General features: G+C 36.7%; 8 protein-coding genes and 4 long non-coding RNA genes across 17 annotated transcripts; 7 read left to right on the top strand and 5 right to left on the bottom strand.

Annotated features, from left to right (window-relative positions):
• Positions 1 to 8,907: 8,907 nt before the first annotated feature.
• On the bottom strand, positions 8,908 to 14,850 carry LOC133861921 (protein trichome birefringence-like 41). The gene is made up of 5 exons (XM_062297748.1): positions 14,326 to 14,850; positions 13,089 to 13,260; positions 11,549 to 11,721; positions 10,828 to 10,986; positions 8,908 to 9,477 (listed from the first exon to the last, which is right to left on the bottom strand). Exons 1-5 carry the CDS (start codon positions 14,631 to 14,633, stop codon positions 9,183 to 9,185), a joined length of 1,107 nt encoding a protein of 368 aa, XP_062153732.1. The 5' UTR covers positions 14,634 to 14,850; the 3' UTR covers positions 8,908 to 9,182.
• Positions 14,851 to 23,311: 8,461 nt separating this feature from the next.
• On the top strand, positions 23,312 to 26,936 carry LOC133861920 (putative glycerol-3-phosphate transporter 1). Its single transcript, XM_062297747.1, has 3 exons — positions 23,312 to 23,442; positions 24,474 to 25,547; positions 26,031 to 26,936. Exons 2-3 carry the CDS (start codon positions 24,551 to 24,553, stop codon positions 26,582 to 26,584), a joined length of 1,551 nt encoding a protein of 516 aa, XP_062153731.1. The 5' UTR covers positions 23,312 to 23,442; positions 24,474 to 24,550; the 3' UTR covers positions 26,585 to 26,936.
• A 7,646-nt stretch (positions 26,937 to 34,582) lies between these two features.
• LOC133861919 (uncharacterized) lies at positions 34,583 to 35,262 on the bottom strand. Its single transcript, XM_062297746.1, has one exon. It carries the CDS (start codon positions 35,054 to 35,056, stop codon positions 34,883 to 34,885), a length of 174 nt encoding a protein of 57 aa, XP_062153730.1. The 5' UTR covers positions 35,057 to 35,262; the 3' UTR covers positions 34,583 to 34,882.
• Positions 35,263 to 36,473: 1,211 nt separating this feature from the next.
• On the top strand, positions 36,474 to 47,298 carry LOC133861918 (E3 ubiquitin protein ligase RIN2). Of its 4 annotated transcripts, none has more exons than XM_062297744.1 (13): positions 36,474 to 36,611; positions 37,285 to 37,606; positions 40,052 to 40,129; positions 42,519 to 42,605; positions 42,701 to 42,822; positions 43,870 to 43,966; positions 44,073 to 44,178; positions 45,113 to 45,282; positions 45,384 to 45,521; positions 45,598 to 45,665; positions 45,755 to 45,985; positions 46,404 to 46,788; positions 46,903 to 47,298. In XM_062297744.1, exons 2-13 carry the CDS (start codon positions 37,367 to 37,369, stop codon positions 46,957 to 46,959), a joined length of 1,779 nt encoding a protein of 592 aa, XP_062153728.1. In that variant the 5' UTR covers positions 36,474 to 36,611; positions 37,285 to 37,366; the 3' UTR covers positions 46,960 to 47,298. The 4 variants fall into 4 exon arrangements, with proteins under 4 accessions (XP_062153728.1, XP_062153726.1, XP_062153729.1 ...); XM_062297742.1 differs by having other exon boundaries at positions 37,282 to 37,606; XM_062297745.1 differs by having other exon boundaries at positions 37,168 to 37,606; positions 45,113 to 45,270.
• Positions 47,299 to 50,734: 3,436 nt separating this feature from the next.
• LOC133860158 (uncharacterized) lies at positions 50,735 to 51,417 on the top strand. The gene is made up of 2 exons (XM_062295821.1): positions 50,735 to 50,942; positions 51,071 to 51,417. Exons 1-2 carry the CDS (start codon positions 50,820 to 50,822, stop codon positions 51,284 to 51,286), a joined length of 339 nt encoding a protein of 112 aa, XP_062151805.1. The 5' UTR covers positions 50,735 to 50,819; the 3' UTR covers positions 51,287 to 51,417.
• Positions 51,418 to 69,603: 18,186 nt separating this feature from the next.
• Positions 69,604 to 76,477, top strand: LOC133859333 (8-amino-7-oxononanoate synthase). Its single transcript, XM_062294708.1, has 11 exons — positions 69,604 to 70,055; positions 70,726 to 70,868; positions 71,007 to 71,114; positions 71,991 to 72,229; positions 72,323 to 72,364; positions 73,195 to 73,282; positions 73,605 to 73,738; positions 73,978 to 74,066; positions 75,280 to 75,430; positions 75,563 to 75,631; positions 76,225 to 76,477. The coding sequence occupies exons 1-11, from the start codon at positions 69,773 to 69,775 to the stop codon at positions 76,349 to 76,351; spliced, it is 1,473 nt and encodes a 490-aa protein (XP_062150692.1). The 5' UTR covers positions 69,604 to 69,772; the 3' UTR covers positions 76,352 to 76,477.
• A 2,171-nt stretch (positions 76,478 to 78,648) lies between these two features.
• Positions 78,649 to 83,822, bottom strand: LOC133861683 (protein DYAD). 2 transcript variants are annotated; one of them, XM_062297477.1, is made up of 10 exons: positions 83,430 to 83,822; positions 83,121 to 83,173; positions 82,483 to 82,552; positions 82,208 to 82,317; positions 81,460 to 82,112; positions 80,927 to 81,310; positions 80,612 to 80,729; positions 80,425 to 80,508; positions 79,189 to 79,854; positions 78,649 to 79,082 (listed from the first exon to the last, which is right to left on the bottom strand). In XM_062297477.1, exons 2-10 carry the CDS (start codon positions 83,160 to 83,162, stop codon positions 78,912 to 78,914), a joined length of 2,298 nt encoding a protein of 765 aa, XP_062153461.1. In that variant the 5' UTR covers positions 83,163 to 83,173; positions 83,430 to 83,822; the 3' UTR covers positions 78,649 to 78,911. The 2 variants fall into 2 exon arrangements, with proteins under 2 accessions (XP_062153461.1, XP_062153460.1); XM_062297476.1 differs by lacking the exons at positions 83,121 to 83,173; positions 83,430 to 83,822 and having other exon boundaries at positions 82,483 to 82,811.
• Positions 83,823 to 84,077: 255 nt separating this feature from the next.
• LOC133861912 (uncharacterized) lies at positions 84,078 to 87,078 on the bottom strand. Its single transcript, XR_009899086.1, has 2 exons — positions 86,677 to 87,078; positions 84,078 to 84,283 (listed from the first exon to the last, which is right to left on the bottom strand). It is a non-coding gene; the product is annotated as an uncharacterized LOC133861912 (long non-coding RNA).
• A 9,994-nt stretch (positions 87,079 to 97,072) lies between these two features.
• LOC133861537 (uncharacterized) lies at positions 97,073 to 99,157 on the top strand. The gene is made up of 2 exons (XR_009899031.1): positions 97,073 to 97,601; positions 98,920 to 99,157. It is a non-coding gene; the product is annotated as an uncharacterized LOC133861537 (long non-coding RNA).
• Positions 99,158 to 101,845: 2,688 nt separating this feature from the next.
• On the top strand, positions 101,846 to 104,229 carry LOC133861914 (BAG family molecular chaperone regulator 7). The gene is made up of 3 exons (XM_062297738.1): positions 101,846 to 102,683; positions 102,800 to 103,090; positions 103,997 to 104,229. Exons 1-3 carry the CDS (start codon positions 101,997 to 101,999, stop codon positions 104,207 to 104,209), a joined length of 1,191 nt encoding a protein of 396 aa, XP_062153722.1. The 5' UTR covers positions 101,846 to 101,996; the 3' UTR covers positions 104,210 to 104,229.
• Positions 104,230 to 114,483: 10,254 nt separating this feature from the next.
• LOC133860159 (uncharacterized) lies at positions 114,484 to 116,229 on the bottom strand. Of its 2 annotated transcripts, XR_009898879.1 has the most exons (5): positions 116,122 to 116,229; positions 115,922 to 116,000; positions 114,971 to 115,129; positions 114,768 to 114,888; positions 114,484 to 114,689 (listed from the first exon to the last, which is right to left on the bottom strand). It is a non-coding gene; the product is annotated as an uncharacterized LOC133860159 (long non-coding RNA). The 2 variants fall into 2 exon arrangements; XR_009898880.1 differs by lacking the exon at positions 114,971 to 115,129.
• A 3,672-nt stretch (positions 116,230 to 119,901) lies between these two features.
• Positions 119,902 to 120,883, top strand: LOC133860920 (uncharacterized). The gene is made up of 2 exons (XR_009898938.1): positions 119,902 to 120,552; positions 120,764 to 120,883. It is a non-coding gene; the product is annotated as an uncharacterized LOC133860920 (long non-coding RNA).
• Positions 120,884 to 132,089: the final 11,206 nt, after the last annotated feature.

Below are 132,089 nucleotides of genomic sequence, written 5' to 3'. Positions count from 1 at the left end.
AAAAAGATGAAACTTCATTTAATCTTTTTGATTTGTCACTGCTTTTGCAATTATCTCCATAAAATTAAAAAAAACTCTCAATTTAGTGTATCAATAATTCAATTTTTTTTTATTTTATTTTTTATCAATCCATTTAATCTTGTCAAAATTTTCAAAATACCTTTTTTTTTTAAAAAAAAAAAAAATCCAAAAATTCAAGCGTGGGTGTTTTTGCAAATTCTATTAAATTCTGACAAACGTTAAATTCATGCAATTTTATTTTTCTCTTTTTTACCTTAAAAAAATGATGGGTATTTTGAGAATTTTGACACTCATCCATTAAGATTAATTTAACAAAAAATCCTAACGGAGAAGTGGAATTGAAAGATTGATACATTAAATTGAGAGTTTTTGAAATTTATGAAGGTAATTGCAAGTATAATAAAAATTCAAATGGGTCAGGTGAAGTTTTCCTTTTAAAAATTAGAAAAATTTGCATCATTGGTTTATGCGATTGGCCTAAATTACAAATCACTCATTGTGGTATAAAAAATAATTGTAAGGTCCTGTGATAGGCGAAAATTACAAATTATTCCATAAATTCGTTTTCCATCAACAAATTTAACAGAAATCGTTAGGATGTCACGTCAGTCTAATAAAAACGCGACATGTGACAACTTTAATAAAAAATATATTAACATATTAAAAATTAAAAACTTAAAATATTATTATTATTTAAAAAAAAAAACAAGAAGTTGGTTTTTTAAAATAAATAATAATAATAATAAAATAATAGAAAAGACAATTTCGTTCACGTTAACCTTAGAAGGAGCCTGATTTGGTCAGGGGTTGCGTATTATTATTATAAGAGTAATGATTCACTACCACCTAAATATACAACTTTTCACAACCTTGTTTATGTGGCAAAGTGGTCTCCCACTTTAATTTATTTTTAAAAAATAAAAAAATTCAAAAAGTAGTAGGGGACCACCTTGTCACGTAGGTAAGATGGTGAAAAGTTGTATATTCAGGTGGCATTGAATCATTATTCTTATTAGAATTGCTTCTTTTTTCTCTTTTTTTTCCTTCGTGTTTCTTTCTTCCCATTGGTTGGATGGAGATTACGATATTTTGTGGCATTTTGTGGCCAACGGGGACAGTTAAGAGACATATGATATGTTTTATAATTTTAGTATAATTTTAATAATTCTTTTTTTTAAGATTAATCATTAGATATTTAGACTCACATGTAAAAAAAATTAATTTAATAATTAATTTTTTTAAAAAAAATTAGGTTGTTGAAGTCGTATAATAATCACTTCTCTAAACACAAAATGAAGTTATTATGGGCATCCAATATGTGTATAAACAAATAAATAAAATAAAATAAAAAATCACTTAAAATAAGGAAATATAATTGAGTACAATTCCGGACAAATCATTTTTAAAATCAGCTAGTTTACAGGATAAAAAGAAATTCATTTCTAATGATCTATCTCCTCATGAGTAAGATAAGAAGTCATTTAATTAATTACGTGTCTTTTCGGAATATAAGAAGTTTTAAATTTTTAATATATTAATATTTATTTTTTTTTATAAAGAGTGACGTGTTGCATTTTTATTAGACCGGCGTGGCAATCTAACCATTTCTATTAAGTTTGTGGACAAAAAATAAATTCAATAAGTAATTTGTAATTTTTGCTTACCACAAGAACCTGACCGTTATTTTTTATATTACAAGTAATGATTTGTAATTTAAACCAATTATATTAACCAATGGTAAATTTTTACTTAAGGTGTTCTCATTACAAAATTTAAATAATACGAAATTTTTTTTTTTTTTTGTAAAAATGAAGTTATACGAGTTTATACAAGCTTATTCGAATCGAATCGAATTTATACAAGTATGTCTTATTTAATACTCGAATATATTATTGTGTTTACAAACGGCTAATTTATTATTCAAATCGAGACCGAATCGAATTCACAAGCGACTGGATTGGGTTTATCTTAAACCCATAATTGCAAGGCCTAAACTGGCTAAACGCCAAAACAACTTGCCAATTAGCATCGTGACCTCATTATTCTAACCAAACGTGTAGGGTGTGGAAAGCAACAAATAATGTGACCCCCGCCGAGACTTAATTACCTCTAAAACCCCCCCTTTTTTTTTTTTTTTTTAAAAAAATAAATGCACGTCAAAATCCAAAGTTTATGGGGGCATTCCACTGTATCCAACAGCGTGAGATGAAAAGGACTTCTCTTTAACCACATTTGCCTCAAATCAAATTCTTTAATCACCACCGAACTAATGGTTAATTATTTTAAATGATTAAGATGCGTGTCTTCCATTAGAGCTCTTACGTCGCCAGAAGGTTACAAACAATAATAGAATTGAATACGACTGGACCAACAAGCGGTTATTAACCATTAATAATTGCTAATTTGTTATTAATTGCTAGTCGCTAACGATGTAACTGTGTGGGTGTGCAATTGATTTTTTCCAATGAACAGTCGCACGCCTAGATCTAATGGTGTGGTTAGCAGTAGTAAGAGGCGATTACTATATTAACCACCTCCGCTTACTCTTAATATATATATATATATATATATATATATATTGTAAATATTTCTTCTTATTTGCACCGTTTTTTGTACCATATACAAATCTATCTTTTACCCTATTATATCAACGCGCGGTAATCTTTTCTTCGATCGACCTCTTCGCCATAATTATATACTCTCATACATATATATTGTCATTTAGTTGTCTATATCTTTTACCCATTATATTTGAACCGCATACGATATTTAAAGTACAACTGAGTCATAACTTGACAAAGCCTTATTAGGATATTAGTGAGACTCAAAGCAACTAATAATATTAAAGATTTTTAATGCTTATAGTCCACTATATATATAGAGTTCGCTGACTTCCAATTGCAACGTGACCGAAACAGTGGCAAATGAAATATTTAAGTGACGAAAGGGGTGCCTTTTTCTAGACGCAAAGAGGCAAAAGTAAAAACAAAATGAGATAAAATTATGGAAAAATTGCATTATTGATTTTTGGTTGGCCTAAAAATAAATATTTAGGCGTGTGGAGTGGGAGTCATGTCGGTTGAGACCAAATATTTTGCATGCGTTGACGTTGACTAGTAAATTGTTGAGCTTTGTCAAGGTACGCGTGGGACATGCATCATTACTACTGAATAGTTATTTCTAAAGTAAAGCTAGACATTCAATGCAATAGGGTCCCATTAGAACCATTCTTCAAGTTTAATGGGCTGGAATTTCCAACAGCATTAATGTAAGACTACTCCCAGCAGATCATCTAAATTTTAATCTATTTTATATAATTAAAATCTATTTTTTTGCTAGTTTAGTTAACTATCTTTAAAACTACTCTTCAAGATTATCTAAATTTATATCTATTTTATTAAAATAATTATTTTTAATATTTTTTTATTATTTTTGTTAAAACCTCATATCCACTCCCCTACAAAACTGAAATCATCTCTCACCGGCATTTTATCAAACAAACGATCTGCACTTTCACCCAGTCGAGGTTGTCCATCGACGACACGACTCCATCTTCTCCCAACAGAACTCTAGGCTCCCAGACAACACCGTCTTCTACACTATCTTCCCAGACTTCGCTCTAAATCCCAACACTACCCCTCCCGAGCCCTCCTCTTTCCAATCCCTCCACCTCCAAATCCTACAATCTCTCTCGCCCTATATCGAAGGCTATACCTGGCAGCACGAGCCCTTCGCTCTCTCGCTCTTGTCCCAATCCAAACCCTCCTACCTCTGCCCCTCCGATCTCCCCACCTCCACGACAAGCTCCACTTTGGCGATAACTTCGACGACGAGTGGTTCGCCGTGTTCCTCCTCTTTCACATCTCCGCCACTTTCCCTTCCGTCTCGATCCGAGTCGGAGTCGTTGCTTGGCGAGACCTTGAAGCGGGAGACGATGAGCCACTGGACCAACGAGAACCCGATCCCCACCACTGCGCACGCCGGAATCAGAATCTCCATCGCGATATCTGGCAAAAGCGTCACGCCTATAGCCAAAAATCAGATGCTGGAGGATCAGGGACTCCATCGACGGCGAGGTTGTCCATCGACGACACGATCGGGAATTTTCGTTGGCCGGCGAGGCGCCTAGCTTCGAGCGTTTCAACCTCCAACGACACAAAGAGAGAGACGAAGAAATTCTGCAGAAGAAACCCATCTAGAAGCTTTCCCATGGTGAAGAAACAATAAAAAAATAAACCCATGTATGAACAGTGCAACTCCACATGTGGCGTTGCACTGTTCACCGATCTTCAACAAATGTAAACTGGCGTTGAGATAGCGAAGCTGATGGAGGAGCATTTTTGTGGTTTTCTTATGTATTGTAGATTTACAGTGGCTTTTACATAAGCTGCTGGGACTGCTCTAACCAGCTACTCGTTTTTAATTTCCACAAAATCGTACGTCTTCCCTTGCAAGTTTCCATTTGAAAGTGAACACTTCGCCAGTTCATCTTAATAAGATGGTCCAACTCCTCTTGACTAGCGGACTTCATCGGAAGCTTGCATTACTTCGAGTCAGGCCCTTAACTTTGAAGAATTTACTCTTTTTTGGTTCTTGTGTTCGGGTTTATTATTCAAGTCATTAGACTTTAGGTTATATACGTTTTTAGTCCCTCAGTTTTAAAAATTTTATTTTTTAGTACCTGAGTTTTAATTCACACTACAGATGATTCTTCTGTTTTAGGAAAAAACAAAAATTAGAACTTCAGTCAAGTTTTCCATATAAAAACTAACGGTCTGCTAGATATCAACCCATGAGAGTACCTATGTTTTAGTATAAAAAAATAAAAAATAAAAAATCTTTTTAAAAATTAATTAAACTATTAAAAACTTAAAATAAAATTGAAAAAAGAAAAAAGAAAAAGAAGCCCCATTTTGGCCAAGGGAACCATCCTCTTGACCAATTTAGTTTTTGGAAGGAAAAGTTGACTGTGATATTAATTTAGTTTCTGGGACTTACCTCTGAAACCTTCTTCTTCTTTTTTTGTAAATGCACGTTAAAATCCAAAGTTTATGAGGCATTCCACCGTATCCAACAGCGTGAGATAAAAATGACTTCTCTTTAACCACATTTGCCTCAAATCAAATTCTTTAATCACCACCGAACTAATGGTTAATTATTTTAAATGATTAAGATGCGTGTCTTGCAGTAGAAGCTCTTACGTCGCCAGAAGGTTAGAAACAATAATAGAATTGAACACGACTGGACGGACGAGCGGTTATTAATCATTAATAATTGTTAATTTGTTAATAATTAATCGCTAGTCGTTAACAGTGTAATCGCATGGGTGTGCAATTGATTTTTTCCAATGAACTGCCTCCGCATACTCTATATATAGGAATCAGAGAGGGTCTCGAGGATTCTCTAGAGAGAGAGCGTTTTTTAGGAGGTTTTATTTTTTGCGCCCGCCCCGGGGGGGGGGGGGGGGGGGAGGCTTCCACGCCTTCCCTCTCCTGGGGGTGGTTCTGTCTTAACTTTTCTTGGCCTAGGGAGTTTTTTGTCCCCTCAGTTTTTCGGCGGTAGTTGTAGTCCCTTGATAGAAGATTTTACCCGCCTCCGCCTTCTCCGATGTTTAAGTTAGTGATGATTTTTTGAAAATGAGAATAAATGCTATTATATCGCATTTCTCTCATGAACTTGCACGTGTGGGCTTTCTAAATCGTCAACGTCCAATTAACGTGAGTGAACAGTGATAGAATGTGATATGATTAACGGTCATTTATGGTATTCTGACCCTTTGGCATGATGAGTCGGCCTGTGGAGCGGCGCGTAACACTGCTGTCCACCCTATATTCTGATATGATTTGACCATCTAATCTCTCATGTCTAATAAATGATCAAAGATTTTAATAAATGAGGAGATCTTCCGCTTTCGGATGCTTCGTGATTGCTTGCCAGGTGTGCTCGGTATAATTGTAAACTTCCGAGCACCAAGAAGCTCTAAATGCTTGACATTCATTTCCTTCCGAAGAAGTGCTCATTTGTCCGAACAAAAACTTCGCTATTCCGAGGAGGTCTTTTTGTCCGCATAAGAACTTACTAGTCAAAGAGAACATGACTAATTGATCAGCCCAAGCTTCTGGACCTGGTTGGGCTGGGCATTCCGAAGACCCATTTATGATTTGGGGAAGGATAATTACCCAACATATGTATAGTGTTTTGAACAATATTTTGGGTTATATAAGGAAGGAGCTTTTGTATGAATTCCCAAAGTTATATCGAAATCAGCAGGGGAATTATTATTCTTCAATTTCACTTTTTCTTAATTAAGGTTGATTCAATTTCGCTTGGTGTTTAGGTCCATAACATTAACAAGGTGTTTCCACTTTCCTTGCACAGTTGCACCCATCCAAGATACTAAGAAAGAAGAAGCTTCTTTGCTTATATTCCAGAAAACCACAGGAATTTTCTCAAGCGATCGATACTTGCTTATATGTGTATTATGATTAAATAATTCCTGAAAAACCTAACAACTGCAAACCGGTACGCAAAAATGAACAAATAAATTAGAATGAGCCATAAGAGAAGAAGGAAGAGTAGAAAAAAGGACCAAGGTGTTGGCACATTGAAGAAATCGCTCTACCGGAAGTATTTAATCAAAATACCAAGTTATGGGTGCTTGTTTGGGTTTACGATTTCAAAAAATGTGATTTTAAAATGTTCGATTCGAAAAAGTAATTTTTAAAAACGTGACTAAACATTTGGCAAAATTATAGTTTGACCTTTAAAATCACAGGTTAACCTTAAAATTTTATATTTTCAAAAAATCATTCATTTGCCTACAATTTTAAATCCTAATTTTTAAACATTTATTTTCTACAATTTAATTTAAAATTACACTTTTTATTTATGAAATCGTAATGTCCGACCCGAGCCTCCAATCTTCCACGTGGAGGAAGAAAAACGAAGTTATGGGCGGTGCTCTTTCATTGTTTCGGCCCAGCTAATGAAGCAAGGCTTGAGTGGCGCGTGGCGCCAACATAGTTGGGTGTGTCCCCTTACTGTCCTCAAAAGTTGCTGTACCGAGGGCCGACGCAATAAAAGAATCATTGCGATTTTGGCAAGGCCCACAGATCCGACCACCAAAACGAAAATTGAAGGCACACAGAAAATTCCTCTTCTGGCTTTTAACTCGGTATTTCGGAGTTCGATGTGAACTGTCTGACACAAATTTGGCCCATGTTTGTTGATCCTTTCTTTCTTTGTCTGTTTGTCATCTTGGATCGTGTACCTGCGCACACATGAAAACGACTCTAGGACCTACTGACTTTAATCTTAAAAGAGAAATGCTAGATTTTTAAAATTTTTCTTTTTAAATTCAGTCCTTAAATGATGGACTGGGATACATCATTTAAAAATTAAATTTTAAAAAAAATAAATATGAAAAGTGTAGCATTTACTATGTAAGTCCAACAATATCCTTACAATATTATAATTTTGAGATTGCGGCATATTATTTGCTATAGTAATTAAAATGATGATTTCTTTTATGAAGTTTTGGATTAGTTGAGATTGGTTGTAGGAGATGCAACTCTTTATGGGAGATGTAAACAAATCGGAAGAAGATGAAAATTGGAAATTGAAATCGAGGAGATAAAAAAGGAAATTAGAGGTGATGAGACATCTTGGAGCTAGATGAGGATGATACAATAGTTTGGAAGAAGATGGAAGCCAAGTGCATGGCCAGTAAATTAAAAAATGTATATCATGTGATTTTTTGGTTGAATATATGTATATAGATCTGTAATTTACATTAATTGTGGTAAATCTACTAAGATAAAATCATCAGGAAAAGGAACGTATATATGTAATTTACATTGTGGTAAAAAGTTAGTGGTATTATTTTACAAGATTTTATATATGTATAGCTAGCCTTTTCAAAGAAGTTCTCACTAAATATTCTAGGAATATACAACTTAAGGATTGGCAATACATGATATAGGCAGATAATTAAGTGTGTACTAAATTAAGTGTATGAATGGTATGCTTGCACCAACAATAATCCTCTTATCTTTAAAATATTTTTAAATTCATTGAGCTCAATTAATTTGAGATCAATTGCATGTGTAGTTGATGATTCAAATCAGACCTTCCAATTCAATCGATCACCTAAAATATATAGACTGTATACATAATCTTATATCATAAAGTACTACTATTTAATTTAGCAGTTTGAGAAATGATATTATAAAAGGAATATGCATATATATATATATATTTTTTTTTTGAGAATGCATATATATTATATTGACTTTAAGGAAAGAACATCTTGGTAACTAACTATCAAATACAATGATAAAAGGCTGTTTAGAGAGCTTTCCAGAGCTAGAGCATCTTGTCTCTCTTGTCCCTTTGGTTTCTTCTCTTCTATATTCCACTTTTGATCTCTATCTCCTTGTTACTGCCGACTGGGGATCGGAGGACTTACTTTCCCACCTCTCTCTTTTCCTTTTCTAAGATTTTCTTATAGCTTCTTCTCTTCTTCTTGTGTTTTTTGCATCTTGAAGGCCAAATCTGCTGTGTTTCCCCACCCTAGCCTTCTCCAGTCACAAGCCACCTACCAACCATCATCTGTAAGCATCTTACATCACCGGCCTCCCATCCAACCGATTCTATTGTTCTGTTCCCTACAGTACTGTTTCCAAGCCTGCTTGCTGCTGCAGTTAGTATTTTTACAAGCAAATGGAATGTTCAATTACATTACCGACTGTATACGAACTAACAAAGTATTATGCCTTGAATCCTTGATCTGTGTGATAATCTCATTAACATGCTTCAATTATATTCAATGTAACTTAAGGACTACATATACATTAAAGTCACAAGCACGTCCAATGTTCTAGTTAATTTATCTTGAAAAATAAGCAAATTTATTAATAAATAAACCGAAATGTCATACAAATCAAATTGGGTTTTAAGACATTGTCCCCAACAGAAATAACATCTACGTGGCAGCCGGCAAATAACATTTCTTATACCATTACAAAAGAAAATCATAAGTTTTAGGTCGTCATTCGAATAGTGTCGTTTTTAGAAAGAAAAAAAAAAGAATAAGAAAATTAATATATACTATTCATTTTAAGTCGTTTGAATAGTGTCGGCTAAAAAACGACTTATTATTTCTAAATGAGCTCTGCATACAGAAGTTGATTCCATGTATCGGGGACTCCAGCAAGACACCAGTGGGTGCAGTCCATCCCACGATGCCCTCCAACGCCGTAGACCGATGGATGCGCATCTTTTCTAAGTACCGACATTCTTGTAACATTGAGCAAGTGCACCGGCTTTGACATGTTACGCAACACTTTCTCCAATGCTAGTTCTGCTGGATGTTGGTGCCATGGATGTTTATCTGCAAGTGCGGGTTTTACTTCTCCATTGCAGTTCTTTCCATTATGGAGCCCCCGATAACTTTCGCTGGTTAAACAATGAGAGAAATATAAGATGGGAGGCCAGGAGGGTCTTGTAAAATTATGAGAATATGGAAAAGGTAATCCAAGCACAAACAAACTCTATTATTTTTTGGAAAACAAATAGCTCATTGCTTGTTGCTTGTTGCTCTATTGAGTGCTTTATATATGGCTAGTAAACCTACTTATTGATCTATTGAGTGCTTTAATTATGCCAGATGGTTCTTCAATTTGATGCTAAACACATATGGTAGCATTTTTTTATTTTTTTTTTCACTAGACTTCTACCAATGGAAAAGTTGTTGCTCATAAAAAAGAAACACGTTATGATTGTTAGCTTATTATTGACTTTCAAGGTTATTATCATTGTCTTGTTGCTGTGTAAAATATATAGTACTCCACTTCCATGAAGAAATTAAGTAGTTAAGGAAACTCCACTTACCTTTATCTTATTTTATCGCATTTGTAATTACTCTTTTAAATTTTAAAAACTATCAATCTTAGAGCACCATCTGTTAAAAGTTTGCATAAAAATTTAAGGAATGCTAGAACTCATTCTAGTATTCTTCTGATGTCTATCTGAAATGACATAAATGTAAATAAAAAATTAAAAAATTGCATTCATGTTATCCAGAAGAATATAAATGTAATTTTTTTATTACATTTATGTCCTTACAGAAAAACACTAGAAGGAACTCTAGCATTCCTTTTAGAATTTAAGGTTAAATCAAATGGTTGATGGGTGAAATGTCATTTATACTCTTATAAAATTTACAAAATTACCTTAACTAATTTTATTTTATTTTTACGAGGCGGGTCTGGCCGTGGGTTACTGAAAAGCTTAACTTGATTTTTTTTTTTTTTTTTTATTAAAAAAAAAAAAAGAGGTATTTTGAGTATTTTAGCTTCCTCCATTAGGATTTAACGGAAGGGTGACATTTTAAACTTGAATACATGAAATTGAGAGGTTTTAAAGTCTAGGAAGTGATTGCATGCAAATGCCATGAAAAATTAGAAAGATAAGTGAGGTTTCTCAAAAAGTTAAAGAAGGAATCAATCAAAATAATTTTTAACTATATGTGTGTAATTTAAAAGAATATTTGGCTTACCCACATGCATGAGGTTTCACCACAAAATGCCACCAAGGCAATTCAGCAAGTCTTGGTATATTATCATTTTTATGCCCACAACATGCAGTCTCTATGAAACCACATGCAGTATCAATTCCCCTACGAGTGGATGGTTCCATCTTAATCTTTTTGGCAATTTATTTTTCACTTTTTGATGACCATAATTACTCTTTAATTAACAACTTAACTTTTTTACTTCTTGTTAAATAATTTCTTTAATAACTTACCTAAAATGATCCGGTGAGATTCCTTGGAAGAAGACCTTGGTTTTTCTAGGATCGACACTTTTATCCACCGATCGAGCCCATGTCTTGAGCCCTATCTCATAGGCAGCGAAGCGATTCATGTCTTTGTATTTATGCTTCCCGTCGTCAACGAAATCCCACCTATCATGCAAATCAAAAAGTACTCAAACCCTTTTTTCCAATTTTTTTGCTTTCGGAGAAAACTTCGTTAATAACTTCTGATTTTTTATAAATTTTGTAATTAAATATTCAAACTTTAAAAAGTGTTAATTTATAATATTTATCTTTCAATTTTTTTTTTTTTTTTAAATTCCAACCATTAGTTAGAATTTTCCGTTAAAATTAAACCAATTTTTTTTTTTTTTTCAAAATACCCGTGTTTATTATTTAAAAAAAAATTGTAAAAATTTTCAAAAATTCAAGTATGGGTATTTTTTTCAAATTCCATTACATTATGACCAACATCTAAATGCTTGCAATTTTATTTTTTTTTCCTAAAAAAAAAGGAGGGGCATTTTGGAAATTTTGACAAAATTTAACGGAGATTTGAATTGAAAAGAATTGAAAGTTAGATATCATAAATTGACACTTTTTATAATTTGAGTACTTAAATTAAGTAATTAAGTAAAGATTTTAGTTGTTGATGAAATAAAACTTATGTTAAATAAAAAACAATGAAGAGATTTATGCAAATCTCACGTACGGTTGTTTCCTTGCGGGGTAGAGCCAGTGGTGCCATGTGTTGAATATTAATACATCAATTCCTTGCCATGTTTTTGTGTCAAGCTTGTTGAGGGTCAAAACCCGCCCGTATCTCTTGGGAACAATGTCGACCAAAAATGCATTCCATAGATGCATCACAGAAACATTGTACTCCTGCATGCATATTTATAACATAGGATGCAAGACAACGTTAAACTTTGTTAATTACTAATTAATTAATTTGTAACCACCAAATTTGCTTCATATAGAAGATATCACTTTATTTGAAAATAAATTAAGAGATCTAAAAGTTGAATCCGAGCTTGACCAATACCATTTGAAATGCTAGTATATATTTATCAATCATTTCAAAAATAGGTTTGTTTGTTTGTTTTTTTGTATTTCAATCTAATTACAGTTTGAATCTTAAAGGATTCAATGGAATCATATTTTTAGACAATCATGCCTCGAAACGTGGGCACGCAAGATATGGACACAAGGAGACGCACCCATCCGACATGTGGAATCCCACGTTCCGGAAGATACGAAGACCCATGTTCTAGACTGTGTGAACACCCACGTTTTAGAAGTGGAGACCTACTATCAGAGAGCTAATTTCAGCCATTTTCGAGGAAAATTGACTCCACCCACCTTTTGTATAAATACAGACCTACCTTCAGGTATTCCCCTAACTGAAATTATTATTATTATTAAGGCATTTATACAGATTATCCAAAGAATTGACTTAAAGCATCAGAGTGGGACCAGCTGTCACCCCTAAGAAGCATCCTTACGGAGCTTACTGTTTTACAGGAAAAGATATCAAAAACTTTCTAGAAGCTTGTGTTGCCAGTCTGAAAACTGTTTTAACTAACAGAACTCATCCTTAAAAAACAATTTGTAATGAGAGGGTACCTAAGAGCTTATATACATATGATTAAGTTGCACTTAAACCATATGAGACACTTAGGATCGTAACATACCACCACGTTTTGCAGCCAACGTGCACAGCAACACCCACTTTATCGACACTATTGACCTAATGATGCTTTTTCTCTTTTGGTCGATCTACTCACCAATCAGTATTCAATGACTTAATAATATACTCATATATGATACCAAGACATTTTAATCTAGCCTATAAGTCGCTCCCTCTAGGATTTGACTTCAAAGCCGCAACTCATTCGATCTCATACTCAATGAGCTGCGTCCAATCTCATTCTCGACATGGTAGCGGTTCTAATACCAAATGATACAATCTTTAGGTAGAATTCATTATTGAAAACCGGCTTGTAAATGAATGATGTCTAAAAGCTTATATACACATGATTAAAATTGAATTTAAGCCATGTGAGACACTTAGGATTGTAATAAAAATACTTGGAGATAAAAAAGAAAAAAAAAATACTAATATAACCTTAAAACTTCAAGACAAAGCAAAATAGTTGGAGACAAAAAAAAAAAAAATAATAATATGTGATGAAGTTCCAAAAATAACCCTCGAAACTTATTATATTTCTTTCATTGAAAATTGATCTTACCGTGAATGTGAATGTCCGGAGGGAACCTGTCTTCTCAAACTTGTACTCAGAATGTGGCGTAGCTGAATGAAGCATGCATGCCAGTGATTGCCATTGGTTCAAACACAATGAATCTCCAACAAACAGGATGCGCTTATTTCTATATCTCCTTAAGAAAGTTACACCATTGAACCTGCATAAACAAATATTTTAACTGAATTAATTAGGTTGTTAATAGTGTGGGTTAGTAAGCTTGATTTATTAATATTTATTTATATATACTTCATTTTGGATAATTGGTGAATGTATTAATCGGTTAGTCTAAAAGTCATGGATGGTACTCCAAAAGTGTGTGAATGAATATGTCAAATGTCTCGTTTTACCGAAAGCAAATGGGACAAGCTAACTCAAAGACAATAAACCACCTTGGCAACCTAACAATTTAACAAGTTTTATGTTGTTTGTCAATGTGGATATGGCATATGTGGGACCTAATGAATACAATTGAACAGATCGATAAAGTAGTTAACTCGATCTATTATTTATAACCTGACTAAAATAATATAGTACTATGAAATTAGCTAAGAGAGAAGAAGAAGATTAGAATCAGAGAAGAGGATCGAAGATGATTTATCGAATATGGAGATCTCCTCAACAATACTTTAGTCCTCTGTAATATGTATTTTTCAGGTTTTGAATTATTTTTTATGGATAAAAAAAAATAAAGAAAAAGAAGAACGCGCGTGAAGGCACGGAGGTAGAAAACTGAAAAGAAAGTGAAGAGCTGACAGCAAGAGGGAAGGAAGCTTTGAAGAACAGTAATGAATAGGCGAAAAAAAAAAAAAAAAAAAGAAAAAAAAAAAGGTGAAAACGTATCATGTCATGTTTAATTTTTCTAGGGGGTCGGCCGGTCGGGCCATCATAAGAAATTTTATTTTTTATTTTTTGAAAGTTTTGGTGGCTAGCCGAAGTTTTTGGGTTTAGATTTAAAAAATCCATAAACTTTATTTTTTCTTCATTTCAAGAATTTTGCTGTGATAGACCAAGCCTTTTCTATATAATTTTCTTGGGGGCACCAAATGATCACCATATAAATGTTTTTGGGGGAACTAGCTTGAATTTGGGCTTAAAAAGTTCATGGAAATTTTTTTGTACTTTATTTAATTTATTGAGCTTAGGGTAAGTTATATATATATATAAAACTTTACTGGCCGGGGTGAGGGGCCACTGGCCAGCCCATGTAAAAACAATATGGTACCTTGGCAAGTTGCATGCAGACGGTTGCCACCTATACTTGAGATAGAGTTTGTCCGGCCGACCGTTCCTCTGGCAAGCAAATTGCTTCAGTACGAAGCTGCAATGACTCAAGTTGTAAAGCGGATATGAATTATCGTAAACCCATCTTCCATCGTACAGATCACATCTCCCTCTATAATCATCAATCTTATGCTCCCCATTTACCAGCTGCAACAATGGCAGAACGAGGACGAGTGCAAGAGCAATATTAGCCGCCATTGCGGGTACCCAACTGTGTGTTCGTGTGAGAGAGAGGGAGGCGATGATCATCAGCTTTTATATTCGGAAGTGAATTTAAAATGCGAAAATGATCGAATATGAAAAATATACAGTACAAGGAATTGAAGAACTTCCTTTCATGGTTCCTTCATTCCTTTATTCCTTTATGAAAGACGAGGAGTTGAGTTTGATACATCAAACAGGCGTGCAAAATGGGGCGAGAGAGAGAGAGCGATAGAGGGTACAAGACACCACACATTTTAGATCGAGGAGATAACTATTCAATGGACAAATTTAATGTTATTGGTATTAATGATGTCATTATATTTATATTTTTTTTTAATGATGTGTCAACGTATTTATCATGTGATACCTACTCTCTCAAACTGCCATCCATAAGTATCATGTAACAGTTCATATTTTAGTGATTAACATAAGTGTCAAATGTTACGTAAACTATTAGTTTTGTAAGAATTTGTAACAAAAGTTATAGTACCCATTACAACACTAATTTTAAAAAGATGAAATTTTATTTAATCTTTTTGAATTGTCACTGCTTTTGCAATTATCTCTATAAAATTAAAAAAACTCTCAATTTAGTGTATCAATATTTCAATTTGTTTTATTTATTTTTTTTTTTATCAATCCGTTTAATCTTGTCAAAATTTTCAAAATGTTTTTTTTTAAAAAAAAAATAAAAATAAATAAATCCAAAGATTCAAGCGTGGGTGTTTTTGTAAATTCTATTAAATTCTGACCAACGTTAAATTCATGCAATTTTTTTTTCTTTTTTTTACCTTAAAAAAAATGATGGGCATTTTGAGAATTTTGACACTCATCCATTAAGATTTAACAAAAAATCCTAACGGGGGAGTGGAATTGAAAGATTGATACATTAAATTGAGAGTTTTTGAAATTTATGAAGGCAATTGCAAATATGATAAAAATTCAAATGGGTCAGGTGAAGTTTTCCTTTTAAAAATTAGGAAAATTTGCATCATTGGTCCATGTGATTGGCCTAAATTACAAATCACTCATTATGGTATAAAAAATAATTATAAGGTCATGTGATAGGCGAAAATTACAAATTATTCCGTAAAATCGTTTTTCTTCCACAAACTTAACAAAAATCGTTAGGATGTCACGTCAGTCTAATAAAAACGCGACATGTGACACCCTTAATAAAAAATATATTAACATATTAAAAATTAAAAACTTAAAATATATATTTAAAAAAAAAATTGGTTTTTTTAAATAAAAAAAATAAAAAAATAAAAAAATAAAAGAAAAGGCAATGTCGTTCACGTTACCTTAGAAGGAGCTGATTTGGTCAGGGGTTGCGTATTATTATTAGAATTGCTTCTTTTTTTCTTTTTTCCTTCGTGTTTCTTTCTTCCCATTGGTTGGGCGGAGATTACGATATTTTGTGGCCAACGGGGGCAGTCAAGAGACATATGATACGTTTATAATTTTAATAATTTTTTTTTAAAATTAATTATTAAATATTTAGACTTATATGTAAACAAATAAATTCAATAATTAATTTAAAAAAAACGTTGAAATTGTACAACAATCATTTCTTTAAACACAAAATGATGTTATTATTAGCATCCAATACGTATATAAACAAATACATAAAAATAAAAAATAAAAAAATCACTTAAAATAAGGAAATATAATTGAGTACAATACCGGACAAATCATTTTTAAAATCAACTAGTTTATAGGAAAAAAAGAAATTCATTTCTAATGATCTATCTCCTCATGAGTAAGGTGACCGGATTCCACTCCAACTTGGAGAACTTAGTCTATAAAATTATTACGCATCTTTTCGGTACATAAGAAGTTTTAAATTTTTAATATATTAATTTTTTTTTTTATTAAGAGTGACGTATTGCATTTCCGGCTTTGGTACCGATCTCCCCCATTTTTGCATTTTTTCAGTTGTTTTCAGATTTGCTTTTTTTTGGTTCCTTGCTATGATTTGTGGTTTTTTGCTATTGGGTTTCCCCCATATAGTATTAAGGCATTTTATAACCAGAAACCTAATAGCAAAAAACCACAAATCACAGCAAGGAACTAAAAAAAGCAAATTTGAAAACAACTGAAAAAACGCAAAAATGGGGGAGATCGGTACCAGAGCCGGAAATGGGGGAAATCTGGGCCGGAACTAGGGGACCTCGGCGGCGGTCGTTCTGTCGGAGATGGAGATCGCACGGTGGTTGGGTTTTGGCCGGAGATGGAGAACGACGGTGGCCGTTTGTAGTGGTTTTGGGGACCAAAAAATTGGTTACAGAGAAGAAGACGTACTACACTGGTTTTGAATGGTCGCCGGAACTGGAAGACGGCTGGAGATGGACGACGACCGGAACTGGAAGACGGCCGTAGATGGAAGACAGCCGGAACTGGAAGAACGACGGAGTTGGCTAAAGATGGAGAACGACGGTGGCGGGTCGTGCGTGGAGAACGGCGGTGGCGGGTCGTGCTTGGTGGTCGATGGTGGGAAGAAAATTGGTAGATGGAGAGAGGGAGGGAAAATTTGGAGGGAAGCGCGGGGAACAAAAATGAGAAAATTGAGTGTTGCAGTGATTTTGTTTTCAAATTTTGAAATTTTTTAAAAAAAATACTCTAAAACGTGAAATGGCCCTTTCCACGTAGGAAAGGGCCGGCAAGATGGCTTCTGCCTATCATTACTCTTTTTTTTGGGGGGGGGAGGCTTCCACGCCTTCCCCCTCCTGGGGGTGGTTCTCTCTTAACTTTTCTTGGGCTAGGGAGTTTTTTTTTGTTTTGTTATTGTGAATGTGATATGTTTTCCAGCCATTAGGGCTGTGGAGTTTTTTGTCCTCTTAGTTTTCCGGTGGTAGTTGTAGTCCCTTGACAAAAGATTTCATGGGAGTTTTGGTGTTGGGGAGTGGCTTCTTGGTGTGTCTCCGACGAAGCATCTGACCGTGCCACCTTGGTGTTTTCTTTGGAGTCAGATCTACTCACTTCGGCCGGATTTCTCAAGACACGCACCTCTCCACGGTAGTCGCCGGCCTCTTTTGGTTCAGCAGCCTCCAGCCTCGGCCGTGTGTTCCTGCTCGGCGCGTGGCCAGCACTCGCCAGGGAGGTCACTCCTTGTATCGGCGCGTGAGGGCTACGACATGACTTAGAGGGTGCGGCTGGTGGTGTTCGGTGATTCGGGTGTCTCCGGCGGTCATCAGTCGAAGAGGGAGGTCCCTGGTGGGGTGCATGTGTTCCACACGCCGCCGCCGGTGACGGTGTTTTCTGACGCTGGTTTTCCGTGTTGATCTTTTGTTGTTGGGTTGTTGTATGTTTCTTATGACAGTTTGCTCTGTGCTTGTATTAATCTAATCATTGGTTGTAGCTCAGAATGTGTGACTGATTCCTTATTCAAGTAAAGTTTTATGTCAACGCATAGACAACATTCTATTGGCTTGATTTGTTTAGTAGCAACTGTCTGTAGTTACATGAGTTTTGACTCATGTTGGTTGTACACCCTTGGGGTGGTTGATTATGTTTGCCTTTATGGTGTGTTCTGTTGTAATGTTATTCCCAGTAATGAAAGTTCTAACTTTCTCTCAAAAAAAAAATAATAATAATATATATATATATATAAGTATTTCTTCTTATTTGCATCGTTTTTTTGCACCATATACAAATCTATCGTTTACCCTATTATATCAACGGTAATCTTTTCTTCAATCAACCTCTTCGCCATAATTATATACTCTCATTCGTATATCGTCATTTATTTGTCTATATCTTTTACCCATTATATTTGAAACACATATGCTATTTCAAGTTCGATTGAGTCATAACTTGATAAAGTCCCCATCAAGTATCAGTGAGACCTAAAGCAACTAATACTAATAGGGTTGAGAATTCTCATTTCGAGAGTCAAACTCCCAGTCTAGTACATACCCAACCACTTTAAAAATTTTCTTGAGGTTACTAAACCACCATCACGGATGGTTATATGTTAATAGCTAAATTGGAATCAAACTCAAATTATTATTATTTTAATTTTTTTTTAAAAAAAGAGTTAATTTATTTTCAAACACCCCCTTAATTCTCAATTTTGATGTAATTTTAAATTTTGTTGTGACTCAACTCAATAATGTTAAAGGAAAGAAAATGACAATCCTGAAAAAATGAAGTTTGCTACAAAATAGACTACACCTTGAATCCTGGCCAAAAACTGCGACCTCAAAGAACTTAAAATAAATGGAAAAAGAGGTCGGCCGGGCCATCAATTAAATGCAATAATACAAAGGCAGTTCAGCCCCAAATGGCAAATAACGTTCCAAAAAAAAAGCCGGACGAGGAAATTTCAGTGGGCCTTCGAACAAAAACCCCATTCGTTTTGATTGCCTTGATTACGACAAGCATTCACTGCACAGCCTAGTATGCCTTTGCAACGTGTCGCAGAGTGCTTGCGCAATTAGCTCCTTAGAGCATCCATGTCAAGCTCTCCAAATTTTTTTTCAAATTTAACCTAAACAATTTACTTTTTTTATTTTATTTTATCTCTTACTTTTAAAACACTTCCTACATCAAACTCTCTAAATATTTATCTATTTTAATTATATATTGTTTTTTATTAGTTTTGAAACCAACCAACTTAACTGTATGGACATAAAATTTTCCTACAAAAAAAATCCCACCACAATCAGCCAAACACCAACATAATAACACCCAATTTGTAGAAGTGAAAAGAGACAGAATCAAACTTACAGATCAAAAATTATGCCCAAAACCCCCAAATTATCACCTACCCACTTTTAAGTTCCACAAATTAGCCCAAATCTCACCAGACCCATGAATTTTTTCCCAGTAAAATCCCCAATTTCCTTTCCACCAAGTCTTGATTCTTCCCAAAAATGAACACCCTACAAACAAACCATCCAAAACCATGAAACGCACAATCGAAACTACTTATTCTTCACTGATTTTTTTTTTTTTTTTTTTTCTGCTGCTTTTAATTTTTCTTTCCTTCTTTTTTCAATAAACAGACGCACAGAACCTTCTGCCTCCATCATAGAGAGGAACTAGAGGTAGATGAACAGAGAGAGAGCAACTTTACCTTGTGATCTGACTCGGAGGTGAACGCAGAGGAGAGGAGGAGGAAGAAGAAGGTGAGGAGGGGGAGGGATTGGACGGTAGAGGACATGGAGACCACCGACGAACGTCCGGATTTATATTGTCCAGATCCAGATTTTCACAAGGTTCTCCCAGACTTTCTTTGAGCAAATGGGGAGAAAGTGAAGACGGAAGGCACTCGAGAGAAATGGAAGGGAAGACGGAAGGCAAGGAAAAATGCGGGAAGCAGAATAAAATGATATTTTTTATTAAATGGCGTAAAAATTGTGAGGGTTAAATTTAGAGAGGTTTTCTGACATGAGGTAATTTGGAGAAAGGATAGAGAGTTCAATACAGAAGTGTTTTTGACAACTTTCTCTAATATTTAGTGAAAAGTTTAAATTAGAGAGTTCAATGCTGATGCTCTTAAACATCAACCATTAATCTCTCCACGTCATTTAAATTCGTACGCATACGTGGCACATGTGGGCCTTGCCCATTTGGGCGGATATCCGGTGCACGCTTGGAATCATTCCTTTCATTCTTTTGGGATATCCGAATATACTTTTCCCACCCCGCCGCGTTTTTTTAAGCGCTAAGTGGAGCCAACTAGAGGAATGACGATTGTAGCCCTAGTGATCTGGTGAAACTACGACCTTGCCACCGCGGTGGAGCTTGTAAACTTTCATTCATTTAACCGAAAATGCCCTTTTAACCTCGCGAGTAAACTTGTGAATGGAGGATCGTGAGCGTCGGATGTAAATAGGGATAAATGGACGGCTCAGATATCTACTGGAAAAGTCAGATTTGGCGGGACCCATGCGCTCTCAAAAGTCTGTATTTACGTCAAATCCAATCACTTTATTCTTCTTTCCATTGGGTGATAGTGGTTGCGCGTTCTTCACATGCAAGGAGCAAGGTTGCAAGAGATGGGAAAAGAAAGAAAGTTTGAGAGTGAGAGGCTGAGAGGGCATCTAATGCAAACCTAATGGAATTTGCTTGTCGGTTTTTACCATTTGTTTTTCTTTTTTAAGTGCTCAAAAAAAAAATTACAGTGTATTTGTTTTTTTTTTTTTTAAGAGTTCAGATTTAATTTTAAATTTTTTACAAAACAAAATGCTTAAATATTATTTAGCTCTTTTAAGTAATAGTTATTTTTTTTTTTTATGAAGCATGAAGAACTGACAAATGCAATGATTTGGCTCTTTAAATTGTTTATCTGTTATTATTTTGTTACATCCGTTAATTTTAACAGTTATGTCGAATGAAAAATTAAAGTTGATCAAAGTATTTTGAAAATGTCCTTATTTTGATTATTAAAAAAAATTAAAATTATCTTGTGTAATTATTAATTAGTAGAAAAATATTTTAAAAATAAAATACTACTTATAATTTAAGCTAATCACAAAAAATTATCCAGCAAAAATTTTGGAGGCAAAACACAACAGAACTTGAGGAAGGTGATCTTAATAGGGCCCTTCTTGAAAAAATGGGATGGGCCCTCTGCACGGACATGGACAAACTCTGGGTCCAAGGCTCCAAGCAAGAAGTTTCTCAAATTTTCAGGCCCCCAGTCATCCTCCTCCTGATTTTGGAAGGAACGATGGCTACAACCTACAGGCTACAGCCTACAGGGATCTGGTCGTTAAAGGCCGCCAGGGATTGGATCTGAACTTTTAAAGGATATCCGTGATTTTTTTTTTTTTTTTTGTTAAATCATCCATTATTATTATTTTTTTTTGGGTGAATTAAATCATCCATTATTTTAAAAGTTGAAACTAATAAAAAATTATTGATTTAATTATTTAATTACTATTCTTACCATTTTCCTCACGTGTAAGTTTTAGGGCTTGACAACAAAAGAGACGGAGGTGAAATGTCGGAATGACCTCTGACATCCTTCCGTTGGAGGTCATTTTTGCCAATTTCCACCATTGATAAGTTGGAGGCCAAAGCGAGGTTGCACTAGTTCTTTGTCTTCAAGAAGTTGGGACAAGTGATTAAGAGAGATTGAGAGAAGATTACACACATTAAAAAAAAAATAATAATAATAATAATAATAATAATAATAATTAATTAATTAATAGGTGAATAGCAGCAGTGGCTTCGTGAGATGGCAGAGAAAATTGTTATAATATATATATATATATATTTTATGTAATTGGGTCGGATCGACATGGTTGGAAATTTAAAATCATTTTTTCCTCTTGATTCGCCTTTGTCGGAATTTGACCAGTGGGTCGGGAGGCGGAATTTCGAATTTTTGACCATCCCTAGTTTTACAAAGTTAATAAAAGCTCATGGAAAGAAAAAGTAGGTAAATAAGTTTCTATAGAATTTTATTTCATTTAAGGAAATCTTATATAACAATTTGGAGATATATATATATATATATATATATATATATATATATTTTAAAGTAATCATACACGTGAAGAAGAAGTCTTGTAATGCATATTATATAGTACAAGGGAATCTGAAACTTCAGACAATCTCGCATTATATTCAAATAGTCTTAGAAGTAACCAAACGCAGCAATTCAATACTCACATTGTTTAATTAATATATTTTGACCAATTCTGAAAAAAAACAAAAAAAGAAGAAAAGAAAAAAAAGAGAAATTTTAGTGATATCTCCATTTATTTAATTTTGACCTATAAAAATAGAAAAAGAAGAAGCAGGATTGAGTAGGGATTTTTTGATTTTCCCCCAAAAGATAGCGCAGGCGTAATGATAATCTACCCCTTTACAATTACATCATCATTGTTTTTTTTTTTTTTTTTTTTTTTTTTTTTTTTTTTTTAAAGTAAATCATCATTGCCAAATTAAAGCATATATTTTTTTTTGATGAATTAAATTAAAGCATATTCCATTGTTCAAGTTTGCAAATTACAACCATTTAGTTTGCACGGACATTTTCCGATTATTCTTCCGATTATTCTTGCAAATTACAACCATTTAGGTTGCACTGCTAATTTTGACCCCTTAAAAGTAACAGTAATTGATTTTACTTAATATGTCATGTTTCAAAATTTGAAAGAAAAGATAAAAACATTTTAATTTAATAAAGTATAAATATTTTTTTTAATAACGAGAAGCAACTCTATACAAGTAACTAATCACAAAAAAACTAATATTATACTAACATGCTATTTAGTAGACTGTTATGTAATTGATTCTGTGCTATATAATTAGGATGACCTGAAATGACTTAACAGTAAAAATTATTATTTAATTTTTTTTTACAATTATTAGTTCAAAAATTGATTTTAAGTATTACATCATCTTAATTATACGAGAATCTTGTAAATATTACTATAATCTAATTGATTAGGCTTAAACAAAGTGTATATCTTCGTTTATCTTAAATTACAATTTTTATAGTATATATATATATATATATCCCATACTCCGAAGAGGAAAAAAATAAGAATAATAATAATAATTAAAAAAAGCGATACTATTGAATGCTGGAGGGTGTATTTGTCATTTCAGGGTAGTATGGTAACGCGGGAGAGAGTATTGTCAAAGGCAATGAAAAGGAAGAGCAGGGGTATTATAGTACTTTCATAGTCATAAAATATTATAACCATCAACCATAAAAGAATTCATTACGTGCTCGGCGTTGGAAAAAGCTTTGGGCTTTGACGAATTGTTTTTGTTGTTCGCCAAGCAGCGTAGACCAGAGAGAAAGAGCGAGAGAGTTCTGTGTTTGTCTGAGAGAGAGAGAGAGAGAAAGTGAAAGCAAGCTGTCCAGTAAGCTCAGCTAAGCTTAGAGGTATTTTTTTCTAGAATATATTTTCAAGTTTTTTTTTGGTTTTAATTAAGTTTCTTTGACCATTTAGCTTTGTGCATATCTTTATTTGAATTTCTAGTAATTTTCTGGGGTTGGGAAATCGATTTTATCTGGGTAAGATTGTCGAGGGTCGGAATTTGATTGATGGGTATTTTTTTTGGACATACATTTGACTTGGAAATTTTGATTTTCTTATACGTTTTTTACCGTTTCAATTTTTTTCTGCTGTACTTCTTTGTTTTTTTGGCGTGTGGGGGTTGATTTTGTCAAGAAATAATATCTGGAAGCAAATTTAATAAATGGGTAAATTTTCAAGGACCACTCTTTGGGGTTGAAAGATTATGAATTTCACTCCGATTGTTGAAAGGTTCTGTTTTTTTTTTTCGTCTTAAGAGTTTGTTTCTAAAACCTTGTTTTTAAAGTTTTGTTTCAGGTATAGATTTCCTCACCGTGTAAATTTAGTTTGTGATTTTAAAAGTATGAAACAACTGAAGTTTATTTGTGTGATTGTAAATTCATTTAACTTAAAACTTCGATTTCAATTTGTTACAAGTAGAGGATTTAATTATCAAAAAGCAAGGAAAATAGAGGCTCTAGCTTATATAGTTTCTAAAAGCCCCTGTTGCCATTGGCTTCCCCTGAGCTTCTTGAACTATTAATTTTTTTGGAGAAAATGTTTTGGAATGAATCCCAAACAAGTTAGGAAGTTGGGTTTAAAAATTTCTGGAGAAATGGTGCTTAAGAAAGTTTGAAAATTGTTAATTGAATACATCAAAATCAAAGGAAAAAGGGAATAAAAATAAACAAAAGAACAAGAAGTCAATTTGAACATGTCCCCAACTCATTATGTAGAAATTTGAAGTACTTATTGCCAATCTGTATTTTATTGGATAGTAGCAATTTATTGAGCATTGGTTGATTTCCTCAGATGAATCTCTTGTTAGATTTAATACAGAATAGCTCAGAGTTTCTTTTTTAGATGCAATCTCATATTTTTATTATTTTATTTCCAGCTTGCAGAGTGTGGAACCTATAAGAAGAACTTAAACCTCTTCTTCCGCTTAACCTCTTTCAGAGTGAGAATTGATACATGGGTTCAATGACAGAACCAACGCCTGAGAGCAACCATAGGAAGCCCCTTGGAATCCGGTTCTTAGAATACATCAACGGAACCACCCTTTCCTTCAAAACCTACCAAGCCATTGTTTTGATTGTAACATTTTTCGCATACGCGAGCTACCATGCCACTCGAAAAACCACAAGCATTGTTAAGAGCACCCTTGATCCCCAATCATCAGATTTGGGATTGCAGCTCTACCCATGGAGGATAACTTACTTGCAGGAACCAGCTAGACTTTCGTGGATGCTTGGAGATGGTTGGGCTCCATTTAATGGATCAGATGGGACGGCCTTGCTTGGAGAACTCGATGTTGCTTTCCTCTCAGTTTATGCTGTGGGAATGTACTTCTCTGGACATTTGGGGGACAGAATGAATTTAAGGATCTTCTTAACAGTGGGAATGGTGGGAACTGGTTTGTTTACTTCGCTCTTTGGCATTGGTTATTGGGGAAACATACATAGTTTTATCTACTATTTGATAGTCCAAATGATTGCCGGTTTGTTCCAGTCAACTGGATGGCCTTCAGTGGTTGCAGTGGTTGGTAACTGGTTTGGAAAGAGCAAGAGAGGGCTAATTATGGGTATATGGAATGCTCATACTTCCATTGGGAACATTACAGGTTCTCTGGTTGCTTCTGCTCTATTGAGCTACGGATGGGGTTGGTCCTTTGTTGTGCCCGGTCTCATGATTGCTTTCATTGGATTGGTGGTTTTTCTTCTATTGCCTGTTAATCCTGAGTCTGTTGGAGCTGATAGAGATGATGATGAACTCCATTCTCCCAAGAAAATTGGCGAGGGAGTAGCACAACCTTTGTTAAAGTCAGAGACGGAGGTTAAGCAGAGAGCTGTGGGGTTCATACAAGCGTGGAAAATTCCGGGAGTTGCTCCCTTTGCTCTTTGCCTCTTCTTTGCCAAATTGGTTGCTTATACATTTCTCTACTGGCTTCCGTTCTATCTTACCCATACAGGTATTAGATTCTTTGCTTTTTAAGTGTTATGACTTGGTTAAATCTGCAGACATTTTTTTTATTCTGATTATTGTGGTAAAAAAGGAAAAAAAGAAGGGAGATTGTGATTAAGTGCAGTACATGAGTTTCTATAACTTAGCTTGATCCCTTGGCTCTCATAGTTTCAAATCTCAACCATACCCAACAATTTTTTGACAAGACTTTTAACCCCATCCCCAAGTCCTCTTCCTTCTCAAAACTTTTTGTAATGTAACTAAGATATGCCTAAACCTTTGACAGAAAGATGACTGTATCCTTTGATGTCATGGAAATCCACTCTTTGCAGGGGTTCCTTCAGCTTGTTATATGATGTTTTTAGTCTCATTTCAACTGAAATTATTCACATGTAGTCTTGAATACATGCTTGAGTTCATCAATTATCAAAATTTCTTGTTCAGCTACAAAGTAACATCTTTAACACTCTTTTCTGTTTTCATTTTGCAGCTATTGATGGCAAGTATTTATCTAGCTCAACCGCCGGAAACTTGTCTACATTGTTTGATGTTGGTGGTGTAGTTGGAGGAATTCTAGCTGGCCACATTTCGGATCGCTTAAATGCAAGAGCAATAACAGCTGCGAGTTTCATGTACTGTGCCATCCCTGCTCTCTTCTTCTATCGAAGCTATGGACACGTTTCCTTGACGATTAATATCATTCTTATGTTCATCTCTGGCCTGTTTGTGAATGGGCCATATGCTCTTATCACAACGGCTGTATCAGCTGACTTGGGAACCCACAGTTCATTGGAAGGGAATTCCCGGGCATTGGCAACGGTGACGGCGATTATAGATGGAACTGGCTCTGTTGGGGCTGCTATTGGACCCTTACTAACAGGTTATATTTCTGGTACTAGCTGGACTGCAGTCTTCACCATGTTGATGGCAGCAGCTCTAATTGCAGGGCTGCTTCTAACTAGGCTTGTTGTAGCCGAGGTGGCTGAAAAGATTGAGGAGTCAAGGTCACAAGCAAGATCTTCAGCACCAGCTCATGAAGTGTGACTTTTTAAAGGATACAGTGGTCAGTTATGCTGCCTGTGTGTGATTTTCTCGACATTGTTGATAAGCTGTAGCTCACTGCCTCTGCTGATTGTAGGCAAATGAAAATGAAGATCCTCTGTAGTAATCAAAGAAAAGGAGAGGGCGTTTTTTTTTAATCTTCTCCATTTGTTTAGCTTGGAATATGGAGGGGAGATTTTTTTTTTTTTTTTTTTTTTTTTTTTTTTTGATAAAAAAGGGGGATGTGGAGAGAAGTTGAGATATCTGTATGTACAGTATTTGTATGTCCATCAAATTAAAGCATAGCATTTATCCAGAAGGATGACCAATTCAGAAAATGACCATCTTCTCTCAACTGTTGATTGCCTCTTTTTTTTGAACGAACGTAAGTTCCAGATCATTTGGGAACAAAGGGGGATGAGGCCAGCATTGACATTGACTCGTGGAACATGTGCAATGACCCGAACATTTTCTGTTTATACTTTTATTTTCTCGATTCTAGGACCAGATAAAGGTTCCTTGCTTTATGCCTCCGGAGGGACCAAGAAAGTGCCTTAGGTGCTACGCAACAACTACTGATTTGGCTTTGGTATTGTACCAAAATTGAAAGATGTTTTTCCAACTTTTATCCTTTTTTTTTTTTTTTTTTTTTTCTTTTTTTTTTTTTTTTTTTTTTGTAAATTTATCAGTGAACTGTGGGACCAAATGTTGGAACCTGGTTTCACGTGGTTCCATATATTCAATTGTGAATTTGTCATTTTTTGTGAGGAGATGAATAAGAAATTAGAAAAAGATGTAGGATATTTAAGATAAATTATTAGATATTTAGGACTCACACGTAGGAAAACAGATTTAATAGTTAGTTGAAAAAAAAATTGTTAGAGTTGTATAAGAGTTATGTCAAGAGTTGTATAATAATCATTTCTTAAAAAATTATAGCATGTATTGTAGTTTTTTTAGTAGTCCATATTTAATTTCTCTATTTTTTTTTTTTTAAAAAAAAATTAGAATTAAATATGGATTATTGAAAAAACTATAATATATATATTGGGGAAAACTTCACTTATAACTCTTGATCTGTCATCACTTTGGCAATTAAGTACTCAAAGTTTAAAAAATGTCAATTTTGGGTATCTATCTTTCAATTTTTTCAATTTCAATCCTCCGTTAGAGTTTTCCGTTAAATCCTGCCAAAATTCTCAAAATATCTCTTTTTTTTTTTTAGAGGAAAAAAAGAAGAAAATTGCAAGAATTTAACGGAATTTGCAAAAATACCAATGCTTGAATTTTTTAAAATTAATTAATTTTTTTTCAAAAAAAAAACACGGGTATTTTGAGAATTTTGATAGGATTTAACAGAAAATTTTAAATGGGTTGAAATTAATTTTTTTTTGAAAAATAAATACCCTAAATTGATACATTTGAAAATTTGAGTATTTAATTGCAAAAGTAATTGAAGATCAGTAATTACAAATGAAGTTTTTCCAATATGTTATAATTTTTTTTTTTTTTTAAACACTTTGCCAAATCCTGCAATATATTAACTCTATAGTTATATTCAAAACTTGGGGAGGGGGGATGGCCACTTGGCCTCCTCTAGTTCTGTCTCTGATATTGATTTATTATTAATTTTTTTTTTTGTGACGAAATGTTATATGAAAGTCAACAATTTTTTCGTCTGTCTCTGATATTGATTTATTATTATTATTATTTTATGACGAAACGTTATATGAAAGTTAACAATTTTTTCATCTGTCTCTGATATTGATTTATTATTATTATTATTTTTTGTGACGAATCGTTATATGAAAGTCAACAATTTTTCTATCTGTCCATATTGATTTATTATTATTATTATTATTATTTGGTGAGGAAACGTTATATGAAAGTCAAACAATTTTTCCATCAAGTAAGAAAACTAGCTGGCTTGTTTGGTAGACTATAAGAAAACAGGGAAATAAATTGGGAATCAAGTTTTGGTGGAAAATTCAAACTTGCCCTTGATGAATTAATTAATGGTAAGAGGAAGGAGATATCTGAGTCATTGCTTGAATTAATAATATATATATATTTCTTGGCTTTCTGGACAAATGACGTTAAAAGCAGATTTCGAGGAATAATTTAACCCCATTGCCCATTACCTCTAAAATAAGCGTCTCCCCTTCACGTTTTTTTTGTTTTATATAGGAAGTCGTGGAGGGATCAAAAGTCCCATACGTAAACTTTGGAAGAGGACCAAGTTGGGCTCAGAAAAAAAAGAAATTAAAAATAAAATAAAAGAAAGAATGTGCCCCACACTATGATAGTTTTAGAGTACAAACTACAAAACAATGAAACATGCCAATTGATTCTGAATCAGTAGCCAATATTCCAAATTCCCAAGGCAAGGAAATGTATTTATCTTTATCCAACGGTTCCCCAAGTGTCGGTATTAGTTCGCCATGCCTATGAGTATGGATGGCAGTTCATGTTTACGTATTGAGATATTAGTATAAGATTATATATTTTAATTTTAATTTGACTTATTTAATTAAACGGGCAAGACTTTTCAACTCTAACACATAAATTTTGTTTTATATTCGTATCGGGTTCGCGGATCGTGTACAAAATTGTCAGCCTTACCTGTATAAAAATGTGCATTGTAACACTGATGACACAAGCAATGTAACAACGACCGTACAAAAAAAATAGGACCAAGAGTTTTATTAACCACAAATTAGATTCTTGTCGGTGTGGAAACCACTGTGTGTGTGTGTATATATATATTATATAATTGCCCATATAAGTAGTAACCAAATCATATATGTAATGACGGACACACAAAAAAAGGATTAAAAGTTTTGTCGACCACAAATGAAATTCTTGCTAGTATGGAAACCACTGTATATATAATGACCCATATAAGTTGTAACCAAATCAGATGCTAATTGTATTGGAACCACAAAAAAGGGACTAATTAATGTGTTGAAAACTATGTGCCTAAATAAATTATATTATCTCTAACTACTATATTAACATTTGGTGATTACTTTAATTATTCACTAATCTCTCCCCCTCTCTCTCTCTCTCTCTCTCTCTCTCCATATGATTTTTCTTACTAGGGATTGTGCTCTCTGTTAAGTTGAGTTGTACAAGATACCCACACGGAATCTCTTAAAACTCATTATATATATATATATAAATTAATATTTCTTAATTTAGTGACCACTCGTACCAAATGATGTTCTACTACACCTCCACATACTCCATCTCTATCATATTACAGTTAACATTGTCAACTAGTGCTTGCGTCTTTTTCTTTCTTTCTTTCTTTTTTTTTTTTTTTTTTTTTTTTTTAAGTTGTTTATTTATTTTCCTTTTCTACAGGCCATAAAATTGTAATCCACAAAGCCTAGTTTCGTGCTTGTTTAGGATTGCTGTGGGTTCCTACCATTGGACCAAAGCACCTATGATTTTGCAAAAATCTTACTAAAAAGTTTTCTGATTAAGCAACCATTTATGAAAGCTGAAGCTTCAACTCTTGGAACATTTGCACTAAGCCACTAACTGAAAATTTCCCCTCCTTTGTCTTATCGTCTCTAATGTATAATTCGAGCTGCTCAGGAGGTTTTGTTCTTTTATCTTCAACATTTAAAAGTCAATTCCATCTGAAAAAAAAATAAAAATAAAATAAAATTCCAAACTCACAAATTTCACATTCTTCATCTTCCTGTTCATTACTAGAGTTGAATCTGGATATACATTTTGGTTGAAAATAGTCCAAAAACATGTATTTCTCAAGAATCCCATATGGTCCAGATTCTACTAAATCATTTTTAGTAATGCAAATTCTGTGTAAAAGAAAGAAATGTAAATGACCTTTATTATGTTTAGTGCCAACAATTTTTGACACTATCCACCAACATAATACAGAATTAGTGAGTCAAGATTTAATATAATCGGACTTGAGTCACTACCAGGTCGACCCTGGTCGATGCTCCGATGCTCCTCTTATTATTCTTTAGATTCATCTTTTGGATTACTCGATACTTTATCGACTCACCTAAACCGAATAATAGATTAGACTTGTTCAATTGCAACCACAAATGTACTTTCTAGAAATATGGAATCTGGGCCAACTGATCCTCACAAGTAGTGAGTCACACTAAATCTCCAAGCTTCTGAATCCTTTTTGACCAATTAAGCTTCTGAATATACCTACTCCATGCAATCACTGACTCAAACAAAAAAAAACAAAATTTGACTCATCTCTTCTATTTCCATCACGAAATCCATCTACCATGAGAATCCAAGTCTCTTATCGCCCATTTTTATCTTTTTGTTTTTTGAAGTTAGACCAGAGAACCCCTTTTGGAAGTTAGGTCGTATTTCTCTCTTTTCTCTTCTCTTTTCTTTTTATTCGGCTCAAAACTTTGAAATTACAAAAATGCCCCTGTGTATAAAGGACCAGCTAAACTGGAGAGGAGTTGTCACAGCCGTGACATGGCTGCATTGGTGGCAGCAAGTGGGTTGCCTTGCACCCTTGCTGTCCATCAAGCCCAAGCATGAGGGAGGCATGTTGTGGGTTGAATCCGGAAGCTTGGCATATCTGGCTGGTGTTGGCCCAAGCACTGTCAAGGTGCTTGGCTCGGTTTGCTGTTGCTGAATGGGCCATGGTGCAGCCCAGACCCTGGTCCCTTTGCTAGTTGATGATCCCTTTTGGTTGCTGAAGGCAGTGGCCACGTAGTGGTACTGCTTTGCTCTTGCCTGACTACAAATGATCAGTTGCAGTGGGTGAGTTTGGCTCCTGACAGTAGTGCAGATGCTGGCTGAGCAAGCTCAGACAGCTTTTGACAGTAGCTCAGCTGCTGGTGGGCGGATTTGAATTGTACTGGGGCTTGTCTCTGATGATGAGATGATTGGCAGTGCAGGGTAGAAAGCTGAAAAGGGGGGGAATGGAAGCTGGGGTTCAAATTCAAAATGTGTCTGCTGCTGCAGACACATGATAGAGCTGCTAGGGCTGATTGCTTGTGGGCGTGCACTGTAGCGGCAGTAACATGTTGCAAGTGATTTGATGCTGCAACAGAGTGTGTGGGCGCCTGCCAGCACTACCAGGACTGAAGATGGATTGCTTGGCTATTTAAGGAGCTGCTGGATGCTCCTGGGAGAGTAGAGAAAGCTGTCTTAGCCTTGTGTGAGCTGCTGGTGGGAAAACACTGAGTGCTGTGAGTGTATTCTGTGTGTTCCATTGTAAGCCTTGTTGGCTGAGTGAGACTTGGGTGCCAATGTGTTGTAAGGTCCCTTGTCATTCCCTTTGTATATTCGTTGAGTTGAATTGAAAAGGTTGGGAGGTGGTGCTCCCGTAAAAGGCTGTGTGTTGTGCTGTGCTTGTTGCTAACTAACCTCGGTAAGGTGTTGTTGGGCTGCTTGGGCACTGCTGTGCGCTTTGTCTAAGGCCATCACGGGGCTGAAGCTAGGCTTGCTGTCAAGCGAAAAATTTAGCCTGTGACAGGAGTCCTAGTGCGCTACTAAGAGTCTAAGATGCCCTCCAACAAGTGGTGAGACCATCCGACCCAACCCAAGTAAATAGTTAACCCCTTCCTGAACCCAAACGTCAAATTGGCATGAACTCAAAGTCAAATCATGGTTTGAACTCGAAGAGAGATACATTTTGGCATGACAACCCAACTAAACATAATTCATTCAGGATTTGGCCTTGGTGCCGTTAAAAAAAACTACGAAGAGCAGTCTACATATTTCATTCATGCATACAAGCATTTTACATGGGACATAAATTAACAACAAAATGATTTGAAGCTAATTTTTACAAACCAGTCAAACAAAGTGACAAGTATTCCTAAAGCACATACTCTCTTATTAATACTATTAAAAAAATATGTAAAAAACACATTTTCACATGTTAAGGGATACTTAGGCAATTTATTAGACCAGTTTGAAAAAATTAACTACAAACCATTTTGTAACTAATTTCTATCCTTTTCCATCCATTGTTAAACTCAAAAATCAAAAAGGGATTCAACAAGTAAAGACTACGAGAACAAAAAGCTGGGACTAACAGCCAATAAATATAGAAGAGCAACTTACAAAAAGAACAAAAAAACAAATGAATATAGAAGAGCCACTAGTGATCATATCAGCACCTAATGAGGAATATCTGTAGAGAATTACAGATCATGACTGCTCTGACATCAAAGCAGCCTTCTATTCCCTCCTCTCTTCTAAGTCAACTATATATATTGTGCATAGGTTTCAAAGAACATGAGCACGAAAAAGCCACACAAGCATGTAAGTGCAACCACACGCACGAAGCTACTTAGCAGTAATATAATACAGGCTGGACCATAATCCCAACCGTGCCTTTTTTCCCCATTGTTTGGCATGGTCCCAACTTCTCCTCATAAGAGAACTTACAAGACAAAACTTAATCCACCATCATGGTCACTAAAAACATTAAAAACATCTCAGCATGATGACATTGGGCACGAGAAATGGTTAATTATATATTTATATAAGAAGTACTAAATATCTTATGACTGATAATGGACAAAACAGTATATAAGTCACCAAAGGATATGGCCATCAGTGAAGCTAATTGGATAAAAGGCTTTGGCTCTCAATACAGAAAAGTTGAGACATGAGGCTATGCCAGTTGGTGGCTTAGCTTAGCTAGGACTATATAAAGCATGACAGCATAAGAAAGTGTACCATAAAGAGTTCTATAAGTTAAAAAGATCCATGGAGGTTGATGATTTTCTTAAAAAAAGATCCAAGGAGGTCAGTGAGACAACGAATGTTCACTCATAAGCACCCAAAATAAACTATAGAATTGATTCAACAAATAACTTAGTCCAACAATTGCCTTCTTTTGAAACACTCACAATCAATAAAGAAGACCTCACTCCACACAGCTTATGGCCCTTTGATTTCCATGCCACAATATGCCAAGTGCAAAGTAAGGCTCGCTGAAAATGCCAAATCTGCAATCTGCATAAAATGGCATGAGAAGGGAGCTTATCAACACCTAAATCCCTATTGCAAAGCAAGGAACGTTGACAGTCCCAATTTTTACCCCCAGTTCTCTAGCTGTAAGGCTACCAACAATGAAATTATCTCACAAAAGCCACAATAGAATTGAAGAATGTATAATAAGGGATGTGCCATCCTAGCCACTTTTAGGCGATAAGGGAAAAGCAATTGGAAGACCTTTGGTGATTCAGGGAGCACGTCTACGGTTGAGTAAGAGCTTTGACTCTGTGATAGGCATTGGTAAGCAAACATTCTCTAAGTCCGAACTTTCTAAATTCATAAAAAATGAATACCCAACTCATCGTCTTGTCGTGTTCTTGCCCTAACAAGGACTTGTGACACCAGTAGAGTATAAACCACTTCAAACCATAACTGTATGGGTGCTCTTCTGTGATTTACTAGGGTCGGATATTAGCAACACAAGGGGAGAACATAAACGAGCCTAATTGATTATTAAACAGAGGATTATCAACATACAGTATTCCTACTTCCTAGGAATCTATATTATACAACTACTAGAATTTATCTGCAGGTATCCTCGACAACTTCCCATAAACGCCCTCAATCAATCAGTTTAAAAAGAACCTAGCTTCTCAGCAGAGGCTATTCTAGATCTATCATGCCCTTATGAGTCCACAATTTCGGGTAAACTTCTTAAAAAATGCTACACATACTCTCAAGTCCTCACTCTTGAATTGGCAATGAAAATCACAATTTGATGCTCAATGTATTTTTATTTGTTATTTTACCCGACGGTAATTCTCACTGCCACGCCAGGGTGTGAGCATTTGGTTAACTATGTGCAGCACTCCTCAACTTCTTTGAGACAATTATGTTTTCTTTCCGTGGAACTTCTAATGTTTACTTTCTCTCAGTAATATACCAATCAACATGGAAGGAGACGTTGATTGGTATATAACTTACCAATCAAAAACACAAAAAAAGAAAGAAAGAAAGTGATAATGCTGCTCCATCTACTTCAATTGGAAACCCTGCATTTCCCTTCAATTTCACATAAGATCAATGCATATTCTTTGACCCCTCATCAAGATTGCAGAACTAGCAAACCCTCTACACGCATAATGCTTAAAAACAAGCATATCTGTCTTATCGAAAACTCGTTTTATGCAGCTTGAACTTCAACAAAAAATCAAAATTACCATCTTTCAATTTGTCTCTTTTTCCCTTTGCTTTAGAACTGTCTCATGAATAAGAAGAACCTGATCGCAGAGAATCCGGCGCTGTCACGGGAGTAGACCAAATGGAATCGTAATGTTAGTCATCATCGCCCTTTTGCTTGGGCTTGCGGTACTTCTCTTCGACGTGCTTGGCCATGAAGAGGGCGGTGTGAGCGAGCTTCTTGACGTTCGGAACGTTGTAGTTCTGAGCTGCGTATATTCCGCACACCGTCCCCAAGATGAACGAGAAGCTACTTCTTATGATCCCCATCTACCACCGCAATAATTTCAGAACGAATTCCAAATTTGGAGCGTTTTATGTTTAGGGTTTGGGTTAGGTTTAGGGTTTTCTCGATGTTGGGAGAAGAAGACTCTGGTCTCAGGATCACGAACCCCAATCGGGACGATTATGTACCTGGATTCAAAGGTTCAAGGGTCGGTGGGAGAAACAGAAAGAGAGACCATTGAATTTGGTTTAAAAAAATGATACTAGTATTTTTCAAAATTTGTCGTAAAAATTTAAATTTCTTGTCAATCGAGAATATTATTTTCTATAAATTCATAAATCTATTTTTAATAGAAAAAACTTAAATTTTAATATTTTATAGATAATTTTGATATATGAAAATTTAGTTTTTTTTTTTTTTTTTAAAAAAATTTAGTTTATCATAATGGAAATGACACTCATTTTAAAATTATATAAATTTAGAACTATTAAATTCAATCAAGAAAATGATTGTTCTGTGTCTCAAGTTTTTCATATAAATATATAATCAAACCTAAAAACAACCAATGACACGTTTGACAAAAAATAAAATGTTAATGTTATTTTTTTATATTATAATTATTCTAAAATGTGAATGTGGTAGACCAATTAATTCTTAAACCAATTATTGTTAAAAAGAAGTAATACTATATATTATATTTTTATTTTATAATTATTCTACAATATTATAATGATAGTCTTAAGCAATTTAGATTTATTTATGTTCCTAAGGGGTAGCTCAATCGGTTGGAGACCATGTCTCATAAAGCGAAGATCACTAGTTCAAATCCTCCTTCCCTTTTTGTGTGAACATATATATAAAAAAAAGATTTATTTATATTTTTTAATTAGAATTTATGTTATTTGAAAGAAATGTGCTATACATCCTCACATGTTCTTTTTCCATTTTTTTATTTTTGAAAATTATTATTAGATCTGTAGTGCTATATGAGGATCCACATGAATCCCACAAATTCAATAGTGATTTTCAAAAGTGAAAAGACGTGAGAAGAACGGATACGGATTGCCTACAATTATTTGTTTAAATTTAAGAAAATTCGGGTAAGTGATTGTGAGATATCACTTATAAGACCTATCTGACTGAATAAGTAGTTAGACAACATAATTTTTATTTGATAAAATAAATCTATAAATAATCTTTCATAATTATCCGTTTATATTATTTCTTATTCAAACAAATAATTACATACAACCGTTATGCGAGAAGAAGTAAGGGAAAAAAAATCATTTCTCTATTTGAAACTGCCACGTAGCCTTTAAAAGGTACGAATTTAATGGTCGGTTGAAACTTCAATGTCAATCTTGTAAAATAGTGGTCAGTTAATAAATATTTTATTTTATTTTTTTTGAGAAGAAATATTTATTTTTTAGGCCGTCGCAAGTGACAAGACGTATAAAACTGTCTCCCTTTTACGTTTACCAAAAAAAGAGAAAAATAGGAAAAGCTGTCTCTGTCTCTCTCTCTGAAAAAAAGCGATGTTGATGAAAATTGCTGAGACCCACACCGGCGAAGCCACTGCATCGTCCTAGATCGAACCAGGTCCGTCATTTTGCTTAGTCAAACTCAAAGTTTCCTTTGATTATACCACTAATATATCAAAATTCAGAGACGCGTAGATAAGTTTCCAATTTCCTGTTCCCTCAATATATGCGTTTGTTATTTTTTATTTTTTTCAGTTTAATTCTTTGGGGCTTCCTAAAATGAACATTTTTCCGTTTTTGTAATGGCAATTTCAAAAATTTGATTGATTTTCATGGTTGATGCCTGAATTTCCCGGTTCATGTGTTGGCGAATTGGATTTAATTGTTTTATTCCGCATTTGAATTGTTCCGGTTGCTAAAAAGTTAAAACACGGAAAAAGAACTGATAAATTTCTGATTTTAAATGGTTTTGGTTTTGGGTTTTTGAAGAACTGAGAAATTCACTGCCTTCTGGACATATTCTTAGCAACAAACATAGCGTTATCACTGTTATAGGCGGTGAATTAGGTTGTTATTTCTGGTTGATTTGTATGAATTGTCACCTGGTTATTTTATTATTCATTGTTATTATTATTATTCATTGTTATTATTATTATTTTTTGTTTTGGGGACAGGTTTTTAGATTTTATCTGGGGGGTTTGCCATTATAGTTCAATTTTGGTGGCTTTTGAAGCTACTTTCAAGTTTGTGCCTCACTGATTCCCTTCAATGCCAAATGGTGATTGTAGCAGGCGAAGAGTTATGTTAATGCCGTTCTGATGAACATTTTGGAGTTGGGCTGTGGTAAAGAGGTTGAATATATTGCAAATACAAATGGGCGGGCGCTACATAGCCATCTCGGCACTGTCTACGGTGCTAAGCTTTGTGGGTCTGCAATTCTGGACGGAATTATCTTTAGATAAGCTAAAGTCGGATGGACTAATTGGTGAGAATTTTATTCACTCGGAGAATGCAAGCCGTGTCATTGAGCTGCTTTTGGGGTCTTATGCCATCATTGGACTGCTGACGAATTTTGTACTCAATGTATTTATATTCCTTGTTCTGTGTCTAAAGGTAAGTTTGCTATTTCACTTAGGGATTTTAATTATTAAGCAATCAATATTTCGTGTTGATCCATGAACTATTTGTAAAATGGGGTTCTTTTGGGATAAGGTGAGTATCGTATGAACAGAAAACATCATACAAAATCCCAGGGGCATTCTCTGAGAAATAGAGGAAATTATCCCAAAAGGGTATGAGATGAACAACGAACCCTCACTAAATAACAGGACACTGAAGCACAGCAACCTAACTAACCAGGCCTGTACTGACGAAGACCAATCCGTACGGTCTTGCTGGGTTCGCATTTACCTTATTAGGAACAAGAACTGTTTTCTCTCTCTGATGACCACTGAATCTCGATCTTAGAAATTTTGTGAAGTGGACTATATGTTGAGTTAGGCAATGCATAGAAGAGAAACATATAATTTTTGGTATTTATCTCATGATTGATGCATGGGTTTTATTGGATTATTGGGTCTAGTGTCAAGTCCATTTTGTGTGTATTAGCTGTTGCCATAGGACATTTTATTTCTGTAAAGAAGGCAAATGTGATAAGGATGTGCATTTTACTTTGCTAATGCCATGGTAATTGAGCGATGAAAAATGCTAAGAAATAAATTTACAACATAAATGACTTTAATAGGTACTATATTCTGTAAAACCTCTTGGTTATGTTTGTATTTTTTGTGCACTGCATGCTTATGGTTTAGATGGAAACCAAATTTCTCTAGGTTTCAGGAACGTGGTAGATTTTTCAATTTTAATTTTTAATTTTTAATTTTAATTTTTTAATTTTTATTGTTCAGGTCATTTGGCTGGATAATTGGATTTTTTTTTGATAAGTAGTTGCAATTTATTCAAAAAAGCGCAGATGAGCGCAACCCTTATACACGAGAAGTATACAAGGGAGCCACTAAAATGGACGAACGGAGAATAAATTTAAAAAATCTACATAAGTAAAAACATTCAAGCTATGATGGGACGCTATACAAATATATAACGTATTGAACAACTGCTTTCCATTAGCTTACTACTAGTTGGGTTCTCGGAATTTTTAAAAGCTTCAAGAAACTAACTACAATGAGTGTATGCCATAGGAAATAAAGATATCTTAAGCTTCACGACAATGGTAAAACTTTTATTGGTGTTGGCTCTGCCAGTACTTATAAATCAGTAATTGGCCTTGGAGAAAACTAAGTGAATTGATATTATCAGGATGCCTGCTATTTGATGTTATCTCTGAATCTTTGAGAGTGACAAAGCTATAGATGGATTGATTCTTGGTCTTCATGAGATGTGCTTGTGCAGAGCTTCGAAATGTTTCATTGCTTTTCCATGTGTCATTTATCTGCCTTAATTTTTTACTTATCAAAAAAAAAAAAAAAAAATTATCTGCCTTAATTTTTGTCCGGATTATGATATGGAGTATAAATGTGATCAGGCCACCCATACGGTCCTAGATTGGTCACCTAAAAGCTTTGCTATTGGGGAACTGGCAACCTGTCTCAATGTTATTTGTTTTCATTTTACTCATCCTTGTTTTCTTTTACTTGGTTGGGGCTGAGAGAGAGAGAAGAAGGAAGGAGGGGGGTGGGGGAAGGTGAAAGACAATTAGAAAAATGCTATACGAACTCTTACTTTTGCATTTTCAAGTGCTTACTCCCTGATGTGATAGTTGTAGAAAGAGAGTAACCAGATGGGATTAAAAAACATTGTAGTGGAAAATTGACGTGACAATTGCCACATTAAGGAGTAAGCACTTGGGAGTTAAAATTGGGAGTATGTTTAGCATATTTCAAGATAATTATATGCATGTTTAGCATATTTCAAGATAATTATATGCATTTGATTAGTAATCATGCAATTTTATTTTATTTTTATTATTTCTACAATAGAAGTGGGTGAGGGATCTACAATGGTTCTGATCTAGCGTAGGATTTATGGTTGATCAATGGTGAATAAGAAATGTTATAGACTGAGGTTCAGACTAGCATACTATTGGGTTTTTGGATAGACTTTTAGAATCTGTTTATGGAGAAGAACTTTAGAATAGATCCTCACTAACCTCAGAACAAGTTTTAGTATAGTTATACAAGCACTCCTGACATACAATCATCCAAGTTCCCCTACTGACATGTATAAGCTCTAGCTTAGAGCTAGTTATACAAACTCAAACAATTTGAAATCGGATTACAATGATCAAAGTCCTGAGTTATATATGTAACACTGAAAAGTGTTATTGAAAGTTTATGTAATTAATTAAGTCATGCCCAACAAAAATGAAATGATGAGTGGGAGGAATTGTTTATGGAGCCTATTTGTAAGATGTGGGTTATTCTTTTGAGTTGGCTAAACAAAGTCGTAATAGGTAATGAACCCATCTTCAAATTGATGAATATGAATTTAAGACCGATAACATCATCTTGATAATCATGGTTTATATTTTTTCACATGCAGACTATATTCTTTGTGGAGTTGTATCCTTCTGAAACTCGGAAATTGTTGGAACGTCTTATCAATTATGTTATTTACAAGGTAATTTTTTATAAGAAATTTGTTGAAACCATATATATTCTGATCATAATTAATTGTAATATGCATCTATTCAAGTGTCACATCTCTTTTTCTTTTGAGATTAAAACTTTCCCATTAATCTTTATAATATCATGTATGCGGATATATGTAGTAAAGCGTGTCAGAAGCTTTTTTCCTTTTAATTTAATATTAGAAAATTGAAAAAAACTTAACATTGCATGTCATTGAAGTTTATATGTAAATCATAGTTTTTTGTTTCTTTTTTTGCTTTGAGTATCTACTATGTTGTAATTCTGATAAGAAGCTACTGTACCATGTGTTCATTTTTTCTTTTCATTTTTTTGTTTTAAATCTCTGGTGGTGGTGTTAGCAGCCTAAATGGATTTGATTCTGCTGGCTATCATGGGGGTGGTTGCAGCAATTGGGTTTGGCTGGCGTTGATGAAGGGGGGTTTGATGGTTTGGTGGCTGTTTAGTGGAGATGTGTGGTGAAAAGAGTGGGTGATGATAGATCTGGGTACGGTTGGCTCTAGTGGCAGCCAAATGGCTTCGTAATTGATTAAAGTAGTCGCAATATGAACCAGATGCACTTCAGTTCCAAAATAGAAGAAAAATCCCACTTGATTGATACCATCAATTTCAACTCTAGCCCATGGTTGTTACTGTCTTCATCGCGAGCAAATCCATGTCACTGCCAGCAGCCATGGCAAAAGATAAAAGGGAAAGAAAGGGACAGAAATCAGGGTGTATTTGATATTGCGTCTTTTTTCCTAAGTTCAAAATAAATGAAAAATAATCCTAACATTGAGGTGCATCCCCTCACTAAATGCAAGGGAGGGATATGTCATTTTCCTACTATGACGGGAGGCACTTCTTATCTTGTGAAACCGTGAGGTTAGTTGATGTTTCTAATCATATTAACATTAATTGAAGAGGACAAATTTTTCAAGTTGATGAGGCTCAAGGGGTCTTGATGCTGAAGGTTGTAAACTGAGGAAGGCAGGTCTGATTTGTTTGGTTTTGGATTTAGGGATTGTGTTGAAGAGACCTTTGCAGGTGGAGTAGGTGATCCTTTAAGCGTTGATGCTAAGACATTGTGTCATGCATTCCAATAATTTTGCTTTTCATATAGAAGGGTTTTCCACAATGGTATAGTTGATTGATCGATAATGAAATAAAATACTTATGGGGACAATTCTTACTTCTTCTCAGGGATGGTCAAATGTTGATGTCAATGTAAATGTAAGTGTTTAGACCTAGGTCTAGTTAAAAGGGCTCCATAGGTAGTATACGTGCACATATCTATGTAATATCTAAATTCGATAGGACTTCCGGTAAAACCCGTTGTTGTGCCATCTAATTATCTATTGCCACATTAGGTTTCTAAAATGATAAAGAGTAGGTTGCTCCACACTAACACAATTCTAATAATATTAAAAAGAAAAAGAAAAAAAAGAGACAAAAAGTTAAAACCGAAATGAGATATCCAAGAAATCTCTTCATCAAAAGTTGGTTAGTCCTACAACTGGGAGATTCTTGAAAGTCTTTTTGTTAGGGAATAACAAATTTTGCTTTTAGTCATAGTACACCATTTTTCTTCAAATACAGCAGCCTCAAATCACGAGAAAAAGCTAGATCTGGGGAACTTTTGAATGGTAATTATTTTTCCTTTATGCTCTTTCATATCCCATAATTAATGGAAGTCTAACTCTTTTTATCAAACACACGAAGGCCTCTTCCCAAACAACCCAAACAGAAATATTATCCTTGTCTGTCGCATCAGGCAGGAATGGCATGTTCTAAATATCTCCTCCTCTGCTAAATCAAAGCATAGAATTAATGTTCTAGTGCTTCTAATGATAGAATTTGTTTCATGTTAGACCTGTAAGTGGGCAATTTCTGATCACCTATCAAAATTATTGGATTTTAAGGTTAATGCCTCAATGACAGTGCTTTTGGGATAACAAAGGCAATGGCAAAATCAAAAGGATTTTTTTTTTTTTCTTTTATTTATTTATTTATTTATTTATTATTATTAGGGTTGTGTTTAGCGTGAGCAACTTATTCCTTAACTTTAAAAAATGTGATGTGGTATAAGATAATTGGATGGTGTAATCATGGGGTTTTACAGGAAGTCCTTAAAGAATTTAAATCCATCTGTATATTTCATCTTTGGTGTTATCCTGATAGATTTGCTATCTTTATTATTTTGTCAAAATTTATGCCAATGGCCTTTGGGCCAAATGGCACCTAAACTTCCCAAAAGAACAGGGGTAGCGAGTAAGGTCATGAGTTTGTCCAATGAGGTGTTTGTTTTGCTTAGAAATAAAAAAACTAGTCAATATTTATGGTTCAGTAATTGTGTTATATCAATGATGAATATTGAGCAGGGGATGTTTCTACCTCTGGTTGTTCCACCAACAATATACCAAGCAGGCTTGTGGTCAATATGGTTGACTGTTCTATGTTCTCTAAAGGTATGAGACAATATTTCATGCTGGGCATGCTGATTTTAGATTCATTATGAAAGATTGATTAGCATATTTCCTAACCATCTTATGGTATTGTTCAGATGTTTCAAGCTTTATCCAGAGATAGACTTGAACGTTTGAATGCCTCTCCTTCTGCTACACCGTGGGCATATTTTCGTGTATATTCAGTCTTATTGCTGGTCCTCTCCGTTGACTTTTTATGGTATTATTTAATTCCTCTCTCTCACTCTCTTTCAAATCTAGGTTCAAAAGAGTTCTCATCTTATACTGATGATTGTATTTTAAGGAAATGCATTGTACATGTCTATAATCATAATGTTCTTGACAATTTCATTTATAACAAAATGGTGTCAGAATTTGCTGGGTATATGTGAAAGTCCTAAAAAATACTATCTTAAAAAGCAACACCTTCTGGACTTTTTGTTGTGTGGATTGTTTGAGGGCTGTTTGGAAGGTTTTGAAAAGTTTGAGATGTTGGGTGGGAGTAACAACTACTTGGGTTCGGCATATTTCTGCAATTCCTTCAAGTATCCTTTATGCTATTTGTCAAATTCTGGAGTATTAAAACTTATAAAAAGGTTAAATGTTGAGAGTTGATAATTTTACTGGTGGCTAGCTGGGAACGGACTGGTTTGAGTGCCATCTAAGAATGAGGTCAAGACCACTTTGTAAGGGATTTGTTCGTTGTTGCTAGCTAGGTACAAACTGATAGCCATTACTGTATTCAATGCGGATCAAGAAAGTTATTGATAGGTGGCCTGCAGGTTGGTTGATGCACTCTAGTGCGGCCATATGATGTATTCATTCAAGTTCTTGTAACAGTCATGTTGATTGCTGTAATAATATATTTGTAGTAAGTTTTCTCTTTGTCTTAGGAATTTAATATGGGTCTTATATTACTTATCAACATAAGTAATAGGGGTCTTGATTTGTTACCATATACGATAGGGTTATAAATGGTATACATTTGAATTTTAGGGTTTTCTGGTGCCTATATGTGGGCCTCCTTTAAAAAGATGGATACCATGGACAAATAAATGTTTGTACTTTTGAAGAGCTTGTGCTCTCTCTCTCTCTCTCTCTCTCTCTCTCTCTCTCTCTCTCTCTCTCTCCCTATAAAAGTTAATAGTTATGAAGAGCTTGTTCTCTCTTTCTCTCCCTCTTTCTCCTTTCCTATTCTTTCATCCCCTTTCTATGCTTTCTTTTTTCTTATATATAGTATTTTGTTCTTGTTTATTGTTGCTGACAGGATTAGGCTGTGTCTGGTAATATATAGAGCTCTGGGTTCATCCATGTTTCTGTTGTTATTCTTTGAGCCTTTCAGTATTGCTTTTGAGACACTGCAGGTATTGTTATTAAAACACCTCTTGGAAACTTTTGTGATGGTTGGATACAGTCAGATATCAGTACTCAGGTTGACTAGGTGGTTTGTTTTTGCAATATGCTTTGTAGGCTATTTTAGTTCATGGATTTCAGTTGCTTGATGTATGGCTCCATCATTCAGCAGGGAGCAGTGAAAATTGCCAAAGGTTCAAATTTTTTGATACATCAGCAGCAGGTACTTCAAACTTCACTTTCATTATCTTAGATCATGACATTTCCCCCCAACTCATCCACCTGCCATGTAAGTACAATTAACTAAGAAGTGTAGGAAAAAGAATATTAAAGGAATTGGTACATGCACATTAAATCCGACATGCATGTATTTTGTTGTTCTTGTTCATTTATAAGTTCGTCTTGCTAAAACTAAGGTTTTGATTATTTAAATTTGTTGTGTTTCTTTTCTTTCTTTTTCCAATTCTTGGAATGTGCCGTTTGGATCATAGGATTCAAAATGAATTTAACCATATATTTTATCTATCAAAAGATAAAACGTTTCTCTTCCTTCTTTTTCTTATTAGTTATTTGTATTTCTGTGCTTTTTATTCATATTGTTCCCTCTTGGTGCGCATAGTTGGTTTAATTTTAGCAGTAGGCACACACATTTCATGTGTGATTGAAGAAAAGTGTGAACCGGAAGTTTAGTAGTGAGGGTTTTATTGAAAATACATTCCTAAATTAGTGGGTGATTGTTGAAGAAATTCACTCCTTTATTAGATAGTGATGAAAATAAAAAAAAATATGGTGAAGCAAGCAACAGAAGCAGTGAGGGTTATTTGAAAAATACGTGCTTAAATTAGTTGGTGATTAATGAATGTGAATTTCACTCTTCTATTAGATAGTGAGGGGTATAATGGGAATTATCCACTCATTAATAAGTGGAATATGTGGGTGAATGGTGCAAGTCCATCATCATTTATGAGTGATTGGTGAATTCACCTCTGTATTAGATAGTGAGGTGTATTATGGAAATTATATACGTCAATGAGTGGAATATGTAGTGAATTTGAAGCACACCATACTGTCACATTGAATAAAAAAGATGCCACTTTATTCAACTGAGGATGATTGTAGCGGATTTAATGTTTCCTGATTAAGGGGTGTGACTGCAGGTTCATTATCAGAATGGAAAGGCATTCTTATTCGGAATTTGGGTTTTTCCCTGGACATGGCAACATTGTTAATGGCACTCGGTCATTATGTGCATATTTGGTGGCTTCATGGCATGGCATTCCATCTTGTGGATGCCGTCCTTTTCCTAAATATACGTGTAAATATTTGTGTAAATATTTCATTCTACTCTCTACTGGACGATTTAAAATGTTAGTTATTTGACTCCCAATGCCATGTTCAATCTATAATTAATTTGGAAATTATGATCAGGCCTTGCTAAGTGCTATTTGGAAGCGCGTAAAAGGATTTATCAAATTGAGAAAAGCTTTAGGTGCTCTTCATGCTGCACTTCCTGATGCAACAACTGAAGAGCTACAAGCATATGATGATGAATGTGCCATCTGTAGGGTATGATTGGATCTGTACTTGTACACTTTTTAGCTATTATTCGTCTCTCAAAGTTGATGAACTGGGCAAATGACAGGAACCTATGGCTAAGGCTAAAAAGCTGCTCTGCAAGCATCTTTTTCATCTTGCATGCTTGAGATCTTGGTATGATTCATAGTTTTTAGTTTTTTACACCCTCTGCTTTTGTATTTTCAAGCATGCAATTCATGCTAAAACTCACTCATTAATGCCAGGTTGGATCAAGGTTTAAGCGAGACTTATTCATGTCCCACTTGTCGAAAGCCGCTTTTTGGTGGCCGACCTGAAGTTGAAGCCAACCACGGTACTGGAGAAGTTTTGAGTGATGAGCAGCTTGCCCATCAAATAAGTGCTGGACTTGATCGTCCAAACTCCTCTGGGCATACCCTACCAACTGGAGTATTCCCCAGTCAGACACAGAACCTTATGGAAGGCGGTCCTTGGAGGTTCACATCCTAACTCTCTGTCTTGCAGTTTTTCTCTTGCCTGCCTTGAAATAACTAGACCTTGCTACCTTTAGCTGAAAGGGCATATCTTTGACAAACTGGAATTGGAATCCACTTAATTAGATCATCAGAATTTATGCTCAAGATCCACGAAATAGTGCCTGAACTTCAGATTACTTCATGGGCGGTACAATATATAGAAGTGCCATTTGTGAAAAAAAAACAAAAAGAAGAGTCCATTGAAGATTCATATATAACCCAATATAGCCGTCTAAACTCTTCCAGAACTGTTTTATGCTAAATTTGCAGAAAACTGTTCCCTTGAATGTAATTTCAGTGACCTCCTTAAACACTACAACAAGAAATATTTATCACAAGTGTCTGTGGAGTAAATTAAACCACATTTTTTGCTCCATAGGAGTGCGGGACTGGATTCAAGTTGGTTGCATGCTTGGCCAAGCCAGGGTATTGATGGAGCTGGACCCTCTACTGCTGTCAGATCAGTTGGATTAGGGAGAGTCCAGATGATGATGAGGCATCTTGCATCTGTAGGAGAAACCTACGCCCAGACTGCCCTTGAAGATACTGCTTGGAGCCTTTGGCCTGTGAATCCCTCTCAGGCTGCCGCAACTGGTCCACCCATCCCTCCTGCTGCTGGTGGAAGATACACTGGAGGAGGAGGTGGTGGTTTACGTATGAGGACTACTCCACGCCCTGCAAATGACAACTTAGCGAACATACTTGCCATGGCTGAGACGGTACGCGAGGTTTTGCCACACATGCCTGATGACATAATTTTTCAGGTATAGTTGGGATTTGCTCCAATTTTCTGCAAAAATTGGTTGTTCCCTTTCTCTCTTTTATTTTTTCAAAGAATTGGCTAACCTGATTAAGATTCAATGCGTCGAATTTTTCAGGACTTGCAGCGAACAAATTCTGTCACTGTTACCGTGAATAATCTTCTCCAAATGTGAGTATATATTATGTCCTCTTTTGTTGTAAGGTGCTGTGAGTTCTCAAACGAGGTTCCTGGTCCATCATACACCAAATATCTGAAGGTTCCTTGGCATGCACATCCTGTGGCTGTCAAAATCACCTGACTTTTTTTTTTTTTTGGGTTTTTTTTTTTTTGTTAATTTATGTATCCTCCCGTTTAGAAATACATAAAATCTTCTTTAGCTGTATATAAAGGCAACTCGCTCAATCAGTTGTATTTGTGAAAGAAGAAAAAAAGTGCAGATATAGTTCTTTTTTGGTTTCCTCTAAGAAAATAAAATTGCTATACCATGAATACGTGGGTGGTCTTGCTTTCTTTTGCCTGTCTTCTTCGCAAAAGTTACTGCTTTTACTAAATTTGATTGTGATTGAGTGGCTAGCATTCTTATCTTCACCATTGTAAAATTTCACAGTAAATGGAAGAATATGTGCGCTCTTTTAATCAATTAGGTTTTAGTAAAAGTGGAAAGTGGCTCATGATCACCCCCATTTCTTGGGACAGAAATTTTCTACACACCTCTAATATTGACATGTATTCCTTGCATGTAGATTTTTTATTTTTTTAGATGTTGGTTTGTATGAATTTCTAATAAATCAACTTGTGTGAAAAGCAGATTTTTTATTTTTTTAGATGTTGGTTTGTATGAATTTCTAATAAATCAACTTGTAAGAAATTTGTGTCCAATTTCTAGGCTAGTATCACACCGTATAAAATGAATTTTCATAAGAGTAATGTTATAGACTACACTTTCATCCTACCTTCAATTCATTGGGCTATTGATGCAGTGTCTATTAGTCCGTAGATCAATTATTGTTAAAAATAATAATAAAAATAAAATAAAATTAAGAGTTAAAGGGTACTGTTACATCAGCTTAAAGTATTTATATTAAAAAAAAAAAAAAGACATTAATCTTTACTCTAGGTAGGCTCTGCTTTCATAGTAAGTTGAGAATTGGTGACAATGAATTAGGAGGTTTGACTAGATTTTTTGAGTTTGACATTCAAATGTGTTAACCCCTATTTGGAAAGAGATCTGATTGGTGCACAACAATTATTCCTTTGTAGAGACATGGAGTGGGATCAAAGCAGTGGGTCCTACCACATGTGTCCCATCCCATGTTTCTAGAAACTTGCGTACTGTTGTGCATGAGTCTTTTTCCATTTGAAAATAATATATTAATCTTGTCTTTCCTTGCCTCTTTCATATGCTAATCATGAACCGAGATTTCCTGCAATTGTGAGAGGCCGGCAGCCTCTCACAATTGCAAGGGATTCGAATAATTGGATTGCAGGGATCCTGATCCGCTAATCATGCATGCAGTATACTAAAAGACAATGAAAACATAGAATAGTTTTAATCTTTTAAAATTAAAAACGTTCATGTTAGCAATTATATTAGCATTATTATAATGTGTTTTTATTAGATTGATTAGTCATCTGTAAGGGTCCAAACTGAACGTGCCAAAAATGCAAAGCCACCATGAAGACAAGGGGCGACGCGCCGACCAAGATTGCCGCGCTTTTAAGAAACACGTATGGGGGGATTTGAAGCTCAAAGTTCAAGGTCTTTGCCTTTGCCTTTGCCCACTTTCCAACCTCCTTTGTTTCAAACTATAACTCAAAAACTAACTAATCTGCACCCCTTTAGTCCAACATCCTCAAAATCACACCTTCTCAATGTCCGGCTTAATCAAAGCTCATTTCAGTTGTTCTTTATTTATTTATTTAAACTCTTCTTACAGCTAACTTCTCCAATCCAAATGATCGATCAGATTAGTTAATGGTCGCTTACTTTTCTTACTTAAAGACCATAGTAAGTGGCTCCTGGCCTGCTGACACATGTGAATCTTAGTTTAATCCTTCTCTTTTTGACTTGATTTCTTCTCCATCCAAGAATATAAGATAACACCTAGCTACTTTAATTAGTTAGATATTTCATAAATTTGTGTGACCATGTAGTGGTTGCCAATAGTTTCGCAGCAGTTCGGGGTATGAAACTCATCTGGTTGGGACTTTTGGGTCCTTGAGCCCCCTCTCACGAAATCAACGAGATGGTTCTGACTAGTGTCTAAAAGTTTCAAACTTTGAGCTTGAGTTTGGTTTGCTTAATTAACCGACAAGTTTAAACAACCATCTTAATAAGTCGAGTTCCAGTACTTGCATTATGGCCACGTAATTTGATTAGGACAAGAACATAGACAGCTTATTTTCATGGTACTAACAATTAAGTACCTTGTTTTTTCTTTTTCTAGGCCGTACCAACAAGTTTCGTGGTACCACCCCAAGATGACAGACAGCATCCGGATTTTGATTACCATGGCTACGTTCTTGGGGAAAAGTACTGGTACCAATTATTTGATAGAAATGTTGGACATTCAATTAAGAAAAGAAAGATGTTCACAAAATATTCAACGTACGAATGTACGATGACATCCTTAATTAAGCCCAAAAGGGAAAAACCTTTCAAGAAGACAAATCCCAAACAAAGGATATATATATATATATATATATATATATATAGAGAGAGAGAGAGAGAGAGAGAGAGAGAGAGAGAGCTTTTCATGTTCTATTTCCTTTCCTTATTCTGTTTTCTAATATAGGCCATATGAATGAATGTACAATATAAAAAATGTAAATCACATGATAATAATCAGATAAATTATGATATTAGGACATGCATGATCAGATTTTGATAAGAAAATCTGACAAGGAAATTAAGAATGTATCTCTTGGTTTCTAAGTAATTAACATGCGCGCACGAAGAACAACAAAAAAGAATGATCTTAGAAAGACTCCGTCTTGTCAGAGGTCATAGTCAAGAGAGAATATTTTAATGAAATATTGTTCTTTTTTCACCGTTATTAGAACAGTTTCATAGTTTTATTGACTGAGATGGGCTGCTATAGACTATAGTTGTGTCTCATAGTATTAAATAATCAATTTGTAAACTTTTGTCTGGTCGAAAAGGCGCGGAAGAGCCAACAAACACGGAGCTACGATCGAGCATGAACTCGAAGGTACGACAATGCATGTTTGGTGGCTTTCGATGGGGAAAAAATTGGTTGGCTAAAGGCTTTCTAAGCCTACTTTCTGTTTCTCGATCTTTGACTTCTTTCATTTTAGTGGCATAGATTTCCTCATCATTAACATGTTCATTGTGCATGATTTGTGGACCTTTTTGAGTAGCTACATTCCCTTGTGTTTCGGAGTAGAATTTTATTATTATTATTATTTTTAAATGCTTTCATGCGAAGTTGATTGAAAAATATTATATAGTCCACAGTATATTTTTTAGTGAAACTTAAATTTCCCTTCTCCCTCCTATACCCAAAAAGAAATGTTATATGCAATCCTTGATGTGCGGATGAAAATTATCATTGAATCTACGAGGGTAGACTCGAGAGTGTGTGAAGCATTTCTTAAGTATCTGTTTCTCTTAGCGGTGAAATTTTTGAAACGCATGCGCATGTGTGTGTATATATATATATATATATATATTGTGTGTGTGTGTGTGTTTCATTCAAGCTCACCCCTCTCTCTCCTTTGTTCGGGTAAAGTGCCTATATTTAGGGGGCCCGAGTCTCTGCACAGTGATAAGAGGCGCCACAAGTGAGGCAACCATTCCCTACGGCTTTCTTCTTTATTAGTCTCATCGCTGTTATAAATTCACAAGCATTTTCTCTCGGACAGCCTAGATATATCTTCTGTCTCTTACAACACCTGTTCTTAAATATTGCTCTGTTTGGTAGTAACAGTACTGTACGTGATACTTCCTTATATATGTACACAACATATATTCCAACCCTGGCCTCCATCCACTTCTCTTTTTAACTTTGAATGATGTCCATCATATCTTGTTTATTCGTCTTCCTCTTGTGTCTTTCCATGCATGCCGGCAATGCTCGCACTCTTGGAGTGGTGGATAAGGCTTCCAGCTTAGAGTTCATTGTTTCTCATAAGGTTGGTATTGTCTTTCTATTTATTTTTATTGTTTTACTTTAGAACTATTAGCTTTTTTTTTTATTACTAAAAAGTTTTGTTTTTATTGTTTATGACTGATCACTTTTATCTTCTGGGGTATGTTGAAGAAGGTTAAGCTTGAGGTGGAATCAATCCAAAGAGGAAAAACAAGTGGAGACAACTCAAAGGCTCTGTCCAAGGATCTGAAATACGTCAGAGGGGGAACTCCAGTGAAGCCTCTCGTTTCAGTTTCTAGGCGCATGCCCCTCAAGAACCACGACGAACATCCCGGCTTTTACTCGGACTATTCTCGGCCGAGAACTCGCCCTCCCTCTCATAACTGAAGTTTCTCTTGCTGAATTAAAAATGTCTTCATACTATGCATGTGCATAGTGTTAGTACTATATAATATTTTTCAATCAACTTCGCATGAAAGCATTAAAACAAAATAAATAATAATAATATTTACAAAACACAAGGGAATGTACGTAGCTACTCAAAAAGGTCCACAAATCATGCACAATGAACATGTTAATGATGAGGAAATCTATGCCACTAAAATAAAAGAAGTCAAAGATCAAGAAACAGAAAGCTGTAGCCTTAGAAAGCCTTAGCCAACCAATTTTTTCTCCATCGAAAACAACCAAACATTGTCGTACCTTCAAGCTCATGCTCGTGGATCCGTGTTTAATTGGTGCTCTTCCGCGACTTTTCAACCAGACAAAAGTTTACAAATTGATTATTTAATACTATATATGAGACACAATTATAGTCTATAGCAGCTCATCTCAGTCAATAAAACTATGAAAATGTTCTAATTACAGTGAACAAAGAACAATATTGCAATAAAATATTGCTCTCTTGACTATGGCCTCTGACAAGACGGAGTCTTTCTAAGATATTTCTTTTTTGTTGTTCTTCGTGCATGTTTATTAATTAGAAACCAAGAGATATATTCTTTCCTTGTCAGATTTTCTTATCAAAATCTGATCATGTCTTAATATCATAATTAATCTGATTATTATCATGTGATTTACATTTTTTATGTTGTTGTTCATTCATATGGCCTATATTAGAAAACAGAATAAGGAAAGGAAATAGAACATGGAAAGCTCTATATATCCTGTGTTTGGGATTGTCTTCTTGAAAGGTTTTTCCCTTTTGGGCTTAAGGATGTCATCGTTCGTTGAATATTTTGTGAATATTTCTATCAAATAATTGGTACCACTTTTCCCCAAGTACGTAGCCATGGGAATCAAAATCCGGATGCTGTCTGTCATCTTGTGGTGGACAACATGTCGGTACCACGAAACTTGTTGGTAATGCCTAGAAAAAGAAAAAACAAGGTACTTAATTGTTGGTACCATAAAAATAAGCTGTCTATGTTCTTGTTGTAAGATGGTTGTTTAAACTCGTCGGTTAATTAAGCAAACCAAACTCAAGTTCAAAGTTTGAAACTTTTAGACACTAGTCAGACGATCTCGTTGATTCCGTGACATTCGAAACTATTGGCAACCAGTACTACATGGTCACACAAATTTATGAAATATCTAACTAAAGTAGCTAGGTGTTATCTTATATTCTTGGATGGATCGAGAAGAAACCAAGTCAAAAAGAGAAGGATTAAACCAAGATTCACATGTGTTGGTACAGTTTTCGGTATGGTGACATGTCAGCTTTTGGTTGGCCTTCTGGAGACTAGTGCAACAAAATAGTTCCTGATTGGTCGGCTGAACAAGGACCTGCAAAATAGAAAAGGGGCGACGGGGGTTGGCTGGCTGAGTCTCCTCCGATGCCTAAGTCAATGAGAGCTCTTATCAGAAGTGAATAAGAGTATATGTTCAGCCCCCGTTTACCTGCTTATCTTATCGTGTATTTATACTTCCCTTTGAATAAGCTGACGTAGGGAGGATCCCTATTTTTCGGGATTGCTGACCATCCGATGCAAGGTGCATAGTAACTTGTTACAGTATGAACAATGGCTAGATCTGACGTCCATCCTTCCTTTCGGCCATATTTGACCCTGTTGGGTACTTGGCTTTATAAATGTTGGAGATTCCAGAATCTCCACATCTGTCGGGCAGGCGACATCTTTGGCCTGGCCGCCAATCTTTGGCTATTGAGAATGCATGCCCGGGGAGATGATTGGTGGGTCTCCCCGGACATAGAGCCTTGTGCTCGGTCTATTATCCATTCGACCGCTTCGCTACAACCATAGTATATTAGCTCGGGTTCAATTTGACCATGGCTCACGTGGGCTTGGGGAATGATAATTCCCGAACATATGTCAGCAAGAGCCACTTACTATAGTCTTTAAGTAAGAAAAGTAAGCGATCATTAACTAATCTGATCATTTGGATTGGAGAAGCTGTAAGATCGAAGAGTTTAAATAAATAAAGAAAGAAAAACCGAAATGAGCTTTGATTAAGCCGAACATTGAGAATGTGTGATTTTGAGGATGTTGGGTTAAAGGGGTGCAGATTAGTTAGTTTTTTGAGTTCTTGTTTGAAACAAAGGCTCAAACCCCCTTAATTCACACTTAGAACAAGAGTGACGTGGCACCCAATTACAAGAATTGATGTTCGTTGTTGACGGTTGGAAAGTGGGCAAAGGCAAAGACCTTAAACTTTGAGCTTTAAATACCCCCATATGTGTTTCTTAAAAGTGTGGCATTCTTGTTCGGCGCGGCGCCCCTTGTCTTCATGGTGGCGTTGCAATTTTGGCACGTTCAGTTTGGACCCTTATAGATGACTAATCAATCTAATAAACACATTATAATAATGCTAACACGTAAAAAAAAATATACTTTAGACTAAACATTGAATACTGATAAGTAAGTACAGCTGCCAAAAGAGAAATGGCTACCATCAGTTCAGTGTCGATAGAGTGGGCCGCCGTGGACGTCGGTTGCAGAGCGTGGTAGTATGTTATGATTCTAAGTGTTCCACATGGCTTAAGTACAAGCTTAACCATGTGTATATAAGCTATTGAGCACTCTCCTCTTGCAGGTTGGTTTTCAAGAATGAGTTCTATTCAAGGGTTGTATCAAACGCCATGAACTTTGTTGTGAGTGCACTTGTGAGGTTTGTGTCCTACATTGTTAAGATGTAAGAAGAGTGAGTGGTTTATACAATTGAGTATGGTGTATGAGAGAGAGATCAATGAGGAATGAAATGGAAAGAGAGTTGGGAGAGATGAATGTAGAGTATATTTGGATTGAGAAATGATTGTCGTACAACTTTCATACAACTTTCGTTCAACTCTAACATTTTTTTTTTTTTTAATGATCAACCATTGGATCTGTTTTTCTACATGTGGGCCCTAAATATTCAATGGTTAACCTTAAAAAAAGTTGTTAAACTTGTACTAAAGTTGTGCAAGAAACATTACTCATTTGGATTACCCTGAAGTTATGGATTTGATGAGAATTGTATTGCCTTTGATAAAGATTAGATTATCTTGAATTTAGGGATTTTATGATATTGAATCACCCTAAATTAAGAGATATGATTAGGATTATATCTCATCTGTACGCTCTATAAATAGAGTCTTTTGTATTGTAAACTTATATAAAGAGAGTTAAGAGTATAATATAACCCTTTGGCTATATCTTGTATACGTAAGTCATATATAGACCGAACCACGTAAAATAACTTGTCTCCATTTTATTATTTTCGCTTTACTTTTATTTCTCTATTTGATTATCAATTCTTTCAAGGAATATGTGTACCTCGGAATGTGTGACATTTTTAACGTGAGAGACTCATTGGAAATGGTCCAATATGATAACATTTGTGTCAAGAGTGTGTTGTATCCTTGTTGGTTGTATTGCTAGACATTGACAGTTTTTGGTAGTTCGGAAGAGGTATTGTGTCAATTAAAAGTTTTGGGGACATTATCAATTGAATGGTAATTTGAAGAGGGTGCGTGTTATGGGCTTAATTTCTCAAACCCTAACACCTTCCAAATTAACTCTAGAGTAGAATAATATTAATCTTTACTTAATTATATTAAAGAACTTATGGTGTCTTTAAATAGACACTTACAATACATAATAGTAGAAGTAAAAGTCTAACTAGAATAAATCACTTCTAATGTTATCAATAACATTTAAATCCTAATATAATTCTAATTTTAATGTTATCAATAAAGATAACTTACTATATCTAAGTTATTCTATCCTTAAACTCCTAATGAAAATATATATTCTTATTTTAACTTAAGAGAATCTTGCTATATACTGCAAGACTTTTTGTGGCATAGGATATAGAGTTCTTATCTAATCTAATAAGAGCACTGCTTTAAGAGCAACACTCATCTTCTCTATAAAGTCTTCGTATTCAACATAAAGTCCTCATCTCATACAACTGTAGACTCATAATAATGCGTGAACTTTTCCCATTTAATTAAAAAAGGAAAAGAATAGTGAAGTGGGACACAAAGTACAAAACTCATTTCTAGATATTATCCTATTCCATTCCTAATTCAGAAATTTCCAGTCATCAATTTTTCTAGAATTTAATTTTAGTATAATTGCTTATAAATGAAAAAAAAAAAAAAAAAAAAAAAAAGAACAACTCTTATGGCATACAACATATGGAAAACACTAAAATCATATTCATTTTGACGCTAGCTATATAAGAATTCTTGAACCACAAGAGTTGAAGGAAAAAAATTCTTCTTTATTACCTAGAATGGAATAATCTCTCAAAATAACAAAACATATTACATTTTATTGACAAGTGCAAAATCATATGAAGACAATCCTTATTGTACATCATGATCAATTGTACCGTTTAATTGTAGATTCCGAAACAGAGCTTTTTAATATGTGTTTTTGGGTATTCTGTTATCATTTCATCCAAAAGGAGTTCCTCTAATTTATATATGAAGAGTTATGTTATCTATCCAACAGATATGCTTGCCTTCTCTGCTCCAACTCTGTTTATGATATGTCCAAGTCAAATTGCTCAATGCTCAACATCAAAATGAGCATGATTTTTACTGCTCTCTCTCTCTCTCTCTCTCTCTCTCTATATATATATATATATATATTTCAAACTCCAAATCATGCTCTTGAGGCTAATCTTTAGCATGGAGGATTGTTTGCTCAAGTTTGACCTATCGATGAATCTAAAATAATAATCTTCTGCTTTTGTTGACAACAAAGTTTCTTGGGTTAAGCTTCTCTTTACTTGCTGCCTGGCTCTATTTTCCTACTCTCTCAAGATTGATTCATCATTTTTCCCTTTGAAATGGATTTATACTAACAACTAATATTGACATCATAGGATCGTCAAGAATGATGACCACAATACCCAAGCTTAGCTACATATTCAATTTCACGTTTGTTTATATATTGAAATAAAGAATCGAAAATAGAAAGACCAAAAAAGAAAAGAAAAGAAAATTGTCATTTCAAATAATGAATTTACACATCCTTCATATCAACATTCTGCTCTCTTACAAAGGAAGTTGCAAACTAAGCTTCCAAATTAGTCGAGAAATGGAGTTGGAGCTTCAACCGAGATGACGGTGTGAGGAATGAACATCCTTGTTATGAGCCCTTGCGACGGATCTCGTAATTGGTCGTTGAACATGAAAGTTAGCAGGGGTCGTTAGAGGGACCTTAAACCTCACAACACAAGTGTTGATTTGTCTAAATAATTATGTGTCTCTTTATTGCAAAACTTATGCTTAAATAGAGTTACAACTGACTTAGAATTAGGTTTGGACTTGTACACCTATTATGACTTGGACTAGGACTCTTACTGAGGAAATTAAAGATACTACCTTACATGGAAAGAAATAACATAGATACTTCCTCTCAATTAACCTAAGAGAATTGGGCAACAGAATTTACTATAGAGTAATATTTCTTACATAACTCTTACACAACTCTAACAACTTTTTTTTAAGATCAATCATTGAATATTTAGGACTCACATGTAGAAAAACAAATCCAATTGTTCATCATAAAAAATAAAAAAAGTAGTCAGAGTTGTGCAAAAGTTGTGTAAGAGTTGTGCAAGAATCATTATTCTTTACTAAATAACCTAGGGTGCTAACATTCCTTCTCCCTTCAAAACGTCCTTGTTTCCAAGGATGAAATCTGGAAATCAACCCGCCTTTCCCATTTAGCATCTGCTAGAGAGGATCCCTCATAATGGACAAGAATTTCAGGTTCACCCTTGCACACCCTTTGCTCCAAAACTGCCTGAGGCTGGACTCGTGAATCTGGAAGGACAGGGAGAGCAATCTCTACAGGTTCATCGGTACCCATGTGTTGCTTGAGGACTGAAACATGGAACACAGGATACAACTTCGAGTCTTTAGGCAAATCAAGTAAGTAAGCAATGGGTCCAATTCGTTTCAAAATTTTAAAGGGACCATAGTATTTACTTGAAAGCTTGGCGTTGCTTGGAATTCCACAGAAAATTGCCAATAAGGTTGTAGCTTCAAATAAACCCAAGAGCCGACTTCAAACTGTTTCTCCTTTTGATGTTTGTTGTAAACCATCTAAGATATATGATGTTGAGGCTTGTGTAACCGATCCCTTGCCTCCCAAAGAAGTATATCACGTTCCACCAGAATTTGCTCAACAGCTTCCACATGAGTCGTGCCTTTGACATAAAACAGTAATATTGGTGGTGGTCGGCCATAAACTAGCTCAAAAAGAGTGAGGCTATGAGCTGAATGGGAACTAGTGTTGTAACAATACTTGACCCAGGGAAGCCTAGTAACCCATTCTTTATGCTTTGAGCTTGTTAAACATCGCAAGTACATCTCTACCGTGCGATTAAGGACTTTGGTCTGACTGTCGGTTTGTGGATGATAAGCCGAACTAAAATTAAATTTAGTCCCATGAAGCAAGAACAATTCAATCCAAAACCGACTTGTGAAAGCTGGATCACGATCACACACAATAGATTCTGGCATACCATGAAGCTTGAAGACATTGTCAAAATAAACCTTAGCAATCTGAGGAGCTGTGTAAGGATGGCTTACCAGAATAAAATGGCCATATTTTGTAAGCCTATCTACCACCACCAGAATAGTAGTTTTCCCGCTGGATTTGGGAAGACCATCTATAAAGTCCATTGAGACCTCAGTACAAACCTTAGTAGGGATGGGTAAAGGCTGTAATAGTCTTGAAGGCATAGTTGTCTCTGTCTTGTGCCTTTGACACACATCGTAGTGTCTAATGAAAATCTTGACTTGTTCCTTCATTTTAGGCCAATAAAATACTGCTCGCAATTGTTTCATGGTTTTAAAAAATCCTTCATGAGTGCTCCTGTGTATTTCAGTAAAGATGGGAGAGATGAGCGAAGAAGTGCTGGGCAAGTATACCCGCTTCTTAAAGAAAATAAGGCCACCTTGAAACTTCCATGGGCCCACTGCCTCACCAGCTTGGATTCTGACCACCCGAGCTTGTAATTTTGGGTTGGAGATAACTTTGTCTTGAATAGGTTTGAGCCAATGGGGAATGGGGTGAGAAAGTGCCATCAATGCCCGGGGCTCTTCTATGCGAGAAAGAGCGTCGGCGACAAAATTTTTCTTGCCGCACTTATATTCTGTCTCATATATAATCATACCCCAACAATTTGACCAACCATCGTTGCTAGGCTGTAGTTGAAATAGTTTGATCCAAGAGAAACTTCAAACTTTTCTGATCTGTGTGAATAATGAATTTGGAACCTAATAAATAAGGTCTCCATCATTGAACTGCTGAAACTAGGGCAAGCATCTCCTTTTCATATGTAGATAAGCTCAGCTCCCTCCCTTTGATGGCTTTCCTAAAAAAAGCAATAGGTCAACTATCTTGTAGTAAGACTGCCCCAACGCTTAACCCAGAAGCATCACACTAGACAATGAAAGGTTTTGAGAAATCTGGTAAAGCCAGAATTGGAGCTTGCGTCATAGCCTTTTTCAGTTGGTTGAATGATTCCTCCGCTTGGGTCGACCATCCAAAGGTTTTTTTTTTTTTTTTTTTTAAGTAGCTTTGTCAATGCCTTAGCAAGTGAGCCATACCCCTAGATGAACTTGCGATAATACCCAGTGAAGCCTAAAAACCCTCTTAAGGCCTTGATGATTGTAGGGATGGGCCATCCCAAGATTGAATCAATCTTCTCCGAATCCATAGCCACTCCTTGCGGAGATATTATGTGCCCCAGGTAACTCACGACTGTTTTGCCAAATTGACACTTATCCCACTTGAAAATAAAAAATGACTTCTAAATTAACCAAGTGTGTGTTTGTGTGCAACGAAATATCTTAAATGCAAAAAATAAAAAAGACAAGATATTTATTTACGAAGTGGAAACTCTGTGAAGAGAAAAACCACTCCAAGGCAGTCAAACTCAGGAATTTCACTATCCAAAGACAAAGCAAATTACAAAGCACTCGTACTCACAAAACCCATTGCAGTAGTCATACCTTTAACTATAACACGAAGCCTATCGTGAACGCTTCCCAACCAAGTCTCATACTTGAAGGGGTCTTTAATGGATTCCTTTACCTTAGGGCCGACCCCTAAGATAAGCTTCACACGAACTGTTGAGCACACACCAACAATGGCTTGAGAGCCAGCGAATCTTCAATTCTCCCTAAACACCCTCTTTAAGCACTATGAAATTCTATACTGAATTCTTACAATTAACAAGCCTATAGCCCTCTATATATAGGCTTAAAGAAAACCTAATTCTGCTCAGAATTGGACTCTGGCTGTGGAGCGTATGGACGGAAGATTGCCTTGTCCGGACGGTCTTCTGCGACAGCCTTCCAGATTAGCGCAATTTCTTCCCATATCAGGTCCACGTCCGGAAGGCTTGGCCGAGCGTCCGGACGGTCTTTGCTGTAACTCCTTTCCTCGCTTGTAAAGGAAACCTGGAATATTCTGGAAAGCTGGACATTGTCCGGACGTGTTGCCACATCATCCGGACGTATTGCAGAAACTTTCCAAATAGTATCGATTGAAATTCAACTCTGTATAGAAATTGGAGAAGCTTGACCTAGCGTTCAGACGGTGTTGCCCTGACGTCTGAACGTCTTCAACACAGAAACTTCTAGACACTGCAAGGCATCCGGACGCCTTCAAAGGCCTGTCTGGACTGTTGCACAGGAATCGGCTTCAACTGACTTGTAAAAAGCAAGGGATCTTCGTGGACATCTTCTAGAAACTTGTGACATAGATCGAATAAAATACTTGTCCATAATACATGAAGATTCTTTATAAGACCGATAATCCTGTTTAAATAGCAACCTTACATACAAGTGTTTTTGTCATCCAAAATGTAGCCAACATAAAATACTAACTCCATCGTACGAATAATTGATGCGTCCGCAAGATTTTAAGAACTTGGCGCACATGATGTAAGAGCTCCTCCCAAGTCTTACTGTAAATCAAAATATCATCAAAGAAAACCAAAACAAATTTTTGGATTACCTCTTAGAAGATGTCATTCATTAGAGCCTGAAAAGTAGATGGAGCATTAGACAATCCAAACAGCATGACCATAAACTCATAGTGCCCGTGGTGGGTGCAGAATGCTGTCTTTCCAACATCTGGAGGGTGAACTCTAATTTGGTAATATCCGGAACGCAAATCTAATTTAGAGAAAACCTTGGATCTATGAAGCTTATCCAAAAGCTCGTCAATCACCGGGACAGGAAATTTATCCTTGACCATGATCTGATTTAATGCTCGGTAGTCAATGCATAATAACCAGGACCCATCATGTTTTTTCACCAATAGGACGGGTGAAGAATATGGGCTTGTGCTAGCCCGAACCACACCAGAATTTAGCAAGGCAGCCACTTGCAGTTCAATTTCATTTTTTTGATAAAATGGATACCGATAGGGCCGAACGCTGACTGGGCCTTGGCCCGGCACAATAGGAATCTTGTGATCATGGGTTCTGACCTGTGGCAGACCCTTGGACTCTTGAAACAAAGAAGAATATTGCACCTTTAAAAATTGGATATTGGGTTGTACCTCTTCAATTTGGGCCATCTTTTCTCCCAACTGGACAACCTTGATTTGGAGAATAGTCCTTCTGCTGCACCCACGTAGCATCTTGAGAAATTTGGGCCCATCCACCATTTTATCTGCAGGTGCTGTTTGCTCATGTAACACCACCCTCTCTCCTTGCCACACAAAGCTCATCCACAAGCTTGAGAAGTCCCACAAAATCGGTCCTAACCCCCTCAGCCACACAGCACCCAAAACACCTTTGCACCCTTTAAGATCCAAAATGTAAAAATAATCAAGGAGACATTACCCAAATTGATTGTGACGCCTCGGCAGAATCCACCATTGACAAGTCGTTCGCCGTTGGCTACGAGGACATCCAGCTTTCCTTTGTCGGCATCAGCCTTGCTCTCCGGGCCGTGGTTGTGCTGATGAAGTTGTGGGTATTGCCACTGTCGACTAGGAGGTCGAGCTTGTAGAGACCCATGGCTCCTCTTACCCGCATCGTACGAGGCTCATGAGCGTCCGTGATGGCGTGCAACGAGATAGCCGGAGTTCCTCCTTCATCTCCGAAAGGCCCATTCGGGATGCCCACAATTTCATCCTCTTGTGATGTGTTTTCCACGTCGTCTTGTAGTTCCAGCCAAAACAATTTGGCACATCGGTGGCTAGGTACGAATTTTTCATCACAATTAAAGCACAAACCCCTCTCCCTTCTGTCCTTCAATTCTTCTAGCGAGAGCCTTTTGATTTGGGGGTTTCTAGTCCTGGTTAACGCTGCCGAGGGTATGGGCGGTAGATTGGGTTTCCAGGGCTCAGGCAGTACGTTCCGGTGTTGGGCGTATTGCTTGGCCTCATAGAGTCACGCCAATCCTACTGCAGCAGAGAGACTCGTGGGCCACAATGCTTGCACCTCCGTGCGGATGGTGTCTTTGAGTCCATTGATAAAACATCCCAACTGATGCTCAAGGGGCATTCTGCCCACACGACTCAGAAGTCGTTCGAATTGGACCTGATAATCCTTTACCGAACCAACCTGTTTCAATTTGGACAAATCACCAAAAAAATCCTCATAGAGGGTTGGTCTGTACTTGGCATAGAGACCTTCCTTCAAGAAGTTCCACGTGATCTCCCATGTTTCTCCTCTGCAAAATATCTAGTACCACAACTGGGCATCTCCGTCCAAGTGCTAGGTTGCCAAGGGTAGTCTCTCCTCTGGGCTGGTTCCGTGGAAATCGAAGAATTGCTCGACCCGGCATATCCAACTAGTTGGATCTTCATCGCCACTGTAGCGTGGGAAATCAAGCTTGGCGATTTTAGGCGTTGTTGATCCGCTAGTACCTGAGTTGGATTGATGGATTCGTGGGCCTCCGTTCCGATTGTGAGACCCACTGCCCAAGTTCTGGTTGCGGTCCTCCAGCAGCTAATCAAACTTGGAACTCATGGCTGCAAAGAGTTCTCGTATCTTCTGCATTTCTAAATCCAAACACTCCAGTCGTTGATTAGACGGTGTTGAAGATGTGGCAGATATGGCTGTCTCTGATATCAAGTTGTTATGAGCCCTTGTGACAGATCTCGTAATTGGTTGTTGAACAGGAAAGTTAGTAGGATTGCTCTTACGTGCTCTCCCTATGGGGAACGTAAAGTCATTAGAGGGACCTTAAACCTTACAACACAAGTGTTGATTTGTTTGAATAATTTTGTGCCTCTTTATTGCAAAACTTATGCTTAAATAGAACTGACTTAGAATTAGGTTTGGACTTGTAAACCTATTCTGACTTGGACTAAGACTCTTACTAAGGAAATTAAAGATACTACTTCAGATGGAAAGAAATAACATAGATACTTCCTCTCAATTAACCCAAGAGAATTGGGTAGTAGAATTTACTAAATAACCTAGGGTGCTAACAATCCTCAAAGCATCTCTTCACCCCTCTTTTTGTTTCTGGCCACTCCTTATTAACTGTGCATAGAACCCAGGTGGTACATCTTTCCAAGAAGACACCCGCCAGGGAGAACTCATGCATAATCCACTGGGATTTCTTCATGCGCGGTTCCTGTTTTACCTTGAAATAAAACTGCTTGTTGAGTCCAATCACATGTTGACCCTGACGGTCATATATTTGGTTACAGGTGCTTTCATGCCAATTCCCATAGCCAGCTAATCTTGCTTAACTTCTTTAGCCTTGTGAAAAGGTAATACTTCTCCTCACCATCAAGATCACCGAAGATTTCCCAGGGGGCCTTCTTCCCATAAAGATTATACTCGTGGATACCATCCCATGGCAGCCATTCTCCCCTCACCTTCCTCAACAAATACCCGATTATAAGCTCTTGATCAGAGGGCTAAAAACGAAATCCCAGCGGCACCATCATCTGTAGTTTCTTTCGATCGCTCGCTTCCTTCTGTAGTTTCTTTCGATCGCTCCCTTCCATCTCTTCTCGTTACGATGTAACGCAATTGTACAATGCCTTAGGCTCTTACCAATGCAAAACTCACCACGCAAGACCCTCGTACATATAGACTTCGCACCGCCTATCTCTCTTCTTTTTTTTGACGCACCGCCTATCTCTTACCGTTATCCGTTATGACCGTTTATGACCGTTCTATGCAATGAATTTTAGATGGACAACGTGGCATACTACATAGTCAGTTAAGGTCTTATGATGCCTGAACGACGCGCAGTCTAAGACATTTTTTTTTTGGCGGGGTTTCTTTGGGGTGGTGAATCTGGTGACAGGTTGGTTCCGTCGTGGTGGTTTCACTCATCTTTTTTGATTGGCGAACGGTGAATTAGGTAGTCCGAAGCGACGGTGGTGATCTGATTGTGGATGTTGGGATGGATGCCTGGCACTGGCAGCCGTTTGATGTTTTGGAGGAGTTAAGCAGAAAGGTAAAATTGGCCTATGAAAGTTTTTGCTGAATTATGGGAAATGGGGATGTGGGTCGCCTTTGTCTGTTGGTTTTGTGGGTAAGTTCTGCTGAATAGTTGGGATTTCGAAAGCAGGTCTGTTAAAGTTCTGCTGAATCGTTGGGTTTTGTGGGTCGGCTTTGGCTGTTGGTTGTTGATTTCCTGTTGAGATTTGGCGGGTGTCTGATTTTATTTTAAGAGAATGGGATAGTGCACAAGTGGTTCGCCATTGCATATTTTTGTGTCTAATTAATCTATTTGCTTTGAATTGGACATCCTATCAATTATTTACATGTGTAAATGTTGTAGCTGCACCATTTTCTGCTGCATCTGAGCTTCAGTTCCCTGATATGCTTAGGATGGCAGTCTAGGCATCTTGGTATGCATGTGGACCAACATAATTATTTTCTTACTTTCATCTTCCTGATATTCTGTTCCTAAAAGGATGTACGTTGCGTGTTGCCTCAGTAACATTGTCTATTTGCCAAACTATACAGGATTGAATGATACCTGAGAATGATGAAGAAACCTTATCTGTCTCACTTGCAGTGTAAAATTTTGTAATGCTAATGAATCGTATCCAGGTTATCTGGACAGAGGATTGGTAATTGCTGCCAAGATATACCCTTTGAGACCCAGTTTTTGATTGTTGAAGCACATGACGTTCTAATATTGATGAAGAAAGGAGAGGTGGAATGGACCAATCTACCTTGTATCCTGTTTTCTTACCGACTCTTGAAGGCGATTTCAGGGCTGTTTTTCAGGGAAATGAACAAAATGAGTTGGAGATTTGCTTGGAAAGTGGTATGAAAAAATAGAATCCTTGGTATTTGTCTTATCAGTGTATGGTCATTTTGGCTGTCTTTAAAATGATGATGAAAAATTGTGGTTTCTTGCAGGAGATCTTGTTGTTTTAGGGATTGGAGGGGAGTCATTTAGTTTTTGTGGCTGCTGGACCATGCCAGACCCATTTGATGTCATCACAAATGCATTGAAGTAAGTTTTAAGTAACATCATTGGAAGATACTAACAAGTAAAACTCTTGCAGCTTAGAGAAGGGTGTAATTCCTCCAAATTTTGTTACAGTTGATGATGGATGGCAATCAGTTGGCATGGATACCACTGACATCGAACCCAAAGCTAATAACGCAGCCAAGTGAGTGCTTGATCCAACAAACTTTTCTTTTTTTGGCTAACAATATTTGCCATTTTTGTCGTCTTCTTGGCTAACAATGTGTGCTCTAAAGTATGCCTTTTCAAATCTTGTGCTGCAACTTTATTATTATTATTTTTTTTTGAACATCCTCTTCATTACTAATAAAAGCCCCAAAAGGGGATTACAAGTGACCAAAGGCTAACACAATTACAATAGTAAAACAGAAGGTGATTCCACCGCCCGAAGGCGAAAACTCTATTCGTAGGCTAACGCAGTGACCAGAGATAAAGAATCTCTACCCACTAAGCCAGGATAAAACCTGATTTAAAGCAACTATCAAATTCAACAGACTAACATTGCATGAACATACATTTGAGCCTCTCAATCCAATAAAGCACAACCCAACTAATGATAAGAGACCTGGTCGCTAAAAGCCACCTAAAAGCCCATATAATATCAGCCTATTGCAAATATACATTGTGAAAAAACAAGAATATACAAATCCAAACAGAAAAAAGACATCCGCTGCCTTTGCCAGAAAAGAGCCAGCCATCGCATGAGTCAGTTCGTGCAAGGCACACGCCATCTCCTGAGACCCGGCCCCCACTAGCTTATGTTGTTTGATAAGATATTTATGTTGCTTTTTTTTTTTTTTTTTTTTTTTTTCTCCTTAATTTCCAGGTACGTTTATGTGTGGCATGCAATAACAGGATATTGGGGTGGTGTGAAATTTAACAGTACGAGTCTAAGTTGGCCTACCCTGTTTCATCTCCAGGGGTTCAATCAAATGAGGAGAAGAAATGGCTTGGCCTTGTGAAGCCTGAAAATGTTTCAATTTCTATAATGAACTCCACTCATATCTCGCATCGACTGGTATTGTTGTTGGTGTGAAAGTCGATGTTCAGAACATCCTTGAAACTCTTAAGGGGCAGGTCATGTTGAAACATGCTCCTTCTTTTTGATGAATAGGAGGGTGAAACTTGCTATAAAGTACCATCAAGCCTTGGAGGCATCTATCAATTTCCTGAAACTTCCCTGATAAATTGATGATGGAATTATTTCTTGTATGAGTCACAACACAGACGGTTTGAATAGGTAGTTACTCGATCTTTTGCTCTCCTGCTTTTCCTTTTCTTGTCTATGGTTTTACTAATTAACATTCATTTATAGTTTTGTGGGAAAAGTCAATATACTCCTTTTAAATTATCATTTAATTGGCAATGCCGTTCCCAAACTTTTAATTAGGATAATGTTCCATTCAAACTACTAAAAAATTATCAATATTCTCTAAATGAAGAAAATAACTGTAATAATTTTTTTTTTTTAAAAAAATAATACCTAAAAGAAAATGAGAAGGACAAGCAAAATCAGTGTTTAGAAAATTTCTGTTAATTCTCTTTAAAGCTACATCATTTAGGTTGAAAATGAGAGAGTTTTAATCTGGACTGTAGATTAAAATAATAGTAGATGCAAACCCGATCCTCGGTAAGAAATCACTCATGATTATAAGAAAAGACCAAAAAGAGGCCTGCTAGACAGGGGGACACTCATCCATCCCTGTCACCCCATTTTCTTTTAAAAAATGAGTTTTTATTAAAAAGTTGTCTCTGATGTGACATTAGAGACAACTTTTTAATAAACACTTATTTTTTTATTATAAATGGGTGCCGGAGGACGGATGAGTGTCCCCCAGCAATCATTTCCCTTCTTGTAGTATCCAAATGTCCAACTTTACTTTTTTTTTTACTTTCTCTAATTAATATTCTCTTCACCTTTTTTTTTTTTTTTTTTTTTTTTTTTTTTTTATATATATATATATATATAAACAACATTATACTCTTTTATTATAGTCATTTCTTTACTGTTGGAGGTAATTAGTTGTTCTTCTATGTACATATGCATCTTAAGTGTAAAATAATTCGATATGCGGGGGCTAAAAGCCATAACTTTTTTTTTTTTTTAGAAAAATAAAAAATAATAAGCTCTAGAACTCTTTTAAAATCAAAATTTTACACCTTCAAATTTGTTTTTTAGTTTTACCTCCAACCTAAATTTCTAGTTTTGCCCTTATATGTATATGCTTTTGCACCTATAGTTTTGAGAAGTTGCCATTAGGAGTGGAACTAGAATTTTAGGTTTGGGAGGGACAAAACTATAAAAAAATAAAAAATAAAAAATAAAAAATAAAATTGGGCGATAAAAAGTTCATTCTAAAAGAATTTGTATATCTATAAAAAAATAAAATAAAATAAAATAAAAAAATTGTATTTTTTTTTTTAAAAAAATTATGCAACCAGTTGGAGCTTGGGGGATAATGCCCCCCAAATTCCAATGTGGTTCCGCCTCAGGTTATCATGTGTTGCAGCTCATGCCCTTGTTGTTTGAGTGTTATGCTTTGTGATTGTAGACTCTTTTTTTTTTTTCCTTCTTTTTTTTTTTATTTTTTATTTTTTATTTTTTATTTTAAATACAACAGTAACCGATTACAACAAAAAATAAAATGCACAAAAATAGTAGGGCTTGGGCATCCAAAAGTAAACTTACCACCCTATCTTTTCCTCCATTTTATTCTAGCCGAGTTGAGTCAAATATTGAATGTTTAAGTTTGACTCATTTAATTTTATTTCGAACACGAGTCGAAGTCAAACTTATTATCGAGCTATATATTCTGTTCAATCTCAACTTGTTTAATTTTATTTCGAACATAAGTCAAGCTCGATCTTATTTATTACGAGCTGCTCATTTAACTTATTAATTTCTTATATAAAGTAAATATCATGATTGTTTACTTTTTCATAAATCCATACTAATCATTAATTAATTAAGTATTGTTAAAATTTTATTATTGGAGTTAGTTAAATAAATTAACTTGAATATTAAATAATATAATCTCAAGTTTATGTGTATGTATATAAATTCATTATGCATATACATAAATTACGTGTGTGCATACACACACATACTCACAGACACACTAATGTACACACAAATCTATAAAATTAAACTCACAACAATAATTCAAATTATATGTATCATATTAGGAAATAATTTCTTTTTACTTACGATGTTCTTATTACAAAATTAAAATAATATAAAAAAAAAATTATAAAAATGAAGTTATACAAGTTTATCTGAGTCGAGCCGAATTTATACGAGTATGTCTCGTTTAATAATCGAACATATTATTGTATTCATGAACAACTCATTTATTATTCGAATTAAGATCGAATCGAGTTTAACCAAACTTAACCGAGCCGAATTCACGAATAACTATGCTCATCTTACACCCTTAAGCCTCCAACTCCTTTCTTTACATTGCTGTAAGTGTGCATGTTTTATCATTAAAAATAATAATTAAAAAAAAAAAAAGAAGAAGAAAAAAAGACAAAAGAAAAGAAACTCCAGAAGATAATTAGCAAACACTCATACCACGAATTCTTGCCTTAAAAAAAATGCTTTGTCAGGGGTTGTTAGGCCGACAAGCTGGTTTTAGTGGCTACCTCCTGTGGCTGTACGTTGTTGGACAAAAAAGTAACGCCATTCAAGAAGGAAAAAGATAATATATATAGTTTACTAAATTATGGAGTTATCAATTTATGATTCACAATGGAAGCTAACCATTCACAAATTCATGAAAATGAATCTATTATTCAGAATTAATTGAACCTAGAAGGGAAAAGGGTCTGCACTTAAAAAGCGTTCTTCCCTATACACTGTAGTGAGTTGAATGGCATCCGTCTTGAATTGCTGGCTCAAAGGTGTTAATATAGTAGTGACCACATGCCTTTCACCACATCCACATGCCTCCCAAGCCTTGAGTTGTGGGTCATCGGCCTTCTAGGTCTTTTTCTTTTGGTTATGGGCAGTCAGGCCTTCGATAGGTGAGCTAGGAGAACTAGGCCGTCCAAAAGCTCTACATCTGACCATCCAAATCATGTGACAAGCTATGGCTGCAAAAAGAGCAAATAGATTAGTAATTTAGTATCAATATTAGGAGTTGTTAAATGAGCATGATAAAGGGCCAAGAGAAGTATGCCCAAATCGCACATAATGCCATACCATATTTGGCTGTAGCTAAAACGATTAGTAATATAACGCCCCTTGAGAGATTATTCTGACAACAATAGCTAATTGCTGTGTCGCTGACGGTGTCCATTTACTTATTTTAGTCCATCCAGTCATAAAGCTCTCTGCCAAATTTGGCTGTAGCCTGTAGGCTTTGTGCTTTCTTTCATCCAATTGTCTTTTGGGGTATATGTATATATATATATACATGCTAAAAATGCTAAAACTCTTTTTAATTTATTTTTTTGTGTCATTCTGTATGATATGAATTTAATTAAAAAAAAAAATTCTCAAAAGGTGACTTACAAAATGTAATTTTTTAAGCAAAAAATTTAAATCTACATCATTGGAGAATTACGAGGTTTGACCTTATGAGATAAAATTTAAAAAAATTTAAAAAATTTGAATAAAATATGATTTATTTAAAAATAAAAAAAAAAAAAAAAAAAAAAAAAAAAGAAGAAGAAGAAGGAGCTCTAGCATATATATATATATATATATATATATAATATTTGACCACTTGAAGCAAGGTCAGACACGCCTTTTTGGGGTAGGCCCCCAACTGCCAGACTAAAAAATGATGGTGAAATTTAGCCGCCTACCGACGTAACCGTCCCAAGGTTTTCGTCACTATTCCCACGCTCCCAACTACCTCAACCTCACTAGCATTTCAGTTGAACTACTCTAATAAGAGTCTAATGACCTCTGTCTCTGTCTCTCTCTGCTAATGGAGACAATGAGCTTGTGGGACAACTTGGTCGAAGAGGCACTTGCAAAGCTTCAATCTTTGAAACTCCTCCGGTCTCTGAGACCCATTCACCTCCTCAGTGACCAGCCACCAAAAGCCATTGAAAATGAAACTCAAAACTCCTCAAAATCCGATCAAGAAGAAAAAGGAAACGAAGTCTTCCAGGTGTTTGATAAAATGCAGCCCTGGGACCGGTCCTCTGTGGAGGTTCAGATGGCAGAAGAAACGTTTCAAACATGGATCCGTTACCTTCCCAGTACTGGTACGCTTCTTGTTTCTCCTATTCATGTTTTTATTTGCTTTAGTTGTTTTTTGCTCCAATTTTTGAATGATGTTTGAAACTTGAAGACTATTTTCCTTTAATTTTGATTACTTATGTATGCAGTAATAATAGTGAATGTTCAAGAGTATAATATGTATATGCATATATGGTGAGAAAATTTACAGAGGGATTTTAGTCACGTGTAATGAGGATTGTGTGCTGAAATGGGTTTCATTTATTTCATTGTTACATGCAACTCTGTTTTGGATCATGGTGAGAGATGGCAATAATGGAATGTGAATGAGGGTGTCTAATGCTCTTGGTGTGTGTGGATTATTATTGGCCGGTAAATGATGCGTGACAGATGACAAAAGAGTTCGGATGAGGACAACAGAGTTAATTATGATTTAATGGGAAATTTGGGGGAAAGATATTGAAGAATACGGTGAACGAGAATTTTTAAATTTTGATCGATTATGCAGAGTTATAAGCCTGTGATTGAATTTTTTTTCATAATTAAATGTGTAATATATTTTCTTTCACTAAGTAATCTTAATGGTGTCAATTGGGCATAAAATATGTCTTAGCTTTTGTTATTAAGAAACTGCTAGACCTTGAATTTTACTAAGATGTAGCTTCTTATTATTCTCATTGGCGCTGATCATTGAAGGAGACGAGGCTTTCGGTAGAGATAAAGTAACTGATAATGAAGAAAAGGCTTGTCCTCAGCAGTTCAAAAGGCTACTTTTGTTCTCTGGAAATGATTATTTGGGCTTGAGCTCACATCCGACAATTGCAAATGCTGTTGCAAAGGTGTGCTTGATGATATTTCTTTTCTCAAAGTTTACTTTTGCCAGATTCATAGGTTTTGTTATTTTTATTTTTATTTTTAAAATTCCCCCCTTCTCCTGTACACACTGCTATGACATCATGAACTTTATTGTAAACCAGGCAGCCCAAGAACATGGAATGGGCCCAAGGGGTTCTGCTCTAATTTGCGGCTATACCAATTACCATAGGCTACTAGAGTCAAGCTTGGCAGATCTGAAGAAAAAAGAGGTAAAAGTGTATAATAATTGTTAGAAGAATCTGTTAGTGATAGGGATTTGTTACAGCCTACAGGGGTATTTTGGTCATTATATTGAGTTTTAATATTTATATATTAAAGGGGTAAGAGAGGTTGCGTAAGATTTGCTAGCCTTCTTTTTCTCTCCAAGTATTTTTTTGCAAATTTTACAACTTGGTATCGGAACGAAGATCTTGAGTTCAAACCTTAATTCTACAAGTTACGTCTAATTTCAGTTAAATATTTCACGTGTTGGGCGTCACTTGTTGAGGGGAAGTTTGATCCCACATGTGAGGAGGAGTGCTAGAATATAAATTAAATGATTAAATTCACAATTTTCTATCAACTTAGCTTTTGGGATAACTGGTAATTTAACAATATATATGATAAAGGAGTGAGAGAGGCTACATAAGATTTGCCGGCCTTCTCTTTCTCTTTAAGTATTTCCATGAAAATTCTACAACAAATAATAATGCCTTAAGCTGTTTTTTTTTTTTTTTTTTTTTTGGGTGCTTCATATTATGTTAAGCCTTTTCTCAATAAAGCCAACCTGTTCATAGCAATATGACCAATATATATATATAAGGCAGTTAGAGATGTTGGCATGAGGCAGAGTGTGAAAGAATACCATCTAGAGTGTTGGAATTCTACATGCATGATTGACCTGGTTCCAATGATGATTGTTATTCAGATCATGGATTTACAAGATGTATTATGATTTTGTTGAAACCATGGAAATCAATTTTTGGTTTTCTTGAAGGTTTAATACTTTTGGTTGTTTTCTCTTGATCACCATTTGTAATTTGTATAACCTTTCTAGTTATTTCGACTGAAAGCTAATGCATTCGTGTTTAAAATTTATGCCATAGGATTGCCTTCTTTGTCCTACTGGGTTTGCAGCCAATATGGCCTTAATGGTAGCATTAGGAAATATTGTTGCTCTCTTGGCTGCAGGCAGAAAACTGTTGGAGGAAGAGAAGATTGCCATATTTTCTGATGCACTGAATCATGCATCAATAATTGATGGTATTCGTCTTGCTGAGCGATATCGAAGTCTTGAAGTTTTCATCTATGAACATTGTGACATGTCTCACCTTAATGAGCTCTTGTAGGTTTTTACCTTTTGTCTGAAATGTTAAGTGTCCCTGTAAGCATACTGACCCAGGACTCATATTATTGCAATTCATTTGTGTTTTGACAGATCGAAATGCAAACTGAAGAAGAAAGTCGTTGTCACTGATGGGTTAGTCATGTTATATCAAGTGTTACTTTCAAACTCATTTTCTGCAAGCTCCTTGAGGCTGAGAAAACTAAGTGAAAATGACAACCAGGAAAACAAAGTTAATTGTCTGAGTGCTTTCTATGAGATTCTAAATTTTCTTCTCTTTTTTCCACATATTAAGTTGTCAAATGGGCATTAAGAAACTTTTATCTTGGATTGGATTGAGAATAATTATCAAAAAATTTATCCTGCATTTCTTTTTAGAACTTATGCATCAAAGTCAAAGGTTTCCATATGTGGCACATTTATTATATGGATCCCAACTAGGAGACTTCTGATTAGGCAATCTTTCTTCTCATTCAGACCATATTGAGAACAGATTATTATATAAGTTACGAAAATGAGACAAGGGACTTCCAAGATGTCTTTTAATACAAATTCTTGAGGTTTATTCTTTATGGCAGAAGGTCAAAGCCTGAGTTTAATTGCTTCATCCACTTTGCATATAACTTAGTATTAATTGTATGTCTTCTCGGCTTCGCATGTTTTGCATGTCTTAACCAAACATTTGGTCTTGGCTTCAGTATTCACATTTCTCATCACAGAAATGACTGTACTAGGATGAGCTCAGTTAGTCAATGGGAAACATTTTCATTTTTGTATGTTTAGCTAATGGTGTCTATGTCTAGGTGATTGTTCCTACTGCTGACAGAGACTTATGTTAGGCGTTATTATTTATGTTTATCTCCTAAACCTTCTTGTGACTTCATTATTTACAAAGCCAATGTTTCAACGTGTGTGCTTGTGCATTGTTGAATTTGGTGATTGACTTCAATCTCATTTTGTTGCAGTTTGTTTAGTATGGATGGAGATTTTGCACCAATGGTTGAGCTAGTGAAGCTTCGTAAGAAGCATCAGTTTTTGTTAGTCGTTGATGATGTAAGTCACTTTTATATATTGATGATTATGGAATCAAAAGAAGCTATTTGGAGCCTGTCTTGTAGACATGGTACTCATATTGCGATTGAAGTTAACCCTTCAATGTAAAGTCTATTATTTTTGTTTTGACAGCCATAGCATGGATAATATCAGCTAGAGCAATTCTCTGACAATCAAATTTATTTATTCTTCTACTTTTAGCCATCAACATGCACATTGGTTTAGTTTGTGTGCTACAGGCAAAATTGGCTTTACTATTCACCTACTTTGATGCAGATATATGCTCTGATAAGTAGTTACTCTTTTTGAGAACTTTTTTCAGGCTCATGGAACATTTGTTTGTGGAAAAAATGGGGGTGGAGTAGCTGAGGAGTTCAATTGTGAAGGAGATGTTGATATATGCATTGGCACTTTGAGTAAGGCTGCAGGTTGCAGTGGTGGATTCATAGCATGCAGGTAATCTTTCTTTTGTATTTTTCCCTCCTGGTACTGATGTGGAAAAATAGAATAAATAAACGGAAATAGAACTCGTCTAGAAAACTTTTGGGGACATAAGACTTTCATTGTATTAGACCTAGCATAACAAACCAATTTTCTGTAGCATTTATATAATGAGTTCCTTGAATGTTTTATCTCATGTATGTGAAATTTTGTTTGATTTAGTTTTGCCTTTTTTCTGAATGGTGTATTGACAGCAAAAACTGGAAGCAACTCATACAATCAAGGGGTCGCTCCTTTATATTTTCCACTGCTATGCCAGTCCCCATTGCTGCAGCTGCCCATGGTAAACCTTAGAATTCCTTTTATTGGGGGGTCATTTATTCACATATTAAGCTCTTTTGTTTTTTCATTATTGGTAAGGCACACAAGCATGCGGTGGGTTTTGAACTCACAACCTCTCCCTCTATCCCATTTTTGTGGGGAAGAAGTGTCATTTGAGCTATAATTTCTTTCTTCTGCATGGTTCTGGTACTTTTCATTGTTTAACTCTGGTTAGTTTCCCATTTACAGAGATTTGCATCATCTAGCATGTCTTATGTATGCATAAAAGGTCAAGAAGTAATGTACATACTGTAGGAGACATGTTAGAATTCCAGATTTAGCTTTGATATAAAAATATGGGACTTTCAAATGCCACAGCAGACAGGTAGCCATTACGCTCAGTATGTGATTTGCCTGTTAAAGGGTGCAGAGTCACACTGGGCAATCTGAATGCAGATTTGGCCTCATTTCATTATTTCACTTTTTATAGTCCGTGAACTTAACTTTTCAGCATGTAAGTTCTTTTTTTTTTTTTTTTTCTACATGAATTCAAGATTCACGGAGAATTAAAGGATCCTGAGAGGGAAATCACTACATTTTTTATACCAGTTCACGGTGTTGCAACAGCTGATATTGATACATTCTTGCTGACCAATTCATCTGCCATACGCTTTCTGGTGCATTTCTCAAAGTCGAAAATGGAATGAGCAAAAGAACATGCAGAAGAATTGTCGTAGTGACTAGAACCCAGACAAACCAAAAATAGTTGTTTAAACATATGTAATTACATAAAGGCCTAACTAATTTTATATTCTTCACAATGAGTTTATGAACCAATGTGTCATTTATTAATTTCTACTTATACTCAAATATATATACCTGATTATTTGGTATTATAAGTAAGAACCCTCATATGCCCATTGCAATTACATCTTCCTTTAAAAACACTCTTTTAATATATTCTTCGTTTTGACGCTTTCACTTTGCCAATGCTCTGCTCGCACCTTATTTGACTTAGGACATTAGTAGGGTTGACATTTGAGGTCTTTTGTGTGTGTGTGGATACGTATTTGAATGATTCTTTGCAGATTCTATGACACTATTTTATAATTGAGTGATCTTTATACGTTACAATCTCCTTCAGGAATAAATTTTCTTATCTGCATCTAATAATTGTCTCCTTTGCCTCCTTGGTGAAATGCTTTCTATGTTAACAATTTGAGTATGACATGCAGCTGCTGTAATTGTGGCAAAAAAGGAGACTTGGCGTAGAAGGGAAATTTGGAAACGGGTGCATGATTTTCATACCCTTACTGGAATCCCCATCACAAGTCCCATAATCTCTCTTATTGTAGGGAGTGAAGAGAAGGCCCTACAAGCCAGCCGGTTCTCTCTCTCTCTCTCTCTCTCTCTCTCTCTCTCTCTCTCTCTCTCTCTCTCTCTCTCTCTCTCTCTCTCTCTCTCTGTGATTATGGTCATTGCTAAAACAGCTACTGAATGTTGGTCATTCTGTAACAGCCATTTGTTGAGATCTGGCTTCCATGTAACTGCAATCAGACCCCCAACAGTGCCTCCCAACTCATGCAGGTTTGTTGTGTGCTCTTCATCATGCTTTTGTTTGGTTTGATCTGAGCATAATTATTTAGTTGTGCTGTATGTATCTTGTTGATCTTATCTTCTGAAATTGATGCTATTGCATGCTCTTAGTCATCAACTACAGGGATTGCAATTTGGTGCTCACCCCTAAATATTCGGGTGCGGTTCCCATGTGTCCACCGCCTTTATCGGAAAATTTGTGGCCCTTGTCCCTCCAGTTTGGCTTAGGAATGTTTGTTAAGGTTGACTGAAAACATGGGATTGCATTTACTCAAACCGATTGCATAAAAGGCTAGTTAATACAAGTCATGTTATTTAGTGGAAATGCATATGCATATGGATTTGTAAAAGATGACAGCGGAAGAAGATAAGAGGAGTTAAAGCTATTGAACAACAGTTAATATTAGGGCTAATTCATTCTTGTCGAAGTTTGGATGTCGAAAGCAAAGCCATTAATTATAGTCAGATTTGAGTTTCTAGTTACCATTTGACATTCTATTCTGGATGTGATTCCTTTATTATTATTATTATTTTTTTCCAATGCACTAATTTATCTTTTTAATTTCGTTTTTCCCCCTGCTTAGGCTTAGGGTAGCTCTGAGTGCAGTGCACACAATGGATGATCTGAAGAAGCTCACCACTGCACTCTCGCACTGCATTGATTTCCAAGATATTGGCTACCAAATCTCAATTGGATATGCAAGGCTGTAGTGTTTGAATTCTTTTTTTTGTTCTTCTTTTTTTCTTTCCTGGATTGCATTGATTCAATTTTGCAAGAATGATTGAAATGTTGTAATTTTTCTGTCAATCAGCAGTAATAGAGATACTTAAGGGGCAGCTTGGTCCACTTTTATTTTATTTTATTATATGTACTTTTTTTTTTTCCAGCCATAAGCTTATATTGCTCAGGAATGACCTGGCTAGATCACTTGCAAGGGTTCATTGGTCAACATTTTTCATATGTCTGCCTGTGCATGTGAAGTCTAAGCTAGGACCAGAAGCGATCTTATCTACAGACAATATGAAACTTTCTTTCTTTCTTTTCTCTTTTTCTTCTTCTTTTTTTTTTTAAAAAAAATTTTTAATTTTAATTTTTTGTGGTAACTGGCCAAGGGAAAACTTACATGTATTGTTATCGATGGGATAATGTAGAAAAGGTTGGCACTTTGCCATTGTATCCTCATGCAAATTAGAAGGGCAGTTAATGGTGTTTGATGGACCCAGATATCCCTATATTCTTTTTGGGGAAAAGTACCTATTTGATTGGCTATAAAAGTGGACGGTGAGACCATGAGATTTCTTTCTCTTTTTTTTCTTTGTTTTTTTTTTCTAAGCAATTACAAAGGGAGAAGGGGAAGGGATGATATATCAGGCATCCATCCATCACAAAATAAGGTGGCAAACACAACAAACACTCACGGAAACCAACCAACGCAGCTTAAATAGATCCTAAAACTATTAGGTATTAGCCAAAAATTTGACTCAGTCCATTTGGGTTTTGGCTCTGGCCAAGAGGAAAGCTGCCCCACTCAGCGGTTTGATGTGGCAGTCAACAGAAGGTTTTGATAGTAGAAACGACTGCAGCAACAAACAAACTTTTAAAGCTACATCTGGAAAAAGTGCATTGAAACCTGTTGGAATTGAGATGCATGGGCGATGCACCGCCTTGATGTCCGTAGGACACCTCAAAACCTTCTGCAACCATTTATGGGGGTCACTATAGCCAAAACCAGCAGCCCAAGCCCAACTATGGAGATCCGACATTAGGAAGGAGCAAGAAGCCAAAGTCATGCTCGTGCACCTAAAAACTATATGATTTGGTGGTGGCATGTGACTGACATGCGCGGAGGCAAAGTAGCTGGGGAGGAGTGGAAGACACCGGGGGGGAGTGGGTCGATAGGGCACGTGCATGGAGGAGAATGGCTGAATACAGCAAATCGAGCTCCCAAGTTGCAAAGAGAAGTAAAGAAAAAATAAGAGCAAGAATGTGCGAAAAAAACTAGAAACAGGGCAGTAGGGGAAAGGAGGAAGGATCCAAGCTCCTCCCTCCTCCCCAAAAAGCAACAAGAAGGGAATTTTCGCAAGGTTTGGTCTCGTATAGTCGTATGGAAAACATAGGGGAGAGAGAGAGAGAGAGAGAGAGAGAGGTCTCGTACGAGACCGTGAGTCCATGAGAATTTGAAGATGTGGAATATACTTGTTTTTCTTTGTTCCTGTCCCAAATTTGCTTTGGCGTGTAATTCCATTGTGATTTCAGCCTACTTCAAGTGCCTTTTCAAATATAACACAAATTGTTTTTAAAATTGCAAAATGATGTATGAATTTTGCCGGAGTTTATAATACAGGGTAGTGATTGGGGGGAGGCCAATGACCGGCTCTCTCCCCCCCTTTAATATTAAAAAAATCACTTTCAATTTAAAAAAAAAGAATAAAATAATATAAAAGACAAAAAGTGGATTGAAAGTGATTTTTTTAATATTAAAGGGGGGAAAGAGCCGGTCATTTGGCCTCCTCCCAATCACTATCCTATAATACAAGTTAACTGAAATCCATTATCGAAGTTTGTTCCACTACTCATGAATAGGCCTCCAAACTCTTTTTTTTTTTTTTTTTTTTTTTTTTGGAACACTTTAATTGTTTTCTCCCCTGTTGAAATTAAAGAATAGCCATTGCCATTTTGTTGTTTGCCACCTCGCATTTTAACTTAGTTGAGTCACGAGTCACAAGTCACAAGTCACATCATTTTTTTAACTCATAATTTAATTACTCACCCCTACCCCTAGTCTAGATATATAGATTGGACTTAAATATTTTCTTTTTCTTTTTCTTTTATGAATTATAATATGTTCAATCGCAGTGAATCTATTTGTTTTGTATCATTGCATGGCAAGTATCCAAAATTGAAGTACCAACATGTACATAAAAGAGCCAATGAGACATTATTATTACTATATTATATATATACGTATTCTTCCAAAAAAGAGCAACATATATAATCACCATTTCATTACACGTACGTAGCTATAACTTTGTCTTTTTAAACCTTTCCTTCTTCCAAAAGAGACATATACGTACGAGTGTGTCAATTTCTCTTTCCAGAACCCGCACACCCAATATTTAATTCTCCCCTATTCCCCTATTGCAAGTTTGATATACTGTCCACAAGTACTGTAATTATAGTATATTGTTATATTCCCTAGGAAGATCGACTTGTATCAATTTATTAAACTTCACTATATATAAATGATGTGATTAGGCAAATTAAAACCAATCAACCCCGATTGGACTTTTCCAAATAAGACGGGTTGGAAGTAGCCATAGCCAACCACGAGGAGTTGGAGGTGGAAGAGGAGCAACCACAAGGGGTTTGCTGCTGCTCATCACAATTGCTCGTCATATCCTTTGCTTCTGTTCCCTCGTCTTCATTCTTACCCATTACCAACTGTATATAAAGTAAAGTAAAAGCACATGAAAGGATGATCACTTTCTTTGAAGGAATTGAGATAAATAGAATTGGAAGAGACAAGCTAGGACTGAGAGATGCTCACACGTGGCATTGAAGCATCGGACGTCAAGTTATGGTGCCGTCTTTGGTAGGTGATTGTCCCACAGAAGCCAGTGTCACTGTGTTGGATCTGAGGGGGCTCATTGAGGTTGATGACACAGCTCTTGAAAGTGGTTTCGGGGGTCTCAGGTGGAGGAGGAGGAGATGGGGCGGGTTTAGTGACACTGTCAAGAATGCCGACATTGCTGACAGGGAGCTTCTCAGCCAATGGTTTGATAGGTGAAGCTGGGTGGGGGTTCCATGGAAGCTGGAGGAAGTGGGTTGCTGAGGTCGCGGAAGAGGCTGAGGGTGGGGTTCGGACAGCTAGGAAGTCTTCAAGGTTGACCACAGACGACTGAGGGGACATGGCCATGTTTGGCCACAGGAAGGTACCCTGTGGCTTGCAAATCCTGAACCCGCTCTTTAGCCTTTCTATCTTTGCTGCCTTGTCCTCTGTTGCTGTCACTGCTGCCTTCTTGTCCCCCCACTTACCCCCGGCCTTTTGCTCTTCAATTGATTTGATTGCTGATTTGTTCTTTTGTTCCAACTCTTTTCTCTCTCTTTCATTGTCGGATGTTGTTATTGGCGATCCTATCAATAATGGCGGTGGCGCCACTGCTTCAGACATGATTGGTTCCTCCAATGTTGATTTCAGCATCCCCATTTGCTCCTGCATGAATGCAATGATCCCAGCTTCATCATTCAACACCATCATTGATGATATACATGTAATTATGATGTTGTGTGCAATACTTATATCATTCCGTTCATCAAATTAATACATCATTTACAGTGACAAGGTATTAAAACAGCTGCTGATCACGTATTAATTAATTCATGTCCACTACATCATCAGATCATCCTAACTATAACTACCCATAAATGAAGGGGAGGGGATTTTTTGCCCATTTCATTGACTCTGGTTAAAGGGGGACCAACTTTCTCGATCCTTTTACAATAGATTAAGAATCAAAGAACGATTCAAGTTTAGGATGTTTTTTTTCCTCTGATCAAAGGATGTGAGAGTCAATTGTTCACCAATATGAGACTTAATTCAGACTGACGATGCATTGAGGAATAGGAGAATTTCATGCATCAGCATGTGGGTCATGTCCCAAATTTGGATACCACTGGTCTGACCGTAATTATCACGTGCTTCACAACAAAAAGCTCAGATCATAGCATACACTTTCAATCAACAAAACATTCAGAACTAAGGGGTAGGTTCAAGGTTTGGTACCTCCATTCTGCTCAAGAATTGTGAAATTTCCATCAGCTGTTTTTCAATCTTAGATTTCCTATTCATCAATTCAATATGCATTTCCTGTGAAAACATTACACACATAGTTAACTAAAAGAGGCACCATCAAGCTGAACGACCGCAATTAAAGATAGAAATCAATCCATCCTAAAACTTGTCCACTCACCTTCAATGGAATCAATGAGCCTTTAAGATCCCATTTAAGACTCGTCACAGAAGAGGTTGGGACAGGGACAATAGCTAGATTGTCCTCTGGCTCCTTGGTCACTAGCTCCTGCATATCCCTGTTTTGTTCAGCAAGACAAAAGACACAATAAGACCAACTCCAAAAAAGAAAAGGGCCGAAGTAAGAGCAGTGATAACGAGCAAAAGGTTACTAGTAAGATCCATAATGTATACCTACAAAAGGACAGATAAAGTTCACAACTGAAAAGAGAAATGGCACATTTTACATCAATGATACGAAGAAAAAGGTCAGTACTTTTTCATTTTGGCAATTTCTTCCTTGAGCTCCCTTAGCTCTCTGGCACAAATGGGATCCTGAGAGGGGTTATCTCCAGGCTTCCATCCAGGTGGTGGAGTCCAATAAGGGTCCTGAATCCCAGCTTCCTTTCTGATATTTACTAGATCAGCACACTCCAGCCAATACTCCATGGCCCCTTCAGAATTGTGCCGCCGCCGGAACCGCTCAGCCCCACCCGGCGCCACTTTTCCAGCCATATGCTTCAGCAAATGGTCTAATAAACCAGTATCGCCGATGAGCTTCCTTGCCTCCGTTCTCAGAGCTGGCCTTAATATAGGGTTCCCAAAGACAGCTCCTTTGGCCTTCAAAATCTTCAACATGTTCTTCTCAGCCAACTTATACCTTCACAAATACAATTTCACCCATTAATTAATTAAAATGCCAACTCCTAAACCAACTTAACAAACAGAAAAATAAAAAAATAAAAAAATAAAAAAAATGACAAAATTACTAAGCTTTAACATTATCATTGTCCAGTCCTCTGTCTTCACCTCTCCATAGACCATCTTTCAATGGATTCTTTGAGCTTTTTCCTCTTACTCTGATTGCAAACCTGAATCTGGCATTGCTTCTCATGCTTTGCTGTTTTGGGTTTTTGAGCTCTGCTTGAATCATGGCACTTTCTCTTAAGATTCTTCCTTGTCTTAGACGACTCTACCTTAAATAGACCTTCTCCTTCAACTTCCTCTATCTCATCCTCATCTCCTCTCCCTTCTTCTTCCTCATCTTTGGCCTTCCTCGATAAAGTTTCAACATTTTGCTCTATGATATTGCCTAGAAACCGGACCTGCTTACGCTTACCCCACTGGGCCATACCAGCGAGTCTGAGCTCAGAGAAGCACAAACCGTTTTTAGAAACCGCATTCCTGAGCCTAGTCCTCAAGTCTGGGCCTGAGTCTTTCTCAGCCACCGCAGAAGGCACCAACCAGAAGCTCCATGAGTTCCGCTTTTCTGCAATTTCCTGAGGTGTTATTCTTCGGTAAAGCAGGTCTCCAGCCAGGTCTGAACCCATTGTGTATTTCTCGCTCAGGGCAGGGAGCTTCTTCCCCTCCGGTTTCCCAGCGTTCCCATCGCTGAAGTGCGTACGAAGAGAGTAAGTGCTTGGGTACCTCACTGCTACCTTAAGCTCCGTCTTCTCGCTCACCTGCAATATATATCCCCACCAATCATCAATATAAAAAAAGCCCACAAAACATTTGAAAAAATGACAAATAAATATATATGGAATATGAAACGTACCATGACGACCCGGATTGAGCTAAGCTGATCTGGGGTTTGAGGGGTGAGCTTGGAGTGGTCGATCTGATAGAAAGAACCCACTCTGATGTGCTCTACGGCCTCTAAAGCCTCTGCAATGCGAAGAAAGGCACAAACGGGTTAGTCCACATTTTGGAGTGTTTGTGTGAGGGGGGGACATACGTCGGTGTAAATTTGATGCAAAAAGGACGGGGAGGGGCATATGCGGGATGTGAAAAAACGATACGTATCAGGAGGGGGTGTTGATGGTGTCTTACCAAGTAGGGAACAAATGGAAGAACTTCTGGGCAGTGTATGTCTGGCCAAATCCTCCAAGTACTCCATTTCCTGCCCAAAGAAAAACCAAAAGACGACGAACACACACACACCACGTACAAAATACCCAATTATTCCGGTGATCAGTAAAACATACATACACACACTTTTACACTATACGCCTACTCTCTAGCTCCCATCATCTGGCCTAGTCACAGTACTCACACACGCACAAACAAATCGTCAGAGAAAATACTCTGCTTTGCTTTAATTGTAGGAACGGTGATATTATCTTGCCATGCCATGCATGCGGTTTTTCGTAATTATTATAATCTTCTCCCATTTATTTCTTTTTATTATTATTAATTTCTACGTTAATTTGTTCTTTAGCTACGACATGTGCACGAACAAAGCCGTAACAAACTAGCTCGGGCGACATTCACGCGCGTTTGTAGAGCGTGCAGGAGACAATAAATCCCACGCACCGTCGGATTGGCTACCGGTCTCACTCTAACCGTTCCAAGGGCGAGAGTGGGAGTGCTGAGATGCGTGAGTGAGAGAGAGCGACAGCCTACAGGCAAAGTGAGAGAACCTAACAAAGTAGAGAGAGAGAGAGAGAGAGAGAAGAGGGAGAGATTACAATGGCTGGTGCAGGTTCAAATTCACACAAGCTTTCCTCCATGACTGTGAGATCTACACAAAGAACACAGAGCAAAATGTGGTTTATAAAAATTCATGACTGAGAACTGCAAAAGATGAAGTGACGAATTTAGAAATTTGGAGCTTTTTTGTTGCTTTATTTTGCTAGCTTGGACAGTTTCTACGTATAGTAAGATATCAAAGTACTGCGGCTGTGTAAGAAGAAGCTAACGGTGACGAAACTAGGAAAATTTGCAGAGCTCAACTCAGAGATACAAATTCAGAAGCAAAAACAGGTACAGGTACATACCTTAATTGTGAAATGTACGAGCCGGCCCAAACGTAAATTTGTGGATCAAATCCAGATCAGAAACCAAGAACCATCATCGATCGGAGGAATGCGAGCGAAAGGGAAACAAAAAAAGAAGAAACAAAGCATACATATATATATAATTATATATAGATATAGCAGACCTTTTCGCTGAATATTTTCTCGAGAAAAAGAGATGGTTGTAGACAGAATGCGGTGCGAAAATCTGTTATGCGTGCAACATTTCAGAGTAGAAGAGAGAGGGAATAAATTAATAATAATTACCAGACGTGTTGGGTCTCACGTGAGCTCTCCAATCATTTTTGGTCCCCTACGCGACATTTCCCAAATATGCCCCTCACTAGTCACTGCCATTAATTTAGTGAGTTTTTTTTTTTTTGGTGTTGATGGTTTGAATGATTTTGGCTTGAGTCTCAAGTTATGTTTCTTTTCTGATTCACATTTTTGTACCGTTTTATTGACTGGTGAGAAAGGTATATGAGGGGATATATATATATATATATATATATATATATATATGGTGCAATATGTGATGAGAAATTAATTATGCACTTTTAATGGTAATTATATCGATTAAGATACAAAATAGGTATGATTTTTGGCAAGATCGAACAAGTATGCCCAATATGATCCAGATCCATATTATATATATATATATATATAGCTTCCTTAATTTGGTACAAACAAATTTGAGAAAAACATATATATAACGTACAATTAATTGCATCAATCTTATTCTTCAATAACAAGAAACAACTTTTATTCTTCCTTTTATTGCTCTAGCTTGCTTCTGAATCTCCTTCCATTCTATCACCAATGTAGTCTAGCCGGCCCTGTTTAGACAATTACAACATCAAGAATCTAATAATAATAATTTCAAAAAAAAAAAAAAAATCTAATAATAATAAAGAAAAAAAATGATTTAGATAGAGATAATATAGAATCGTAAATAAGAAGCTTCCACATGATCGTCTATAACACACCGTCTTGCTTCCCGTCTATCTCAAAAATGGTTTGATGATCGGATTTTTTTTTTTATGTAGATCAATATGTCTCTTTCAGTCGTTTTCCACCATTGATCGACGTGCCTCTCTACATCCTCCCTGATCTCTTCGCTACTCTTTGCCGCCCTCAACACCATCGTCTGGCCTCCATGCGCTAGCTTGTGGATCTCACTCGCCCGCGCATATTTCCCTTGCTCCCCTGGTTGCCGCCTTCTTCCCGAATCCAACGTTGCTGCTATTTTGGGATGTTTTGTTGAACTCTTATGCATTTTGTTGCTTTTTGCTTCTCCTCTTCTTCTTCTTCTTCTTTCTTCTTCTTCTCTTCTCCTTCTTCTTCTTGCTTTTTGCTTCTCTTCTTCTTCTTCTTCTTCTTCTTCTTTTTTTTTAATCTTTCGTTTTGTGGGATCTAGTCTCCTTGTGTCTAAGTGGTTTATTCTTGACGTGGAGACATTTGCTGGAAATCGGTCTGTGCTATCTCAACACATTATGTTCGGAACCGTCAGTGTTATCATTTGGTTGTATTTTTCATTATTGACTTTATTGTTAGGAACCCACCACATTTTTGGTTTTTTAATCCATGTACCCTTTCCTTAATTATTTGCTTAGAAAAAATAAGGTAAAAATTTTTTTTTAAAAAAAACTCATCTTACAATTACGTATATGAAGTTCAAAATAAAGCGTTTCACCTAGACCATGCACCTAGACCATGCATGCTAAGAGCACTAGTAGCAAGTTTATAGGTGATTCCCTTCCTTAAATATAGGGAAAATGTAATAAAAAAAATAAAAAAAAATAAAAATCACAGAAAATACCTGCAACAAATTTCCTAAGCATTGAGAATTTCAATGCACTGAGAAACACTGTAGCATTCCCAATTATTATTATAATCATAAACTCGATTCTCTCTCCTCTCTTCTCCTTCCAATAATAAAATGAAAGAAAAAAATAAAGTATATATATATATATATATTTTAATGGTTTAGGGAAAAATTAAGGAAAGTTATTGTAGAATGTTTTTAGATATTGTTGCAAAAAGTAATTTTGTTTTCTAAATTTAAGAAAAATAGTTGGGTGTCTGTTGCTAGTACTCTAATAAAAGTAAATCACACGACACATATGAAGCAAAATTTGTGATAACTGAATCGATCAGTCAGGAAACTTTTTTTTTTTTTTCTCCCACATAACCCCCTCTCTCACATTGTGTGGGTCCTATACGTGGGACCCACACAATGTGAGAGGGTTGTGTGAGAGTTGGGTATGAGAGGTTGTGAAGATATCATTGCTCTTTCTTTTTACTGCCCAAATTAATATCTTTCCTTCATTTTAATTTTGGAGAGTATATACCTAATATATTATTGAAGTTGAATTGCCAAGGGAGAATATGGGTATTATTGAAGTCAATATTTTTTTTCCCCTAAACTTGGCTTTATATTATTGATTAAAGAAAGATGGAGACTAAAATTTTGCAAAAAAAAAAAAAAACTCTACCTCCCGAAGTATCCACTTTTTTTTTTCTTTTTTTTGTCCAATATTCAAAAAGTGACTACCAACTCTCTCAGACTATCTAACTGTCCCAAAAAAGACCTTAGCGTCAATTTTTTCTGTTTCTTTGAATAGAAAGTCAGTTATGTGCGGCACACGTGACTTTCTCAGACCTGAATTCTTAAAAATGCTTTTGGGTAGTTTTAGCCATCCCATTTCTCATGGGGTGATTCAGCCACCCCAGTCCGGCCATAGGGAGCCACCCACATTGGGCCAAAAGGGGTGGCCTGACCACTCCATTTTTTCTTTTTTTCTTTTTTTGTTCTTTTTCTTTTTTGCTTTTGTGTTTTGATTTTTGTTCTTTTTTTTTTTTGTTCTTTTTTTCTTTTGCATTTAACTTCTTTTCAAGTATTTTTTTTTTTTAACACACTTTACCCCGACGTCTATTTTGAGAGTTGAGGTATGAAATGTCACGTGCACCTAACTAAATTTCCATCCAAAGAGGCGGAAAAATTGACAGAGGGTCTTTGTGCCACAATTGGATACTTTGAGGGGGTCGATCGATCGATCTGTTGTCACTTTTTGAATATTAGACGCGAAAAACCAAAAAAAAAAAAAATCAACCACATGCATATAACGCTAGAAGGCTCCAGACACCTTTTTTGCTAAGGTAGAAAGAAATATATATATATACACTTGTATGAAAAGATAAAGTAATAACTAAATTGAGAAATTCATACTATATTGACTTCGAAGCCCTCCTTTCAAGCACTGTGCTTTGCAACCACCAACGCAACCCCTGTATATATGTTCAGTTCTGAATCCAGCACAAGTACGTTTGCACCTTTCATTGCATCTTTTTATGTTTCTGTGGCTTCCATGATCTTCACATGGTTTGAGAGAGGAAAAGCAAGGAGAAATTATAGAGGGAGGGGGAGGATTATCAGCTTGCACTACAATTAGCACAAGTACAATTACTAGTACCATAATCTTCTCCAGGACTGGTTTTCTACTACCATTTCTACCCATATTTTCCCGCTCTAGATCTCTTGAAACATTTCTTTAATTACTTAATTAACGGTTCATTTATAGGGCCTACTTAAACTTAATGATGACTTTGTCATAATTAGAGATCAATTATATATGGCCAATCTGTGAAGATTAGGTAGGTGACTTTTTATATATGGAATCAAATTTTGTTAAACTCATGCATGACGTCTCATAGCTAGCTTGGATCAAGATTTATTACAAGAGTTATCGTGTAATTAGCAACTAGCTCTTAGTATGCTCGTATTTGTAATCCCAATGATTGTATAGTGTGATTTAAATAATAATTAGACAGATTAAGTTGCATTAATTAATCCAATACAAATATATATATATATGAAAAGGGATACATATTGCCATTGGGTTTCATGAAATTAACGTGTTTCATATAATTGATAGAATTATGAAAGAAAATATAGCCAACAACTTTACAACATATGGAATGGATAATTCAATTTACAAATACGTACGATCGATGTTGCAAATCACGAAAGCCATTTGCCTTTTCAAACAATCAAGCCTATTTTTTTTTTTTTTTTTATATGTCCACACAAGGGGGAGGTGAGATTTGAACTAGTGACCTCCGCTTTATGAGGCGTAGTCCCCAGCCGATTGAGCTACCCCTTGGAGACTCAAGCCTATTTTATTACGTACAAACTTATGCTTCTTTTGTTTTGACGTAAAATATTTTTAAAAAAAATTATTTTTCAAGAAAATATTTTTCACATATAACATTTTTCAGCATTTGGCGCGTATGGAAAATCACATATATTTTTTGTTTTTTCATTCAATCATATTAACCTATAAAAATCAATTTGTATTCACAACATAAAAATATTAATATAAAATAATTGCTTGGTGGTGGTCCGAGGATGATCCAAATGTGTCTCAATGGTGGTTCGGGGTGGTTTAGTAGTGATCCAGTGAGCTCAGCGGTGGTCTAAGGCTGGCTTAACGGTGGTTTAACGATGGTCCGGTGGTGGCTTAGTAATGGTCTAGGGTGGCTCAGATGTGGTCCAAGAAAGGTTCAGTGATGGTCCAGGGGTGTCTCGATGATGGTTCAGGGTGGCTCGGCAGTGGTCCGAGGGTGGCTCGGTAATGGTTCGGCAATGGTCTAGGAGTGGCTCGGTGATGGTCCAAGGTGGCTCGGTGGTGGTTCAGGGGTGGCTCGATAGGAGTCTGGTGATAGTCCAACGATAGCCCGAGGGTGGCTCGGTGATCAGCCGGTATGGTTTGGTGGTGACTTGACGGTTGCCTGAGTTTGTCTTGGTGGTGGTCTAACGATGGTTCAGCGGTTTGAGAATAAAAAATTCAAACTCAGAAAATGATTTACGGAATTTAAAAATGTAAATTATTTTCCGAAACTAAATAAGTTATTTTGGTCAAACTAAAATATTTTCGGTTTGACTTTTATTTTCAATGGCACCAAACACCAAAATATACGAAAAATATTTTTCAAAAAATATTTTACGCTTAAACAAACGGAGTATTAACATAATATTTCCTATTTGAAAGCTTTTTAAATTTATAGTTAAATATTATTTAGTCCCTCAACTAACAACAATTTTTTTATTAAAAACAATGAAATGAAAAGTTTCATGCTTCGGTCATTATGTTGGACAGAAAATCAACTATGACTAAAATCTTCTGAAAATACCCATATTTTGACAATTAAAAAACCAAAATTACCCTTTGTATTTATTAATTGATTGAAAAAGACTATTTAAAAAAAAAGAAGAAGAAGAAGAAAGAAAGAAAGAAAGAAAAACAAATCTAAAGATAATTACAAAATCAGTCTTTGTAGTTGACCAAAATTACAAATTGCTCATGGTAGTATAAAAAATAATTCAAGTCCTCAAGGTAGGCCATAATAACAATTTAGTCCTTATAGTCAAATTTCATCAAAAAACTTGACCGATTTTATTAATGTACTACGTGGCATCACCAATAGAATGATGACACGTGCCACTCTTTTTTAAAAAGTATAAATAAATTAAATATGTAAATATATATAAAAATTTAAAACTTAACATTTTTGGGATAAATGTAAAATCAGTCCATGTGGTTGACCTAAATTACAAATCGCTTATTGCGGTATAAAAAATAATTCAAATGTCCTCGGGGTAGACCAAAATAACAAATTAGTCGCTGCAGTCAAATTTCGTCAAAACATTTGATGGATTCCGTTAGTTTACCATTTCATCACCAATAGAATGATGATATGTGTCACTCTTAATAAAAAATATCAACATATTAAATATATATATATATATATAAAAAACTTAAAAATTAAAAACATTTTAAAAAAAATGAAAAAAAGCAAGGGGGTGGCTGCCACTTTGGGGGAGGGAGGTGGCCTGCGAGCCACCCCCAGAGGTGGAGCTAGCCATCTCTTGGGTGGCTTGTCGCCACCCTCGACGCCATCTGGGGTCGTTCGCGGGCCACTCCAAAGGTGGGGGTTGCCTTCGAGCCACCCCTATAGGTGGCCAAGGTGGCCGACACCACCTCTGAGGGTAGCTCCCAGGCAAACCCTTCCCCCATAAGCAACCACCCCTTGTTTTTTATCGTTTCATTTTTTTTTTTCATTTTTTCCTTTTATTATTTTTTAATCCTCACAAGGGCACATTGAGGAGAATCTGGCACAAGCGGTCACGTGCCAAGCACTTGACCAATTTTTCATCCAAATAGACAGCAGCCTCTAACGGATGGGGTTACGTTGCAACAAATTGACAGTTTGAAGGGTCAAATCATTATACTTGTCAGTTCATAATGCCTTATAAAAAAGAGATGTTAGTTGAGGGGATTAAATAATATTTAACCCTTAAGTTTATAGTAATTATTTCACGACCTTCATGTAGGGGTGTGCACGGGGCGGGGCAGGGCGGATTTCCGCCATTTTTACCCCCGCCCCGCAACTATGCGGGTATAGAAAATCCCACTCGCAACCGCAAATTTGCTCACTGTATCCGCAGGGTCGCTGGGCGGTTTCTGCCGGTGCGGGTTTTGCAAATTCAGAGTAGATCTGATGGGGTGGGCTTGAAGAGAAATGAAGAAAAAAGTGAGGGGTGGTTGCTTTGTTCCATAACTTCCATGGGCGTCCACTTCTCGACGTCGTCACTATCAAGTTGCGCGAGGAAGACGCCTTCTCCAGTTCCTAAAAACGAGTACCATACTAAAGGATAAGTCAAATACCTAAAGAGAAGAGTCATATGAGGGGAAGAAGAGAGGGGAAAAAACTAGAAAGAAAGAAGAGAGGGGAAGAACTGAAGAAGAGAAAAAGTGTTGTAGAAAGAAGAGGGGAAGAAGAGAGGGGAAGTGTGTGCACTGTGTAGTGTTGTGTGTGCGGCGCAGTGAATGAAAAAAGAAAAGTGAAGGGCGAAGGGCGCTAGGGCTCTGATTAGATTTATGTTTTCTTCTCTTTTTTTTTTTTTGTTTTACCTTGGTGCGGGGCGGGGCAGGGATCTGGTTTTTTTAAAACACTAAACCCACAACCCGCCCTGCCCTGCACATATTTTTCAAATTAAGACCCTAACCTGCAAAAAAAAAAACCGAAAACCCGGTCCTCTGCGGGGCGGGTGCTGCGGGTTTTGCACACCCCTACCTTCTTGTATTAATTGTTCACAAATACTTCGTATTAATGATCATGGACTATTGATGTAGCATAATAAGAAAGACAAGTAAAATTAAGGGTTAAATACATATTTGCCCCCTGTGCTTTACGACCTTTATTTTTTGCCCCCTCAGTTTCACTTTTTATCAATTTTGGTACTTGTGGTATATGAAAAGACGGAAATGGTACCTCCGTCTGATTTCCCGTCCAAAACTAACGTCCACCCACGTCATTGGGTACCTAAAAATTTGAAGCCCAGAACCCAATTCTTTACACATCGTTTCCAACAACATCCAGACAACAACATGACAGAAAATGCCGTGGGTGGACGTTAGTTTTGGACGGGAAATCAGACGGAGGTACCATTTCCGTCTTTTCATATACCACTGGTACCAAAATTGATAAAAAGTGAAACTGAGGGGGCAAAAAATAAAGGTCGTAAAGCACATGGGGCAAATATGTATTTAACCCTAAAATTAAATGACATCATTATTGTGGTGGTCCAAATCTTTTTGTTCAGAAATTATTGTGCTTTAATGTCTACTTTTTATCTATTTATGTAACTTTTATCAGTACCTATTCTCTATGTGTTTAATGGTTGTGTGTATGTTTTCGGAAGCCAAGTATTACAATCCCACAATTCAACTTAGATTGAGTTGTAATTTTGATAATTTGTCATAGAATTTCCAAATGATGAGTTTGCTAGGTTTTATGTTGGCATATTCAATGTCAAAACTGGGTCGGTTGTAAATCTAGGGTTAGCGGTTCAATCAGTCTTTAGATGGTGATTCCCAAACTTTGGTTTGGAATTTTGACAGAACCTCTCGTTCACAACAACATTTAAAGGTCATTTGAATAGGCCAACTTTATGTAGTTCAAAGCTCGAGGGTATTATATTGTCCGCTTTGGCCCTTTGGGGTATGATATTGTTCGGCTCTAATACCATATATAACAGTCTGTTCCAAGTAATATGATACTGATCGCTTTGGGCTAAGCCCACACAATTTTTTTTTCCTTGAGTTTTACCCCAAAAAAGCCTCATACCATTTAGAAAAGGATGTTTTATATAAGCACATCCCATTTTTCACACCCAAGTAATGTGGTATTAGAGCTATTGCCCAACTTGAGATGGAGGGAGTGTGCATAAGCCCATGAGGGTTGCCAATGGGCACTCGCTGAGATGCCAAGAATAGGGTGATCCCCCATCAAGGTCACCAATGGGGACACTCGGTTCCAAGAGGGAGTGATTAATTATAACGTTCCACATCATCTGGGTAAGAGAATGAGGATATGCTTATATATATATATATATTTACACCATTTTTGACACAACGCGTTTTAAAGCAGTGATGTCCGTGAACTCATCAGAACTCTGCAGTTAAGCGTGCTTATGCGAGAGTAATACTAGAATGCGTGACCTCTTAGGAAGTTTAGTTCAAGAGAGCCAAAAGTAAGCAATATTGTGTCGTTGTAGGTGGATCGTTACAATATAAGCCTCATAGCACATGATTTTCATTAATTCTTAAGGCCATTATTTTGTGCTCTTTGAGCGAATCTTAGCATGCATGCACCCTTATACCTTCATTATCAAACCTCTCCTAGATCGACTTTGTTAAACAACACTAAATCAAACCTTCAGCCATCAAAGTTCTGAGTTGTAGAAGAATTGTTAGAGTTTTGGAGCTATTTTGGTAGAAGACAAATGGGTCATTGGTTGGGGTACATATAAGGTTTTTATTACAAAGATTTTGCAAGTATATATAAACTATGTGCAATTTGATTCTTCTATAGTGGATAAGTTTTCTAGAGTTTATCTGATTTTGGGGGTGGTTTTAATTTTAAAGAATTCTTGATGCAAGAGAATTAGCACAAATATATAGAGAATCATACATAATATTTGAAAATTATTTTTAAAATAATATCTTTTTTCTTTGTCTACAAGAATTTTACTATGTCTCCCATTAACAAAGTTAAAAGGATATTTATGTTGAACCACTCCCCCCCCCACCCCCCGCAAAAAAAAAAAAAAAAAAAAAAAAAAAAAAAAAAAAACTCCAACAAATATCTTCCAAAATATTCCAAAACATTGCATAATAAGGGATTTTCAAATTAAACTACAAAATGATCGAATTGAATAATCATTAAATTAAATGGCTATAAGTATTTCATAATTGAGCAAAGGCTCAATTAAGAGGGACCAAAAACAAAAACAAAAACCAATCCTCAACCATCACATACATGTAACTCCCAGTATCTGTAATCGTCATCGATCCGTCCCCCCATAATCACATACAGGTCGATCTCCAGGTAACCCATAATCACAGGCACAAAGAGAAATGACAAAGAGATACTCAATCTTGCAAAGAAAACTTCAAGAACTCGAATTTGAACTAAGCCAAGTCTTCTCTCTCCCGGCCCGCTACGACCCAGTGCTCCCAACCGCTCCTTGAAGACATTCGACAAATTAAGGTTTGTGTTCGTCAAGAATCTCCTATCAGCCGAGGTCGCATCGCATCTGTCAAAGCCCCACCATTTGCACCACATTCAACAGCGACTCACGGAACTGGAGCGCAACTTCCGTGTGTGGGAAAGCTTCAAAACCCATGTGGATGATGACAATGCTTCGAGATGTTCTTGCAATGAGTCATGCCTCAACGACGACGGGAAGGCCTCTACTGACTCGGGCTCACCCGTTTATGAAGAAGGCCCGAAAAAGTTTTCCCTAGGTTTTGTCGAAGAAAAGGCACGGGTGGAGTTTTTGGGAGGTATTTTGAACCAAGAAAATGTGTTGCAGGCAGGATGTTTCAATTGTTTGGTTGAGGAAAAGGCGAAGCAGGAGACGAAGGGAGAAGAAGAAAGGAGGGTTGGGGTTAGGAGTTTATTTGGGGCTATGGCTATTGGGGCGGTGCTTGGAATGGCTTTGATGTGTTCTGTGATGGTGAGGTTTTCTGGTTGCTTCCAATATTATGCGGAACCACGAAGTTTTCTTATTTCTACTTAGAATTAATATATGGTTAGGTTTTCTTTCTTTCTTTTTTCCTTTCTTTTCATTCAAGATCTGATAATTGATATATATGTTGTATGCACTTTGAAGAGTATGTTTGTAACAATAGTTTCTTAATTTGTTAGTTTTCTTAACGTTAAATTTGGCGACTTGAATGGAGATGGTAATTAACATGCCAAAGTCTTAAATTTCTTTGAACTTGACATAAAGCAATTTTTTTTTTTTTTTGGTATTATTATAATTATTTTCTTATTTTATAATCAGGATATTTGGGGCTTCGCCCCGGCCAATTAGATATTTAAGACATTCATACTAGTCGGATAAAGCTTGAGCTTTTGTTTGAGGGTGTGACCCCAAAGAATTGCATACACTTGAGGAGAGTGGAACCTTACATCTTATATCTTTTCATGAGGACATTAGAGCCAAATGAATTACTACTCGAGTCAATCCCTTGAACATCATATATGGAAGCACATACTTTTTGAGAAACACTAACAGAATTTAAGAAAGTTCTGCTAAAAAAAAGCTGATATCTTTTACAAGCAATCTGATTTAACAAAATTAGTGCCATTTTATCATTGGCTCGATCAACCCGGCCGTGGTTTTTGCCCGTTTGCAAATTTGTGACTTTCTTGGCAAAAAACATTAAAAACATAGAAAAGATCTGTAACGATCCACCCCCAATGACACAATATTGTCCGCTTTTGGCTCCCCATATCAGACTTCCCAGGAGGTCACCCATCCTGGGATTGCTCTCGCGGCGGCTCGCTTAACTGCGGAGTTCTGATAGGTTCATTGCCATTACGGCTTTAAAACGCGCTGTCATAAAGGGTGCATTTATACATATAAGCACATCCTCATTCCCAGGAGATGTGGGACGTCACAATCACCCCCTCTTGGACCCAGCGTCCCCGCTGGCGTCCCTCATTGGGCTTGTGCACGCTCCCACCATCTCAGGCTGGGCAATGGCTCTGATACCATTTGTAACGATCCACCCCCAATGACACAATGCTGTCCGCTTTTGGCTCCCCAAACCAGACTTCCTAGGAGGTCACCCATCCTGGGATTGCTCTCGCAGAAGCACGTTTAACTGCGGAGTTCTGATAGGTTCATGACCATCACGGCTTTAAAACGCGTTGTGTCATAAAGGGTGCATTTATACATATAAGCACATCCTCATTCTCAGGCGATGTGGGACGTCACAATATGTGAAGACCAAGAAATTAAATATGAAATTTAGTGATTTATAAGTTATGTTTATTAAATATATGGGGTCAAATAACAATTAAGAAAAGAGAGAACTAAATGGGTTGGAGCAATGTTATAATTTAGAGAATATGGGGGTTTTAAAAATAAAAGAAGAGAATGGACAAAAGCCCAATCCGGTCAACCCTTTCTCCCCCAACCTCACGTGCAACCCATCCCACTTCCCCTTCTTCCTTAAGTTCACGCACAACCCCCCTTCCACTTTTCTTTTCTTCTTTTCTCTTCTTATTCGTCCTTCTTCTTCTTTCTTCGTCTTCTTTCTTCCTTTTCTCGCACGAACACAGTAAGACAGAGAGAGTCGGAGAGACTGAGGGAGGAGAGAAATAGAGAGATGAGACCGAGAGAGAATCGAGAGATGTGAGAGCCGAGAGCTGCTGAGAGAGAGATGAGATTGGGAGAGTTGAGGGAGATGGAGTCCGATCCTTCGATGGGTGGCGCCGACGAGACCAGAAGACGCCGGCGACGCGATCTCCGGTGAGCCCGTGAACCAGAGATGACCCGGGAGAGAGAGAACCCGAAACCCGTAGAACCCGTGACCCACGACCCGTGAGGACCCGATCCTCCATGATCGGCGACTGGGACTGAAATCCGGCGATTGAGGAGCTCCGGCGGAATCCAGGAGCTTGAACCCGCGACCCGTGAGCCCAGAAAATCCGAGAACCCGTGACCGTGACCCGTGCGACCCGCAACCCACCAAACCCGAGAAGAAGACCCGGTTCTTCAAAGTGATTTCCGGCGACTTTTCCGGCGGATTTGTTGAGAAAAATCCCCAAGGTATATAAATCCTATAATTTTGTGGATTGATTTGATTATAGTGAAATTAGGGTTTTATGATTTTGGGGGTTTTGTTCGGCCGTGTGTGATACTTGTGTTGTCAGGATTGTTACCATGAGCTTAGTATTTTCTGAGTTGGTATTTGTTGTTTATAGGTTGTGTATGGGTCGACTGTGTTCTCCGTTGTGGCCGGTTGTGTGTTGGCAGGGACTATTTGGGTGTTTTCTGGACTGTCGGCTGATTTGATTGGGTATTTTAAATGTGTCTCCTGTTTGATGTGCTTGGCTGAACTGATTTTAGCATTGAGAAACCGAAACCCCTGTTTTTGGTATGTTAACTGAATGGCTTGGAGCCCCTATGATATTGGATTATCTTTGATCATTAGTAATTTTATGGTGTTGATTTTAGTTGATAAATTATGAATCGAGAGATTATTCCCTTGTGTTGGCTATATACTCGCGGTTTGGTGCTTGGAGTTGTTTGATGGATTTGGGATTTTGGACAACCGGGTACTGTGTTGTTCTGTTCTAGAAATAAGGTTTTCAAAATAATAAAATATGATTCCCTAGTTTGACTATGAAAGATTGAGTAGTTTTGAAAGGGTGGGGTTTAGGTTCGGTCACTAATTTCCGAACAACTAAATTGGATTGTTAGAATTATGATATGTTGGTGTTAATGGCTCCATGTATATGGATTTTAATGGCCAGATTCTTGAGTATTGGTGAATGGTAATTTATTGATGAAGGTTGTAGTTGATTTTAAGTTGTTAACCCTATGTATTGGATTTGTTGATGTACTTTGGGTTGAGACCTCATGGTGACATTAGAGAACGTAATTGTTAATTGTTGATGATGGGTGTTGTGTAATTTTGATGGATTGGTTTGGGAGTTTTAAATTGAGTGGTAACGTTGGGTTATGGTTACTTGATAGAGAATGAGTATAATGTTTATGGATGTGAATTGAGGCTTTAATGGATGTATTTTGTTGTTGACCGAATGAGTTATTGATGTTGGAGTTGGTCTCTTTGATTTTTAGTTATGTTGCCTATGGATGATATGTGTTAATATTTGAGAGCTTTGGGTTTGATGAATGGCCATGGATGTTGAAGGTTTGGTCGTAGGAGAATCTTGGATTATTGTTGGAATAGAGATTGTGATAATTATGATTAATGTTGTATGAATTTTAAGGGATTGTTTTGATAAGTTAACCGATTAAGAATAGTATTTATTTCAGAGCTTAATTTGAAGGGTAGCTATGATTGATGGTTAGATTTCTTGTTATGCTTGTATGGGTATATTGATTCATGATTTGGTGTAAGGCTTGAGGTGGGTATATTTGGATTCTTTTGGTTAAAGAGGGCAGTCAATGGGCTGGTTTTAATGTTAGGAGTTCATGTTTGTGCTTTAAACTTCCTTTAGTGAACAGATATGTTATAAAAGAGGATTATAGCCTAATCTAATATGAGTTGTTAAGTTAATATGTATAAGCTAATAGACTTATAGAACATATAAATATGATATAAATCAATTTTGTAGCAACCTAGTAACTAATCCACCTATCTATATACACACGGTACTTATGTGTATCATCGGATTAGGTTTAAGCATTGTATATGTATACATATAAATGTATATGAATCAAATATACATTGTTAATATAATAAATAGACAAGTAAAATAATAGAAGTATCTTAAAGATAAATAAGTGATAAAATATGAACCTACAAGCGAGGATTGACCTAATAGTAGTTAAAGGAACTTAATTGGTTCTAGAGATAGAGTAATGCGACGTGTGAGCATGCGGGTAGTTAGGATGTCATAGAGTATGAGATTCAATAGTGTAGTCTAACGATACCAATGTTTGCAGGATCGTGTTGTAATTGGAGACTTCAATGGGTTCTCCAATGTAGAGTCCAAGTGACTAGAGTCCAAGGAGTGTTCGGGTTGGAGTCCAATGCAGCCAAGGTGCGTATTCCACTCACTGAGAAAATATATATTTTTATATGTATTGGATTGATAAAAATATATATATTGTTTATGAAACTGAGCCAACCATATGATGAAATGTATATGCTTTGAGATGATTTGTTTAGTTTCGATTATGTTTAAACTATATCAATGATGTTAAAGAGATAGTGCAAGAGTGAAAAGTATTGACTAGATTTAAAGTGTTAAGTTCTGCGATTGAGATTTAAATTATGCAAATTGTTTGAGAACATGTTATGTTGAAACTGCGTAGATTTGATAAAGAAACTAAGTTTTGAATGATTTCAAAGTGTTGGGTAAAATGCTGAATTTGTTTAGTTTTAAAAGGACGTAATTTAACAATTGCATGATTTCAGCGTGACACAGTAGTGAAATATATACTGGTCAAGCATGGAACATTGAGCATGTAGTATAGAGCATACATACCAGCAGTATCAGTATATCAGCAGCATAACAGTATCAACAGCATATCAGTATCAGCAGCATAACAGTATCAGCAGCATATCAGTATCAGCAGCATTATTAGCCCCAATTCATGCATAGCATATATAGCATTGTTTTGTGAGAGTTGTTTTTATGTTATGAGTAGTTTTACTAAACGTATTTGTATGCATAAGAGTCTTCATGAAAAAGATCTTATGTATATTTCTATCGGATAGTCATGTGTTAATATCATACATTGAACTTGAAAGTACATGGATACATGACTACCCAGGTGCGAGTAATGGCATGTCTATGAGTAGGAAGGTTGACTGTTCTTGTTCTTCAGGAAAGACGTGTTAGCATGATTGAGTTTAACTCTAGTGCTCTCATGATCTACTGATGTCAAGGCACGAAGCTGGAATACGATTAGAGATGGTGTTGCGAGTGTTTTGTTGAAGGATGTTATCCTAGTACGGAAAAGTAAGATGCCATGTTCTTTGCTTAAGACCTATGTGTATACGTGATATCTGTGATGGAGTGATCGTGTGCACATATGTCCAAGCGACCGGTGAAAAGTATTATTATAGAGGGGTCTATATGTAGAAACTTCCAAGGAGGGATGTCTGGAACTTCTACATGTTTTCACAGCTATATAGTATGTTTTAAATAATTTCTGAATAGTCGATGTTTGCTACATTAGCTATTGGTAAATTGTGGCTAATATAGTGCTCGCACGACTAAAAATAAAATAAGGGTTGGTTCTTTGTGAAAACTCAGTTAGTCTTATACCACTGAGGTCTTAGTATGAGGTATACTAAGGCGGTGAACTCATTCTTTCACCTATGCGGATGTGGATACCACCACAACCGTGTAGATGATGTTTCTTTGGCTGCAGGTACTTCGGTATAGTCGATGGGTCGGTAGCAGTGTGCTTGGGATATTATGACTGAAGCTCGCCGCGTCAGTTGTAATTGTCGGACCACGGGTTGTCCACTATTTTATAGGTTTGGTATGGCTTGTGATGTTTGTGTCACTTATTCTTTGTTAAGCCATTATTCTTATAGTATTAATAAGACTCAAACAGATAGATGTTAAATGGCTCTTTGTTGTAATTAATTTGTGAAAGATGTTTAAGTTGTAATTTTCGTTATTCAGATTTATGTTTTCCGCTGCATAGATAGATGTATGTTATACTCTGATTATCAGGTACATGTTATGGGGCATGTGCCATATGTTGGCTGAGCGACACGTAGTCGTGCCACTGCGATGACTCGTTTTATGTTTGTAAAAAAAAAAAAAAAAAAAAAAAAAAAAAGGGTCGTCACAAGATCACCGTATTTAGTGCGATCTGCAAATTAAATAAGATAGTTTGGATGAATTTATTTCCTTTGTAAACTTTCGAAGCCGGCCATCCAGTTTAATTTGTTAACTTGAATTTGAGAGTTATAGATGAGATACACATTTAATATTTATTCATATGCAAGATGACAACGATGAATGCAATGATAGAGTGGGTTATACAGTTATGGGTAGAGTCGATCTAGAGGGTGTTCCTTAAAGCGCTCTCATGGCTTAGCCATTTTTAAATGTAAAATAGTTAATCATAATTTACTTTTATTAGTTTAACTAATTAATTTCTAAAGGTCCAAAACCACATATATATACTACTCCAGCTCTAGCACCCCAACAAACTCCAGCCCCTCCAACTGCCCCTGTGGTGCCGCTGCCTTGATCAGCTTGTATTTCTGCTGCATAGCCACCAGCACCAACACCAAAAACTGGCTTACTTCTAGCTCCAAATAAGCTAGGCATGGCTACCATTTAAAAAAATAAAATAAAAAAATCCAAAAACCCAAACAGCTGCTGCAAGAAACTCAAGAAATTAAGACTTTGTTTCGTTAAAGCTTGAGGACGATGAGTGAAAGAGAGTGAGTAGAGAGACAAACAAAAGCTATTACAGAAGGTAAAAGAAAAAGGAGAAGAGAAAGAGAGAGGGTGAGAGAGAAATTAATTAAAAAGGGATGGGTTGCTGCACAGTGTAGCGCCACATGTGGTGCATGTGACACTGTGCACAAATGAAGGAAAAATCTAAAATGAATTTTGCTTACATAACTGGATGGAGAGAGTTTTTGGTAATTTGGTTAGCTATCTTAACTAAAAAGGAAAAATGGCTAAGTTATTGGGAGAGCTCTTAGCAGGCATGATGAACCGAGAGTACCTCGTGTAGATCCAAGGGTGTGTCGATTTTCCAAGAAAGATCGATGTTCAAGTGAAAACTGTAAGTAAGATATTGGAGGAAATTAAACCAATATATTGTGCGGAATTAATGATGGGATTGTATTTGGAATATTGGTTTAGTTTCATCCAATTCTCACGTGCAGCTTATTCACGTACAGTCTATATATGTCCCAAACCAGATTTCAGAAAAAAAAAAAAAAAAAAAAAGCTTAATTTGATTCCCACTTTTCTGAACCAGACCGCTTTGGTTTATAACAAGAAGAATCACGTAACTGTCATGATTTCCCCAAGGAAAAACGATGGCAAAAATAGTGTGAAGCCTTCAGACAGGCGGTTGTTAATTTGTCCCCTGGAAAGCGGGGTTGTTCGAATTGCATGTGTGCAATTTAGAGGAGATCGATTCTTATTCGCTATATTTGCAAGCCAAGCCAATCAACACAAACGTAACGGTGCTTTGTGTGAGATCGATTAGTTGCAGCAAAACTCTTACACCCTCTTCATAAAAATAATAATAATAATAAATAAATAAAAAACTAATACTAGAAATCCTTGTTAAGAATTTAGGAATTTCACGAAAACGTACTTGTCAATTATATAATTATATAATTAGCTGAGTCTGTGAATATTCTTCAATATAATTAATTTATGGGAGTTTTAGTCAAATCAGCGAATGCGTCAATAGGGTTGATAAAAAATGCTTAAGCACAGAAAATCCTGAGAGCATATATACCAAAATTAATTTAGATAATCTAAGTAGAATATACGTACGTACTGACTACTGAGCATATTAATTAACGGGAACCAGCTAGTTGTGCTTATCCAATACCGTACCACTTACGCAAATTAATATGAAATGCCACATATTAGCTGAAATTTTGTATTCTGAAATGGGCCTCATCAATCATCTATGGACTATATATGAACGATCCCTAATCATCCCCCAATCTATTATCATAAAGAGGATAAAGATTATAGCTTTAAAAAAGATTTCTTTAGTTTTTCAACCTTAGGATTGATTCCTTTTCTTTCTTTTCTTTTTTATATTTTATAGAGCGGTGGAATTAAAATCACTTGGTGTACGTGTGTTACACTCCTCTCATTTATCCCTCTCTCTTTTTTTCTTTTTTCTATTACCAAATAATTTTTTTCACTTTTTTCTCACAAAAGAATTCAAATCTTTTTTCACTTTTATATCACTAATCATTTTTTATTAATATTGAAAAAAAAAAATCACAAGAAAACACCCTACCAAACTTTTTAAAGATTTCTCTGTACAAAATTACGCATATCCCGTCAGCACGTGGGCGACACTTGGAAATCAGAAAGCTCACATGCTCTGTGAGTCAGTCTGCCCTTTAGTGTAATCGCATTAACAGATTCTTGTGTCTCTGTAATTTTCCCGCAACCACCTCACAATTTCGTCAATTCACATCTCGAATATGCGGCGAACCTTATCCCACGGGTTCCCACTGCGCCGAATTCCGAATCCAACCAGTCAAGTTGTTTGTTTCACGAACTAAATTCCACTTTTACCCCCACCGCTTACTTTTTGATATTCCTCGTTCCTTTCACAAATCTGTCTTCTTCTTCTTTGCCTTTTCAAAGTCTTTATAGATCATCTTCAAGAGCTGACACGGAAAAACCCTAACTCGTTCATTTCTCTCTCGCTCTCACTCTGACTCACCGAGTTTCACCGTTTTGACTCAGCGAACCATGAGCCTATTCAGGCGAATCGACCTCATCGAGGCCCACTACCATCCCTCACTCTTCCTCAGAGAAACTTCCATTTTCGCGGCCGAACCCCTAGCTTTCCCCTCATTTGTGGAGGAGGCATTCGATCTCAGCCTCGGTCTCGACCTCCTAAACCCTAAGCCTAGCCCAATTGCATTCTTCGATGCGGTCACCGATCTGGTCCGCATCAACGAAACGCCTTCCTTCGCTTCTTACAGACGTATCCAGCGAGTCGAGAAGAGGCGCGGACCCGAGCATTTTTACTTGCAGAGCCTGTGCGACCGAGTGAGCGAGCTGGAATCGCGCTTCGATCGGCTGGTCAACGCGAGGGAAAAAGGTGGGGACCGTAAGTACACATGGACAGCGGAGATAAAGAGCCCGGAGAAGGATGGCGTGGAACGGAAGTACAAATGGACGGCGGAGATCAAGGGAGGGAAGAAGAAGGTGGGAGGGACTGAGAAGAACTATAAATGGACGGAGGAGATAAAGGGGAGGGGAGAGGCGGGGCGCCCGATCGCGCGGACTTACACGTTCAAAGCATCGAGCGGCGATGTAGGTGACTGTAGCGGATTAAAGGAGAATAAGAAGAAGGGACTCAAGGGAGAGAGTGACATGCATGTGGTGGAGATCGAAGATCCTGCAGATCACGGCGCTGTGATTTTAAGACAGGTCTTTCCTATAATTACTGATTTATGATCCATTTAATTTCCTTAATCCTGCGTGGTATTGTACTTATCTGGAAGTACTGTGCATACGAACGTAATGTATTGTACTTTATCTTAAAGGCCTTTGCCAAGAGAGTTGGAGCTGTTGGAAAGAGCAAAGGTAAGAAGAAGGAATTGTCTCCTCAAGATGCAGCATTGATGATTCAGATATGCTTCAGAGCTTATCTGATCCGGAGATCACAGACTCTTCGTGCCCTTAGAGATCTGGCAGTTGCCAAGACCAAGTTGAAGGAGATCAGATCATTGTTCCATAATTTCTCCTACCGCCGGCGCGTAGCCCATGATGCAGAGGAGCGTCAGAGGTTCGCAGAAAAAATTATCGTCCTGCTCCTTACTGTTGATGCCATTGAGGTAACATCGTCTTAATCGCTTCAATTTCCATAGTTGTGAATCTGATCAAACCCTTAATGACCTTTCATCATATCCCAAACTTAATCTGGGTGACTTTTCATCATTGTCCATTATTATTCAGTAAATCTGCACGCTCACTATAATTTGATATTTGGTTTAGTGTGTCATGTATGCACATCGATATGTATTTAATTAACAAATGGTGAACAAAATCTGAAGGATCGAGAAAGAAGCTTTTGACATCACATCAAAGCCCCAAGATGGTTAAAAGCTTTATTACATATTTAGCTAAATGGTAGACAATAATCCCACTAGACTTGAATAATATTTTAGTGCCCATAATTATAACAACCCTCCATACCTCATTCAACATTGGTTGATTCTTTCTATTGATATAATTTCTTCCATGGTCTTATCTGAATTTGGTTCAAAAGGAGCACAATTGTCCTAATTTGTTTTGGGATAGCTCAATCGGCCGGGGACTACGCCTCATGAAGCGTGCAGATCACTAGTTCGAATCTCTTCTTTCCCTCTCTTGGGGTAAAAAATAAAATCAGAAAACACTTTACCACATTGATCAAGCAAGTAATTGACCTCCATGACGATGAATTCCATATCTGTTCTGAGAAAGATTGTGAACCTTGTTCTGGTTGAAATGTGAGAACACCGTGCTTTCAACCATCCCCTAATATGCGCTATCACGTCAAATGATGGATGATAATTTTTTACAGCCAAGTAATTTTTCAGCACAGAATACTTGAAAGTATACAACAGTTAACTCTGATTTAGCCATGTTGTAAGATTTTCATGTTTCCATCTCTTAATCTTTAGTTTCTAAGTAGTCAAACAGGACATTTACTTATTATTTGTTCTCCTAATGGTGATCCAATGCCTGCATTGTAACAGGAAGCTGGCCTCATGGTGCGTGCTGCAAAGAGGTCAATGGTGGATGAGTTGGAAGCAATGCTTGATGTTGTGGACCCCCATCCTCCTGGGAAATCACTTTCCATGAGGAGGAGGACTTTTGATATGCCTGACAGTCGCATTCAGAAGGAAATTGCAGCAAGTGTGACACAGGTTGTCGAAATGCTTAATCAGGAAGAGCACTCAGAGTGCTGAATGGATATGAATTTCCTACAAACTGGGGGGAAGGAATTTTGCCAAATAACGGTAACAAAAATAAATCGCCACTATTTGGGTTTCCATTGTAATGATGTGACCTAGTTGAGGAGGTTTAGAAGACTTTTAACTGGCTGTTTCTCTCACGTGATGAAGATTTTGGAGTCTTTAACTGGCTGTCTGTCTCTCATGTTATTGTTTTCCCAGGAAGAAAGCTTTGGGTTTGGAGATGGCTGATCACCGTGCTTTGATTTGTGTCTGTAATTTTTACAACTGGGCAGTGTTAATTATTAATTTTCTCTACCTGGAAAAGCTTCATTCCATTCACTTTGGACGTCCTTTTTCACCATCTAGTTCTACTTGGGGCCATATTCTCTTCTGAAATTGGTTTTGGGCTATTTTGTTTATCAACTTTATCATATCTTTAAATTTGTTAGCTTCAACGGGAGAGTTGGCATTAAAAGATGAAGTCAATCGTCATTTCAAAAGCAGGATTTTGGATGAAAATTGGAAACATTGCACTTCATTTTAGTGCCCAAGCCCAAGATTTTTCTAGTAGATGACTACTCGGTATTAATGCAGTTGATCTCTGGCCATTTTGTCCAGCATTTAGAAAATATTTTCAGAAAAATAAAATAAAAATGATGTATTTTTCTATCATTTGGGTGAGATCTTGAAAGTGATTTTCGATGTTTTATGGCATTGGAAATTTCTATGTAACAAAGACAAATCAGTAATATCAAAGCCCATAGTTTAGAAAATGTTTTGTGGCAACGACATTTTTTACTTCACAACTATTTTATAATGTTAATGTAACAATTTCCGAATATATACATATATAAAAAGGATGGTGCAAATTGATCTGTTTATAGACTTGGTGAACCTCTTCCAAATTAATAATTTTTATGACCCATTTTAATAAATATGGACGTAGAGAGTTTCACAAAATTGTAAATAAAGGTGAGAGTTTAAGCGTAGAAGCTACTTAATTCCGAAGCTTCCATATATTTTCATTTACCAACCAACTTTAATCTCTATTATCGCCAATAATAACATGAAATTTAAGCATTTAATATTGTATTAATATTAAAATTCACCAACACTGTACAACTTGAAAACTGTTTTATTCATGTTGAAATAAATATATAAAATAGAGAAAGATATGTGAAAGAGTGAAGGAGCGGAAGAGAATAATGGACTATATTATATTGAGTTTTGATTATAATCACATATTACAAGAGACCTCTATATATAAAGAGGCTATGAGTAGTGACCAAGAAACCCTAGAGTAATTAAGGTAGGGAATAAACCCTAATAGGAAAAATACGGTAAACATAATATTGAGAATATAAAATATTCTAACATCCCTCCTCAAACTCAAGGTATAACCTTGTGTTTGGGAAAAAGAAAGGGATTTTTTTTTCTTTTTATTTTTGGAAATGTCGCCGGAAGTTGGCCTGAAAGTGGCGGCAGGTGGCGGAGAATGGGGCTGTTGGCTGCCGGTAGCCGATGGTGGTGGCTGTTGGTGGCAGTGAATTATTTGAGCCTTGTATTGGGCCTGAGAGAGGAGCCTTATAAAATAGGTAAAATTGGGCCGGTTTAGTTGGGCCAAAACCCATGGACCATTGACTATGGTCTGACCCGTAATTAAGTGATCCGGGTCTAACCCGATGGACCGGGTTGACAAGCTTGGGCCGGTTTGACAAATGAAGAGATCCGGGTCTAACCCTCTAGGGCGGGTTGACAAATGTGGGCCGGGTCAGAGGTGGAATTCGGGACCGGTTGGCCTAGTCGACTGAACCGAGTCTAACCCGGTGGTTCGGGTTGACTATTTCGTCCGGGTCAGAAGCGCAGACGTGGCTAGGGTTGACATGGCAAGAACACAGCAGGCGCATGTCATACACGCACATCAGAGGGAGGAGCGTTGGCGAGTGAACCAGGAAGCCGGAAGCTTCGCTCGGCCCGTGGAGGCGCGTCAGTCGTCTGATGACGAATTTCTGGATGTCGCTAGAATCCTCGGCCACGGATCTACGCAGTGGTCCTGCAAATGGGATGATCGGCAGACTGGAGAGGCGCGTGGCGGAACGGCAGTGTCTGCAGCTGCAGATTCTTCTACCGGCGCGTGGATACCCGTATGGCGGATATCGAGGCCGATCTGAAATCCTCGGCGGCGGATCTACGTAGTGGCTCTGTAAACAGGATGATCGGAGGACTGGAGTGGTGTGAGGCAACACCGCAAAACTGGCTGCACGTGGAGGCGCGTGAACTTCAGGTCCAGAACTTCGGACAGCGCATGGAGACACTTGGAAGATCCGATGAAGACGTTCTGGACTGCACTGGACAGCTCTACGGAAGATCTATGGAGCGAAGGTGCAACCAGGCTGAGCGGCGGACGGATGTGGCTCGAGGCGGGATCTGATGAACTGGCTGCTCGTGGCGGCGCGTGAGTGCATGGAAAGGGATTTCCAGAAGCTTTTGACGGCGCGTGACAGCGCGTAGATCCACATATGGTGGAGATTGAGGCTGATCTGGAATCCTCGGCGCGTGGCAGCACATGCAGAAAGTTTGGGCGGCGCTTGGAGGCTCGTACGACTGTCGTCGATTGCTGATCTTCCACAGATCGTAAGATCTGTACCTTGCAGACCTGATTGCTGGATTATTTTTCCAGAAGTGGCTGCGATGAAGGCGTAGAAGGGACTGACAACAATTTTGTAGGTGTGAGGCGACGTGTAGACGACTCAAATTATGAGACAGTCATAGAACACGTGAAGGACGTCTGGAAACGTCAATGACGTTTATTGAAGACTAAGGAAAGATGGCTATGATACCATGTTGAAATAAATATATAAAATAGAGAAAGATATGGTAAACATAATATTGAGAATATAAAATATTCTAACAATTCAAAACAGAAGCACACAAGAAAGCTAGTAGAGCCAGGAGAAATAACTCCGAATTTGCCCTGTTCCACATTTCCACAAGCGATACATGCACAGATAATATATAAATTAAGATCCCATAAAGCCCGATGCATAAGGTTTCGTTAACCTCCTCAGCCCCCACCACAACCTCTGCCGCCACCACCTCCTCCACCACAATCACTTGTACTGGCTACAACAGCTGCGGTGGCCACAGTAGCACCTGCAAATACAACCACCCCACCAACTTTCTTGGTAGTTTGACCTTTTTCCACGTTCCGATAAGCTGGTTGAACCGAGGAAGTGGTTGCACTTGGCATAACAGCGTTGGGCTCTGAAGTTTGCTTCCTTTTGCGGATCCCCTTGCAAAGGCAGCTCAATACTATCAACGCGCAGCTCACTATCAACGCGCCGATCACAGAAGCAAAGGCTACGAACAGAATAACAAGTACTTCCATCTTCTATATTGACAAGATCGAATCGAACATCTGGAAAAGAAATGTACGTGATCGTTTCTTTTTATATACACAAAATGGCGTAAACTTGGGGAAGAGAAAATAATTTCTAATGAAATAGTTTTCTATGGGAATTTACAATCGACTTTCCTTTAAGACTTGAGGAAGCATGAGCGAAGTTGATTAGGCTGACTTCTAATTTTTATTTTATTTTTTTTTTTTTTTGGGTTAAGCATCTATGCCCCCCCCAAATGGAATCAGGGCCGGCTCTTCCTAGGCGACTTAGGCGGTCGCCTAAGGCTCCCAGGAAAAAAGGCCCCAAAAATAAGCCTTTAGAGTAAAAAAAGGCGCATTGTACAATGATTTTGCTAAAGAAAGGAAAAAAAAAATGCATTAACTCTACTTTGGAGACTTTAAATCTCAAGGAAAAGTCAACCATAAGGCCCAGAAACACAAGAGTTTACCAAGAAAAAATAAATACAGTGATTTATCTTCCTATAGATTAAAGAACTCTCGCATAAAAAAACCAACCGTCAGATACATGGCATTATCTCTCCATTTGAGACTATAACTCCCGTATAGAAGAATCAATAGAAGAAGCAAATAGCAATTTTTTTTTTTTTTTGAAAAAAAAAATACAAAACAATCTCTCTCAGCAAATTACCAAAAGTTTCCTCTCGCAGCCAAGAAGTAGGAGCTAGGAGGCGCAGCCCGCTTGACCACCAGCTAACCAGCCTTTCTCCTCAACTCCTCCACTCCATTCGGCAATCTCGCACCCAGTTGAAGTGAGGTATTGAACTTATCTTTGCTATTTTTTATTTTTTTTTGTTAAAGAGCTCTTTACTTTGTTTTAGATCTTTTGTACAGAACTTGATCTTTTTTTATAGTCATTAAATGCCTACAGTCATTTCAAAGAAAACGTGTTGTCAGGACTCAGAGATAAGATGAAGAAGGTACAGCTGTTTCAGACCACTCACAGCACCTTATCTAAACTTTTATCTACGATGGCTAATGAAAATCTATTTCTATTAGTTTAGCTAACTACTTTTCAACGCCTTTCTTCATCAAATTATCTAAACTTTACTTTATTTTATTAAAATAAGAATTTTTATTCTTTATTCAATTTTTATTTTTATTTTTTTTTTTTTTTGGTTAAAAACCAATCTCGACGCTGCCATGGAGCCACGCATCTCCATCTCCACGCAGCCACGCATCTGCACTCATCTCCACATGACCCATGGCCATGAATTTTTAACCAGAAAAAATCCCATTCTCCGACAAATTCTCCCCCAAGCCCCAGCCGAGACCAGACGATTCGGCGCCGGAGAAGACGCCACCCAGGCACCGCCGGTGGACGCGGATAGCCTCCTCCAGCAATCCCATAGCGCTAGAACCCACAGCTTCATGAACTTGAATATCATCCTCTACCGACAGTGTTACAGTTTGCTCCCCATAGGGACCGGTTGCGATCGATTCATGGACTTCTTCGTGTTCCTAAACACGTGCGGCTTCAGGAACCATCCCTGGCCTCTTCTTCTTCTTCGAACCAGAGAGAGACGCAGAGAAAACGAGAGAAGAGGAAGAAGCGGAAAGAAAGCGAAAAAAAAAAACAATAAAATAAAAGTAGATTTGTGTACAGTGCAATGCCTCATGTGTCGTTGCACTGTTTACAAATCTCCACTGACGCCATTTTAGCTTTGCTTTACATAAGCTGATGTGATGAAGGTGAGTTTTAAGCAAAAGTTGAGCTATTTTAGCCAAATGAAAAAAGTAGCTAACCTGCTGGGACTGCTCTCACAGCCACATCTTTTTTTCTTTTTTTGGTTTTTTCGTCATTTTTTAATGCGTCTTCAGTATTTTTTTTTGGTAAAAAAAAATAAGGGAAAGCCAGAAAGAAACTCCATCATTAGATTATCTATCCTAAATTCAAATTAGAGTTTTGATAAATTATTCACCGATGTATCTATTATTTTATTATTTTTTATATTGAAAAAAGTAAAAAAAAAAAAAAGTAAAATGATAAAAAGTAAAAAAGAGATAAAAAGAATAAAATAAAAAATATATATATATATATATATAGAGTTAAGAATAGATAATCAGATATATAATGCACTTTAAAACTCATTATCTAAACTAGCAAATATGAGTTTTCGGTAACTATTCTAGATAAAAACTTATATTAATAAACTAATATTAAGAATTTGAAATTATGAAAAGATGCCGGTTTATTATTTTGTCCTTATAAATTAGTTACTAATTATTAAAAAAAATGTCTTATGCAGGGTGAAACGGACATGATTTTATTATAGAGCGAAAGATTCCATTCTATTATTCTTTTATGTCACCTTTTTATTTATAATATTGTTAATTATAAATGTCAACTAGAAATATACATTAGTTATGAAAAGCTTTAAACATAGAACAATAAAAAAAATATGCAGACAAATTTATTACTAGCAATAAAATATTAAATCTTAAAAGCAAAGGAAATAATTATTAATATATATATATAAAGGCCTCATCTAAAATTGTCGCCTTAGGCCCCATAATATATCAAGCCGGCCCTGAATGAAATTTAGGCCTGCCCTAAAAAAAAATTTGTTAAAATCCCAGCAACAAGCAGCAGATTTTTTGTTTTTTCTTTTTTCTTTTTTTAAGCAACAGATATTAAACTAGAAAGAAAAAAGAAAAACCCACACAGACATAGCAGATAACAATATTTTATAATAAAAAAAATCTACGGTCAGCAGATCTTCTCCAACACGGCAAGCTAATGTCAATCAAAGAATCACACTGCACAAAAAAAAAAAAAAAAAAAAAAAAAAAAAAAAAAAGGAGCAAAATCTTCTAATCTCACATTTCTCTCCCTCAATCTCACACTGTCATCCAACCTCAAGAAAAAAGAAAAAAAAAACGCAATGCTTGAAAATACCAAGAGGCGAGAGAACTGAGTCCAAGTCTCTGAGAAGAACCACATTGGAAACACCACTTTGGAAACACTCACCGTGAGTTATCTGCTTTTACTTCTCTGTTTCGCTTTGAAATTTGAAGCTTTTCTAAAAGAAAAATCCGTAAGTGTAGTAGTCTGAGTTTGATTCTGTGATTTCTTTGAGAATTGAGATGGTGTAAGGTTGAAGGCGCGAGGACTAAGGTTTGACTACCGTTTGAGGTTGAAGAGAGAAATTAGAATGGGGGGTGTTATTTGCACTTCAGCCCCACAACAGGGACCCAGTCCACCCCATGTGAGGGGGGTATTGTGCCCCTGTTATGGGGCTGGAGTGCTAATAACACCCCCCCCCCCCCTTTATCTTCTTCACAAATCAGACCTTTTATTTTTTATTTTTTCTTGTTAAAAAGGTATTCGGACCAATTCGTTCCTTATCTTCTTCACGAATCAGAGTATAAAGTATCAGACTTTTCCTATTCTAATTGGGGGGTGTTATAGAAAATATATATATATATAGAAGGATGAGGAGCGTCAGGCATAGGAGTGGTGGGAGCTATCGGTGGGAACATGTTTCTCTTGAGAGTATTCTAGACTTTCTAGTGTATTCCTTGTTTTGCTTTTTCTTTCAAAGTATCTCTATATATTTAATTTGTGTTGATATTACTTAAAAAAAACATTGTGTTGATATTTGTCTTTCTAGGCGTAGGAGTGGCCACTTGGATTAGTTAGATATTTGTCTTTGATTTGTGTTGCTATATTTGTTTTCAATGACAAAAATTTTATATTTTTGTTGCTATATTCCATTTGTCTTTGATTTGTCCAATTAATCAATATGTATTGCTATGTTTGTTTTTAATTGATAGAATTTTTTATATATTTTTTTTTTTTTAGTATTTATTCTGGTTAAAATTATTGAGAAGCTTACAAACTAAATACACAAAAACAACAAAATTATGTATGTCTTTTTTAGTAGAAGTACTAATTAAAGTGCAACACTTTAATTGTAAATGAAAAAAAAAACTCATTCAAGCATCAAGCATGCACACATATGAAAGGATTATATAAACTGCCCCCACAAAAAAATTTCCTGACTCCGCCCCTGGTTATGATATTATGCGGAGTATCGGGCATAGATGCACGTCTGGTATGAGGTGTACAATTATTAATATTTTTTCCTTTCATTTTCCGGCCTTTTATCTTTTTCATCCCCTCAGAGTGACAGGCCCAGCTCCTGGCAAAACAATGGGATTTTTTTTTTTTTTTTTTGTGTGGTTGTATGGCCTGTTAGGCGGTACTCTTTTGGGCTCCCAGAAAATCGGCCCAGACCACGTAAGCCCAGCAACTGAAGCCCATCAAGCTCGATCCCGTGGAATGTGAACCTATTAACCTAATGTGCAACTCAGCGGATCCCAGAGAATCGGTCCAAGAGGGCGCCTAACACCGCATCGCAGCCCTCTAGCGGGAGGGAGTAGGCTTAAGATTAAGTCCAAGAAATTATTTAAAATAGAAATTAAATAATTTATTTTACAGTACGTGACTCACAAAAGTATATCTATAAAAGTTCATAAATATGTACTAAATTTGATGATATATTAGCAACGTCACACGTTGGCACTAATAAAAAAGATAGACAGACAATTAAACAAAGAGCAATTTGCGCTCTTTTAGAGAAGCGAAATCATCAAAATGGACAAACTAGTTAAAAGGGCGGCATGTGCAAAAACAACCATTAGACCTCCAATCATATTTTAATTTCCTAACTTTTTTTACAAAAAAAAATATATTCAAAACAGACAAACTAGCTAATTTATGGTGCACTAGTTTAATAACTCAAATAATTTTAAAACAAAAAGAAATAACAATAACTAGAAAGTTATCTTAAAAAAAAAAAAAACTTGTTAAAAAAAATAAAAACTGCAATTGGAAGTCAGAGATGTGCGAAAAGTGCATCTCTGACTTCAAGGTCGAGTACTGCCTTCTGACCGAGTACCGTTTGACACTTTCCGACACCTCCTAACTAGCGGTTGGTAGGTAGTAAACTTTTTTCTTCGGTAGGTAAAATAACTTTTGAAAAGTCGATATTCCAACCAACATCGACCCGACATTACTGCATATTGAAATGATGTCATTTTGAATTATTATTTATTTATCATCTAAAACGGTGTCATTTCAAGATGTCTCTAAGCATTTCACGAAAATTACCGACAGTCACCTTAACCAATATGTCGGTGATGAAAATAAAAATTGGTAGAAAAAGTCAATGAATTTTTCAACTTTACCAGCCGTGGCGATGCAAAAATGCTTATTTCGTAACCAAGTTATCTGACTCCCAGCCCTAGAGGGGTCACAACTCATGTTGACCTTAGCGTAGCTTTGCCACTGCATGTAGCCATATGCGAACTAAAATGGAACTAAAATGGTGGATTTTGATTGGTGTGTGTCTTGTTTGAAGAAGATCAAATGTAGTTGAAGCAATTGCCCACCTGAGATAGTTATAAATAGACAAGTATTAACCTCTAAATAGACGTTGAACTTGGTAAAGAGGGCACTAGATAGTACTTGATATGTTGAGAATGGTTGGGAGTGCTGCAATAGTAATCTCCAAACAATCAATATGGTCAAATTGAGTGCTTGTTATGCGAATATTGCTGTTGCAGCACATTCATTCAACAGGTAATTGTTTACAGTTAAAAAGTCAACCTATTAAATTATGTCTTTAAACTATATCAAATGACAAATATTCCACTCTTTATATGTTAAATAGGTAAAACCATGTGATGTGTTTTTTTTATAGTAATTATGTGAATAGTCTGTTATTTTCAGGTTGATCTACGTGGCTATTGTCAATGGTTTCTCTCCCTTTGAACCAAGAAGTACTATATCTGTTGCAGCAATTAGCGTGTGATACAAGTAACGACCCAATTCGAAAACTTGCTTGGATGACAGACGTAACTAATGTCATAATCCTAACATACCGATGATTGCAATGCATGTGCATGTGCGGCTCATATTCGATCAAGTGTATAACATACTCATAATATATGGTTCTTGCCTACATTTAATAGTGATGAGATTTTAAGTATCTGTCGTCTGATTTATGTCATCAATTCAATGCAATTGGCCTGTAAAATAGTAAAAGATGTACTGGACTTGTTGATATGTTGTAATGTACATGTGATAATTTTAGGTGTTTTGTCTTCATTGATGTGATCAAAATGTAATTTTGTTAGTACTAGGTGAAGTGATTTGTATTGGTTGGCCAATCTGGCATATTGATTTTTACAGAATAGTGTGTTAAATTTGAACTTAAAGCAAGCACAATCTTACATAAAAGAATAGTGTGTATACACAATTGCAGCTGCATACAGACACAAAACCATTTCCTCAAGAAATTCCAAAAAATGCCAACTATCTGTACATAAAATTTGAAGTTCTGTATGTCTACAACTTTTCATACAAATAATAAAGTTGATCTACTAGCGAGTAGGATGTTAGTTTCCAACAAATTACAAACTATAAAGTTTACATGGCAAATGATTTGGGAATGTCTCTAATAAGTTCAATTGTCTAGAACTATAATAAGCATAATATTTCACGAACACAGATCCCATCAATTTCTCACAAATCCAATGTTAGTTTTGGAGATGCATAACTAAAACATGTCTATATCTTAGGGTGGTCCATAGTCTTCCACGAAAATGGGGTTTGAGGTTTAAAGTAAAATCCACTACAAAGAAAAATAAATTAATGACAAAGTGAACTTGATTTCATCTTGAACATGTTTAACTTGTGGTTCTAAAACCAGACTTTGATAATTTTGGACTCAATGTTGCTTTCGCAAAGAGGTAAAATATTACAGAACAAAAAGGAAAAGAAAAAAAAGAAAAAAAATAGAGCACAAAACAGTGCCGAAATGGTGAAACACAACAAAATACATTGCAACGTTGCTTGGCCTTCGATTAAGTTTTTGCTTTGGCTCATCTTCACTTGGAAGAAGTTTCATCTTCCTCATGAGGCAAATGCAGACGTTCTTTTAATCTTCAATTAAGTTGTCTGATTCATTTTCACCCTGACGGTGTTCATCTACATCCCAAGAAAAATGTAGTGGGCCTAATAATGCCTTTGATGAACTGTCAACTGCATACGTACACAGTTCTTGCCTGATGAAATATGTACACAGTGCTAGGTTAATGGCTGACGTAAAATAAGCATTAAAGTAATTAGTTCCAAATTTGTACCAGTGATGCATGGCTGAATTCAGGATTCAAAAACTCCAATATGCGAAGCAACAATGTAAACAAAATTCAGATCTGCCACCAATATATCCTGTTGGGAGCCTCTAAGCCTTGCACCAAGAACCTAGACATAGTAAATTCTAATCTAAATCAGTCAGAAATATATTATTTAAAGAGGCAAAAGAGAGGGGGAAGAAGATATTAACCTATGCTATCGAAGCTGAAGCAATAGGAGTCGAGTCAACATATTCAAAATGCAAAATGCTTTGAATGTCTTCAAAAGGAACTGCAGGAGCTCTATCAAAACAGTTCTGAAATTCTTGGACATACTCTGGTGGTAGCAATGTGCGTGCAGATGCTATGAACTACCAATTGCAAGTCAAGTTATTCATTAGTTACAATGTATCTCGTATATAGAAGATAAATTAACAGCAAAGAATAAGAATCACAAAAGAAATTTATATCCTACAGGGAAGGAATGCACTTAATTAAGTGGCCATACAAGTTCGACTGCATTTTTTATGGTCATATAACTAAAATATTTCACTTCAGCCATAATACTTTTGTATAACTCAATGATTTTTTTATTTTTTTTGAAGGGGGGATGCAGAGAGAACTCTTGGGAAAAAAAAAAAAAAAAAAACCTACTTAGAGCTCGTCCTAGTTAAACTCACAACTAGGCAACAAAAATCGTTACTTCATCTCAAAATTCAAAAACCCAAGCAACATCCAACAAAACACTTATTGCATCTCAAATTCCCCTCTATTAAAGAAACTTTGAACCAGTTATCATTAACCTCATACATTACCATTCCTACACAATACACTTGATTGAAAGAGTTCCCTCCAAATATTTTTTTTTTAAAAAAAATTAGAAGTTGCCCTTGATTTCACATAAAAACCCAATTTTCCAATTCAAATAGAACCACAACTAATTGTCTAACTCAAACAAATTAACCAAAGGGTTAAGATTACTCACAAACAGTGAAAAACACTTCCGGGTACGCTTTGACGAATACCCAGTATTGTTCCCTCCTAAGGACGAAAGTGATAAAGTCCAACCCAGAAAATAACTACGAACGAGGAAGATTGTTCAATTATGCACTCGTACAAATTGCCTTCAATAATAACAAAACAAAAAAGGACAAATGAATTACCTTGCAAAGGCAAATCAAAATCGGTTCTTTAAGGATATTTGACGATTCCAATCGGTTCTTTAAGGCTATTTGACAATTCCTGCAAAGGCAAAATCAAAATTACATCTTAAAACACATTATAAATTGGAAAAAACAAAATTTTTTGCAATACTTTCAGCTCTTGCACTGGGCTGAGAAAGCTAGAGCTAGAGAGACCATACCGGAGCTGAGGTCCTTGGTTGGAGGCGCGGGATCGACGGAGCGCTGTGAGAGAGAGAGAGAGAGAGAGAGCGCGAGAGAGAGAGGGGAATGTTTGGTTTGAATTTGGGGGAAGAGAATGAGGGGATTCAGAGAGCCTTTTTCGTTTCAGTATTGTTTCAGTAATTTTCAAAAAAAAAAAATTCTATTAAAATGTGACGTGGACAGAGCCACATCAGCAGAGTCGTAGCCCGGTCGTAACCGGGTCTACGATTCAGACTTTCTCAAAGGAAAATAAGGAAAACAGCTGTAAGCCAATATCTTACCTCAAGCAGAATTATGTAGTGTGTTAATTGGCCCTGAGATCACTATCAATGATATGATTAGGCTGCTTAAAATCAATTCAATAATTAATGATTGAAAACACTTAATATTAATATTTACTACATTTGTGTGTGGGAAATTTTTTTTTTTTCAAAAGAATATTGAAATGCTCAAGGCTGCCTAGTACCCCCAGCAGCTCCACGGACCACGCCGCACGGCACTATAATCAAAGCTGCAGATTTTTTTTCACTTCTTTTCTTAACCTTTTATCTTCTCAAACTTGAATCTTCCATTTTCCTTGCAGAGCTCTCCTTCTCATTTTTTCTTAACCTTTTATCTTCCCAATTTTGAATCTTCCATTTTCCTTACTCGCAGAACTCACCTTATTTTTTCTTTCAACGTCTATTTTATCTTCAAAGCTAATGAACATAACTTTATTTTCGTAAGATTTATCCTCTTTTTACTCACGAAGCAGAGGACCATTCCTTTCTAGTTTCTATAAAGATCGGGAGAGTAGCTGTACAAGCAGCCCTCGATGATGCGGATGAGAAGCTAGCTGTTCGCCATTGAAGATTTGAGTTTGCAGTGTTGAAATCTCGAAATACTCTGTTTCCCTCAATCCCATTAGCTGAGCCGAGCCGAGTGCTTAATAAGGCACTCGGCTCGAATAATGGACGAGCGCGAGTTCGAACTCGGACAATGTATTTCCTTTGACGAGTCGAGCCAATCCAAGATTTTGAAGCTTGTCACGAGCTCGAGCTCTTGTACAGTTTAAACGAGCCGAGCTCAGACAGGCACTACTCGCCCGAGCTCGGCTCGTATACATGCCTATCCCTATGGTATTTTTATCCATCTCCATAAATTTTAGTTTATTACAACTTTTATTCTAATTCTAAATTTTAACCTTTTTTTATTTGTTTTTATTTTTGTTTTTATTTTTATTTTTATTTTTGTGTACAAAGTGAACAAAGGAAAATTAAGCTATGGAACATAAAATGTGGAGAGAAAATCTTTTCCATTACAAAGAAAAGAGTTAGATAAAAAGAAAATGATGAAAATATAACTAGAATAAAGTCTGATTGTGGCCTAATTTATTATATAATGATTACAAAAGTTTGTACTTTCATTAATTTAGACAAAATATTAAATAATTACTTTATGTGAAAAGAGATTTTTTTTTTTCACTTTAAGGTAATTTAGATATTTCAAATTGATATAGAAATTTTTAAATGGGATTTGAGTTGCACTAAGTAAAATTTGTATACACCGCTTCAAAAAAAAAAAAAAAAAAAAAAATTGTATACACCTTAGTCCTTAGTAAGTGAAATAAGAGCGGTAGTTTATGGGAGGAATATTTTATTTGTCTTTTTGGAATTTACTTTAATCCATCAAATATCATATAACAAATATTGGAATAATAGAATTGGAAATATTTTAATTCGACAATAATAATTTACTGATTTATTCCCAAAAGCGCAAAATCCCCCACCCGTGCAAAAACGAGCGTGTGAAGAAACGCGCCTGAAAAAAGCGTAGGAAGGGCGCGTGTTTCCCAATAGAACAGGCGTGAGGTTCTTAGAAACTACGTTTGGCGAAAACTGAAAAACCTCTATAATAAATACTCTAGTCCTATAATACGGTTATTTTTCTTTTCTCTCATTGCTTTTGGCATCGATTTTGCGCTTGATTCTCTTCTCCCACTCTTTCCTTTGTCTGCTGATTCTCTTCCATTTTATATTTGCCCATTTTCTTCCTGTTTGGCTCCCGAGAAAAGTCCTCATGCAAGAAGGCTGAATTTCCAAAACCAAGAGGTTGAGTTCGTGGGTTTGACCACGGAGCATTTCGTGTTTGGTTCATATTGCTGTCGTTGTTATTGATAGGGGTTTTGTTTTTGAAGGTCTTTCAATTATACAACCTGCATTTTTCAAGGATTCGGTTCACGTTCTTTTGTTCTTGGTTGGAGCTTTCCTGGTTCTTGGTTGGTGCTTCCACTGAGGTACGTACGTTTATGGTTAGCTTTTTTTCTTTTTTTCTTTTTTTTTTTTCTTTGTATTTATTTATATGGTGCTATTTGGTAAAATGTTGTCTTTTAAATCGACTGCGCGATAGAGTTCGATTATATGGGTTCGTTACCTTATAAATTTTTTTCTTCGATTTTCACAGCTAATTATTATTGATCAACATTTTTTATATGCTCAGAGCGTTGTTAGTATTTGGATTGTACAGAATTCAAGTTTGAATTAGGCCCATCCTTACTTTTATTTTGGGTTTCCTTTTTCTTTTGAAATCGTTGTTATGAGCGATAGGCGATAGCTCTCTCTCTCTCTCTCTCTCTCTCTCTCTCTCTCTCTCTCTCTATATATATATATATATATATATATATATATATACACACTGGTATAATTGTATGTGTATATATATGGGTCTTATTCTTCATTAGCCGACTTGTTGAATGGTTGGTTACTCCAGTTTTTTTCCTAACCGCGGCTCCGATCCTGTCGACATTGATTCTAATTTGTCAACCTTTTTGTAGCTGTTTTTGACTAAGTTGATGTGATATGTCTTTGTTTTGATCTTTGATTTTTCATTCCACTTTTTTGCAACCGCGTACTGTTCCTCAATGGATGGATATTTCAAGTCGAAATCGCGTTAAACAATTCTAAGCCAGAAAAAAAAAAAAAAAAAAAAAAAAAAAAAAAAAAAAGGAGAAAAAAAGGCGAAGAAAAAAGAAAAGAAAAGAAACAAATCCTGAGTCTTTTTTTTTTTTTTTTTTGACGTAGTACTTTTCCGTGGGGAAATCTTCACCCTAAATATGCTGAATTATCCTGTCATGCCTAGAAAGTACTACATGGTTGGAAAAATTCTATGTATTTTGAATTTTTGGAAATTTTTGGTACTCACAGTGAATATGGGTGGGGCGACAGCAACAAAAAAAGGATGGTGATATCTGATTTTTTTTTTTTTTTTTTTTTTTTTTTTTTTTTTTTAATTTCTTTTGGCATCTATATATATATATGTTGGTTTATGTCACTGCAGAATCTTTATCTGCTGGGTCCAAATGTTTAATGATTCCCATGCTTCATTGTAGGCCCATAATATGTGGTTTGCATATGGCATTGTTTCCTCTCCACAATGTGGGGTAGAAGAGCCTTTTATTGTACACAACCACCTATCGCCCATATTTTTCTTTTTTACCAAATTTGTTCCATTGACTGGTTAATTTCTTTCAGAGCAGACTATTTAGATTCTATTTGCTATATATTGACAATCGTAAATTTTGTAGTATCAACTTGTATTTCATGTTTTATTTCTGTATAACATCGATTATTTATAGTTTTGGCTTTCCAACACCTCTTTTCTCCACAGTGAAAGATATGCATGTTCAGCCCTCTTTGCTTACTACGTTTTATATATTTTTTCATGTTTAACTTCCTTTCCTCTATAGCTTTGAAATTCTTTATGATATTACGAATCTCCGCTTCCCCTCCCTTGGGGTAAAAAATAAAATAAGAAAACACTTCAACACATTGATCAAGCAAGTAATTGACCTCCATGACGATGAATTCCATATCTGTTCTGAGAAAGATTGTGAACCTTGTTCTGGTTGAAATGTGAGAACATCGTGCTTTCAACCATCCCTAATATGCGCTATCACGTCAAATGATGGATGATAATTTTTTACAGCCAAGTAATTTTTCAGCACAGAATACTTGAAAAAGTTTACAACAGTTAACTCTGATTTAGCCATGTTGTAAGATTTTTCATGTTTCCATCTCTTAATCTTTAGTTTCTAAGTAGTCAAACAGGACATTTACTTATTATTTGTTCTTCTAATGGGGATCAATGCCTGCATTGTAACAGGAAGCTGGCCTCATGGTGCGTGCTGCAAAGAGGTCAATGGTGGATGAGTTGGAAGCAATGCTTGATGTTGTGGACCCCCATCCTCCAGGGAAATCACTTTCCACGAGGAGGAGGACTTTTGATATGCCTGATAGTCGCATTCAGAAGGAAATTGCAGCAGGTGTGACACAGGTTGTCGAAATGCTTAGTCAGGAAGAGCACTCAGAGTGCTGAATGGATATAAATTTCCTACAAACTGGCCGGGGTGAAGGAATTTTGCCTAAATAACGGTAACAAAAACAAATAGCCAATATTTGGGTTTCCATTGTAATGATGTGACCTAGTTGAGGAGGTTTAGAAGACTTCTAACTGTCTGTTTCTCTCACGTGATGAATTGTGTACTACTTGAACAATTTGAACTTCTCATACCACTTTCTGTGAGTTGAGAAGATTTAGGAGTCTTTAACTGACTGTTTGTCTCTCATTTTATTGTCTTCCCAGGAAGAAAGCTTTGGGTTTGGAGATGGCTGATCACTGTGCTTTGATTTGTGTCTGTAATGTTTACAACTGGGCAGTGTTAATTATTAATTTTATCTACCTAGAAAAGCTTCATTCCATCCACTTTGGATGTGTCCTTTTTCACCGTCTAGCTCTACTTGGGGCCATATTCTCTGTTCAATTGGTTTTGGGCTATTTTGTTTATCAACTTTATCATATCTTTAAATTTGTTAGCTTCGACGGGAGACATTAAGAGATGAAGTCAATCGTCATTTCAAAAGCAGGATTTTGGATGAAAATTGGAAACATTACAGTACTTCATTTTAGTGCCCAAGCCCAAGATTTTTCTAGTAGATGACTACTCGGGATAAATGCAGTTGATATCTGGCCATTTTGTCCAGCATTTACAAAATATTTTCAGAAACATAAAATAAAAATGATGTATTTTTCTATCATTTGGGTGAGATCTTGAAAGTGACTTTCGATGTTTTGTGGCATTGGAAATTTCTATGTAACAAAGACACAAATCAGAAATATCAGAGCCCATAGTATAGAAAATGTTTTGTAGCAATGACATTTTTACTTTACAACTATTTCACAATGCTAATATAACAATTTTTGAATATATATATATATATATATATATATATATTAAAGGATGGTGCAAATTGGTCTGTTTATAGACTAAGTGAACCTCTTCCAAATTAATAAATATGGACGTAGAGAGAGTTTCACAAAATTGTAAATAAAGATGAGAGTTTTAGAGTAGAAGTTACTTAATTCCGAAACTTAAATATATTTTCATTTACCAACCAACTTTAGAGCTTGTTTGGCAAATTGGTTTTCGTTTTTGTTTCTAAGAACTGTTTTTAAAAACAAAAACTGAAAACCGTTTTCTATTGTTTTTTCGTTAAAAAAACGTTTGGCAAACTGTTTCTGAAAACAATTTTAAAAACATAAAACAGTGGTTAAGGTGTTTGGACAACTGTTTTCAAAACAGTTTCTACTTACAAAGAAATCAAACCAAGCAATAAAAGTAAAGTCTATTTTTTTCTAACAGTCTTGATACAAAAAGCTTGGTCCCTATGAGTCTATGACTCCAATATTTAATAATAAAACTACAAATTTTCTGCCCCATATCATACTCCAAACATTTGATAAGGAAGCTTTAAGTGCAGATGCATAATTTACATAGTGGGAGATTACAATATCTCACATATAACTTGATGAATCAGACCGTAAAGATCATGTCAAAACACAGAATAAAACTTCATGTCGCATAAATGTCTCTTATTTGGATGCCTTTGTCCAGAAACGTTAACTTGTTCATCGTAGGGATTCACCATCTTCAACGTGTAGGTCAACTCCAACATCAACCATATTTTCACCTCCTATATCTCCATTATGTAGCTTCTCATCACCATCCAATATGTTATCAATTGTATACGGTTCTTCATCTTCCTTATCATGCTATCCATAAGGTATCTAACCGATCAATTTCATCACAATTTCCTGAATATAGCACAACACAATTTTCCAGGCCTTCACAACGTCTAATAGTCAAAAAACAATAATAAAAATCAGTCCACTTATAAAAATTAGAAGGATAACTTTCTATAAATATCAATACTTAAAAGAGATCCCAAAACACACAGGAAAACAATTCAATCCAATCATTGTTTCAAAATTCAGTATGGTATCATAGTTATACGACTAGACGTCCTCTATTTTCTTCATCTGTTTCATTGAGGTTTTCTTCAAACGCCTTTCCTACCCTTTCTCATGTCAACTACAGATTCTACAACCTCAAGTCCAACTTCCACAATGTCCCGTCCCCATCTTCCTCCTATAAATACATCCAATTTCTTCAAACTAACAAAAAATAAATACCGTCTCAAGAACATGATGAACATCCAATGATCCAAATGCGATAGTCAAGGAATAATTTGTAATGAGCAGTGGTCTTACTAACCCAAAGAAATGGAACAATGTAATAATCCCCATGAGACCCAGTACCCAATCACCAACAAACTATCCCATAAATTCGAAGAATCAGATTTCTCACCTACAAAACCCATTAAATGAAACGACAAAGAAAAAAAGAAAAGAAAGACACTGGTAGGTACCGAAAGGCAGTGACGGAAGGGAAATCACAAGTGGTGGACCTCACCTCCAGCAATTGTCCGACAATTTCTCTGTGGCTATTCCCTCTTTCGGCAATTGCTTGGCTCTGGAGCACCTCGACATCTCTGCCAACAAGTTCTCAGGGGACGTTGCCGGCGCCCTCTCCTTGTGCGACCACCGCGCCTTCTTGAACATCTCCAGCAACCGGTTCCTGTTCCTGCGCTTCTGATGGAGAATCTGCGCCACCTCTATTATCGCCAATAATAACATGAAATTTAAGCATTTAATGTTGCATTAATATTAAAATACACCAACACTGTACTACTTGAAAACTGTTTTATTCAAAACAAAACCACACAAGAAAGCTAGTAGTGCCAGGAGAAATAATTCCGAATTTGTTCTTGTTCCACATTTTCACAAGCAATACATGCACAGATAATATATAAATTAAGATCCCATAAAGCCCGATGCATAAGGTTTCGTTAACCTCCGCCCCCACAACCTCCTCCTCCACCACAACCGCCACCGCCACTGCCACCGCAAACGCCACCGCCACCACCACCGCCACCGTCACCACCACCGCCACCGCCACCGCCACCGCCACCACTTGTACTAGCTACAAAGACAACCATCCCACCATCTTCCTTGGTAGTTTGACGTTTTTCCATGTCATAATAAGCTGCACGTCGAGCCATCTTACGATCTTTCTTGGAAGTTTGACCTTTTTTCACGACCCGATGAGCTGGTTGAACCGAAAAAGTACTGGTTGCACTTGGCATTACAGCGTTGCAGGGCTCTGAAGTTTGCTTCCTTTTGCGGATCCCCTTGCAAAGGCAGGTCAATAGACTCAATACCATCAACGCGGCGATCACAGAAGCACAGGCTACGCGAGTGCAATAGCAAATGCTTTCATCTTCTATATTGACAAGATCGAATTGAACATCTGGAAAAGAAATGTGATCGATCGTTTCTTTTTAGACTTTGAGGAAGCATGAGCGAAGTTGATTAGGCTGACTTTATGATAATTTTTAATTCTAGATGACACTGCAATACTTATTTTCTTAATATATATATATATATATATATATATATATATAGAGAAATGCTTGGTTGTACACTCTCATCCCACTTCTATCCCACTCTTGTCTACTTTGACCAATAATGTAAGAGATAGTGGAGAGAGTGTAGTGGGACCCATTTTTTTTAACAATATTATTGGTCCAAGTAGGCAAAGGTGGGATAGGAGTGGGATGAGAGTGTACAACCAAGCATTTCTCATATATATATATAAAAAAAGTGGTTAGCGTTTCATTAGCTGCGTCATTGCCATGGTGGCATATACATTTGTTGGGAAGATTCAGAACCTTAGTTTGACGTGGCAAGCATAAACAACTAAGCCCAAGTCAAACTTAATTATTACCCTTTTCTGATTTCTCTTTGATTAAGAAAGAAAACGTTGTTAGTTGGGATGCATGCTAATTAATCCCAATTGAAAATTCTACATTAATTTGGTCGGTGGTTGGAGGCATAGCTGTAAGGACGGATCAGGATCCCCTCAAATTTTTTGCCCGAATTTGATACAATTCGAGCAAGTTGTTGTGAGTAAGCATTTATGAGATTCACCTGACCGGATAAGCAGTTGGGCAGCCCAACTTTTATTTGATCAGGTGGGTCTCATAAATGCTCACTCACAACTACCTGCCCGAATTCTATCAAATTCGGGTAAAGAATTTGAGGGGATCTTAATTCTGTAAGGACTAGGTTGCCGTGTCAACGCTAAACACCTTCAAAATCGTACTAATTTATCTAAATAGCTTTAACTTAATAGTGCCGACGAGATTAGGTCTAGATTCGATTTGAATGAATTCATATTCTTTGTAAGTTCTATAAATATTGCATTTTGTATGAGTAATGTTAGAAGTTACTCTTTTATCAGTTTTGTGTTTCTCCAAAAATGATATGATTTTCAAAATTACCATTAAACTTGTAATTGATCATTATTGAATTTTAATAAGTTGTGATTTTAAAATTCAAATCATTCTTCTAGGGACACAAGAATGACTTTTAGAATTATGTACTCCATTTTGTATACAAGCAAATTAATCAATAAGAGCACAATGGTGAATATAAATGTCTAACACCAAACCGTCCGTAAAATACTGTTTCTCTGTTTTATTTATTCTTTTAATTCAAATATATTCCAACAACCTCGGAGGACTTGGCACTATCATTGTTTGATGAGAAAATAAATAAACCATAAAAAGAATTAGAAAGTGGGGGTTCATGAAGGAATTATAAAGAGATACATTGAAAATTATACATATTTTGCGATAGAAAGGCTCTTGTTGGAATTGGTATGATTAATTGATCAAGGATATTTCAGCCAAATACTAAATGATCTCCAATAATGATTTGAAGGACATATTAGAAGGGAATCCAATCATTTGGTGAAAACCACTTTTCACCAATCTCTATATCAAGTGTAAATAAAAGATAATCCTATTTTTATCAAAAGTACGATACTTATTGAGCAAAATTATTCTCTTTGATTAATGAAAATTTGATATTTCACCAAAAAAAAAAAAAAAAAAAAAATCCATTTGAGTGTGTAATAATGGCAAATGCAACACATAAATTTGGGTTTGAAGAATCATAAATATGCACTTCACAAGAAAATAATAGAGGTTACAACTTCTTGGCTTAATTTATAGATTTGTAACAACTTTTTATTAATCTATTCGATGTAAGATGTTAATAAGATATAATGACATGCCTCGTAAGCATAGTCTCCCTGTTGATAAGGCGTAATAATGTATTCCATTTCCATTGATTTCGTGTTTGGTATGCTATCTTTATTACATGTCACAAAATTCAACATGAGTTACCAATTTATCCAAATTAAATCAAGTAATTATGGACATTATGAAAGGAGTAGAGTTTAATTAGGTAGCAATTGTTTAAACACATAAAACCAAATTAGGTAAGGAATATTTTGATTGTTACAGATCGAATGAATGCACATCGATATGTATTTAATTAACAAATGGTGAACAAAATCTGAAGGATCGAGAAAGAAGCTTTTGACATCATATCAAAGCCCAAGTCTTTTAGATGGTTAAAAGCTTTATTACATATTTAGCTAAATGGTAGACAATAATCCCACTAGAATTGAATAATATTTTAGTGCCCATAATTATAACAACCCTCCATACCTCATTCAACATTGGTTGATTCTTTCTATTGATATAATTTCTTCCATGGTCTTATCTGAATTTGGTTCAAAAGGAGCACAATTGTCCTAGTTTGTTTTGGGATAACTCAATCCGCCGGAGACTACGCCTCATGAAGCGTGCAGATCACTAGTTCGAATCTCCTCTTCCCCTCCCTTGGGGTAAAAAATAAAATCAGAAAACACTTTACCACATTGATCAAGCAAGTAATTGACCTCCATGACAATGAATTCCATATCTGTTCTGAGAAAGATTGTGAACCTTGTTCTGGTTGAAATGTGAGAACACCGTGCTTTCAACCATCCCCTAATATGCGCTATCACGTCAAATGATGGATGATAATTTTTTACAGCCAAGTAATTTTTCAGCACAGAATAATTGAAAGTTTACAACAGTTAACTCTGATTTAGCCATGTTGTAAGATTTTCATGTTTCCATCTCTTAATCTTTAGTTTCTAAGTAGTCAAACAGGACATTTACTTATTATTTGTTCCCCTAATGGTGATCCAATGCCTGCATTGTAACAGGAAGCTGACCTCATGGTGCGTGCTGCAAAGAGGTCAATGGTGGATGAGTTGGAAGCAATGCTTGATGTTGTGGACCCCCATCCTCCTGGGAAATCACTTTCCATGAGGAGGAGGACTTTTGATATGCCTGATAGTCGCATTCAGAAGGAAATTGCAGCAGGTGTGACACAGGTTGTCGAAATGCTTAGTCAGGAAGAGCACTCAGAGTGCTGAATGGATATAAATTTCCTACAAACTGGCCGGGGTGAAGGAATTTTGCCTAAATATCGGTAACAAAAACAAATAGCCAATATTTGGGTTTCCATTGTAATGATGTGACCTAGTTGAGGAGGTTTAGAAGACTGGCTGTTTCTCTCACGTGATGAATTGTGTACTACTTGAACTTCTCATACCACTTTCTGTGAGTTGAGACGATTTTAGGAGTCTTTAACTGACTGTTTGTCTCCTCATGTTATTGTCTTCCCAGGAAGAAAGCTTTGGGTTTGGAGATGGCTGATCACTGTGCTTTGATTTGTGTCTGTAATGTTTACAACCGGGCAGTGTTAATTATTAATTTTGTCTACCTAGAAAAGCTTCATTCCATCCACTTTGGATGTGTCCTTTTTCACCGTCTAGCTCTACTTGGGGCCATATATATTCTCTGTTCAATTGGTTTTGGGCTATTTTGTTTATTGTTGGTACAGTTTCCGGTATGGTGTGAATCTGCACGTTCCTTTGATGTTCTTCACGCTTCTCAATAACTCTGCAAAACAACAAAACCTAGGGACCCTTCCGGGGGTCCCGCTCCGATGCCTAAGTTAGCTTCTGTGAGGAAATAATGCTTTGTGCATAAAATTGAGTCTTAGTTTATACCTGGGGTATGGGCCTATTTATAGGCATAGAAGTGGAGTCAAACCTGGATTAGGACTCCTGCTCCTTGTTGATATAGAACTGCTGTCCGAGTTCTAATTGGACTTCAATCCTTTACTAGACTTCTAATTGGATATCTTCTTAGACTTCCAATCTGATATCTTCTTAGACTTCTGATCTGACATCTTCTTAGACTTCTGATCTGATATCTTCTTAGACCTCTGATATGATCATTATTCTTATCTTATCATTATTCTTATCTGTTGGACCTATTTGACTTTTGAATCTCCTCTTTGGATCGGGTTGAGTTGAGTGGGATTTATCCCCAACAGTTACCCCCCAATTCCCTTATCCGAAGCTTGCTTGAATAATGGGAATTCCATGTCTAAGGAAACCCGATCTTTGTCTCCTTCTGAAAACCTGCTAACCTGCAAAACCTGAGGGTTAAATCTTACCCCCCATTACTTTCTTGTTTTTCCTTAGGATTTTCTCCCTGTCTCTTGGAATGGCTAACTCCTGAAAAACCTGCAAAAATCGAGGGTTAAATCCGAACCCCCTTTCTTCTTGCTCTCGGCTAGGACTGATCCGGGACTCTCGGCTAGGACTGATCCGAGAGTTTTCTTCTTAGTCTCGGCTAGGACTGATCCGAGACTCTCGGTTAGGACTGATCCGAGAGTTTTCTTCTTGCTCTCGGCTAGGACTGATCCGAGAGGCTCCTTCTCGGCTAGGACTGGTCCGAGAAGTTTCTTCTTGCTCTTGGCTAGGACTGATCCGAGAGGCTCCTTCTCGGCTAGGACTGGTCCGAGAAGTTTCTTCTTGCTCTCGGCTTGGACTGATCCGAGAGTCTCCTTCTCGGCTAGGACTGATCCGAGAAGTTTTTTCTTGCTCTCGGCTAGGACTGATCCGAGAGGCTCCTTCTCGGCTAGGACTGATCCGAGAAGTTTTTTCTTGCTCTCGGCTAGGACTGATCCGAGAGGCTCCTTCTCGGCTAGGACTGATCCGAGAAGTTTTTTCTTGCTCTCGGCTAGGACTGATCCGAGAGGCTCCTTCTCGGCTAGGACTGATCCGAGAAGTTTTTTCTTGCTCTTGGCTAGGACTGATCCGAGAGGCTCCTTCTCGGCTAGGACTGATCCGAGAAGTTTCTTCTTGCTTTCAGCTAGGACTGATCCGAGAGGCTCATTCTCGGCTAGGACTGATCCGAGAAGTTTTTTCTTGCTCTCGGCTAGGACTGATCCGAGAGGCTCATTCTCGGCTAGGACTGATCCGAGAAGTTTTTTCTTGCTCTCGGCTAGGACTGATCCGAGAGGCTCCTTCTCGGCTAGGACTGATCCGAGAAGTTTCTGCCTGCAAAAGAAGCGACATCAACGGGTTCCCGGTCCCTAGACCGGGAACACTCCGATGCTTAAGTCAGCTTTATTCATTTATTCTGAAAATACTTATTCCCAAAATCTGGGGAAATTTCTGTCTAGTCTGAATTGAAAATAAAAGTCTAGTTCTTTGCAAATATAAATACTAAAAAATAAAAGCAAGCCTGAAATTCCCGAGAGTCCTTTTTATAGGATCACGGGACGATACTGCTGTTGCCTCGGCTCTCTATGCCTAGGGCTTCTGCTTCCTCGGTCTTCTCTTCTTTCTATGTCATCTCGGGGATCATTCTCTTGATGCCTCTCGCCTAGTTGAGGACGGTCTCGGGGATAGTAATCCCGTGGCTGCTGATCTCGGGGCTGATAGTCCTGATGATTCTGAGGCCTGTTATTTCCTTGCTGGTTCCGTTTTTCTCCCAAGAACCGAACCAGCTTGCCATTCTTTATGAATTCTTCTATTAACAACCTTAGGGTTACGCACCCCTCGGTATAATGACCTGCTTGTTTATGGAAATCACAATATTTCCCTGCATTCCTATAAGGAGGATTACCTGGTATCTTTTGCGGTTCCCGAAACGCCGGATCTCTCTTGATCTCCATGAGGACTTCTGATAGAGGTGTAAAGTTGTAATCTTTGAACTTCTTTACCTGCCTCTGCTCTTCCCAATCAGCTTTCTTGAATTCTTTCCTTTTCTTTTCTGGGGCTGTCTCTCGGGGTAGTCTAGAACTGGCCATAGACTTCAGCGTCTCTTCCTGATTGATGAATTCTTCTACCTTATCCATGAGGCCCTGCAAGGTACTCGGTTGCTTCCGGATCAGCTTCTTCATCAAAGGCTCCTCGGGTGAAATTCCCTTAAACTTATCGGGAAGCTGATAGTCTGCCACCCGTCTGGTGAAGGGTGAGTCTGTACCCATTAGGAGCTTGTCCACCATTACGGATCTGCCTTTGTCCTTTCTTTCCATCTCCATGTACGTGCACCTTCTCTCCAGCTCGGCAATAATTCTGCTCAGATCTCCTTGGCGGTCATCCTCCCTCCGAGGATTAATGTTGCTATTGTGATCTTCTTCCTCACGCTCATCCCTGTTCATCTCGGGATTGGGCTGTCTCTGCCTCATGCGTAACAATTCTGCATTTAAGTCGTCAATCTGGGCTTCCAACGCTGCTATGCGATCTTGATCTCCACCCCCCGGGGGAGGGTTCGGTGGAGGCTGCAAATTATTCTGAATAGCCGGTTCCTGTGGGGCCACGGGCTGTCGATTGGTCTGGCTTCCGAAACGTGTGTTCATCACCATGCTGGATCTTTTTTTTTTCTTTCTTTTATGAGGAACGAATAATCGTTTTCCACAGACGGCGCCAAACTGTTGGTACAGTTTCCGGTATGGTGTGAATCTGCACGTTCCTTTGATGTTCTTCACGCTTCTCAATAACTCTGCAAAACAACAAAACCTAGAGACCCTTCCGGGGGTCCCGCTCCGATGCCTAAGTTAGCTTCTGTGAGGAAATAATGCTTTGTGCATAAAATTGAGTCTTAGTTTATACCTGGGGTATGGGCCTATTTATAGGCATAGAAGTGGAGTCAAACCTAGATTAGGACTCCTGCTCCTTGTTGATATAGAACTGCTGTCCGAGTTCTAATTGGACTTCAATCCTTTACTAGACTTCTAATTGGATATCTTCTTAGACTTCCAATCTGATATCTTCTTAGACTTCTGATCTGACATCTTCTTAGACTTCTGATCTGATATCTTCTTAGACCTCTGATATGATCATTATTCTTATCTTATCATTATTCTTATCTGTTGGACCTATTTGACTTTTGAATCTCCTCTTTGGATCGGGTTGAGTTGAGTGGGATTTATCCCCAACATTTATCAACTTTATCATATCTTTAAATTTGTTAGCTTCAACGGGAGACATTAAGAGATGAAGTCAATCGTCATTTCAAAAGCAGGATTTTGGATGAAAATTGGAAACATTACACTTCATTTTAGTGCCCAAGCCCAAGATTTTTCTAGTAGATGACTACTCGGGATTAATGCAGTTGATCTCTGGCCATTTTGTCCAGCATTTAGAAAATATTTTCAGAAAAATAAAATGAAAATGACGTATTTTTCTATCATTTGGGTGAGATCTTGAAAGTGATTTTCGATGTTTTGTGGCATGCATTGGAAATTTATTTGTAACAAAGACACAAATCAGTAATATCAAAGCCCATAGTTTAGAAAATATTTTTTGTGGCAATGATATTTTTACTTTACAACTATTTTACGATGCTAATGTAACAATTTCTGAATATATATATATATATATCAAAAAGGATGGTACGTGCAAATTGGTCTGTTTATAGACTTAGTGAAAACTGTTTTATTCAAAACAGAACCACACAAGAAAGCTAGTAGAGCCAGGATAAATAACTACGAAAATTTGTTCTGTTCCACATTTCCACAAGCGATACATATATGCACAGATAACATATAAATTAAGATCCCATAAAGCCCGATGCAAAAGGTTTCGTTAATCTCCGCAGCCCCCCCCACAACCTCCTCCTCCACCACAACCTCCGCCGCAACCAGTACTTGTACTAGCTACAAAGACAACCATCCCACCATCTTTCTTGGTAGTTTGACGTTTCTCCAAGTCACGATAAACTGCAGGTTGAACCATCTCACCATCTTTCTTGGCAGTTTGACCTTTTTCCACGCCCCGATAAGCTAGTTGAACCGAAGAAGTACTGGTTGCACTTGGCATAACAGCGTTGCAGGGCTCTGAAGTTTGCTTCCTTTTGCGGATCACCTTGCAAAGGCAGGCTAGGCAGCTGATCAATACTATCAACGCGGCGATCACAGAAGCACAGGCTACGAGCGCAATAGCATATGCTTCCATCTTCTGTATTGACAAGATCGAATCGAACATCTGGAAAAGAAATGTGATCGTTTCTTTTTATATACGCAAAATGGCGTAAACTTGGGGAAGAAGAGAAAATAATTTCTAATGAAATGGTTTTCTACGGGAATTTACAATCGACATACCCTTTTGACTTGAGGAAGCATGAGCCAAGTTGATAGGGCTGACTTTAATTTGTTATGATATTGTGCAGAGAAGCGTGCAGAGATGATGAGGTTTACATTTATTAATATTTTTTACTTTCATTTTCCTTTTATCTTAGACCCGGTTACGACCAGGCTACGACTCTGCTGACGTGGCTATGCTCACGTCAGCTTTTTTTAATAGCAA

Source organism: Alnus glutinosa, chromosome 2 (assembly GCF_958979055.1).
Source record: "Alnus glutinosa chromosome 2, dhAlnGlut1.1, whole genome shotgun sequence".
In the NCBI taxonomy this organism is placed as follows: Eukaryota; Viridiplantae; Streptophyta; class Magnoliopsida; order Fagales; family Betulaceae; genus Alnus; species Alnus glutinosa.
Note: the sequence above shows the minus strand (reverse complement) of the source record. Positions and strands in the feature narration are given on the sequence as shown.

Coding starts and splice junctions, on each gene's coding strand:
- LOC133861921 (XM_062297748.1), bottom strand. CDS start 14,633: ATGATCATCGCCTCCCTCTCTCTCACACGAACACACAGTTGGGTACCC. Junction 13,261..14,325: donor TCTGCATGCAACTTGCCAAG/GTACCATATTGT, acceptor TTGTTTATGCAG/GTTCAATGGTGTAACTTTCT. Junction 9,478..10,827: donor ATCTCACCGGATCATTTTAG/GTAAGTTATTAA, acceptor TTGTTTAACCAG/CGAAAGTTATCGGGGGCTCC.
- LOC133861920 (XM_062297747.1), top strand. CDS start 24,551: ATGGGTTCAATGACAGAACCAACGCCTGAGAGCAACCATAGGAAGCCC. Junction 25,548..26,030: donor GTTCTATCTTACCCATACAG/GTATTAGATTCT, acceptor TTCATTTTGCAG/CTATTGATGGCAAGTATTTA.
- LOC133861919 (XM_062297746.1), bottom strand. CDS start 35,056: ATGGGGATCATAAGAAGTAGCTTCTCGTTCATCTTGGGGACGGTGTGC.
- LOC133861918 (XM_062297744.1), top strand. CDS start 37,367: ATGGGCGGGCGCTACATAGCCATCTCGGCACTGTCTACGGTGCTAAGC. Junction 45,283..45,383: donor ATATACGTGTAAATATTTGT/GTAAATATTTCA, acceptor AATTATGATCAG/GCCTTGCTAAGTGCTATTTG. Junction 45,666..45,754: donor CTTGCATGCTTGAGATCTTG/GTATGATTCATA, acceptor CATTAATGCCAG/GTTGGATCAAGGTTTAAGCG.
- LOC133860158 (XM_062295821.1), top strand. CDS start 50,820: ATGATGTCCATCATATCTTGTTTATTCGTCTTCCTCTTGTGTCTTTCC. Junction 50,943..51,070: donor AGTTCATTGTTTCTCATAAG/GTTGGTATTGTC, acceptor GGTATGTTGAAG/AAGGTTAAGCTTGAGGTGGA.
- LOC133859333 (XM_062294708.1), top strand. CDS start 69,773: ATGGAGACAATGAGCTTGTGGGACAACTTGGTCGAAGAGGCACTTGCA. Junction 71,115..71,990: donor CAGATCTGAAGAAAAAAGAG/GTAAAAGTGTAT, acceptor TTTATGCCATAG/GATTGCCTTCTTTGTCCTAC. Junction 74,067..75,279: donor CATTGCTGCAGCTGCCCATG/GTAAACCTTAGA, acceptor TATGACATGCAG/CTGCTGTAATTGTGGCAAAA.
- LOC133861683 (XM_062297476.1), bottom strand. CDS start 82,639: ATGTATGTTTTACTGATCACCGGAATAATTGGGTATTTTGTACGTGGT. Junction 82,113..82,207: donor GCTCAATCCGGGTCGTCATG/GTACGTTTCATA, acceptor TATATATTGCAG/GTGAGCGAGAAGACGGAGCT. Junction 79,083..79,188: donor CCGATGCTTCAATGCCACGT/GTGAGCATCTCT, acceptor CTTTATATACAG/TTGGTAATGGGTAAGAATGA.
- LOC133861914 (XM_062297738.1), top strand. CDS start 101,997: ATGAGCCTATTCAGGCGAATCGACCTCATCGAGGCCCACTACCATCCC. Junction 102,684..102,799: donor GCGCTGTGATTTTAAGACAG/GTCTTTCCTATA, acceptor TTTATCTTAAAG/GCCTTTGCCAAGAGAGTTGG. Junction 103,091..103,996: donor TTACTGTTGATGCCATTGAG/GTAACATCGTCT, acceptor GCATTGTAACAG/GAAGCTGGCCTCATGGTGCG.